The following is a 144,179-nucleotide window of genomic DNA, read 5'->3' on the forward strand; positions in this document are numbered from 1 at the left end:
TCCGTTAGGATAAAAACCCTTGGGGGTGAACTGGTTAATAGGAGTGCACCGATGGGAATCCTCCAGATTTCCCATTGGTCTGTTAATAGACCAATGGGGAGCCCTGGAGGGAAATTTAAAGATGCTTAGGCTCTAGCTATACTTAGTATAGCTAGAACTGCAACAGGGAATGGTGGTGTGCAGTGGTGCTCATCCAATATTCGGGTATCCGAACTACCCAGATAATCCAAACTTTTTCAGCTATCCGAACCCGGATTCGGATTCTGAATATCTGTTAAAATCCGAATAGCGCTATCCGAGTTAACTCGGATATCTATCTGAAATCTGGATATCCGTTTAGATACTAGTTCTGATATCCGAGCAGAAGGTTTTCTGGTCAGAATTCAGTTTGGAGGCATAGAGAGAGAGAGAGAGAGAGAGAGAGAGAGAGAGAGAGAGAGAGAGAAAGAGAGAGAGAAAGAGATAGAGAGAGGTTTCGGAAGCAATTTAAAGCCCACTTCCAGTTTTCTATCTGGATATCCGAATCTGATCGGATGTCCCAGATATTGGGTTCGGATATCTAATTCTACTCGGATACCAAAAAGTTCGGATTCGGATATCCGATTCAGATCCGGATATCGGGTATTCGGGTATCTGGATCCGAATTCAATTCGGATTTTGAAAAGGGGTATCCGAGTAGCTCTGGTGGTGTGTGGCGGCTGGTGCACAGAGATCACAGAGATCTTCATTCAAGGTGGGAAAGAGAGAACTTGCGCTCAAACAAATTAGCACTGGCCCTTTAACAATGCACTCGGTGCTGCTCTCGTGAACTGGATGGTGCCAGTGACTGTAAAACACAAGGGATGGGGAGACAGGAGAACGCTCCGTAGTGCATTAAATGGGGTATGCTAAATCAATAAAAACATGTAAATCATCACACTCACATTTAGTAATATAGTTCGCCTCTGCGCCTTGAACTCGTCCCGCGGGTCGCCTCGTACCATAGGTAGCCTGGCCAGGGCAAAATGGTATGGATGGAATGAGAGGAGCGTCCGTGTAGGGCAAGCGGCGCACAGACTCTGCCGTCTGACGTCACTACCGGTTTCGGCGTGACGCCGAAACCGGTAGTGACGTCAGACGGCAGAGTCTGTGCGCATACCCCATTTAATGCACTACGGAGCGCTCTCCTGTCTCCCCATCCCTTATCTTCATTCAAGGTAACTGAGGATATTGTAATGGGACATTTTTGAGGATATTTGCATGGAAACTTTTGTGTCACTTCCTGTTTTCCTGTGTATTCCTCTGTCTTTCTGTGCCCCTCTGTGCCTCCTCTTGTCCCCTTTTGCTTGCTCTGTGCCTTCTATTGCCCCCTGTGCCCTCCTGTTCTTCTGTTTCCCTCGTGGCACATTCTATCTTTTTGTGCCCCCTCTATGCCTTCTCCTGTCATCCTGTACCCCATATGTGCCATTTCCTGCCTTTCTGTGCCAGTCCTGTCTTCCTGAGTCTCTCCTGGCCTTCTATCTCCCCCTCTGTGCCACTTCCTGTCTTTCTGTGCCCTTTCTGTGCCAGTTCATGTCTTCCTGTATCTCCCTCTGCTTCCTTCTGTCTCTCTGTGCCTCCTCCTGTCCCCATTTGCTCTCTCTACACCTTCTCTTGCCCCCTGTGCCCTCCTCATGTCCTTGTATTCCCCCTCTGTTGCACCTTCTATCTTTTTGTGCCCCCTCTGTGCCTTCTTTTGTCACCCTGTACCCCCTCTAAGCAACTTCCTGTCTTTGTGTCTCCCCTCTGTGCCATTTCCTCTCTTGCTGTGTTCTCTGTGCCATTTCACCACAGCTTCGCTGGAGGCTTTGTAATAAACATTGTTTCAGTACTTGATTTACAGTAACTGCTAATGACTTGCTGAGGTAAGTTGGGTCCCTAAATGCACCTGGGCCCCATAGTAGCTGCTATGACTACTGATATACCACTAGGCACAACTATTCACAATCCTTTCTGTATCACCACTATATACATATATGACCCCAATGAGAAATGTACATTGCTTTCACCTAAATAGTAGACCTTTAAAAAAATCCTGATGAATCACCTATCCTCATATCTAAACAATATTAAGAGTTAAGTCAAAAGAGACTCATGGAGAACAGACGGTTATAGTAAACACATTGTGCTTTGCTAGATGAAAAAATGTATTTCAGGCAATGACACTAGTCCGTTTCGGGTTTATAACCCTTCATCAGGCCTTTACAAAGCATGAATATATCTCCACTGTAAAGACTACATATTATAGGAGAAAAAAGTGTATAGGGGCATCTGCTCCAACCATATATAATCCGGCACCTTACTGATGGCTGGCAAGTGTAGACCCAGCTGCAAAAAACAGTGTGCACACCCTGCAAATGGTGTTTCTAGCACATACAGGCGCTTTGCTATCAACCACTAAAGTTGACAGCGGACATTGACTTTAATGTAAAAAATGCGAACAAAATAAAAAAAAATTGTGTTAAATGCGAACGGCGAACAGCCCAAATTTGCCAGTAACTATCTGTCGGTGAACTGTTCGGGCCATACTACAGAGAGGTTTTCAGCAGCTTCTGCATGAAGCTCATTCAGGCAAGGGATTACCACCCTGTTCTGCAGCTTTCCGTCCAGAACCTTGACTCTGGATTTCCGCTAACGAGGTTAAAAAAGGGGAATTAACCCCCCAAAAATAGCGCCACCCTGGATTCAAGAATAATTAATACATTTTTTATCATATCTAAATTGCGTTCCATATGAATACTACACAATTAAAAACAACCTCAATCATTGATGGAAACATAAACCAGTAAATAGCAATATATCAATCAAAATGTATCAGTAGACCTGGTGTATCATTATACAGTATATATAACCTGCACACAGTCTAATTAGACTGTGTGTCAGTGTGTGAACCCGAGTTCAGACAGGTTCAAACAGCAGTATAGAAAAAAGTGCAAACCATGCAAATGTAAATTAATGTCTCTAAATGCAAAATACTGGTGTCAATCATACATAGAAAAACACATAGTGCAAAAGTAGCAAACTGCAATATTAAGTGCTATTGGAATAGTGCTATTGCTATAAATATGATGCTGGCAGGTAGCATAAATGTGCAATAAAAGTGTATATACTTCACCCAGGTATAAGATAGAGACCAGAAGCAGGAGGGAGTCAGCAATAAGCCAGGGTGGACGAGTAAACCCGCTTTGTCAAGACCGAGACCCTGAGTGGGGTTGTGCAACAAACTGACAGGACCAATGGCTTGTTTGTATCTCCTGTACCCCCTGTATTATGCATCCACCTTACATGGCACAAGGTTTATATTCTCAGGTTTGTTAATGTGTGTACGTGGGGGAAGGGGGGGGGGGAGACAAACACAGGACTTTTTGCCTAGGGTGTGTCGTATAAAATAAATGAACAATAAATCGGTTGTTTCAAGATAAAATTATAGCTTACTTTTATTGCTCAAGCAAGTGCACTTCAATGAAGTGATGTAAAATAAATGTCACCAGCATATGGTGTAAGTACTAAATTGCATCAGGTGACAGTGGGAATTTATATCTATGCAACAAAGCTTTAAACCAATCACACTTGTTGCTAAGCATATGGCTTCGAGTCAGCAATTTAAGCACATAGTCCACATAGCAAGTTCTGTCCTGGGTTATCAGAGGGTCTAGGCTGGTGGGTGAAGTCTTGAACCTCTGATGGTGATCATGTGCTTGTTGGCAGCGTGCAAAGCTGAGAGACCCTTTGGGCCCATTCACACTTAAAAGTAGTAAAACAGTAGTGCTTTGCGCTACCGTTTTGCGTGGGTGATTTTACCACGATTAGCATGGTAAAATCACTGTACACTCTTGTGATTCAGAGCAATTGCGTTTAGCACTTTTATATGCACTGTATCACAATCGCTAAAGAATCATGAGAAAATGTGGCAGGTAACACATTTTGAAAAAGCCGTTAATCGCGAAATGCAATGAGATCACTGCCATAGGTTTACATTACGCTAGTGCTTTTAAAAGGCGATTAACAGAAATCACCCTCTAATCACCTACGTTAGAGCGGGCTCTTTTTCTAGAAAACACCACACTTAGCAAAACTTTTCTAAACTATGCTGAAATAAGACATTACAAAGTGGAGATGGGCAACTCCAAATAGACGATATGGAAAATGTAGCTAATTTCTTTCACAAGTGACCAAAAAAAAGGCTAGAAACTGCCCTGCCAAAGCTTAACACGGTACAACATACACCAGAGCAGGGCCGGATTTACCATAAGGCACACTAGGCACGTGCCTACAGGCGCCTAATTGGTCAAAGGCGGCATTTCTTTGATGTCCCCTTTACATTTAAAATAGTGAATATGCAATAGCGGCCGCTCATGTACTTATTTACATGATAATACAGCGGGGCCGCATCTACAGTGAGGTGTGAGGGGCGGGCAGCGGGCGTGTAATAATGACAATAGTTCATTACGCCGCTCTCCCCGCCCACCGGCCGCCGTTTCCATGCCTTCACGCAGCGCTGCAAACAGCTGCATGCATAGGCGGCCGGGAGAGCTGGGAGTTTGAGAAACAACGTGGGCAGCCAAGGCGAGGCAGGCGGGCGGGCATAGCATCACTGGCAGCAAGTTGCACAGCGAAATTAGCCTGCACTGGTGCGCCCAGCCCCAGAGCCCTGAAGGAGGGGAAGAATCGGGAGAAGAGGAGATGGAGGACGAATCAAGCGGCAGAGCCGTACTAGAGCACCGCCTTCTCCATTCCTCCACGAAGCTGACTGTGACAGCTTAGCTGTGCATCCCACATGGACGGCTGTGGCGCGGAATTTGATCCTTCAGAGGAGTGAGGATCACTGCTTCACATCCTGAGCACAGGGAGCCCAAGAAGGAGGGGGAGAGCAGAAACCCGGGCGGGCACTTAGCTGTGCACAGTGAGCAGCCTGTCACACGCTGTGAACAGAAACTGAAGCCTGCCAGCCTGAAAGAGACATGGAGAGGATGCAGCATAGTCAGAAGCAGCAGTGTGCACACAGAGACAGCCAGACAGCTGCCAGTCCAGAGCAATGACAGTGAGGGAGGAGGTAATGTATCATGTATGGCCTCTTGTCGTTTGCCATTACTCTCTTTTTCTTTCTCTCTCTCTCTCTCTCTCTCTCTCTCTCTCTCTCTCTCTCTCTCTCTCTCTCACTAGTATACTCCAACACTCTGTCAATCTTGCTGCCTACCCTCTGTGTGTCCTCCACTGCCCACCATCTTTGTGCCCCTTACATTCCCACCCCATGTGCGTCCTCTGCATGCCCACCCCATGTGCGTCCTCTGCATGCCCACCCCATGTGCGTCCTCTGCATGCCCACCCCATGTGCGTCCTCTGCATGCCCACCCCATGTGCGTCCTCTCTGCATGCCCACCCCATGTGCGTCCTCTGCATGCCCACCCCATGTGCGTCCGCTGCATGCCCACCCCATGTGCGTCCTCTCTGCATGCCCACCCCATGTGCGTCCTCTGCATGCCCACCCCATGTGCGTCCTCTGCATGCCCACCCCATGTGCGTCCTCTCTGCATGCCCACCCCATGTGCGTCCTCTGCATGCCCACCCCATGTGCGTCCTCTCTGCATGCCCACCCCATGTGCGTCCTCTCTGCATGCCCACCCCATGTGCGTCCTCTGCATGCCCACCCCATGTGCGTCCTCTGCATGCCCACCCCATGTGCGTCCTCTCTGCATGCCCACCCCATGTGCGTCCTCTGCATGCCCACCCCATGTGCGTGCTCTCTGCATGCCCACCCCATGTGCGTCCTCTCTGCATGCCCACCCCATGTGCGTCCTCTCTGCATGCCCACCCCATGTGCGTCCTCTCTGCATGCCCACCCCATGTGCGTCCTCTGCATGCCCACCCCATGTGCGTCCTCTCTGCATGCCCACCCCATGTGCGTCCTCTCTGCATGCCCACCCCATGTGCGTCCTCTCTGCATGCCCACCCCATGTGCGTCCTCTCTGCATGCCCACCCCATGTGCGTCCTCTGCATGCCCACCCCATGTGCGTCCTCTCTGCATGCCCACCCCATGTGCGTCCTCTGCATGCCCACCCCATGTGCGTCCTCTGCATGCCCACCCCATGTGCGTTCCTCACATGCTCAACACGTGTCCACCCTCTGTGTGTCCTCTGCATGCCCACCCCATGTGCGTCCTGCACGTTCCCACACCTGAGTGTCCCTCAAGTGCCCATCCCCTCTGCTTCCCTGCATGCCATCCCCCCTCCGTGCCCACCTTTTGTATGTGTCACCCATGCCTGTGTGCCCACCATGTAGTTCCTACCATAGTTAGTCTACTGTCCTAGCTCATTTTTATTAAGAATTATATATGAAGCATTAAAATCTTCTACAGCACTTTACAGAATATGCAGGAACAGGGTGAACACCGCTCCACTCGCCCACTCCAACTGCAGTGTCCGGCCTGGTGAGCAAGACCAATTGTACAACACACAGGAGAAGGTCCGCACTCATCAGTTGAAGATAGCCTTTATTGAGGACATGTCAAGATACAAACTAAGCAGGCATCAAGTACTTTACAGAATACATGTTACTGACTGGCCTCAGAGACACTTACAGTCTAACCCTACCATAGTAGTCATAGAAGTCCTGCCATATAATTATGTATTAATATAGCACTGACATCTTCTGCAGCACTTTACAGAGTACATAGTCATGTCACTGAATGTCCGCATGGTAGCACACAGTGAAATCCCTACCATAGTCTAACATAGTCATAGTCTGATGTCCTACCATATTATAATATATGTATATATTACTGACACCTTCTGCAGCACTTTACAGAGTACATAGTTATGTCACTGACCATCCCCAGAGAAGTTCACACTATAATACCCACCATATTCATAATCTTATGTCCTACCATATTATTATTATTATGTATTTATATAGCACTGACATCCTCTGCAGCACTGTACAGAGTACATATTCATGTCACTAACTTTTCTTAGAGGAATTCACAATCTAATCCTACCATAGTCATGGTCTAATGTCCTACCATATTATTATTATGTATTTATATAGCACTGACATCTCCTGCAGCACATTACAGAGTACATAGTCATGTCACTGACTGTCCACAGAGGAGCTCACTATCTAATCCTACTATAGTCATGGTCTAATGTCCTACCATATTATTATTATGTATTTATATAGCACTGACATCTCCTGCAGCACATTACAGAGTACATAGTCATGTCACTGACAGTCCTCAGAGGAGCGCACACTCTAATCCTACCATGGTCATAGTGTAATGTCCTACTATATTATTATTATGTATTTATATAGCACCGACATCTTCTGCAGCACATTACAGAGTACATAGTCATGTCACTGACTGTCCACAGAGGAGCTCACTATCTAATCCTACTATAGTCATGGTCTAATGTCCTACCATATTATTATTACACATTTATATAGCACTGACATCTTCTGCAGCACTTTACAGAGTACAGAGTCATGTCACTGACTGTCCTCAGAGCTCAAAATCGAATCCTACTATAGTCCTAGTCTAATGTCCTACCATATTATTGTTGTTTATAGCATGAGCATTTTGTTTCATAAGAATTAGGTGGTGGTGGGGTTGTTGTACTGAGGGGCGGAGTTTAGGGCGCCAGAACTTCTGTGCCTATAGGCTCCTCAGCTGTAAATCCGGCCCTGCACCAGAGCCACCCCCCTAATAGTGTCCCAGTTAGCTGAGCATCCTCTGTCTACTCACCAGTGGGCTGTGAGCTGCCTGTCTGCTCTCCTGTCCTCTCCAGCTCTTTTCCTGCAGATAGAATGTAACTTGTATCCTGCTGGCACACCGTCACCTTCACACTGAGCACTCCTCTTATCTCAGACCTGCACAGCAATATACTGCTCAGAGATGTATAACCCTTGGGGCCACGCAGAGATCTGCACACACAGCCTGCTCTGTGATACACCAGAAGAGTCAGTGAGAGGGGCAGGAAGCTCACTACACATCAGCACTAGTGTGTGCAGCCCCTCTCTATTTCCTGTAGGAAGCTTACTACACAACAGCTCTAGTGTGCCCACCTCCTCCACCTCTGTGTAAATTTCCAGGTGTGTGAGCTCCAATCAATGGGTGTTACCAAAGGGTAGAGATACAAAGTCAACTTGAAGTGATAAAATCCACAGCTCGTGTGTGTAAAGCCTGGTACTCACCGCCCGACAGGTCCTGCGATGTCCCCTTGATGACGGTCATCAAGCAACGCTTCTTCCTGCTGGCGGGTATGCACAACGACACGCCACACTACACGTCCAGAGAGAACGAGACTTCAAGCAATCGCGGTACTTTGCTCGGGGGTCATCGGGGATCTTAGTGATATGATCTGCCGTGACAGTCGTTATTGCGGCATGATGCTAAGCCTGTGCCCAAGTCGACATCGCGGTAACGACCGCTCTGTGCTCGAAAAAATTATCAGTCATCAGGAAAATTGTCGGGAAAATTGCGACATGGGTATATTGCTTAAAGAGAAACCGTAACCAAGAATTGAACTTCATCCCAATCAGTAGCTGATACCCCCTTTCTCATGAGAAATCTATTCCTTTTCTCAAACGGATCATCTGGGGGCTCTGTATGGCTGATTTTGTGGTGTGATGTCAGCACCTCACAGCTCTGAGGTCCTGACATTACATTGTGGGAGCCTTGTTGCATTGTGGGAAATAACAGCTGTTTCCAACAGCCAAAAATGCAAGCAGCATCTCCTTCCAGTGACTTCACCGGCCAGCAGTAAAAATGTCACTATGTGATAAATGTCTGAATGTAAACCAGGGCGAGGAGAGATTTTTCTATGGGCAAACAATGACTAAATCATTTATACATAATTATTGTAAAAATTAAGCACTTTTTTATTACTTTTTTTTCACTGGAGTTCCTCTTTAAGGCCAGTCAGGGCCACAGAGCAGCCATGATGCTTAATAGCTGTGAAGTGAAACTTTTTTTTTTGCCTACCATGTCAGGTTTATTTAAGAGAACAATAAGCAATAGAGTAGGGGTCTCAAACTCAAATTACCTGGGGGCCACAGGAGGCAAAGTCAGGATGAGGCTGGGCCGCATAAGGGATTTCATAAAAAAAAGCCCTCAGATGTCATTATTAACAGTTTTAATTATTTCTTCTGAACATGAAGTGTCCTACCTTATAGTTCACTTCAGTGCTCCCATTACAAGTAATCCGCCGTGTCCCCGCCGCAAAACGAGGCCTGCAGAGCCCCCAAATCGCCCGGGGTGCAATTCGCCGGAATTTCCTGGAAGGGGCAGAGCTTTCAGCTTCAGCTCTGCCCCTCCTGACGTAAATTGCGGCAGATCACCACCTCTGCTCGCCCTTCTCACTCTTCCTTCACAGAGAGGGGCGGGGAGAGGCGGCGATCCGTGCGGCGATTGATGTCAGGAGGGGTGGAGCTACAGCTGGAAGCTCTGCCCCTCAGCGCAGTTGTGGATGTTTGCCCGGGGGATTTGGGGGCTCTGCAGCCCTTGTTTAGCGGCGGGGATACAGCGGATTACTTGGGAGCACTGAAGCGAACTATAAGGTAAAATAGTTCGCTTCCGTGTCTCTTTTGCCGGCGCGGGCCACAAAATATTGTATCGAGGGCCACAAATGACATGCGGGCCGCGAGTTTGAGACCCCTGCAATAGAGGGAAATACAATATTTTGACCATATGATGATATGTATACTATACATCACAAAGTGACACAGTACAGCATCTAACAGCGATGTCCCACGAGCACATGCCGCAGGTTGGGTGAGCATAATCTCATCCAAGGCACATGTAAATAACCATAAACCAGACATGTCAGGATGTAAAATGAAAACAATCAAATAAGTAACACTTGAACATTGGATACATACAACAGCTGCAACACCTTAACCCAACTAACATAAATCTGCTGAGAGTTGGGCAGTTAACCGCATAACAAATCATGCACCTTATTTAACAGAAACCCACTAAGGTCAACACCATAATATCTATGCAATTAGACATTGGTATGCATTGAACTTGTCCAATCTGCCCCAAATATTTGATATTGAGCATATGCTCTTCCATTTAGATATATGGCTTCATGGTAAAGTAAAATGTGTTTAACAGAACATATCCAGTCTATATGTGAATGGATCACTGACTGGATCCAATGCTTAGTCAGAAGTTTAGTTTCTACATTAAGGACTATGAGTAGAAATTGTTTCTTATATTTCCCGTTAATATGTCAGTAAAGTATATTCAATAAGCAGACCTTCGGGTCCTCGGCTACCAAACAACCCATGTGGTCAAATAGAAATTTTAGAATTTGGGTCCAGTATGTGTCAACTTGCAGGCAGGCCCACATTACATGAAAAAAGTACCTTGTGCAGTTTGGCATTTAGGACACTTGTACGATGATCTCACTCTGTATTTTGCTAAAAAACAGGTGTCAAATAAGCTCTATGAATTACATACATAGGGTCTGGAAAATTGGGAGACACCCTAACTACCTCAGATAATCAGGGATGCTCATCCAATATTTGGGTATCCGAACTACCCAGATAATCCAAACTTTTTCCACTATCCGAACTCGGATTCGGATTCTGGATATCTGTGTAAATCCGAATAGCACTATCCGAGTTAACTCGGATATCTACCTGAAATCCGGAATCCGGCCGGATACTGAGTTCGTATATCCGAATCCGGATAGTGTGGGGGAGAGAGAGAGAGAGAGAGAAAGAGAGAGAGATTTTGGAAGCAATTTAAAGGCCACTTCCGGTTTTCTATCAGGATATCCGAATCTGACCGGATACTGGGTTCGGATATCCGATTCTATTCGGGTACCAAAAAAATTGTATTCGGATATCCGATTCGGATCCGGATATCTGAGAATCCAGATCTGAATCAATTCCGATTTTAAAAAGGGGTATCCGAGCACCACTACAGATAATGCCTCTTCCCACTCCTCATCGTCAGTAGTACCTACATCTCTTTCCCATTGGTGTTTCTTAAAGAGAATCTGTATTGTTAAAATCGCACAAAAGTAAACATACCAGTGCGTTAGGGGACATCTCCTATTACCCTCTGTCACAATTTTGCCGCTCCCCGCCGCATTAAAAGTGGTTAAAAACAGTTTTAAAAAGTTTGTTTATAAACAAACAAAATGGCCACCAAAACAGGAAGTAGGTTGATGTACAGTATGTCCACACATAGAAAATACATCCATACACAAGCAGGCTGTATACACACTTCCTTTTGAATCTCAAGAGATCATTTGTGTGTTTCTTTCCCCCTGCATCTCTCATGCACTGAAGTTTCAGGCTGCTCTTTTCTTCCTGCAAACAGCTTTGCCCTTGTCTGAATTTCCTCAGTATGTGAAAGCCCAGCCAGCTCAGAGGACGATTTATCCAGCTTGTAAAAGATAAGAGAGCAGAGAGAAGCTGCACTAATCTAAATATCACACAGGCAGTGTGCAGAGAGGAGCCTGGAAGGGGGAGATTCATCACAGAACCACAACACTGAAGAACTTGGCAGCCTTCCAGACACAGGCCGACAAGTCTGACAGGGGAAAGATACATTGATTTATTACAGAGACTGTGATAGCAGAAAGTGTTGCAGTAAGCCAGAACACATTAGAATAGCTTTTGGAACTTGTAGGATGATAAAAAACAGGATGCAATTTTTGTTACGGAGTCTCTTTAAGGAATGTCCTGCACCCGGAAGCAACAATGTGGCATATAGGGCTGAGATCAGTTGCTTAGAAGTAGAACCTGTAAGACTGTTTAGTATATCTGAGTCTGACAAATCAGAGGTGATGGTTGGGAATTGTACATTTAGAGCATGCCTAAGTTGTACATATGCAAAATACATAGACTGCAAGAGATCGTACTCAGAGCAAATGTCTGAATTACACCATCCTCAATGAACTGATATAAAAATAAAGCACCTTTAGAGATCCACCGCGGGGCAGATTGGAGGTTGCACAGATGCAGCATACCAAGATTCTCTAGAGGGGAGTGTACTTAAGGGATAAATGTAGATATAGGTGCTTATGTGACACATCCCATACGTTAAGCCCCTGTCTAAGGGTAACTGTCTGGCAGGGAAGCAGGAGATTTGGGCGCATGAGACAAGTGGACAAAAAGGGTGCCCCATTCACTCCCATTATAAATATCGTTTAATGGGCGCCGAACAGGGAAAAAAAGGCGCCGGAGATTATTAAAGTTTTAACAAACGGCGCCCGGAGATTTTTAAGGATTTATAACTATGTTTGTGATGATTTAACTTTACAAAATGAGCCCGTGACGAATAACGTTTATAAAGATACTAAATCACTATTTCTAAAACATTTCTAAAACATTATTATCCACCCAAAAAAAATAATTACATTTTTTTATTTACATTTTTTATTTATTAATGTCTGTAAAACATTATTATCCATAGGGGGTCTTAGGTTTAGGCACCAACAGGGGGGTCTTAGGTTTAGGCACCAACTGGGGGGTCTTAGGTTTAGGCACCACCAGGGGGGTCTTAGGTTTAGGCACCAACAGGGGGGTCTTAGGTTTAGGCACCAACTGGGGGGTCTTAGGTTTAGGCACCAACTGGGGGGTCTTAGGTTTAGGCACCAACTGGGGGGTCTTAGGTTTAGGCACCAACTGGGGGGTCTTTGGTTTAGGCACCAACTGGGGGGTCTTAGGTTTAGGCACCAACAGGGGGGGTCTTAGGTTTAGGCACCAACAGGGGGGTCTTAGGTTTAGGCACCAACAGGGGGTCTAGGGGTTAGGGATAGGTACAGGGAGGGTTTTTAACAAACGTAAATATAAGTTTCAGTTTACAAATAGGGAAGATTAACGTTTTAAGAATTGCCGATCTCATACACATTATTTAGTGATTTATAAATTCTTAAAACACTATTTGTAAACGAAATTCTACACAATATTTCAATAAACGATAATACTGTTTATCGTTTACACCACGCGCCCTTTTTTCCCGACGCCCTTTTTTGATGTACGCGTCTGGCAGTGATGTAAAGTTTGGAGTGTACTTAGCACCTTTAAGAGTAATACTGAAGAAGTCTTGACATTTGTATCAAGGTTGGGATAGGAGAAAGTCTTGGAAACAGGTCTTACCACCTATAATATCAAGATAAAAGTGGGACAGTTGCACCTCCAAATAATAATAGTAACAATGGGGAACGGTAATACCCCCCATTACTTTGGGCTTTGCATCAACTGGAAGGGAAGTCATCACCTTTTGTTATTCCAGAGAAATTGGCCAAGAAGGGAGAGCAGTGCCCGTGTCCCCGCCTGATAGCACATATATACAGGAAGTGAGGCAGGGACACGGACACCGCTCTCCCGTGTCTTTAGTGTGCTGGTCTGAAGACTGAAGTACTGTCGCTGGCCGCCGTGGCGGACAGTGCAGCGGGGATCCGAACTCTGGCCAGAGGAGGTGAAGGACCAGGGGAAGGGGAAAGGGGGGGACAGGCTGTCTACCTCTACTGAGGGCATCTATGCCTGTCACTTATATTGGAAGCACCTATTCCTGGCTACCTATAATGGGGGCACCTATGCCTGGCTACCTATATTGGGGGCACCTGTGCCTGGCTACCTATATTGGTGGCACCTGTGCCTGGATACCTATGAGGACACCTATGCCTGGCTAGCTATACTGTGGGCACCTATGCCTTTCTAGCTATACTGGGGCACCTTTGCCTTGCTAAACTATACTGAGGGATCTATGGCTGGCTACCTATACTGAGGGCATCTATGCATGGATAACTATACTGCGGCAACTATGTCTGGCTACCTATACTGGGGGCACCTATGCCTGGCTAACCTATACTGGGGGCAACTATGCTTGGCTACCTATACTGGGGGCACCAATTCCTTACTACCTATACTGGGGGCACCGATTCCTTACTACCTATACTGGAGGCACCTATGCCTGACTACCTATACTGGGGGCACCTATGCTTGGCTACCTATACTGGGGACACCTATGCCTGGCTACCTATACCGAGGAACCTATGTCTGGCTAGCTATACTGGGGGCATCTATGCCTGGCTAGCTATACTGGGGATACTGGGGACACCTTTGCCTGGCTAGCTATACTGTAGGCACCTATGCCTGGCTACCTATAATAGGGGCATCTATACCTGACTAGCTATACTGGGGGCACCTATACCTGGCTAGCTATACTAGGGGCACCAATACTTGGCTACCTATACTGGGGGCACCTATACTTGGCTTCCTATACAGGGAGCACCCATACCTGGCTACCTACCTATACTAAGGTTTTTTTTTTCTTGCACAGTGGCTATATTGCGCATTGCAAATCGTCGGGTACTGTATGATCATTCCAAATCATGGAGGGGGGCAACCTCACAAATTTGCCTCATGCAGAAAAAAGTCTAGAACCGGCCCTTTTCCTACCCCACACTTAACCATCCCCGCAGCTGCAGCCCTCCCACATGCCTAATCTATTCCCTTCCTCTCCCACGCCTAAGCTTAACCATCCCTGTGGCCGCAACCCCAACACAGGGCCGTGCAGAGGATTCTCAAGGGGGGGGTGCTCAAATTTGAAAAAGGGACCCTAATCGATAAACCGTGCTAAATAAATTGTGTATGTAATACCCCTTCTCCAGAAAGCACTAGGCAGTCTTAACACCACCACCACCAAACACACACACACACACACACACACACACACACACACACACACACACACCTTTATAGAAGTATCAGGCAGACTTCGTGTCTTCTTCCAACCAACTTCTTTGGTGCCACCACCCTCAAATCAGCAGTCATAGGTGCGCACTATTAGAGTGGGCACAGTGGAGCCTGATGTAGGCATGGATTCACCTTTCATTATTGGGACCTCTGTCCCTCTAGATCAGCACCCAAGCTTCTTTTCAGGCAAAGAAGCAGTGGTTGCCAATATGCAGTGGTTGCTAAGCATTAGTAGATGCAAAACTGCAGTAAGTGCCAAGGTGCAGTGGGTGCACAGATGCAGTGGGTGGTAAGACGCAAAGGTCCAGTTTGTGCTAAGTTGCAGTGGGTGCCGATGTGCCAAAGTACAGTCCGTGTCAAGCTGCTGTGGGTACCAAGGTCCAGTTTGTATTGGGTCTTTATTTGCAGTGGGTGCTATGCTGTATTAGGTGCTGAAGTGGGTGCCATGTGAGTGCTAATTGGTACAGGGAGCCATGTGAGTATTGGACATGAGTGAGTAGGGAGTGCCATGTGTGGTCTGCATGTGTGCCATGGGAGAGTACTGAGTCTCATATGGGTTCAGACCAAGGGTGGGTACTGGTTGCTATTTGAGTGCTGGCCATGAATGGGTACTAGGTGCATATAATGGCTTTGGAACTTTGTGCTGTGTGAGTACTATGCCATGTGGGTGTTGATTATGGGGGTTATAGGGTGTCATGTGGGTCTTAGGTGCAAATACTGAGTGCCAAGTGGGTACTGGGAGCGAGTACATGGTAACATCTGGGTGATGGCTAGTGGGGTATTTGTTGTCATGTGAGTGCTAAAGGCAGATGCTGGGTGCCATGTGGGTTCTGGAGGCTGGCACAGGGTGTCATGTGCATTTTGGCTGTATGAATTGGTGTCAAGCATCATGTAGGTGTTGATTGCAGTTACTCAAGCCCTTGTGAGTTCTGGGTGCAAGTACTAGATGTCATATGTGAGTGTTTGGTGTTTGTGCTGGGCACCAAGTGGAGGCTTAGTGCAACTGGAACTACTGCAGATGAAACATGTGGGTGTTGGGTGCAGGTACATTGGTGCGAATACTTGGTGCATTGCCTGCACTAGGTGCTAGCTATGGGTGGGCATTGTGTGTCATGTGGATTCTGAGTGCAGGTACTTTGGGTGCTAGTACTGGTTTATGTGAGTTCAGATAATGTGCAAGTACTGTGTCAAGTGGGTGTGAGTACTGGGTGCCAGCTATAGGGTGAATGATGCAAGTACAAAGTGCCATATGGAGGTCGGATATAAGTATTGGGTGAAAGTTGCTTGGTGCAAGTACTGGGTGCTTGCTCTAGTGGGGGTTACTGGTTGAGTGTAATGTGGGTGCTGAATATTGGTGGGATTGTGGTGGGTGCAGGGAGTGGGAGGTCACTGTGTGTACTGCTATGAATGGCATAGTTGCTGCTAGGAGAGGTAGAGGTCAGTGTGGTTGCTGGGGGAGGTAGAGGTCAGTGTGGGTGCTGGTGGAAGGGTAGGTCACTGTGGGTTCTGTGGAAGGAAGAGGTCAGTATGAGTGCTGGAGGAAGGGGAGGTCACTGTGGGTGCTGGGAGAGGTCATTGTAGTTGTTGGAGGAGGGAGTAGTTGTGGATGCTGTGTGTTGGGAGAGATCAGTGTGGGCGCTGCTTTTGGGATGGGAGGTCCCTGTAAGTGCTGCAGGGGACAGGTGGGTAGCCTCTGGGGGAGGGAAAGATCACTGTGGGTGCTGGGGGAAGGATAGGTCAGTGTGGGTGCTGGGGTAGGCAGGATCACTGCTAGATTTGGGGAAGGAGAGGTGATTGTGGGTGGTAGGTGAAGGGAGAGGTCACTGTGGGAGGGAGAGGTCACTGTGGGTGCTGGTGGAGGGAGAGGTCACTGTGGGTGCTAGGTGGAGGGAGAGGTCACTGTGGGAGGGAGAAGTCACTGTGGGTGCTGGGGGAGGAAGAGGTCACTGTGGGTGCTGGGGGAGGGAGAGGTCACTGTGGGTGCTAGGTGGAGGGAGAGGTCACTGTGGGTGCTAGGTGGAGGGAGAGGTCACTGTGGGTGCTAGGTGGATGGAGAGGTCACTGTGGGTGCTGGGGAGGGAGAAGTCACTGTGGGTGCTAGGTGGATGGAGAGGTCCCTGTGGGTGAGGGAGAAGTCACTATGGGTGCTTGGGGAGGTAGAGGTCAGTATGGGTCCTAGGTGGAGGGTGAGGTCAGTATGCCACACTAGGATTCCTATCCAGGCCTCTTCACCTGAAAGTGCCACAGGCGGAGGCGGAGCTTCTCGCGGGTGGGCGGGGCTTACCGCGGCAGGGGGCGGGGCTTATTTTGCGCGACCAGAGGGGCCTTTTTTGCTGATTTTAAAAAGGGGGGTGCCTGGGCACCCAGAGCACCCCCCTCTGCACGTGCCTGCCCCAACATACCTTACCTTAACTCTTCCTACCCAACACTTAACTGTCCCCACTGCAGCTCCCCCCACCCCCCCCCCCCGACACCTAACCTTAAAGTGAACCTTAAGTCAAAAAAAAAAAAGACTTTTACTCACCTGGGGCTTCCCTCAGCCCTCTGCAGCTGTCCGGTGCCCTCGCAGCCACTCACTAATCCTCTGGTCCCCGCTGTCAGCTAATTTCGTTTTTGCCGTCAGGACTGCCTGTTCAGTAAGCCAGCACTAATTCAGTAGGAGACCTTTGGCAAGTCTCCCTTACACTGCTTCTGCCAATAGAGCGCGCCCTAGTGGCTGCTGCTCTGCTCTGGCGCTTTGAGTCCGCAAGGAGAAAAGCGCAATATAAATGTTAATTGTCTTGTCTTGTCTTGTCTTGACTGGCCCCGTGTAGCTTTTTCCGCATTCCCGACTGTAATTAGCGCTATTGCGGGCCGCAACGCGTACAAAGATACACGTTGCTGCATTACCTACGTGTAGATATGCGGCAACGGGAATGCGGAAAAAGCTACGCATGGCCAGTCCTGACGGCAAAAACGAAACGAAACAGCAGTGCCGGCGCTTTCCTCTCCTCCTTTCAATAAAAAAAGTCAAAAAGCATAAACTTTTGGCTGCCACCAGAGGGACTGAATGGATACAGGCCTTATGCTTGTCAGCCATCTTGTTCATAGCATCCATCTTGTTTCATATATCATTTAGCTTAAGCTACAGAGATATATTTCAGCTTCAAGCCTTTATGCAAGATAAGTTTTGTTATAGTAATTGTTTGCAGGTGGAGGGGAACATCTAGTCACTGGGTGCTGGCTGGGGTGAGTGGGTGCTGAATGGGATGGGTGGGAACATGAAATCACTAGGTGCTGGCTGGGGAAGGAGGGAACATGAAATTACATACACTACATATACAGTACATATACACACACAGTGTACATAGCACATATGTATGTGTGCTATGTACACACACAATGTACATAGCACACACACACACACACACACACACACACACACACACACACACACACACACACACACACACACACACACACACACACACACACACACACACACACACACACACACACACACACACACACACACACACACACACACACACACACACACACACACTACATACTATCTATACCAGGCCCGGATTTACATCATGGAAGCCTATAGGCACACATGTCCTGGCACCCTAGACTTCACCCTCCGTGAACCTACAAACCTCCGCTGAACTGCATCAAAAGTGTGCTAGTTGGCCCAGCTGTCACTTCTCCCCTACTTACCCTGCCTGCTGCCATAGGTAGCCACAGGTGCCCCTTAGTATTAGGAAGCCAGAAGTACCTTTAATATTACATAGCTAGTGGTGCCCCCAAGTATAAGGTAGCTTATACCATGGGAGTCACCAAGGCAGAGAGGGAAGGAGGTGTGAATGTAAGAGATCTCCATCACAGCGTTGCTGGTGGACCCCAGAATTGCTAGTTATGTCTCTGTAACTCTATAGGGTTCTACTCTACATATAACAATTCATATGGCATATAAAATGCCTGGCAAGGACATACGCAGTATGAGAGGTGTAAGCAGAGGAGCGGAACAGTTTGTTAAGAATTATGTGAGGCAGGGGTGTTGCTAGGATTCTAAAAGGCAAAAAATGAGTGTGGCCATGACATGGGTGGCAGAAAATGGGCGTGGCCATGACATGGGTGCCAGAACATAGGTGTGGCCATGATGTGGGCATAGCCAACTGTAATGTGATGAGGTAAACACTGGGTGCTGGTGTTTAAATGCTGGGTACTTGTGGGGTGGGTGTGAGAAGTAAACACTGGGTGCTGGTGGGGTGAGTAGGAGGGTTTAAATGCTGGTGGAGTGGGTGGGAGGGCTTAAATGCTGGGTGCTGGTAGGGTGGGTGGGAGGCTTAAATTCTGGGTGCTGGTGGAGTGGATGTGAGAAGTAAACACTGGGTGCTGGTGGGGTGGGTGGGAGGGGTAACTGGGTGCTGGTGGGGTGGGTGGAAGGGGTAAACACTGGGTGCTGGTGGGGTGGGTGGAAGGGTTAATGATGGGTGCTGGTAGGGTGGGTGGGAGAGTTAAAACACTGAGTGCTTGTGGAGTGGGTGGGAGGGTTAAAACCGGGGTGCTGGTGGGGTGGGTGGGAGGGTTAAACTCTCGGTGCTGGTGAAGTGGGTGGGAGGGTTAAACGCTGGGTGCTGCTGGGGTGGGGTGGGAGGGTTAAACACTGGATACTGGCTAAGGTGGGTGGATGGAGGGGAACATCTAGTCACTGGGTGCTGGCTGGGGTGAGTGGGTGCTGAATGGGATGGGTGGGAACATGAAATCACTAGGTGCTGGCTGGGGAAGGAGGGAACATGAAATTACATACACTACATATACAGTACATATACACACACAGTGTACATAGCACATATGTATGTGTGCTATGTACACACACAATGTACATAGCACACACACACACACACACACACACACACACACACACACACACACACACACACACACACACACACACACACACACACACACACACACACACACACACACACACACACACACACACACACACACACACACACACACACACACACACACACTACATACTATCTATACCAGGCCCGGATTTACATCATGGAAGCCTATAGGCACACATGTCCTGGCACCCTAGACTTCACCCTCCGTGAACCTACAAACCTCCGCTGAACTGCATCAAAAGTGTGCTAGTTGGCCCAGCTGTCACTTCTCCCCTACTTACCCTGCCTGCTGCCATAGGTAGCCACAGGTGCCCCTAAGTATTAGGAAGCCAGAAGTACCTTTAATATTACATAGCTAGTGGTGCCCCCAAGTATAAGGTAGCTAGAGGGGCGCTGGCTGGGTGAGTAACCTCTCATTTACACTATCAAGACTGCATAGGGAAGGAGGGAGGCACTCAGGTAGAGTGAGCCGCCTTTCTATCATCAGGCGCCTGTAGGCACGTGCCTACAGTGCCTTATGGTAAATTCTGATCTATACACCCCTGTACTCTACATAAACACATTATACAAACACACACACACACACACACACACACACACACACACACACACACACACACACACACACACACACACACACACTGTACATACTCACACAGCACACAAACATACTGTACATGCAATCTATACACACACACACACACTATACATACACACACTACAGGAGACACATATCTTGCACAGCCTGGAGCCCTGCATAGCATAGAAACTTATTTCCGGGGGAGGGGGTCTACCAGTGACACCTCCCCATCCACACTTCATCATTCCGCATGCGGAAATGCTTAAAACAGCTGACTTTACCGAACACTCGGCAAAGTCAGCATTCATAAAGGCTCTTTCCGCATGAAAAAATGACACTTCCGAGCAGAGTGATAAATCACCGCCTTGTGCGGTGATTATCGGAACAAATGTAGCAAAATGTTCATTCATAAAGATCACCGCAAGCGGTGTGAGGTCGGGAAGTACCGCTCCCTCTGATGTGGCAATACCAATGTAAGTGAATGGAGACACACAGACCTCCCAGGCAGCTGCAGCAGAGCGGAACACGGAGAAATGTATCAACTCGGCAGCTTCTGTGTCTCCGCAAGCCTACCGCCAGCCTACCGCCAGCCTAGTTCGGGGAATCTCCGCACTGCTACCACACATGGATACTTTTCTATGAATGCCCACCCAGAAGTCTAAAACACCGGCAGCGGTGTTTTCCCGCACTGATTCCCCTGATAGTGGTATAACCTACCCAGTCTCCGACCACTCCCCCAACCATTTCCACCCCTCTTCCTTTAACCCCTTCATACACCCTTGAATAAAACCACACGGACTACCCGGCTTGGATAAATTTTCGGCCAAAGCAGCCCATTTATTTTAACCAAACATATTTAAGAACAACATTTTCATCATACATAAATAACTCTTTATTCAAAACGCAACATTAACTCTGAGCACTGAGGTAAGGGGTCCGGAGGCGCCCTCTGATACTCGTACCCTTCCGAACCTGGCATGCAGCCTTGAACCGGCCCCCGCCGCGTTCTCCGGCTCGGGGACAGCTGCATGCCCACTTAAAGCGAACTTCCGCCGAATTGTCTCTCTTGCAGGATTGTCCCTTGACAAATCCTTACCTGATAAACTCAACCTCCGGAGCCCCTTCCCCTCCACCACGAACGGGCATGAAGCCTCATGCCCGAGAGGCCCCCATCCTCAGAGCTCGCTGGATCCCATCTTCTATCCCTAGGGCCCATAAATCCAACCCCACATCCGTAAGGTGAACCCCATCCCTTCTTAAGAAAAGATGGGTATCCTCCTCCAACTCCAAATGCCTAATGGCCAAGCCCCCATTTCTAATAAAAAATTTAGACACCTCCTTGTTCAGCTTCACTCTGGCCCTGTTGACCTTGCTGACCGATCTCGCCAACCTCCAAGACGATCTGGCCACTACGTCTGACCATATCACGATCGCGTCCGGGAAAAGCGTACGAATACGCAAAAAATCAAATTTGATGTCCTTTACCAACACCCTTGTGGACCTAGCAGCCAGGTCATTCCCCCCAACATGTAGTACCAAAATGTCCGGGGCCCTATCAAGTCTGCAACATCTGTGTAGCTCCGGCATTACCCTAGACCACACCATGCCTGGGAAACCGAGCCACCGAATACAAACCTGCTCCCTGGGGAAGCCAAGCTGCCGACCTTCTGGCCTCACCTCCGCCCGTTTTGCTCCCCAGCGGACATAGGAGTGTCCAAAAATCCAAACCAGGACCCGCGGACCTGCAATACAAACACAGGTCTCTAACAACAAATGTCCTCTTCTACTCCCACTACCTAACCCCCCCTATTTTTTTTTTTTATTATTGACACACCAAATGCGGCCTAACATACGACTTATAGCGAGAAGACTCCCATCGCCCTATTCTTTTAATGATATCTTCGCTAAGTCCCCACCTAGACGCTTCCGTGGCTGCACCTATCCTAAAAGAGTGGGATGCGAACTCGCGTGCCTGTAGCCCAAGCCCGGTTAAGCACTTTCTAAAAACGGCAATAAATTGGAACCTGGATAAGGGGGTACCATCTCCATGCACTAGGAATGAGGGAGCCGCCGAAGGCCTCATGGCCCCAAAAGCTTCCACTGCTCCGCAAGGACAAAGCGGGCCGTCCGTCCGAAATAAAGAGATGCACCTGCCCCTACCTGATTGATCTGTTTTTGAAAACCGAAGACGAATGACTACGGAGTCTCCCTGGACCTTGACGTCCTCCGCGAGGATGCCTCCCACCTTAACCTTACTGCTGCTCACTAATTCCCCTATCCTAAAAGCCCCAAAAAACGCCAAAATGAACCCTGTCCTAAACAAACTTACCTCAAATGCCGATGAACAAACCTCGTCCAGTCTGCGAACTAGTCTGCCTAACAGCTCAAAAGACACCGGCCGCCTTGAATCCCTGTGAGTCACCCCCACCCTGAAACCTTTTAATGCCTGCCTCACCCTAAAATCCTTTGTCGCATCCTGAAACCCCCTAATTTTAAACCAAAAAGCTAACGCTGACAATTTCTTAGACATCGCTGATGACGACACTCCTTCCGAAAAGCACTTTCCCACAAAGTATAATAGCAGACATTGCCTGTCCCCTTGCGATTGACAGCCGCCCACCTGTACCATCAAAGCATCCCACGTGTTCCATACCAACGTGTATGCTGCCCAAGACGATGCTGCCAAGGATTGCCTGATCAATCCAGATACTGCCCGAAAGGAATTCTCCACACCGCTTCGGGACACTCCTCCCCACTCTCGTCCGCCGATGGAGCCGCCGCCCGGAATCTGGCCCACTGGAATCGAGAGAGGGCATCAGCAATCACATTATCAATCCCTGGCAAATGCACCGCAGTAATCTGAGAATTCAAACGCAAGCAATCCAGTACTAACTGCCGCATCAAACAGATAACTGGCGGTGATGACGCCGAAAAATTATTTATAGCTGCCACCACACCCATGTTATCACAGTTAATTCGAATCGTCCTATCAGCCAGTCTCTGCCCCCACAAACGAAACGCCACTACGATCGGAAACAATTCCAACATAACCAAATTGGAGGTAAAACCTGCTTTCACCCAGGACAAGTCCCAGGCGGAGGCACACCAACTCCCTGCCAAAAAGGCTCCAAAACCGATTGCACCGGACGCATCCGTGAATAATTCAGCATCAACATTACTCACCATTTCCTGAATCCGTAAGGGTCTGTAATTAAATTCCTCCAGAAATCTAGCCCACACCCTTAAATCCCCCCGTAACTCTGCCGATAAACGAATCCGATGGTGAGGAGAGGACTTTCCTGCCGTTGCCATGGACAGCCGCCTGCAGAATACACGTCCCATGGGCATGATTCTGCAAGCAAAATTCAATTTCCCGAGTAACGACTGCAGATCACGCAACGTAATTTTTTTAGACTTTTCAGCCAGCTTCACTGCCGCCGTTAAATCTTCTACCTTGTCCGTCGGTAACCGACACTCCATGGCCAACGTGTCAATAGTGATGCCCAAGAATTTTATGGACGTCACCGGGCCCTCTGTCTTGTCTTCTGCCAGAGGCACCCCGAATAGGGCACACACATGTCTCATCGCGGCCAGCGCTGAAATGCACTCACCCGAATCTGACGCCCCCATAAACAAAAAATCATCCAAGTAATGGATAATTGATCGTACACCTGAAACCTCCCTCACCACCCATTCCAAAAAACAGCTGAACTTCTCAAAATATGAACAAGAAATGGCACACCCCATAGGAAGGCATTTGTCTACAAAATATTCACCCCCCCAGTGACAAGCAAGCAAACGGAAGCTATCCGGGTGCACCGGGAGCAACCGAAATGCAGCTTCAATGTCGGTCTTTGCCAACAAGGCCCCCGCACCTAACCGCTTGACCCACCGCAATGCCACATCAAAGGATGTGTATGCCACTGATGTTTCCTGATCCGCCAGGCCGTCGTTAACCGATAATCCTTTTGGAAAAGACAGATGATGAATGAGCCGAAAGGAACCCGGTTCCTTCTTCGGCACAACACCCAAGGGAGACACCACTAAATTGCGCAATGGTTGTTCTGTAAATGGGCCCGCAATACGGCCCGCTGCCAATTCCTTGTTCAACTTTTGAGACACTACCTCAGGAAATTCATAAGCTGATCTCAAGTTCCTCACTGGACCGTCCGCTGATAACGTACAACTACTGGGAATGACAAAACCGTCCCTAAACCCTGCATGCAAGAACTCCGCTGCCTCCCTCTGAGGATACCTACCGAGGAACTGCTCCATTTTTTCCACCCTCACCGGCGTCGTCCCTCTTGCTTGCAGGTTCAGCCGCCTTACCTCTGCGCTGTCTATAACATTTTGAGGCCGGATGTGAACCTCCGCAGGCTGAACACTCGTGTTTAAAACGACACGATTGCCCAAAACGACAAGATCCGTCGTTAAATTGCCAGCATACTCCTTTTCCCTTACCGGCCAGCTGTCCAGTGGGAGCTGGGCTGCTGGCCTGTCCCTGAAAGGGCGGTGCCGCCCGAGCAGGAATCATAAGGCGCATCCATAGCTCGATGTCCTTGTGATCCCAGCGTATGGCTGGACGGACCGCCTTACTCTGCCTAAACTGCTCGTCGTATCTGAGCCAAGCATTTCCGCCGTATGACCGATGAGCATCCCCTATCGCATCCATATACCTGAATAACGACGAACAGCAGTCCGGCTGACGCTCCCCAATCACACTCGCCAATATATTGAACGCCTGAAACCAGTTTTGGAACGTTCGCGGGATAAGCCGGTAGCGGCGTTCCTCCTCCCTCTTTTTTTCATCTGGTTTCCCCTTATCTAAATTAAACTTCTCCAATGGTAAAAGGGAAAAAATCTCAACATATTCCCCCCTCCATATACGCTCCCTCGTCTCCTGTTTCAGGTGGGCCCCCAAACGTCCCATAAAACAAACATACGTCTCACTATGAGCGGCGTCTGAGAGACGCACCAAATCCGCCTCCCTTCTCTCCGCCCCACCGCCCCCCGACTGATCACTCAGCCCTGGTGTGACCGATACCTCCCCACTTGCCGACCCGTTTGGCTCCGCCAACGGGGGGGGGGAACCTGGACTGCTTGTACCACCGGGGGAATCTGGGAAAGAGTTGTCAACTGCCCTGGGGCGGACCCCGCCCCCCCCGGATGAACCTGAGGAAGAGGCACTACCTGACCTGTGACAGACCCCACCCCCACCGGAGCAAACTGAGAAAGAGGCAATACCTGCCCTGGCGCGGACCCCGCCCCCACCGGAGCAACCTGGGGAAGAGATACTACCTGCCCTGGCGCGGACCACGCTCCCACCGGCCCTGACATACCTGACATGGCTCTTAAACCTGCCCACAACACCTCTAAAGCGGACGGTACCTGAGATGGCATACCTGTAACCACCCCCTGTCCCCCCGCACCCGCCCCAAACAGCAAATTGGTCAGTACATTGGCATCATTGGCCTCACCTGGCTGTGCCGGACGAACGCCCTGGTCAGCCGTCACTCCGGATCCCGAGCTGGCACCCGCTTCCTCTCCCGCCGATGAGTCCTCATCCGACAGTGGTGTGTTCTCTGGCGACCGTCTGTCGTCTTGCCCACCATGATCCTGGCGGCGCTGCACCACACTCCGAACACTCTTTTGGCTGGTCCCTCTGGATGACGCCTTGCCCTTGCTCTTCCCTCCTCCCTTTGCCGCCTTGGACGATCCCGGTCTCTGGGTTTGGGCCACCGCCGCTCCCTGGGAGGAAGCGGTGCCCGTCCCTGCGGTAGCCTCCTGTTGAGTCTGCCTGGCCTGCTGCGATGTGCGGGGCACAGGGGCCGCCTGCTGAACAGATCCTCCGGACGTCTGCGCAGGAGCCGATTGCCCCCTCTGCGCGCCACTAGACGAGCGTTTTCCGCCTCTCGGATTCCTCTCGGCCGCCCCCCTGCCGCTAGCATGCGTTCGCTTGGCAGGGGGCGCCGGAGGGTCCCCGTGGGGGCTCCCATTGCGGTGACTCCGTCTTGGCCCAGCGTCCGGGCTGAGCTGCTCCGGCGGCCTGGATTTTCGTTTGGCCTGCGCAGCCTCACCTTGGCTCCCCTCCGGCTGCGCAGACGTACTCGGGGCCATGGCTGCGAGCTGCGACTGGACCCATGCAGGCCCCCTGGCTGCCGCTTTGTCGCGGATCCGCGCCACAAGGCTTTCCACGTCTTCCATGCTGGGAGAAGGAGTGCGTGCAGCCAACTTTTCTTCTTCTCTCCGCGGAGTGCCTAAGCTCCGCCTACCCCCTACGCACTATCCTTGCTCCCAGCCCAGCCTCTTCCTGCTGCCCCCAGGGACACCACTCCTCCCTCACCACACTAAGGCACCGCCCCTACTCTACTCCTGGACGGCTACCCTATCATGCTGGGCCTTGCGTATTGCGCTCTGCTCCAGCTCCAGGCCCTTTCCTTTACCGACAGCTCCTTTATGAATGATAGCCTATGTCCTTGCTGGGCTCAGAGGGCTGATGTCACACATGACAGGTCACTTGACAGTGGCTAAGCAGGTGGAATGATGCTGCCCACTGTCTACAGAAAGCCACTGGTGCTGCCCGGGAGAGTCTGCCTGCTGGCTGTTGCAGGCTCTCTCCGGTCTCACCATGCATGCATTCATAGGTTTAGACAGAGAGAGCAATGTGGGGTGGATGTGAACTAGCGCAGTAGAGATGGGAAGTTCGGATCTTTTCAATGATCCGGATGATTCGAATCGGATCATTGAAAAGATCCGGATCTTTGATCCGCATCTCGGATCATTTTACAAGGGAAGCATTCGGGGGTGAAATGACTAGCAGGACAGGAGAAGGGGAGGGGGGTGTTCACACAGAGAAGGGGAGAAGATGGACAGAGGGCAGGGAGTGGACACAGAAGGGAGGAGGGAAGCAGAGAGCATAAATGTTTGTTTGCACACAATACCCACATGCTGCAATCATTTGCTTTACATATATTTCACCTACATGTTCATCTGTATACTTTGAATGGAAACGTTGCACAGTGAAAGAAAGCATTCCCCAAAGCATTCCCGGGAAGATAAGTGCAGCTGTTTAGAGCGAGTGCAGGAGGATCATATTGCCCTGCAATCACAGTGCCTGCAAAGTTACTGAGCTATGCTGAGCTGAGCCAAAAGTTTCCAATGTGTTCACTGTGCACAACTAGGAACAGACAGCCTATAATGAGCAGCACATTTCAGCCAGTATGTGTGCTCTACACATATCTGGCAGTGGCACCCATGTCCCCTCTACCTGTCCCTGCAAGGCTGGCTCCCCTGAGTCCCCTCCAACAGAGCGATCCATCTCTGCTCTGCTTCCAGGACCCCGCTGCCCGCTGAGAGAGGGGCGTGTTGCTCCTGGCCCCGCCCCTTTTGCGATCCGAATCACTCATTTTGATGATTTGGATGATTCGACTCACAAAATAGATTCGGATCAAAGATCCGAATCGTTTATGATCCGGACAACACTATAGCGCAGCAGGCGAGTGACTGAGCGGCTCTCAGGTGCAGTCAATCTTCCACCCAGCCGCAGCAACATCCGGATTTGTAAATCGCCCCACCAGAAAACATTTGGGGCACTGTACATGAGCTGACAATCCAGGGCACCATGGGTGGAGGTTCGGAGGAAGTGCCCCGAACCTCTTGCTCTAATGATGTGTTTGATGTGAGTGCAGTCTGAGGAGGATGAGTGTGTGTTTATGTGTGTGTGTGTGTGTGGGGGGGGGGGGGGGGGGGGTTAAGAAGTGTGTGTGTGTAGATGGGGGGTGTATGGATTGTTGCAGTCAGTGTTTCAGTGTGCTTCATTTATTTCAGGATCCCTAAGGGGGCAGTGGAGCAAGAGAAAGTACTGTATGTAGTGCTGGTGTGATAAGGCAGAAGATAAGTGCTCCAGAACGAAGATATTGGCAAGTGGCAGAGAAACATGTTTGATATAATGTTGCAGACATGGCACACCTCTGATTATGTCAACAGAAGGCCGGGGCATAGATGAGAGAAGTGTGGTAGATGAATAACATTGTGCCCCAGCAGCCCCACAATGGAGCAACAGAAATGCAAAACATTGAGCCTTAATTAATTCCTTTGTCTCCTCTTTCCCTATGTAATTTCACACCTTATCAATGAAATGCATTTTAATCCATCGGAAGGCAAGAAGATAATTTTGACAGTACTTTTTCACCTACTATTTGGTACTTTTTGTTTTAAACAGAAGATGAAAAATCATCTTCAGGAGAATACTTAGGAAAAACCTGGAATAAAATAAGGGCCATTGGCAGGGCCGGATTTCTACTTTTTACCGCCCAAGGCCCATTATCATCAACTCCCTCCCTCCCTACCCCCTTCCTTTTCCTTCTGCTTTGCACAACTTTCTACATTTGAGACAGGTCAAAGGGGAAAAAAACTCTCTGAGGGGAGTGAGGTGCACATTTCTCCCCCATCCCTAGGGCCCCCTCCAGTGTTGCCCTGTAGCTGCAGCTCTGATAAAACTTCATAGCACAGCAGAGCAGAAAACCTGTAGGGGAAAAAAAATCTGCCCCTAGGGGGTACTTACCTCAGGAGGGGGAAGCTAATGGATTCTAATGAGGCTTCCTCCTGTCATCCTTTGCTGTCCCGATTCAGTGCTGGCTCCCCCAGCAAAATGGGCACCATAATATTTACACTGCGAGCCTCACACAGGCACAGTATCAGCATCTTGCTCGGGCAAGAAATAGCTGACCCCAATCGGATCTGCTGTACTGCACAAGCGTCAGTTGCCTGAGCAGTAGAGCAGACCTGCTTGGGTTTGTCTTTTTTCGCCAGAGCAGCAATCAGCTACTGTACCTGCACGAGACTCACTGTTCAAGGTGTCCTAGTGGCGGAAGCCATAGTGTGCCTGCACAGGCTTTCCAGGGGGCCAGCGCTGGATCGGGAGTACTAAGGAGGATGAGGAAAGCCTCATTAGTATCCAGAGGCTTCCCCCCTCCCAAGGAAAGTATCCCCCAGGGGCACTTTTTTCACTACAGATACTCTTTAGATACTTGAGCAGTTGGTCAGGTTCACACCCCTCTCCTCTAGCAATTCATTGCAGTGGGATGCTATGCTGCAGCATACCTCTATATGGCACCTGACCTGTCACATGACATGGAAGAACACCTAAGAGCTGTACAGAAGTATGCAGCATAAGGCCCGGGCTCACATAGACACAAAAAAATGGACTGTTAGCGGACTGTGATGGATTGGATCCTAACGGATGGTAATGCATCCAATGTTAACGTATAGATCTGTTTCCATTGCTCTGTTAGAATGGATCCATTCCACCGATCGGACCCAGAACTTGGGTCTGTAACGATTTTTCTGCATCGATGGACACGTCACATTGACCGCACACTAATTGAACAGATAAAAAACTGATACCTTTGAAAAATGTATATCCATTTTAGACAGATTCGTTTTTACACAGATCAGTTTTTTATCTGCAGAGTGAACTGAGCCTTAAAGAGAACCTGAGGTGGGATTTAATGATGTTAGTGGGTCACAGAGGCTGGTTGTGCACACTATCACCAGCCTCTGTTGCCCTATGGTGTGCCCCCAGGACCCCCCTGCGCTCTGCTATGCCCAGCGCCGTGCTAGCGACACACAGCGTGTCGCCAGCAGGCTGTTTACATGTGACTGTCTGTCAGCGCCACTCCCCCGCCTCCTCCGCATCGGCGCTACCCGCCCGCGTCCCTTCCCTCACACTGATTGGAGGGAAGGGACGTGGGTGGGTAGCGCCGATACAGAGGAGGCGGGGGAGCGGCGCTGACAGACAGTCACATGTAAACAGCCTCGCTAGCACAGCGCTGTAGATAGCAGAGCGCAGGGGGGTCCTGGAGGCACACCATAGGGCAACAAAGGCTGGTGATAGTGTGCACAACCAGCCTCTGTGCCCCACTAACATCATTAAATCCCACCTCGGTTTCTCTTTAAAGTGCCTTGCTGCAATGAAGGACAGAGCATTTAGATATGCCGTTATTGCATTAGCTAGAATACAATGCTTCACTGTGCTACTCTGAATATAGGGAGAGAGTGTCAGTGGTGAAGGGTGTCACACACTGGTTTGTAGTTTGTGCAGCACTGTGTAGCAACTGCATTTGCACCAGGTGCATGTTATGTGAATGGCAGACATTTAACTTCTTAACAGTGACTGAGCAATGTGCTGCCCAGCCTGCCCTGCCAGCCTCCATCCAGCCCAGAAGAGGTTTAACATACTTTTTCTTTCATGGAGGTCTGCACCTCTGTCCTGGGATTACATTCGTCACTCCCAGTGGCATGGCAAAACCTCCCCACCAGTATTTCAAAGGAAAAAGTGCTGGGGAAGAGTAGACTTAAAGTGAACCTAAAGTCAAGAAGAAAAAATGAGTTTAACTCACCTGGGGCTTCCCTCAGCCCCCTGAAGCTGATCGGTGCCCACGCTGACTCCATCCGATGTCCCTGGACCGGCCGGCGGCGACTTCCGGTTTCGCCGTCACCGGCCGACAGGCTGGGAACGAGAGTGATTCTCCGCGTTCCCAGCCAGAATATCGCCCCCTATGCTGCTATTGCGGCATAGGGAGGCCGCAATAGCAGCATAGGGGGCGCTATTCTGGCTGGGAACGCAGAGAATCACTCTTGTTCCCAGCCTGTCGGCCGGTGACGGCGAAACCGGAAGTCGCCGCCGGCCGGTCCAGGGACATCGGATGGAGTCAGCGTGGGCACCGATCAGCTTCAGGGGGCTGAGGGAAGCCCCAGGTGAGTTAAACTCATTTTTTCTTCTTGACTTTAGGGTCACTTTAAGAGATATGCAGCAGATGTAACAGCGTGGAGAAGAATGAAAGGAGACACAGAACGGAGAGAAGCAGGGGCGTGCAGCTATAAGTTACAGCCATGTGCGGACTGAATCTAGCTTGACAGAGCAAGTGATACCAAAACTAAGTAGCTTCCTTTCTTGCATGATCTCCTGTATGTCTGCTAGTGTTGTCCGGATCATGAACGATTCGGATCTTTGATCCGAATCTATTTTGTGAGTCGAATCATCCGAATCATCAAAATGAGTGATTCGGATCGCAAAAGGGGCGGGGCCAAGAGCGACACGCCCCCTCTCAGTGGGCAGCGGGGTCCTGGAAGCAGAGCAGAGGGGAGGCAGCCTTGCAGGGAGACAGGTAGATGAGAGCAGGGGCGTAACTAGGCCCCACCGGGCCCCCCTGCAGAATTTCTGAGCGGGCCCCCCCCCCCTGGGGCCCGCTCGGGGCCGTTTTGTGGGGGTTGGAGGGGACGCAGCATGAGGGGAAAGCCATGCAGCAATTCGGCGGGGAGGGGGGAAGGTCCCCCCCCTCCCTCACCTCGGGGCTCTCCCCTCTGCGCTCCCCTCCGCCTTAAATCTAACTCCGGGCAGTGTCTGGGCAGCGGCGGGCAATCTTCGGGTGATCCGGATAGTAGTTATCTGGATGACACCCAGTACTGCTGTGCTGTGCGGGCTGGGCGGAGGATCAAGCTTACCCTTCTGACGTCTTCTCCGGCCGTCCCTCGGCGCCTCCCACGATGCGTTCCACTCGGCGCTCACGTGACTTCAAACACTTCCTCCTTCCGGGTTGAAGGAGGAAGTGTTTGAAGTGTTTGAAGTCACGTGAGCGCCGAGTGGAACGCATCGTGGGAGGCGCCGAGGGACGGCCGGAGAAGACGTCAGAAGGGTAAGCTTGATCCTCCGCCCAGCCCGCACAGCACAGCAGTACTGGGTGTCATCCGGATAACTACTATCCGGATCACCCGAAGATTGCCCGCCGCTGCCCAGAAACTGCCCGGACTTAGATTTAAGGCGGAGGGGAGCGCAGAGGGGAGAGCCCCGAGGTGAGGGAGGGGGGGGACCTTCCCCCCTCCCCGCCGAATTGCTGCATGGCTTTCCCCTCATGCTGCGTCCCCTCCAACCCCCACAAAACGGCCCCGAGCGGGCCCCAGGAGGGGGGCCGGGCCCCCCCGCGGGTGCAGGGGCTGCAGGCCCTATTGTTACGCCAGTGGATGAGAGAGAGGGGACATGGGTGCCACTGCCAGATATGTGTAGAGCACACATACTGGCTATAACGTGCTGCTCATTGCAGGCTGTCTGTTCCGTAGTTGTGCACAGTGAACACATTGGAAGCTTTTGGCTCAGCTCAGCACAGCTCAGTAACTTTGCAGACACTGTGATTGCAGGGCAATATGATCCTCCCAGACTCTGCTCTAAACAGCTGCACTTCACTTCTGGGAATGCTTTCTTTCACTGTGCGACGTTAGCATTCAAAGTACACAGATGAGCATATAGGTGAAATACATGTAAAGCATAAGATTGCAGCATGTGGGTATTGTGTGCAAACAAACATTTATGCTCTCTGCTCGTCCCTTCTCTGTCCATTCCCTGCCCTCTGTCCATCTTCTCCCCTTCTCTGTGTGTCCACCCCCCTCCCCTTCTCCTGTCCACAGGAGGGAAAGACCTGTCCTGCTATTCATTTCACCCCCGAATGTGCCGGTAGTAAAATGATCCGAGATTCGGATCAAAGATCCGGATCTTTTCAATGATCCGATTCGAATCATCCGGATCATTTAAAAGATCCGAACTTCCCATCTCTAATGTCTGCCCCTCCGAATTTCCAATAGGCAGGAGCAAGGAGGAGGTCGGGGAGACAAACGGTGTACTGCTGCCATTGGCCAGACCTGAAGGCTGACATTTTGGTAAAGCCTTCTCTACAGCTTCCATTGGCTGATGCTGAAAACGGGGGCGGAGGGACTACCACTGAATGACAGCGGGCAGGGCTGCTATGATGCTGCCACTGCTCCTGTCATGCTATCAAAGCTGCTCACCCTGTCCCTCTCTGTATCACCTGCTAGTGCTACACACACAGACATGATACTGTGTTCAGAGCGTTGTGCGGCTGCAGACAAGCAAGGTGACACTCATGAATCATTATGGGGAATGGCAAGGGCGGCCTTTGGGACACTGCTGCCTGTTTGTTTCCCGCCCCTTCCTTGGCTCCGCCCTAGTCCGGGGCCTATGGTGCCTGCCCACAAATCCGGCCCTGGCCATTGGGCTCAATCCAATTCACCTTTTCTTCTAGGAGATCATTTTTCATCTTCTGTTGACAATAACATTTCAGCACTCTGCAATTCAAAAAGTACCAAACAGTAGGTGAAAAAGTACTGTCAAAAGTAATCAGAGTATTTTTTTGCTTGCTGGTGACTTAAAAGGCATTTTTGTTGATAAGAAGTGAAAGTATCACCTAGGAGAAAACGTAAGAGGAAAAAGTGAATTGCATCGGGTCCATAGTCTGACAAGCAGGGCAAAAGCAGAATGACTCAATCAGAGTGTCATTGCCACCATATGTAATTGGCACAAGGCTTTAGGTTTGTCTTTGCGCACTACATGATGAGTATTGGTGACAGAGGTTGGAACAATAAATTGGCTCTTAATATGACTCAGAATGCCCAATAATGAATCCATACAGCGTATCTCACATATATTATTTAAATAGGTTAACCTTTTTTTGTTTTCCCCTTTTACCCCAGACATGATGCTAATCTCATTGTGGGCACATAGGATTTTCAGGGGAAACCAAACAAACACAATGTTCAGAAAAACGTACTATAATAATTCTAGAGTCAGGTCATCTAATAGTCAATTAAAATGAATACATAGCAAGGAAATTAACAGCGCTACTTAAAAACAGGCAAGTGCCTACCTGCAAAAGAGTGCAAGCCCCACTTGTGGGATATAATACACACCGAGCATACACATGACCTGTCTACCACTGGAGGAGGATGTTGGTTTCCTGTAACAGCTTGCATACCTATTAAGTACTCGTCCCTCCCACTGCGAAGAAGTCAATCCTCCATGGGAGGGGCCTAACACTAACTAAATCCTAACCTATGTATATGCATAGCCTGGGTGCGGCTAATCAAGTAAAATGGAAAATTGCGCAAAAGGTGGATCAGCGCAACACCAGGCCGCCTCTGAATGGCCTCCAATCAGAGATGCGCTGAGCCCCCCCCAGGAACTACAAACGCACCTTGAACCCAAACAGAAGATCTGCATATACACCAAAAGCATGGCTGTTAAGTGGGAGCAGCTGACCAAAAACGAATTAAATTAGTACATAGCAAGGAAATGAACAGCGCTACTTAAAAACAGACTAGTGCCTACCTGCAAAAGAGTGCAAGCCCCACTTGTGGGATATAATACACACCGAGCATACACATGACCTGTCTACCACTGGAGGATGTTGGTTTCCTGTAACAGCTTGCATGCAACCTATTAAGTACTCGTCCCTCCCACTGAAAAGAAGTCAATCCTCCATGGGAGGGGCCTAACACTAACTAAATCCTAACCTATGCAAGCTGTTACAGGAAACCAACATCCTCCAGTGGTAGACAGGTCATGTGTATGCTCGGTGTGTATTATATCCCACAAGTGGGGCTTGCACTCTTTTGCAGGTAGGCACTTGCCTGTTTTTTTTTTTTTTTTTTAATATTCTTTATTGAGTCAAAGAGAATAACATATAACATAAATTGTAAGAAATTACATAGCCAATGATATATTAACATCATATAACATCTAATATAAAACAATTAGTTTGTGGCTGAGGTAGCCTGTCCCATAGTGTATTGCGAGACTGTAACATCAGAATCATGGAGGTCATGTTAAGGGAGGCAAATGGTTAGGTATTATATCTTAAAACATTTAAGGATAGTCTGCATATATAAGTCCTCAGTATCTCCATGTCTTTTCAACTTCAGGATGGTAGGACAGAGAGGTTATTTTCTTTAACATTTTTTATTTATAGATTCGCTGAAACTAATCCCCACCTCTGTAACCCTCCCCCCTCCCCCCTCCCTTTCTAGGTTTCTCCGGACCCCCCCCCCCCCCTTCCTCAAGCCAAATCCAAATTGAAGGAAGATTCGTAAAAGCAGTGCATGCTAGCATCTTTGTTTATTGCCTAGGGCCTAATGGGTATTTAGATCAATAGGCGTAGAGCGTCTTTAGGAACTCCTCTGAGTATCTAAAATGATTCCAAAAGGACCAGGTCTTTTTATGTGGCTCTGTCTTGTCAATGGCCGTAGCAGTTAGATCCTCCATTAGTTCTGTGTGGTCTATTTCCTTAATTAATTCCTCTATGCTAGGTGGTGAAGTTTGCTTCCAGTGGCGAACCAGTAGGTGTTTCGCTGCATTTAGGATATGTCTGACTATTGAGCGTTTATAGCTCTTTATCCCCCAGTCGTTCAAGTGCAGGAGATAGAACTCTGGTATGCGTGGGATCGGTTTGTCTGTAACTGCTTTTAAGAGGCGTTCGGTAGTGTCCCAAAAATTGGATAGAGCTGGGCAGGACCACAAAATATGTAGGAGGGTTCCTATGTCAGACTGGCAGCGCCAGCACCGGTCTTCCCTTTCGGGGTAGATGGAGTGTAGTTTAGAGGGAGTGAAATACCATTGTGTAAGAATTTTATAATTCATCTCCTGCACTCTGACCGACCTAGAGGATTTGTGTGCGAAGGTGCATATTTGGGATTCCTGGTTTGGAGAGAACGACCTGCCCAGATCTAGCTCCCATTTGCGGAAGAATGTTAGTTGTGGGATTGCTAACGTAGAGAAGTTATTGTATAGGATAGAAATGGTTTTCTTGGTAGGACCCATAGCCATACAGAGATCCTCAAAGTGTGTGTTTTGTCTAAATTGAGAAGGGCTCAGGCCCAGATGTTGCATTAGGTATCTGTACTGGAAATATTCCCACCAATTTAAATTTGTACAATTCTGTTTCTCTCTTAGTGTCTGTAGGGTGACCCATTGGCCATTGGAACACATGTCTTTGAAACAGATATGTCTAGTTCTGAATGACATGTCCTGTACTTGGTTGTTATCTATATTTGGGTTATCCGAGATAGGTAGTAGAGGTGAGGGTACTGGGGAAAAATTCAAGATCTTATTTGCCACATTAAAGGTAGCAATCGTGGATTGGCATAAGGGTAGTAAACGCCAGTCAGCGGATGGTTTAGTAGAGATCCAAATCACCCTAGTAAGAGGTATTGGCGACAGGATAGTCTCTATGTCTACCCACTGTTTGGTCTCTCTATGTCTATGCCAATCCACCACTCTAGTGATGATGGCGGAGAAGTAGTACCTTTGTATGTTTGGTAGGGCCAGACCTCCTGTTTGTTTAGAACAGTACAGGACTTCCCTTTTAAGTCGGGGGGGGGGGGGGTTTGTGCTTCCAAACGTATTTGTTAAATATTGTCTGCATGTGTTGAAGGAAGGAGAGAGGTATCGAGATTGGTAGGGCTTGAAAAAGGTATAGGAGCCTGGGCATAACATTCATCTTAAGAACCGCTATTCTGCCAAACCATGACAGATGCGGGAGATCCCATCTTTTAAGGTCTTGGGTGAGTGTATGGGCCATTGTTGGGAAGTTATGAGTAAATGTGTCCTTGAGGGAGCTCGAGATATATGTACCTAAATATTTTATATGTTTAGCATTCCATTGAAATGGGAAGTTTTGCTTTAAATTTTCTATCGTTTCTGAGGAGAGACCTGCACTATATGCCTCACATTTGTCATAGTTAATCTTAAAGAAAGATAATCTACCAAATTGTTGGAATTCCGTAATTAAATTAGGTAATGCCATGTTAGGCCGTGTTAGAAAAAACATAAGGTCGTCGGCGTAGGCCGCAACCTTATGTTCTGTGTGTCCCACATGTAGCCCAGTAATATCAGTGTTACCTCTGACAGTACATAGGAAAGGCTCCAGGGCCAGAGCAAAGATTAGAGGTGACAAAGGACACCCCTGCCGAGTACCATTTGTGATGGTCAACGGATCTGATAGCACTCCATTGACTTTGATCCTTGCTGTCGGGGTGGTGTATAGAGCGCTAATAGAGGCAAACATTCTATCCCCCAGATTTATATGGCGCAGAACCGATTTTAACCAGCTCCAGCCCACCCGGTCGAAAGCCTTTTCGGCGTCTGTGGAGAGTAGCATACATGGTGTGTTACTAGACCGGGAGAGCTGAAGCAAGTCTAGGACCCTAATGGTGTTATCTCTTGCTTCCCTTTGTGGGATAAAGCCTACCTGGTCCCAGTGGACAAGATGTCCCATGTGTTCTGCTAATCTGTTGGCTAGGGCCTTGGCGTAGATTTTTAGGTCAATATTAAGGAGTGAGATTGGGCGATAGCTTCCGCAGACAGAGGGATCCTTTTGTGGTTTAACGATTACTGCTATATGGGATTCCAGTGATTGGGTGGGGAATTGGCCGTTTCCTCTCCCTCTGCTAGGGCATTAAATGCTTTACATAGGTATGGGGCTAATGTAGCTCTGAATTTTTTGTAGTACTCGGCAGGGAATCCATCCGGCCCCGGAGCCTTCCCATTTTTAAGGCCCATGATGATCTTTCGGATCTCAGTTTCAGTGAAGGGCTCTTCCATAGAGCTCTTCATCTCTTCTGTAAGTTTGGATATGTTTGCTTTATCTAGGTAATTTTGTATATCTTGGGGGTTTGGGGTTTTCATGTTCCCATTTTGGGAATGCAGTAGGTTATATAATTTGTGGTAAAATGTTTTGAAAGTGTTAGATATGGACTCACTTCTAATGTGTTTCTTCCCAGTTTGGTCTATGATTTGGGAGACATATGTTCTCTGCTGTTGTTGTTTAAGCGCACGTGCTAGAAGCTTCCCCGATTTGTTGCCTTGTAGGAAAAATGTGTGTTGACATCTACGTGCCGCTTGTTTGGCCTGGTCTTGTAGAATCTTGTTAAGTTTGTGTCTTGTGTCTGTAAGTTTTGAGAGGGTAGTGTCGTCGGGCCTATTTTTATGTAGTTGTTCTAAGTTGCGGATTTCCCCCAGTAGATCTTTAATCAGCCTCTCTCTCTCTCTTTTAAGGGTTGAGCCTTGACTGATAAGGAAGCCGCGCAATACACATTTGTGGGATTCCCATAATATGTTAGGTGATACATCTCCCGTGTTGTTTAGATGAAAGAATTCTTCATTTTTTCTAACAATCTTCTCCACAGAAGTCTGATCCTGTAACATTGAGGTATTTAGTCTCCACATAAAAGGGGAGCCTTTCTTATGTTTACAATTAATTGTCATGAGGACGGGGGCATGATCTGAGTATGATATGATACCCACCTCTGAGGTGATGTGTTCCGAGAGAAGGTTGTGAGACACTAATATATAGTCTATTCGAGAATAGACTCCATGGACTGCAGAATAAAATGTGTAGTCTCTGGAGGTTGGGTGAGTCACCCTCCATACATCTACTAGCTGTCTCTCATGTAGAGCTTTTTTAATCTTGTTTATTTTTGCATAAGCCAGGCTAGTCTTCCCGTGTGAGGTATCCACATTTGGGTTAAGAGCTACATTCATGTCTCCGCCCAAGATAACACTACCCTCTGCAAATGCGTCAAGCACATTTAGGAATTTTTGTACAAATTTCTCCTGATCAATATTTGGGGCATATAGAGAGCCTAAGGTGTACTTTTTGTCCCTTAGTAGGCACTTCACTAGAGTGAATCTGCCCAGTGGGTCATATTTTGTGTCTAACACGGTGAAAGGTAGAGTGTTACTAATGAGAATAGCAGTGCCCTTGGTTTTGGAATCCAGAGAATTGGAGTAAAAGGCAGTGGGAAAGTGTCTATCATGTAACTTAGGTGGAGTAGGTTCTTTAAAATGGGTCTCCTGTATGAAGGCTATTTGTGCTCTTTGAGCCCATAGGTCCCTCAACAGTATGCGTCTTTTTTCTGGTATGTTAAGGCCCTTAGCATTGATAGATATGACTTTTACGTGATCCATCGCATAGATTCAAGTATAAAGGTTCGGCTTGAGGAAGTGTCCGGAGAAAACCCAACAGTTGACAGCAGTATAAAAATCAAAAGTAAAGCAATCAAACATAGTTTCAGAAAAGTATAACTAGTGAACCTAAAGGGTAAATCCCTTGGTTCAAGGGTAAATCCCATATGAATGTTCTGATTTCTCAGAACTCTCCTATGAGGGAAAAGGGAAACCATTGTGTACCGCGGGATACCCGGTCCCCTCTCCACCCTAGCTCGATGAGGATGCCCCGATCAGGACGTCCTTATCCATGTTCTACCGTGCCCTTTCTCTCCGCCAAGAGGAGAGGACAGTACAATAGAGATCTACTAGGAATGTGGCCTGTCTTGTATAAAAATCAGGTTAATGCTCGCTCTGCCTAGTGGGCGTGTGATCTAAATCCTGAGGAAGGCTGTGTGTCTTTATTTATGGCTAGTAATTTGTCTGCCGTGTCATATGTGGTGACCTGGTTGGGACGGGATGGAATATAGGGGGGGGGGAGCATGAGGCAGGAGGGGACTCTGTTGTCCCTGGTTCCCAATAGTGAATATATAGGGGTATCCAGGCCAAAATGTTCTAATCCAAGGTAGCTCGTCTGTTTCCCCCATAGGGGGAGATCTAAAGCTAGTAGCCACCTAGTGGCCATAAGAGAGACCGTCGCGCCCCGGCCTCCAACCGCCCACATGAGGCTAACAAAAAAGGGAGCAATGTGAGATATAGCTAATAGTGAGCGTCAGAGGCCACAGCGCGCCGGCCCCAGCCATTAACATAATGTAAGTTAGGGATAGGTGAATAAGATAGGCAGCCCCTCGGATCACCACCCAAAATTTGGGGGGAGAGCCGATGCGCCGCGATCAATTTTCAATATAAAATCCCTGTGTGTTGGGCTAGCTTCACCGTATGTTCCTTCTGCGTTCTGGCCAGCAACCGACCTGAGTATTAGTAATTGTGCATAGTTTGTAATTGGTCACATGTGTCTAGAACAACAATGATATATGGAGCTCAGACAATTCACCCAACACCCCCCACACAGTAATATATCTAGTAAATAGGATCATGTAAAACATTTCCTGTAGGACACATCGAAGAGGGGCCCCCGTACTCCTCCAGGGGTTGTCAGGCATAGGCAATATAACAGCGCTATTCTCCGGCATGGCTGCGGTATAAGGGACCGTGTCTCTGGGCCGCTTTAACAGATACACATATGGTCGCCAAGTACGGCAGAGTTCAGCGGGTGGTATTTCAGGGAAAAGAATCCCCCCAAACGAAGACCCCCCCAAAGAAGGGGGCATTCTGCCTTAAACATTGTCTCCGTGCTGCACGCGACCAGGCTCTTTCCCACCGCACCTCCCCCCCCATCCAACATTGATATGCAGCGTGTTTTATGACAGGCATGAAGGATGCAGTCTTCCTCACGAAAGTAGGTAAAAAGGGGGGTACTCACAGGCAGAGCGAAGCTAATAAGTATGTCACATTACATATATAGTACTTATCTGTGGCGCGTATCACTCTGTGCCTCTCGGGTTAGCAAAGAGGGTCTTTGAGTTAGGTACGTCATTCTGGCTGCGGTTGGCGCTTGTTAGACCTCTGTTTGCGCTGACGTTGCGGGAGGCCTAGGGCGATCTGCTCCGGTTTCCACTCGGGTACAGCCACTGATGGTATGCCCAAGTCACGGAAGAAGTCCGGCAGATCCGCCGGTGTGCGGAGTGTGGATGACTTGTTATCTTTCCGGGCATGCAGCTGAAACGGGAATCCCCAGTTATATGATACTCCTTCATCTTGAAGAGCCTTTAACAGAGGCTGCAGGGCTCTGCGTTGGGCTAGGTCCTGAAATAATAAAATCTTCTGCCCTTCATATGTGATGGGGCCTGCGTGCCTCGCCGCCTGCATGATTGCATCCTTCGCTGTGTAGTTATGCAGGCGGCATATAACGTCCCTTGGTGGGTCCTCTGGGGCAGATTGTGGTTTTAATGCCCTGTGAGCTCTATCAAATTTTATGGCAGTATCGTCAGGTTGTTGCAGTAGGCCATTGAAGATGGATGTCAATGCTGGTACGAGTTGTTGTGTCGTGACGGATTCAGGAAGACCCCTGACTCGTATGTTGCACCGTCTGCTCCTGTTTTGCAGATCCTCAAGGCCAGTGCGAAGGACTGTATTATTTGCCTTCTGTAGCTCATTCTGCTCCACCAAGGACTTAATCTCGGCCTTCATTGTAGCGGATTCCGCCTCCAGTGCGGCAAGCCTGCTGCTATGCTCTTGTATGTCCTCCTGTATTCCCTGCAGCTCGGCTCTCGTGGCTGCTGTGATGCGGTTCCCCAGGTCTTCGAGGTCCGCTTTGGTGGGTAAGCTGTGGAGGAAATCTCTAATTTCGCTGAGGGATTTGGCGGTGGAGTCATCTGTTGTTTTCTGGGCCTTGCTTGCTGGAGGTGAGGCGTCGGCCATCTTAGCTGGGGTTTGGGTGGCTTCGTTCCGTTTGAGGAACTGAGTGACCGTAGATTGGCTGGAAGAACCTCGCTTCAGCGGTGTTTCTTTGGTAGTACCTTTCTTTGATTTGCCGGGCATAGTTTGGAGCCAGTTCGGGGCATCTGTTCGTGGTTAAGAGGCTAAATTGGTAGGGTGGTAGAAGGAGCTCGGGAAGTATGTGTCTTCACGCGGCCATCGCTAGCTCCGCCCCCCCCGCACTTGCCTGTTTTTAAGTAGCGCTGTTCATTTCCTTGCTATGTACTAATTTAATTCGTTTTTGGTCAGCTGCTCCCACTTAACAGCCATGCTTTTGGTGTATATGCAGAGCTTCTGTTTGGGTTCAAGGTGCGTTTGTAGTTCCTGGGGGGGCTCAGCGCATCTCTGATTGGAGGCCATTCGGAGGCGGCCTGGTGTTGCGCTGATCCACCTTTTGCGCAATTAAAATGAATGTTTATTAACAACTAAAAAAACAAATATACATACAGAAAAGACTGTTGCTTATACAGCCATCACAGTATACCTGATAACATACAGTTTTATCATTATTACATGTTGTTTACAATTTATTTCCTATAAAGGAAGTTCTTACATGGAATATTCTCCCAAGATGCAGCCCTCACCACACAACACAGGCAGGATCACATTAGGATGAATTATGGCCATATGTACTTTTAGTTGCAATAAATATATATTGGCCGAGATATTACTCGATTCTTGATGAATTTCGTGGTCGTAACCAATGGTATGTTCCACTTCTTCAGGAGTGACATTTATTTCTCGTCTGAAAAGGATACAGTTTTATTGTTGGCTGATATTACATATGCTGATTGACGGGTGTATATACATACAGTATCTTATTCCCATAAATAATATCAGCAGGGGCGTAGCATTAGGGGTTGCAGAGGTTGCGACCACATCGGGGCCCTCCCTCAACTACAGTATTAGCTCTCTATTGGTCCTGTGCTCATAATAATCACTTCTATAGATACTTTGAATAGTGGTAATCATAAACAAACTGTTCCCCATCCCCTACCTGCACCTCTGACACTGTTGTTGCCATTGGCAGGTTTTGGTGCACCGTATCCAATGTTATGTATAGAGTGCTTGGGGGGCCCCATTGTAAAACTTGCACCAGGCCCCACAGCTCCTTAGCTATGCCACTGAATATCAAGGTCATCATATCAGAGTAAAACAAGTGTTGCTTGTATATAAGTACTGAATCAGGGGAACCGGCTGGTCCTGCCTGAACACATGGCCTGGCAGACAGGGGTGCTCGGATACCCCTTTTCAAAATCCGAATTGATCCGGATCCGGATTCCCAGATATCCAGATTCGGATCGGATATCCGAGTTCAACATTTTCCAATCCGGATCCGGATTGGATATCCGACCGCAGTATCCGGTATCCGGGTGGATTCGGATATCTGGATCAAAAAAATGGAAGTGCCCTTTAAATTGCTTTAAAACGTTTTTTTAGGGTCAATGAGGCATGTAGCATCATTATTTTTGAAAGGGGAACACTAATTGATGATGTGGGGACTTAAACCCCCCCCCTTAAAAAAAATGGCTGTCGATTCGCATTGTCAATTGGCACTTAACTTGGCATTTGGCACTTTGCATTTGGCACTTGGCATTTGGCACTTGGCATTTGGCACTTTGCACTTGGCATTTGGCACTTTGCACTTGGCATTTGGCACTTTGCACTTGGCTTTGGCACTTTGCATTTGGCACTTTGCACTTGGCATTTGGCACTTTGCACTTGGCTTTGGCACTTTGCATTTTGCACTTGGCATTTGGCACTTTGCACAGTGCAAAGTGCCAAATGCAAGGTGCAAAGTTTGAAGTGCAAAGTGTGAAGTGCAAAGTGCAAGGTTCAAAGTGCAAAGTGTGAAGTGCAAAGTGTGAAGTGCAAAGTGCAAGGTGCAAAGTGCAAAGTGCAAGGTGCAAAGTGCAAGGTGCAAAGTGGGAAGTACAAAGTGCAAGGTGCAAAGTGCAAAGTGTGAAGTACCAAATGCAAAGTGCCAATTGCAAAGTGCCGAATGCACAGTGCCAAGTGCCACGTACCGAGTGACAGTCAGACAGTAGAGGAAAAGACAGTAGTGCACACTTATCGTCACACTGGCACTGCTCAGCAGCACAGCAGTTCTGCAGTAAGCTAACACAGTAGTACTACTACTACTCAGTCTCTAACAACCTACTAGCACTGACTTCAGTACTACAGTACTAACTACACAATAACATAGTAATCCTATTCCCTAACCCAGTGGTTCTCAACCTTTTCAGCACATGTACCCCTTTGTGGGTCATCCCTGAGCAAATGTACCCCCTACCGAATAAGGCTGTGCGCTAAGCGTGCCGCGGCGAAGAAGTGGGTGTGGCCATGACATAATGTGGGTGGAGCCAAATACTAGCGAAATACAGGTAGTCCCTGGTTAACAAATTAGATAGGCAGGGACTGTGTCCATACATAATTTAAAAAAAAAAGTGAATGCGAAATCTGTTGTTGCATATTGGTAGCAATGTTGGTTAAGTCTGGTATCAAAGGTGACAGCTGACAGTGTATATCTGGAGAGGCGTATATCTGCGCTGGGCAGGAGTGACAGTACGATTGCCTTGCACTAGTCACGCAGTATAACAGCACACACAATTGTAATGCGGCAATCTTTCACCATAAAATAATCAAAATGTGTGCAGCATTTCACCATTAAAGAATTGTAAAGCGGGCAGCATTTCACCAGAAAATAACTGTACAGTGGGCAGCAAGAAAATGATCATAATGTGGGCAGCATCTCAGCAGAAAATAATCATACAGTGGGCATCATTTCACCAGAAAATAAACGCAATGTGGCAGCTTTTCACCAGAAAATAAACGCAATGTAGCAGCTTTTCAACAGAAAATAAACACAATGTGGCAGCATTTAAGCACAAAATAAACGCAATGTGGCAGCATTTAAGCACAAAATAAACGCAATGTGACAGCATTTAAGCACAAAATAAACGCAATGTGGCAGCATTTAAGCACAAAATAAAAGCAATGTGGCAGCTTTTCACCAGAAAATAAACGCAGTGTGGCAGCTTTTCACCAGAAAATAAACGCAATGTGGCAGCATTTCACCAGAAAATAAATGCAATGTGGCAACTTTTCACCAGAAAATAAACACAATGTGGCAGCATTTCACCTGCAAAAAAAGAGTTTACTCACCTGGCAGAAGTCCCCTTATCCGGCCGGCCTCTGTTGTGCTGCTCCCCGGACGATCCTCCTGCAAATCTCCTACGCTGAATGGAATGGCAGGGCTACGGGAAGATGGTGCAATAAGCCCTGTACTGGAGACACAAATAGTCACCAATACAGGGCTTCGGACGCCATCTTCCCGTAGCCCTGCTCTGCCTGCCATAAGACTATGCAGGCTGGAGCGGGGCTGTGGGGAATTAACTGGCACGGCCAGTTCAACACCTGGGGGGGGGGGGTCCCACAATCGGGCAGCAGCAGAATTGTTTATAAGCCGTTACATCTACCCGCAGTGCACCTGTGAATGGAGCATAGCGTGCGCTGCGGGGAGATGTAACAGCTTATAAACAATTCTAAACTGTGCTGCAGTTTTTCTCCGCCATTTTGTCCGCAGCCCCTGGGGGACCCCCTGACAGGTACTGATGTACCCTCAGGGCTCCGCGGACCCCAGGTTGAGAACCACTGCCCTAACCTAACCTATACTGTAGCTAAGGCTAGCAGGCAGCAGCTGGCTTGATCTGTGCACACTACACACAGACACATAGCAGCTGCCTGCAGCACACACTCTGACTGTCAGACAATGACATCAATCAAGCTAATTAACGATTTAACAATAGTGTAGTGATAGTGAAGGGGTTAATCAGTGAACAGCTTATCACTGTGTGTGTACACAGCCCTTGGTAGGCCAGCAGCCAGCAATGGAGCACAGCACACACTCTGACTGTCAGACAATGACATCAATCAAGCTAATGAATGATTTAACAATAGTGTAGTGATAGTGAAGGAGTTAATCACTGAACAACTTTAGGTTATCACTGTGTACAGCATTAGCCCAGCCCAGCAGCACTGGAGCATGTCTCTCAGTGTGCATTCAGCAAGCCAGGAGGATATGTCTCATCATGGCAGCCCTCCTTATTATACAGGGGGGCTGGCCAGTGTTCCTTTCTGTGATTGGAAGCCAGGGTTTAGGCTGGGAGCCCTCTGATTGGTTCAATGAGGTCAGGTGGGGCTGGCCAGGGTTCCCCTCTGTGATTGGTTGCTGGAGCTTCTGCTGGGAGCCCTCTGATTGGCTCCCAGGACGTCCTGGACCTCAGACAATATTTCAATGGTCAGATATCCGCGGTATCCGCAGATATCCGCATAGCCCAGTCAATTATCCGCAGATAGCTATCCGGATTTGCCCAGGTATCCGGAATCCGGATAAGAGGTTGGATAGGGCTAAAAAGTTTGGATATCCGGGTTACCAGGATATCCGGAATCCAGATGAGCATCCCTGCTGGCAGAACCTCACAGAATGGAGATTTCAGCGTGCGTCTCCAATATGGCTCCTAATATGACAGACATCGGGCCTTATTCAATTTAAAGTTTTCTCCTAGGAGATTATTTTTCACCTTCAGTTTTAAATACCTTATCAGCACTCTGCAAAGGTGAAAATGCACTGGCAAGATTATTCTATGTATTTTCTTGCTTGCTGGTGGCTTATAAGGCAATTTATTGATAAGGCATGAAAATATCATATAGGAAAAAACGTATGCAATTCAGTTGTTCTCCTTAGTCTTCCCCAAGTTGACATTTTCACACCTTGTCATAAAATCCCTTTTAAGCCATCAGCAAGCAAGAAAATACTCAAAATAATTTTGATAATACTTTTTCTTTACTTCTTGGTACTTTTTAGATTGCAAATGCTGAAAGGTTATTTTTAAAAAAACAAAAGTTTGCTTTCTTAAAACAGAAAGAATTTGCAATAATTCAGGTTGGAGTGAGCTTGAGATGTCTCCCAGAGCATCACTGCTGAATATATGCAAATTAACCATTGTTGGCCTTAGAAGCTAAACACACCTCCAGAACCGCTGGAATGCAATGATGTGTCAACTTGTTAATTTGTACAGAGCCATAATAATCCAACATGCATACAGACTGTTTCAGATGGTTTGATCCTCATCAGTGCATAGCATGGATTAATTTGGCTCTATACTGTAGGGCTTGTAACACCAAGAGGTACAGACTAACCAGCAAGCTCATGGTGACCCAGAACTCATTGGAGTGTGTAAGGGACTACAATGGTCCTAAAAGCCCCCTTACTAAGATGTTAAGAAAAACAAAAGTTTGCTTTCTTAAAACAGAAAGAATTTGGGATAATTCAGGTTGGAGTGAGCTTGAGATGTCTCCATCTCAAGCTCACTCCATTGTCAGTTATACCCATTGTCAGTTGTTTGGCTCTCCTGGGTTTGGTTATGTATTTTCACTGGTTGGGTTGGGTTTCCAGGCATTGAGCGGGATGAATCTCCTTCCAAAGATGAGGCCCAAGTGGCCAACAGCCTAAGCATGGTCACCAGGTGTTAGCAGTGGGCATATATCATATTCAAAACCTTATGGATTCAGGACTAGCATATTAGACTCAGAATTTACCCAGAGGAAAAAGGCTTACTTCACCTGGACCACGTATTGTGCGCTAGACAATGGCCTCAACTCACTAAGATCATGCTGGAGATAATAAGGCAAGAGAAAACATACCACCACACATCGATCTTGCCTTATTAAGGTGTAGAGATAAGATAACTCTCTCACCATGAAAACTTATCTCTTCAGTCCTTAAGTTACCTCCTCTGTAGTTATTTTCACATGCAATTAATTAACAGCCTGTCTTTAACTTTAGAACTCTTGAATTATGAACAAGCATGCAGCAGATCAGGTGTTTCTGACATTAATGTCAGATGTGCAAAGACTAGCTGCATGCTTGTTTCTGGTGTTATTCAGATACTACTGCAGAGAAATAGACCAGCAGGGCTGCCAGGCAACTGGTATTGATTAAAAGGAAATAAATAGGGCAGCCTCCGTATATCTCTTACTTCAGTTCCCCTTTAACTTTAGAGATCTCACCTTAACTTAAAGACAAAAGAGTTAACTTTAGGTTTGCCTGAGGTAAAATGTTTCCTGAATATTGCATGCCTTATTGCCATGGTGATAACTCTAGAAACGTTATTAAAGACAGGAGATAAGCTTAGTGAATTGAGGCCAATGTCTCATCAATGGAATGAAGTGACTGCTTTTAGAACTAATGATGTGGAGGAGATCCTCAGTCGAATATAAATATACAGAGAGCAGAGAGTAATGGTTTATTATGAGACAGATCTCACCAAATACACTAAGAAACTAGAGCTCTAAATACCCCAGAGGAATCCCTTCCTCGTCATCATCTTCCACTGCAGGAGAGAAACAATGTTGAAAAGAAGCCAACTAATTTTTTTCTTTGAAGATCCCATGTCTAGGATAAAAGAACACCTTCACAGATTTAGAGGCACCTGGAGTAAGGATAATGTTCCAGTTGTCACTTGATGATGATGGCTACATGGTGGGGGAGAGTTAGGAGGAATTTTGAAATGTAATCAATGTTTATTTTAACTAGTTATCTCCCGAGGCAGTATATTTACACCCCGCAGGACTTCCTCAAAACTCTCAGGGGCGTAGATATAAATCTCTCACTGCGTCCACCCACCGCGCTCTCTTCGCGCCCGTTATTTCACTGATCAGTGAATGGGAACACAGACCCCATTTACCGATCAAAGTGCCCGTGATCACCGATCACCAGCATCAATGAGATGCCAGTGGACATTGAGAAAATTAAAGTGAAAACATACACGTCACACTTCCTGTATACATTCACAGTACACAGAAATAAAGGGGGGGGGGGGGGGGAGGGGCGGACATCTAATGGCCAAAGTAAAATGACACCTACATACACAATATTAAATAAAAATATTACATTGAAATACATAAAATCCCCACTTTTAACCTCTTACCTCCCCTTCCATAGTTACCAAAATATAACACTTGTATAAAAAAAAAAAAAAAAAAAAAGTAAAAAGTGACATTTAAATAAATACATAAATAGTTACTTTAGGGACTAAACGTTTTCAATATGTATGTCATGAGGGTATATTACTGTTATTTTTGCAACTAGGGCTTATAATAAGCGACGGACGCAAAACTGAAAAAAATACACCTTTATTACCAAATAAAATATTGTCACCATACATTGTACTAGGGACATATTTTAAGTGCTTATTCCCAGTAGCACATTTTATCCACAGTAGCACATTTTATTTTAAAACAGTAATGGCCAAAACTGAGAAATAATTAATTGTTTCCATTTTTTTCTTATAATGCCTGTTAAAATGCATTTATAATATAATTCTTAGCAAAATTTACGACCTAAAAAAAAGCCTAATTGGTGGTGAAGTTTAGATAATTTAGTTGTGATAAGTAGTGATAAAGTTATTGGTGAATGAATGGGAGGAGCGCTGAAATGTGAAAATTGCTCTTGTCCATAAGGGGAAAAAACTCTTTGTTGTGAACTAGTTAAAATTAACATTTCTAAACAACACATCAAATTTTATTTTTGGAACCCTTCCACACCCCCCTGTGATCAAAAGTCTGTGTCTATTTGGTGCATGTCTTCTGCTGATGGACCAGACCTGTGACAGATTTGAAAGACAGCTCACACTAGCAGAGCAACAATGCACCTCTCTGGTGTATTAACTTTTTAATCTTAAAATAAACACAACAATATCAGCTTACTCTTTTGAAGAGTGAAGTCTGGCATGCAGTGGGAAGAGACAGCCGGTGCAAGCACACAAGGTGAAGCCAATGAGAGCAATCCCAGAGGGGCGGTAGCTGATTGTGCAGCTCAAGGAACACTGTGCCCCAGTTTGTGACTCAGAGAGTCTTGAAGCACCACTGGCCATGGTGCTTGCACTGGCTGTTTATTCCGAATGTATGCCAGACTCCACTCTTCATAAGGGTAAACTGATGTGTTTGTTTTTAGATTAAAACGTTAATACACCAGAGAGGTGCATTGCTGTTCTTCTTGTCTGTTAGATTTGGGGTACCTGCCCATGCTATAGGCTACCAATAGAGCAGCGCTTGATCAGACTAGGGCTGTGTCAGCCCTTTTTGTTTTAGAGAGCCCACACTGTTAATAATTTTGAGTCTAGAGAGCTGTGTGTGTTTTCACATGATTTCCAAGGATTCCATGATTGCTGAAGCATTTTCCACACTCCTGACACTCATATGGTTTCTCTCCGGTGTGGCTCCGTTGATGTATGACCAGACTCTTCTTATCTCTAAAACATTTGCCACACTCCAGACAAGGGACAGGTCTCTCATCGCTGTGCGTCATCCTGTGCTTGATAAGCTCAGAGTTTATAGAGAATCTTTTCCCACATTCAGAGCAGGTAAAACGTTTGTCCCCAGTGTGGTTTTTCTGATGCAGGACCAGGCTGCTTCTATCTTTGTAGGCCTTCCCACATTCAGTGCACACAAAAGGTTTCTCACCAGTGTGGATCCTCTGATGAGACTCAAGTTCCTTGTTCCGCTTAAAGCCTTTCCCACACTTTGAGCACACAAAAGGCTTCTCTTCTGTGTGAATTATCTTGTGCTTTACCAGAGAGCCACTGTCAGCAAAAGATTTGTCACATATGGGACAATAGTATGGCTTTTCTCCTGTGTGGGTTCTCTGGTGAGTGACAAGATGTGCTTTCACTTTAAAACATTTCCCACACTCGGAACAAATAAAAGGTCTCTCTCCAGTGTGGCCTCTCATATGGTATGTGAGGTGAGATTTTAGAAAAAAGCATTTGCCACATTCAGAACATTTAAATGTCTTCTCTCCTCCGTGTAGTTTCAGTTTATGTGCCTCCATCTGCCCTTTCTGAGTAAAGCTCTTCCCACAATCTGAGCATGCAAATGGTTTTTCACCGGTGTGAGTTCTCAAGTGGGCAGTAAAGTGAGTTTTGTGTGTAAATACTTTGGGGCATTCAGAACACTCATACATTTTTTCAGGGGAGACAAGACTAGATCTGGGACTCTGTAAAGGACCCTCCCCTGTATGGGCTGATATCTGGACATTGTTTGTGGGCCTGGATATACTGGATGCTTGAGTTAATGTATGCACAGTAGAGAGGTGATGATCTAGAGCTCTTTTACCAGGAAACTGCTTTTCACACTCTGAGCAGGTAAACTGCTTGTCACCTGTGTGAATGAGCATATGTTTTGTCAATGTGTCTTTTGAAGCAAAATATTTCCCACATACTGCACATGGAAACGGTTTCTCTCCCGTGTGACTCCTCTCATGTATATGAAGTGTAGACTTGCAAATGAACTTTTTCCCACATTCTTTGCACTCAAACGGTTTCTCTCCTGTGTGACTTCTCTCATGTATAAGAAGATAAGACTTCTGGCTAAACTTTTTCCCACATTCCCGGCACTCAAACGGTTTCTCTCCTGTGTGACTTCTCTCATGTATAAGAAGATAAGACTTCTGGCTAAACTTTTTCCCACATTCACAGCACTCAAACGGTTTCTCTCCTGTGTGAATTCTCTCATGTCTAAGAAGATTAGACGTCTGGCTAAACTTTTTCCCACATTCACGGCACTTAAACGGCTTCTCTGCTGTATGACTTCTCTCATGTTTAAGAAGATCAGACTTCTGGGCAAACTTTCTCCCACATTCACTGCATTTAAATGGTTTCTCTACCATATGACAGCTTTCATGTTGAACAAGGTGAAATTTAAGGCGGAAACCTTCTCCACATTCAGAACACTTATAGTGTGTCTCTTTGCTATGGGTTGTCAGGTGGCTGGTGAGATGTGGCTTTGTAGAGAAACATTTCCCACACTCAGGGCACTCATGCAACTTCTCTCCAGTATGGACAAGGTGGTGGGATTGTAGTTGGGCTCTGGTGGGGAAGCTTTTAGTGCATTCAGAACATGAAAAGCGTTTGACTTCCATGTGAGAAAGTGTATGTTTACGGAGTATGTTATTTGCAGCATAACTTTTCCCACACTCAGTACACTGGAAAGGCCTTTCTCCTGTATGATACCTCTGTTGGGTTATAAGCGCTGATTTATGATGAAACCCTTTCCCACACTCATCACACTGAATTGCCTTCACCCCAGTGTGGATGTGCTGATGACTCTGAAGATGTTGTTTTTGAGTAAAGCGTTTCCCACACTCTGAACATGCATAAGGCCGCTCTCCTGTATGTAGCCTCTTGTGAATCGCTAGATAGGATTTATATATGAAGTGTTTCCCACACTCATCACAGGAGAACTCCGACTTTCCTTTGGATGTTGTCTTTTGCTCTTGCTCCTCTGTGTCAGAGTGGGAGTCCAGCTCATCATTAGAGGGGTTGTACTCTGACTCATTGCTGCTGTCACCCCATTCATCTGATGTCACTAATCTGTCATCTGTCACTTTCTGCTCTTCTGGTTCCTGGTCACCATGGATGGAATCTGGCAAGATGCCTGTTTTCTTGGAAGTTCTTTTGGAACGTGTAACAACGGCTGTAACAGAAAACAACAGTGATTTATCACTTACAACTCAACTCTCTCTAACATCTATTTTATTGTTGTTTGTGTGTTACTTTTATTGCGGTGTGTGCAGCCATTGGAATTTGTTTTTTAGAGTCTAGTCACCAAACCCAACTTTTGAAATGATTTGCTGCAGCAAAATAAAAATTTGGGAAACCAATATGAGGATTGTACAGTTGAAGCCAGCAGTGAATATGGCTTTTAAGAAAAGTATTATAATTTGCCCAAAGTAATACCACCGATCTCTTTTTGGGTTAGTAGTAATTACCAGTTTAGCTACTGTTTCCAAGATGGTTGAATGATAACAGCCTGACCTTGGAGGCAATCATTCACATCCTGATTGGAAATGAATAGGGTAGCGATTGATCCTCTACAGCATTACCCCCCTTTAGATTGTTAGCCTCTTTGGCAAGGTCTCCCTCCCCCCAAGAATGATTAAAAACAAAAGAGAGCGCGTTGAAATAGAGTAACCAATATGTGCACTGTCCTATCCAGGACAGGTCTAACCTGAATGCAATGTGTCCGTCAGTATTGCCCAGCTGAATCCAGCATGTGTCCCCTTTAAGGCAGCCAGGGATCAGGCTCTCCAGGTGGGGACAATGCGGTCTATGTGGCAAAGCCAACAATCATAGGTCTGTTGCAGAGCGATGAAGAGGCAGCAGACTTCTGGATGTTGGCTTTACCGCCTAGACTACATCGTCACCACCTGGAGAGCCTGGTCCCCGGCTGCCTTAAAGGGGACACGTACTGGATTCGGCTGGGCAATACTGACTGCCGCATTGCATTCGGGTGAGACCTGTCCTGGATAAGACAGTGCACATATCGTTTCCTCTATTTCAGAGCGCTCTCTGTTGTTTTTAATCCCATTTTAGTGGATCTAATAGAGCTGCCTACATTGGATTGCCTGATCACATCTTGGGATTCATCCCTATCCCATATCCCCCTAGTGTGTCCACCAATGTTACCCTTCCCATGGACTAACATGGACTTGAATTGCTGTAAAATCGCATGATCACGCGTCTTTACCCTGTAAGCGTGCATAACCTTGTGCTATGTTGTATAACCTTGCACTCGGTCTAACAGCCCTTGTTTACATTGTATGTATGCCTAATTATTGTCCAGTGCTGTGTAATATTTTGGCGCTGTATAAATACAATAAATAATAAGAATAAGTCTAGATTACATTTAAACATGCAGTGATTAGCTCATTGCTACCATTTTGATTGTTTTAAACACTTGCGTGCTATAGGCTTACACCCCCCTAGTGACCAGGCTATTTGTTACAATTCAGGCCACTGCAGCTTTACCTATGCGCTGCATGGCCATACAACTTAGCGCAGAAATGAATCCTCCCTTTTCTTGCCACCAACAAAGCTTTCTGTTGGTAGCATCTGATTGCTGCTGTGATGTTTTTCTTTCATTGATTTATGTTTTTTTTTTAATAAATCATTTTTAAAAAATATTTTTGTATTCCGAGATCAAATCAGCGTGATCCCTCTTGTAGGCATCAGCCTACGAGAGGGATCACTTTGTGTGCCTCCCCTGGCAGCTCAGTGACAGATCTGTCCCTCGTACAGCGTTGCAGTACATTGCAGCACTGTACAACTGATTGCAGGCTGCTGTTTCTTTTTTTTCAACCTGCCAGCCATAGCCGGCCTTTGACCTGAGCGACCGGAGCGGTCGCTTAGGGCGCCAGCTTCCAAGGGGGCGCCTATAGCTGGTTACCTATACTGAGGGCACCCACACCTGCTTTCCTATACTGGGGGCACCTATAGCTGGCTACCCTTACTGAGGGCACCAACACCTGGCTACCTATAATGGAGGCACCTACGCCTGGCTAGAGATGGCCGGAACCTCTGCAAACGTTCGCAAACCGCCATAGACTTCAATGGGGAGGCGAACTTGAAAAATTAGAAAAAATTATGCTGGCCAGAAAAGTGATGGAAAATATGTTTCAAAGCATCTAACACCTGGAGGGAGACATGGTTGACTGGGATAGACGTCAAAAGTCCCTTAAAAAAATGTATTTTCACACAAAGCAGTGTTTTAAGGGCAGAAATCACATTCAATGCTAAATTGCAGGCCTACACTACAGCATGTGTATACATCAATCAGGGAGTGTAATTCTCCCTCCTCCTCTGGAGGATCTTGTCTTCCAGGGATTTGTAGGATGTCAAAAGCACGCTCACATACATTGGCCAGGAATCAAACCCAGGTCAACTGCTTGGAGGGCAGTTATGCTCACCACTATACTACCAACAGTACAGGCTGAAGCCGGCCTAGCTGGCCTGGGAAGGATGAAAAGCTAGGTGGCCATGCAACCATTCCTGCTAACCTAAAGCTTACTTGTGTCTTACAACACATTGGCTTAAGACTTTACCAAATCCAATGCTCCAATATGGGGAAGCTTCTCTGTTTGCTGTGGTGTCACAGTTCACTCATCTCTTAAACTACAAGAAAGGCCCAGGAGTAGTCTTAGCTACCGTAATATCTATGTTATGGCAGGGCCATTATTACACTTTCTCTTACAAGGTTATGGAAACCGTTTTGCCCATGCGATAAAGCGAGGTGCAAAAATGAAATCATGCCTAGCAGAGACTGGTTTAGATCCATCAACCTTTGGGTTATGGGCCCAGCACACTTCCGCTGCGCCACTCTGCAGTCTGCTTACATTTGTATACAATCTTCAAGTTTAAGAAGGATACATTCATTGAAATAGTTACACTACAATCTACGTTACAGCAAGGCCCTAATGACACTTTCTCTTAAGGGGCTATGGCCACCTAGCTTTTCATCCTTCCCAGGGCAGTTAGGCTGGCTTCAGCCTGTAGTGTTGGTAGTATAGTGGTGAGCATAGCTGCCCTCCAAACAGTTGACCTGGGTTCGATTCCTGACCAATTTATGTGAGCGTGCTTTTGACATCCTACAAATCCCTGGAAGACAAGATCCTCCTCCTCCAGAGGAGGAGAAGGAAGAGAGGAGGGAGCAGTTGTGGGGTGCTATATAAGGAATAAAAATCAGCCAGGAGCAAGCTAACAAACCTACAAGAGCCTAACTAAGCTTTCCCTAGCAGAGTCTGTCAGCAGCTGTCTCTTCACTAATTACTGTAGGCAGATGAGTGAGTAAAATGGCCGGAGAACATTGCCTTTTATAAGGGGGGGTGGGGCTCCAGGAGTGAGTGTAGTCTGATTGGCGACAATGTGCCTGCTGACTGTGATGTAGAGGGTCAAAGTTGACCCTAATGGAGCATTATGGGGGCGAACCGAAAACTTTGCCTTCGCTGGCGAACGTGAACCACCCAAAGTTCGCCTGGAACCATTCGCGGGTGAACCGTTCGGGCCATCTCTACGCCTGGCTACCTATGGGGGGGATGGAGACCTTTAACTGACTTCTTATACTGGGGGCACCTATGCTTGGCAATCTAAAGTACAGACCAAAAGTTTGGACACACCTTCTCATTCAAAGAGTTTTCTTTATTTTCATGACTATGAACATTGTAGATTCACTCTGAAGGCATCCAAACTATGAATTAACACATGTGGAAGTATAGTACATAACCAACAAGTGTGAAACAACTGAAAATATGTCATATTCTAGGTTCTTCAAAGTAGCCACCTTTTGCTTTGATTACTGCTTTGCACACTCTTGGCATTCTCTTGATGAGCTTCAAGAGGTAGTCACCTAAAATGGTCTTCCAACAGTCTTCCCAGAGATGCTTAGCACTTGTTGGCCCTTTTGCCTTCACTCTGCAGTCCAGCTCACCCCAAACCATCTCGATTGGGTTAAGGTCTGGTGACTGTGGAGGCCAGGTCATCTGGTGTAGCACCCCATCACTCTCCCTCCTGGTCAAATAGCCCTTACACAGCCTGGAGGTGTGTTTGAGGTCACTGTCCTGTTGAAAAATAAATGATAGTCCAACTAAACGCAAACCGAATGGAATAGCATGCCGCTGCAAGATGCTGTGGTAGCCATGGTGGTTCAGTATGCCTTCAATTTTAAATAAATCCCCAAGTGTCACCAGCAAAGCACCCCCACACCATCACACCTCCTCTTCCATGCTTCACAGTGGGAACCAGGCATGTAGAGACCATCCGTTCACCTTTTCTGTGTCGCACAAAGACATGGTGGTTGGAACCAAAAATCTCAAGTTTGGACTCATCAGACCAAAGCACAGATTTCCACTGGTCTAATGTCCATTCCTTGTGTTCTTTAGCCCAAATAAGTCTTTTCTGCTTGTTGCCTGTCCTTAGCAGTGGTTTCCTAGCAGATATTCTACCATGAAGGCCTGATTCACACAGTCTCCTCTTAACAGTTGTTCTAGAGATGTGTCTGCTGCTAGAACTCTGTGTGGCATTGACCTGGTCTCTAATCAGAGCTGCTGTTAACCTGCGATTTCTGAGGCTGGTGACTCGGATGAACTTATCCTCCGCAGCAGAGGTGACTCTTGGTCTTCCTTTCCTGGGGCGTGTGGATCTAAGGATATGTGTTTTGTGCATTAAGCTTAGCTAGTGTTAAAGGGTTAAACACTTAGTATTACAGTTTAAGCAGCTGTACGATACCATAAAAGACAAAAGCCTGTCACTTAAAGTAGGGTCAGGGAACTGACTTGACATATGTTGCACAAAAGGAACACAAACTGGTGCAGATATTTTTACTCTCCTCAGGAAATGAGCATGTCTGGAAGATGAGGCCCACCATGTCTGTGAGATGAGGCCCCTCAGAGAAAAGGAAGTATTAGAAAAGCCTGGCTGTAGTAAAGACATATAAGGAGAAAGAACTGAACTCTGAACTCTCACTGGTCAGATGCCTACTTTCACTGATGACCCCACCTTTGACCTGACATCATCAGAAGACACCCAGAAAGACAAAGAGGACTATAAGGGAGGGTGGGCTGAGCGGGAACTTCACTTCTCCTTCTGGTAGAGCTGCGCTTAGCTCAGCCCCATGTAATCCAGAGAGAGAGAAGCCGCACGTGTGTAATAAACAACGCTTTGTCTCTGAAACAAATTCTGTTTCCTCCGGTGCTTCTAAGTAGATAAGGTTGCTTTTTTACTTCAACATCTTTGGTCCTTCTAACCGGAAGCACTGGATCGTAGACAAACTGGACCTCTGGTTGAGTGCCGCTGGACGTCTAATCACAGCTGACGTCCACCCAAAGTCCTCCGGGGCCCACGAGGTAACCTGTCAACAGAGGCCACTCGACACAGTCTCCATCGTCCTCGACAGCTGCTTCCAAAGAACCACAGACGGAGGAGACAGTTCAGAGACATCGCGTACCCCTGAGGGTCCCGGGTCCATTGATTCTAACTACAGAAACGTAAGTGTTACTTCCTTTTTCCTATTCACAAGGAGTAGATGTGAATGTTTGAGTCGGAGGTGACAGAAAAATCCTTAAGGTAGTCCAGAGAGAAAGGGACTGATAGTTGTTGTTGTCACAGCTCATTTGTAATTCTCAAACCCAGGCATGGGACAAGGAAGTAACAAACCCCGTCCTCTAGAGGCCACAGATGACGAGGTCATCATGCACAGAAGGGATCCTTCTTACACAAAGAAGTGTGGCCTCTGGCGGGCGCGGTTTCAATTCCCGGGTCACTTACACCCCAAGCAATGCCGGGCCCTCATAAAACGTATTAAGGATGAAGCTAAAGGTGATGTGAGGTTAGAATGAAGGTTTGGTCTGCAGCAAGCAGAAATATGGAAGGATGAGGCAGATAAGAAAAAGAAAGATGTTTGTTCATTTTACTTTGGGAAAAAGACTAACGATGTTGAAAGTGACTATGTGACTGCACACACACGACAAAATGACCCAGAGAGTAGTAGGGGGGAAGAGGTGGAGGACGAGGTAGTCGATAGGTGTGACCGGTCTCCTTCCCCCGTTAGCAGGACACCCCAACTCAGAGCAAGCTCGGTGCCTGCACATAGATCTGTGTCCACCCCCACTAACAGGATGACAAGCAAAAAGACTACATTTAAACCTGAACCAAAACAGACAGAGAAGACAAGGGGCAGACCAAGGAAGGTAGAAACTGCCATAAAGGAGGAGGAGGCGGAGGCTCACCTACAGGAGGATTATGCCCATCCTCCTCCGCCCCTCTATGTTAATGTATATCCACCCTTGCCAAAAGAGGAAGTACCTACAGCACCTTCCCCATCACCTCACCCTATGGTGCAGTCTATGCCCATGATAGAACTCCCAAATGGCGCAGGGAGCATACAGGAGGTCTACAGACCTTGGACTGAGGATGATATGATTAGTGCTCTCAAAGGTATTCCTGCCCCAAAGGAAGATATAGCAGACTGTATAAAAGGGCTAAGGGGCTTGAGAGCTAGCTTTAAATTAACAGCATTAGAATGCGACCGAGTCCTCAGGCGAATGAATGGTACTTCCTGGAGTGAGGTAGATGAGAAATGGAAAATGTATCACCCTGCAGAAGGGACAAATCCACCTAAGCTTTTTGACTGGGGCAGTGAAGATCTGAAAGGAGCATTTGAAGCGGTACTAGACCGCATGGAAACATATTACAAAGTAACCCCAGACTACAGTAAGCTTTCATCCATAACCCAAAAACCAACTGAAACTGTAGATGACTTAGTAGCAAGGGTAATGGATGCTTTTGACAAATACAGTGGCCTTACAAGGCCTGCAAACAGGGCTGATAACAGTCCATGGGAACAGCAACTTAAAGCCCAAATAGACAGGTCCTTGCGAGAGGACTTGCAGTGGTTTATCCACAAGCATTTAGTGACCTGGCGTACGTGCAGGTTACAAGACTTTCTGGAATATGCTAGGCATGCAGAAAGAACTGAGAGAGACAAAAGGAGGAAGCAAAAGAAAGTTACCACAGCTGCCACATATGCTTTAGACTATGACAGCAGCAGTGACAAGGACAGCAGTGACTGTGTATATGTAAATGACACTGTGCCTCGCCCTAGGCGAAGGATTAAAGATTATGAGGGGAAGCGTGAAAGAGGAGAATGTTTTTCTTGTGGTGAGAAAGGTCACTTTGCTCGAAATTGCCCAAAGAGGGAGAGAAGAAGTAGACCCACCGCATGACTAGATGGTATAGACAGCAGTGACAGTGAGACTAACATTCAGCACCAGAGGACGTGTATAAACATTGATTACGCAGACACCCACAAACCCGAAATAACCCTGCTAGTGGGAGGGAATAAGATCAGATTTCTGGTGGATACTGGTGCATGTCGCTCTGTCTTAAGGTGGCCATACATGGTACAATTTTTCAATTAGATAATTTAGTTCGATTATTCAGTTAGATCGAATATAAAGATTTTTCCAGCATGTCCGATCATTTTTCCCGAAAAAACGGGATAATCGTTCGAATTTCTTGATCGAAAAAAAAAATATTTTCAACTTTTATTCAATTCGATCATTTAGATCGAATAAACGGGAAAATCGAACGTTTTTATTGTACCGTGTATGGCCACCATTAGGAGCTTCAACTCACATTCGCTGGGAAAAGGAAGCAGGCACTGTTCTGACTCGCAATGCAGGAGGAGGAGTGGAATGCGAGTCCACCACTAAGCCCATAGAGGTCAGAGACCCCTTGTCAAGCATAACAGTGTCTTGCAGTTTTGTGATTTCCCGCAAATGTCCTATAAATCTGTGTGGGAGAGATTTGATAGGTGACTTGCAGCTGGCAATTAAACCTGGCAGAGACTCGCTACAGATTAAAAGGCTTAAGCAGCCATTCCCCTCCCCGCAGTCGGGTGAGCACGAGAAAAGCATGGGCTTCCACTGGTATGGGATCATCCTGGGCAATGAAGTACTCGACTGGATGACAAGGGACGCAGGTTCCCCCAGTAATGAACAAGACATGATAGAAGTACCTCATGTTACCACTCATGTCATACTTGATGGTAGTCGTGACACAGACTATGAAGCAAGCTTCCCACTGGGCATGACAGTAAAAATAGCTGTTGATGGCCCTTGGGAAGACAATAATGGGAACACACTGTATAAGGTCACAATTCCAGGCTGGGCTCACAGGCCAACTAAAGGCATATTGCAGGACACCCTGTACACAATTCCTGATTCAGCACCTCACATCTCCCTGTACAAGCCAAAGTGGGGAAAGTGGGAGGTGGGGGGAAAGCTCCTGAAGAGATGGAAACAGGGGAGAACAACAGGGAACCATTATGAGAGGTTCTCAGAGTGTGTGGGTATCTTCACACACCTTACCAGTTTGCCTACCAAGGCCAACTGCAGGATGAAGTTAGAATGACATATACTGTCCAGTATTCCATAGAAGTTGTGGGCAATGTCTAAAACTGATGTCGGTCTGATCAAAAATTCTGAGCAAATCGTTGTTGTACCCAAGGGCCCCTACAGGCCATATAAACCACAGTACCCTTTAAAGCCAGAAGCAATGGCAGGTATCCGTCCCATAATACAGGGCCTACTTGACAAAGGCGTGTTAATCCCATGTGACTCCTCCCCCTGTAACATGCCCCTTTTCCCTGTACTCAAACCTTTAACACAAGAATACAGATTAGTACACGACCTACAAGCGGTTAACGCCGCTGTAATACCAAGAGCACCTGTGGTACATGACCCTAATACCATACTCAATGGTATTACACCTACCTGCAAGACTTTTAGTGTCGTGGATCTCTCAAATGCGTTCTATTCAATCGAGGTCCATCCAGACAGCAGATTCTGGTTCGCCTTCACATTCCAGGGTAAAAGGTACACGTACACCCGGATGCCCCAAGGGTACTGTGAAAGCCCAGCAATCTACTCACAGGAAATTACTCGCTCTTTAGAGCCCTTCCCTGTGCCAGAGGACTGCAAACTCCTCATTTATGTAGATGATCTTTTGGTAGGGGCCTTTACTGCTCAGAAATGTGAAAAGGTGACCATACAGTTGCTCTGCTTCCTGGCAGAGCAGGGTCACAAGGCCTCAAAGGCCAAACTGCAGTTCTGTCTGCCTTAAGTCAAATACCTAGGCCAACTGATCTCAGCAGCTGGCAGAACCTTAGAGCAGACCAGAGTTCAGGCCATACAGACCATGACTAGGCCAAAAACAAAGAAAGAGATGATGTCATTTCTTGGAAACCTGAACTATTGCAGGGCTAGGATAATACACTGTTCAGCCCTAGTGAAACCACTTTACAATGCCATACATCAACATCCCATGGCACTCAATGACACAATTGCATGGACTGATGAACTTGATGAGCAGTTCAAACGTTGTCAGCAAACACTTAAGGATCCCCTTGTACTCGCCTTTCCTGACTATACTAAGGCATTTCATTTGTATGTTGATTGCAGAGACAAATGCATGACAGCTGTAATGACACAAAGGTGGGGAGACAAAATGAGACCTTTGGGCTTTTACTCACGCCCACTTGATGCTGTAGCCTGTGCTTTACCATCCTGTGTTCAGGCTGTCATTGCTGCAGCTATGGCTGTTGAGATTACTGCCTCTCTTGTGCTTTACCATCCCTTAGAAGTGCTTGTTCCACATGCTGTTCATGCCCTCTTGTTGCAGGATAAAATGACACTACTTACTCCTGCACGCCATCTCTACTGTGCTGCCACCCTGCTGGGCCAGCCTCACCTAAAGGTGCAGCGCTGTACAACTCTGAACCCGGCCACACTTTTTCCCACATCAGATAACTCGACTGATAGTGAGGACCACCATGACTGTTTGCAAGGCTCTCGCAGAGAGTTTCTGCCCAGACCAGACCTTCAGTCTGAGCCCTTGACAGAGGGTGCACTAGTCTTTGTGGACGGCTCAGCCTCCAAAGATCTAGTAGGCACTAATAGAGTGGGCTATGCAGTAGTGACTCTGGATGAAGTAAGAGAGTCTGGTAAACTGCCCATTAGTTATTCAGCCCAAGCTGCTGAGCTTCATGCTCTTACTCGTGCCTGCACGCTGTACAAGGATCAAGCTGTCACTATCTATACGGACAGCCAGTATGCTTTCTCTACAGTGCATACTTTTGCTGCACAGTGGCGTAACAGAGGCATGATCACCGTGGCAGGTAAACCTGTCCGCCATAAGTCCCTGTTGGAACAGTTCCTACAGAGTGTCCAGCTGCCAAAGAAACTTGCTATAGTCAAGTGCGCAGCTCACACAAATGATGACACCCCCGTCACCAGAGGCAACAACTTTGCTGATTCTAAAGCTAAGAAAGCAGCTGTGAGCAAGGACACCCCAACACTAGCTACCCCACAGTCCTCACTTACCTCCATTTCTATTGACATATTAAAAGAATTCCAGCAAAGTGTCCCAAAGGCAAAACTAACTTCCTGGCTCAAAGTTTCTGCCACTCTCAATGCACAAGGTCTATATGCTGTAAACAACAAGGTCTGTCTCCCCAGGCTCTTATTCAGATTGCTTGCCTTAATGACACATGGTGTCACCCATGTGTCAACAGGAGGGATGATAGCTACTGCTACCACCCATTTCCACTGCCCTGGCATCAGCACATTTTTTCAAAAATTTGTGTCACAATGCACTATCTGTGCACAGCATAATCCAGCAAAGGGGCTAAAACCACCCACAGGCACTACACCTACACCAGCCTACCCATTCCACACAGTAGCGCTGGACTACATTGAATTGAACCCCTCGGAAGGGAAGAAATATGCCCTGGTAATACTGGACATATACTCAGGGTGGGTAGAGGTTTTCCCCACAGCAAAAGCAGATGCACTCACAGTAGCAAAAGCACTAACTAGAGAAATCATACCCAGATGGGGGATACCAGAAAAAATGATCAGTGACAATGGTAGTCATTTTGTGAATGAGATCATCAAACAGCTGACAAGCACACTGCACATTGATGTAAAGAACCATTGTGCCTACCACCCCCAATCAGCTGGGGCTGTGGAAAGAGCTAATGGCACAATTAAAAATAAGCTTAGTAAAGCAATGACAGAAACAGGAAAAAGCTGGATGTGGTGCCTACCATTGGTGTTGTTAAGTATGAGAATTACCCCAAAGAAGGGCAAATTGTCACCCTATGAAATTCTGTTTGGCAGGGTATACAGGATACCGACATTTGACGCAGTCCAAGGCTCCCCAGAGGAGTAGGAGCTCGCAGATTACTTAAGACACACCTGCAGACAGAGAGCACGATCACCAGGGAACCCCCCAGAGGGACCAGCTGTAAGTGAGAATTTACTTGTAAACCCGGGAGAGTGGGTATGGGTCAGAATCATTAAAAGAAAACATTGGAATACCCCCAGGTGGGAGGGACCTTACCAGGTTTTGATTGCTACCCCCACAGCAGTCAGAGTGGCGGAAAGGAACTCTTGGGTTCACCTGACACACTGTAAAAGGGTACCTGTTCCAGAGAAAGGGACAGAATAGGTAGCATCCTGCGAGGGGAGGTGGTGGCTCCTGGGGCTCTGGAGTGACAGGAACATTTGCTTGAGCTCCAGTCAAGATCACAGTCACAGCGGGTGGAGGGAACGTTAGAGATCTTCCTCCATTCATAGCGGGTACAAGCCCTGAGCAGGATGACTGAGGAGGTAGAACAGGGAGAGATGGTGCCCCCTACAGAGACTCTAGAGTTCAACCCAGGTGCAGACCAATCAGCCACTAGAATCCTCACTCCCCAACCAGCCACTAGAATCGTCACTCCTCAAAGATTGGGACTCATGGACGTAGGATTCCATAGAACCCCAGAAGGGAAAGCGTTTATAGTTGTCTCAGCCATGTCAGTAATTATGATATATGGAATTTGGGGATGGGCACTACATGAACGTAAACAGCCATTCACCGAGATAGTTCATTCATCCATGTCAGACAGGACCAATTGGCAGCAACCACATTTCAGGCAAAAGCGCAGCTTAGTTGTTGCTACAAACACTAAGAGAGACCAGGGGCAAGTGGATATTACAAAGGAAGGCACCCAGCCGGTGTTCTGGTATAATTCCTCAAGCATCCATGTAGCAACATACACCTTTGACTATTGCAATATAGTGTCCTGCCCACCAGTCCCCTGGCAATGCACCATGTACACTCGTGGACATATTTATGTGTGTGTGACATATGACTACTGGGGATCAGAGTGTGGGAATTGGGGAGCAGTAGCCTGGAACACTGGAGATGACTGGGGTTACAAACCAGACACAGCAATGACTCGAAAGAACAAAAATGGTAAATCTCTCCGCAACAGAATGACCCTGATAAAGGCAGGGACCTGTACTAACTACTATGGGCAAACAGGAAGCATCATGCACTTAACCTTAAATATAGAAAACCCAAGCCCTGGGGATGCAGGAACGTATGTCATGGGGCTCCATATGTCAGGAGCCTCAGCAGGACGCAAGGGCAAGTTCCAGCTGAAAGACATGTACCAAAATAAGAATTACCAGGCAAGCAAACCAACCCAGAACCCCATAGCTCCAAAAACAGACTCCTTTTCCCTTTCTAGAATGATAGCAACAGCAGACCCAACGTATGAGGATGTCTTAGCCACAGAAAGGGGGTACTCAGACACTAACATGTGGTTGGAGTGGATGAAATATACAGCTAATCAACACAACATGTCTGACTGTTATGTGTGCGGGGGTGCCAGACCTCACCTGGGAACTGTCCCCCTCCATCTCCCACATGAGGGAGAGGAATGTTTTTTAAGCCTGTATACTAACTCAAGTACAAATGACCCGGCTTGTGAGCATTGGAAGGCAAAATACCCTATCCTATCCGCTTCCAATAACAAGCTGACTTCCCCTGTCAGTGTCTACAAAGGCAATTACACCTGCTATAATTCAGGTGATGAGAAGGGAGTTGATGTAGGAACCTTCCCACCTGGCTACTGTGGCACTTTTAGCACTATAAACGGTACTGAGCTACAGAACCAAACCCAAGCCATAGGGGATATTTATTGGTTGTGTGGGGACCTAAACCTGAGACCAAAATTACCCAGCAGATGGATGGGGCAATGTGCCACTCGCTAAAGTCCTAATGCCTCTGCATATCTTTAAGGAAGGTGATGCAGCAGAGGAAGTGCACAACATGGGTAGAGTCAAAAGAGAACTTAAAGGCAGCCTGGACCCCCATGTATACCGTGACGCTATAGGCGTGCTGAGAGGAGTACCTGATGAATTTAAAGCCAGAGATCAGGTCGCTGCTGGGTTTGAATCACTGATCCCTATGATCACAATTAACAAAAATGTTGATCGGATTAACTACATCTACTATAACCAACAGAGGTTTGTTAATTATACCAAAGACGCCATCCAAGGTTTAGCAAATGAACTGGGTCCTAACTCCCGAATGACCTTCCAAAACAGAATGACCTTAGACATGATGCTGGCCGAGAAGGGAGGGGTGTGCAAATTCATGGGCTTTGGGGATACCTGCTGCACCTATATACCCAATAACACAGGCCCAAATGGGAAGGTCACCATTGCTCTGCAGAAGTTAGAAGACCTGTCAATAGAGTTAAAACAGAATTCAGGGATTAATAACCCAATCTCTGACTGGTTCCAAAGAATGTTCGGATCATGGGCCTCCCTTTTTCAGAACTTTGGTGTCACACTACTTGCTATACTCTTTATATTTTGTTTGCTAGCGTGCTGTGTGTTACCCCTAGCAAAGAAATACTTGATGAGTTTCATTGAGACAAAAACTAAGATCACAATGTATAATGGTACAGAACTGTTACATGACGATGCTGCAATACCAGTCAAAGACTTTTCCAGCATTTGATGTTTTCACAGTGAGCTATCGAAGTTAAGAATTGTAATGTTAGTTTTGCAGTAAGCTGCTTTAAAAGTAATAACAGGAGGGAAATGTGGATCTAAGGATATGTGTTTTGTGCATTAAGCTTAGCTAGTGTTAAAGGGTTAAAAACTTAGTATTACTGTTTAAGCAGCTGTACGATACCATAAAAGGCAAAAGCCTGTCACTTAAAGTAGGGTCAGGGAACTGACTTGACATATGTTGCACAAAAGGAACACAAACTGGTGCAGATATTTTTACTCTCCTCAGGAAATGAGCATGTCTGGAAGATGAGGCCCACCATGTCTGTGAGATGAGGCCCCTCAGAGAAAGAGGAAGTATTAGAAAAGCCTGGCTGCAGTAAAGACATATAAGGAGAAAGAATTGAACTCTGAACTCTCACTGGTCAGATGCCTACTTTCACTGATGACCCCGCCTTTGACCTGACATCATCAGAAGACACCCAGAAATCAAAGAGGACTATAAGGGAGGGTGGGCTGAGCGGGAACTTCACTTCTCCTTCTGGTAGAGCTGCGCTTAGCTCAGCCCCATGTAATCCAGAGAGAGAGAAGCCGCACGGGTGTAATAAACAACGCTTTGTCTCTGAAACAAATTCTGTTTCCTCCGGTGCTTCTAAGTAGATAAGGTTGCTTTTTTACTTCAACAGGCGCTCCGCATGTGAGCCAGTTTCTTTGTAGCGTTTAATGGTTTTTGAGACTGCACGTGGGGACACTTTCAAAGTTTTACCAATTTTTCAGACTGACTGACTTTCATTAAAGACTTAAAGTAATGATGGCCCCTCGTTTTTCTTTACTTAGCTGCATTTTCTTGCCATAATACAAATTCTAACAGTCTATTCAGTCGGACTATCAGCTGTGTATCCACCTGACTTCTCCACAACGCAACTGATGGTCCCAACCCCATTTATAAGGCAAGAATTCGCACCTATTAAACCTGACAGGGCACACCTGTGAAGTGAAAACCATTTCAGGTGACAACCTCTTGAAGCTCATGAGAATGCCAAGAGTGTGCAAATCAGTAATCAAAGCAAAAGGTGGCTACTTTGAAGAACCTAGAATATGACATTTTTTCAGTTGTCTCACACTTTTTGGTTATGTACTGTACTTCCACATGTGTTAATTCATAGTTTGGATGCTTTCAGTGTGAATCTACAATGCTCATAGTCATGAAAATAAAGAAAACTCTTTGAATGAGAAGGTGTGTCCAAACTTTTGGTCTGTACTGTATATTGAGGGCATCTACACATGAGATCCTATATGGGGGGTACCTATACCTGGCTACCTACCTATACTGTCTGAGGGCATTTTTTTGGGGGGGACGCACTGTGGCTATAACACGTGGTGCAAATTGTCAGTGCTGTGCTATCATTATAAATGGGGGGTGGCGGCTAACTGTCCCACTGATTGTTTTTATTAATATTTCTAAAAGATTCTAGCCTTCATTTTTAAGTATATTCAGGATAATGCACTCTTTCCATCCATTCATGGTTATTAATAGTATTTTTTCTATTATTGATATGTGACGTGTCGCGGAGATCTGAGCATTTGGCGTGATGTGTCATGACATCAAAAAGGTTGGGAACCACTGTCCTAAGAGATATCTCAGGAGAAAAGGTGAATTGCATATGGGCCTGTGCGTGCATGTGTGTGCGCACATATGGGAAGAGGATGAAGTGGGGGGGGGGGGAACAAAAATTAGGTTTCGCTCAGGGCACTGTGAAACCTAAGGCCGGCCCTGCTGCCAGCCGCGATTTAGGATAGCAGGTTGCTCCATGACTAAGGTGGAGAATCATCGCTAATCTCCGCCCACCGCTCTTGACGCCTTTCTGTATTAGGGGGTCCTGGGGCTGCCATCTTACCGATGCCTATTGGCGTCAGGTGGTCGGGAAGGGGTTAATTTTCTTCCTAATTTTGTGCCTTTGACTGTGAGTATGGTAATATGTGTTTGTAATATGTCACTATCCTACTAAGTGTTGATAATTTTGCATCATTGTACCATCTGTGAAGATGGCTACATTACTCTTTTTTTAATTTCACCATTAATAATTGAAATTGAAAAGGATTGGATCTTGTACAGACCCTTGCAGGACACCATTGTTAATGGCTAGTACACACTAGGAATGCAAATCACGAATTGCAATTTTGTGTTGAGATGTTGCTGCGATTTGCACTGTGACTCCCATTCAATAGAATGAGAATCATATCACAATTGCCCCCAAAGTGATTTACGTTTTATGCATATAGCAAACGCTGCAGTGAGAATGATCCCATAGGGATACATTAGCAATCGCTGGCAATCAGCAAAGTGCTGAAAAGCACCCAAGTGTGAACCAGCCCTGACAGTTTCCCATTTTGAGCATGATTTCTTCACCTCCACTCTTTGCCTTCTGTCCCTTACCCAGTTATCTATCCCTGTACACACATTTTCTCCTTGTCCCTGTATCTTCAGCTTTTTCACCAGGCTAATTGTGTTATAATCATTTTATGACAATAAGTAAGTGTTTTAAGAAAATATATGTTAACACTTCATTTTTGCAGATGATCAGCATGCTACATTTTGCAGTTAAGCTGCACCCACGGACATCCTGTGCAAGACAAACCGCAAAAGTACGTTGTTCCCTTTTTAGTGTAAAAATAAATTGTAATGTGCAGGTGGCTTCCTGTCTCTGACGTAATAAAAGACTTAGCCCGTAACCTGTCATTTTTGTACTACAGGAGGTTTTCGCAGTGCTTTCAAATATAGGCTGCACCCGAACTGACAAGCTGCATAGATGTGCAGAGCCCAAACACGGGCAAATGGCAAAACTTGCATTCAAAACAGATGCAGCAAAGGAGGACGTTGGCTTTAAGGACAGCCTGTGCACAGATTGTTCAATACAACACTCTTCCACGACAATGACATGCGCTCTCAGAAGAGACCTAACCAGTAAACTGACAATTAAACATACTTAAAACCTGGTGAAAGGAAACCAACAGAGGCATGGCGCGCCCCACAGGGACTTATACACACCTTGAATACAAATCAGATGCAAACTATGTACTAATCCCTAATATAAATAAATTACATATGAGTACAACAGGAGATATTGGCAGCACTTTCAAATCTAGGCACCCGAATTGACCAGCTACATAGATGTGAAGAGCCCAAACACGGGCAAATTACACAACTTGCATTCAAAACAGATGCAGCAAAGGAGGACGTTGGCTTCAAGGACAGCCTGTGCACAGATTGTTCAATACTAGACGCATCCAAGACATTGGCTTCCATTTGCTTGTAGCCCTACTCTAAATAAATGGAGCAGAGGGTGAGGCGGATCTGAAAAGCAGGGTAAGAGACATAGCAGGGGGACGTGGCAAGCGGCGACACATACTCAGTGCTGCTGCAACACATAAATGTGTCAAGGTACATCGGTTGGGAATCCCTGCAATAAATGGTATCATCCTGTGAAGCATAACACCATACTCCGCAACCATCCCGATTTCGTCGGGATGGTCCCGGTTTGGGAGGCTTGATCCCCCCTCCCGCGATAGCCTGCCTAAATCCCGGCTGCAAAGTCAGGATGGAGAGCGGCAGAGAGAGACACAGAGCGTCACCGCGGGACTTGCTTCCTATACAGAGCAATTACGTCACTTACAAAGCCCCGCGGTGACTGCTCTAATCTGCAGACATTCTCCTCACCTCGCTGCCTCTGCTTTGTAAACTTCTAACATTTGCAGCTAGTTCGCTACTGTCCTCTGCCTGACACACCATCAACAGCTGTGCCCTCTGACCTTCCCTCCCCCTCCTCATATTCGCTCTCTGCACAATCACCGGAGGAGGGGAGGGACACTGGCTGCAGGCACCCTGCTATGAGGTAAGGCATGGGGAGACGCTGGGCACACAGACAGGCTCAGCACTCGCAGCAGTTTTATCCATCCATAGCTCCCAACTGTCCCTCTGTCAATATAAATATATATATTTCTATACTAAAAATGTGTTTGATTGACTCTAAAACTTTATTCTCATCCTTTAAATTGATATATTACTAATTGTAAAAATGTAAAATGTAATTGTACTAATTGTAAAATGTTACTATGAAGGAAAATGACCCAGGGCCAGTGTGGTTTGAATTAAAAAACAACATATTTTTCTTATGAAATCTTTATGGTATGCGTGACTAGGGGTGTGATCAGGGGTGTGGCAGGGGCATGGCTTAAGTGTCCCTTTTTCTCATCTCAAAATGTTGGGAGGTATGATAACACAGTACAACACACACCAGTGCCATCCCCCCTAATAGTGCCCCAGTTAGCTGAGCAGCCTCTGTCTACTCACCAGTGGGCTGTGAGCTGCCTGTCTGCTCTCCTGGCCTCTCCAGCTCTTTTCCTGCAGATAGAATGTAAGTTGTATCTGCTCCATCCTGCTGGCACACCATCACCATCACTCTGCGCACTCCTCTCATCTCAGACCTGCACAGCAATATACTGCTCAGAGATGTATAACCTGTGGGGCCAGGCAGAGATCTGCACACACAGCCTGCTCTGTGATACACCAGAAGAGCCAGTGAGAGGGGCAGGAAGCTCACTACACAGTGGAACTAGTATGCCCAGCCCCCCTAAATCCTGTAGGAAGCTCACTACACAGCAGCACTAATGTGCCCAGCCCCCTCCACCTCTGTGTAGATAACCAGAAACACAGCCTGCCTGAAATTATAAAATACACATCCTGAGTGAGGCTTAAAGCAAAACTGAAGAGAAAATAGCCTTATTAGATAACTTTTTATATTTCTTAGAGTATTCTTAAATAGAACTTTTCTGCATACCTGTGGCCAGCAATGATACTGTAGTAGGCTGAAGCCTCGCGATAGCCTTCTCTGCACCTCCTACACCCTGGCCCCCTCCTTTCCTCCACTGCAACCCACTAAACCAGTGATCTGCAAACTTGGCTCTCCAGCTGTTAAGGAACTACAAGTCCCACAATGCATTTGCCATTATGAATCATGACTGTGGCTGTCAGACTCCTGCAATGCATTGTGGGACTTGTTGTTCCTTAAAGAGACTCCGTAACAAAAATTGCATCCTGTTTTTTATCATCCTACAACTTCCAAAAGCTATTCTAATGTGTTCTGGCTTACTGCAGCACGTTCTACTATCACCATCTCTGTAATAAATCAACTTATCTCTCTCTTGTCAGACTTGTCAGACTTGTCAGCCTGTGTCTGGAAGGCTGCCAAGTTCTTCAGTGTTGTGGTTCTGTGATGCATCTCCCCCCTCCTGGCCCCTCTATGCACACTGCCTGTGTGTTATTTAGATTAGTACAGCTTCTCTCTGCTCTATTATCTTTTACAAGCTGGATAAATCCTCCTCTGAGCTGGCTGGGCTTTCACATACTGAGGAATTACATACAGGCACAGCTGTCTGCACTCTGCAGGAAGAAACAGCCTGACATTTCAGTGGAAGATAGCTGCAGGGGGAAAGAAACACACAAATGATCTCTTGAGATTAAAAAGGAAGGCTGTATACAGCTTGCTTGTGTATGAATGTATTTTCTATGTGTGGACATACTGTACATCAACCTACTTCCTGTTTTGGTGGCAATTTTGTTTGTTTATAAACAAACTTTTTAAAACTGTTTTTAACCACTTTTAATGCGGCGAGGAGCGGCGAAATTGTGACAGAGGGTAATAGTAGATGTCCCCTAACACACTGGTATGTTTACTTTTGTGCGATTTTAACAATACAGATTCTCTTTAACAGCTGGAGAGCCAAGTTTGCAGATCACTGCACTAAACCATATTTGACTCCTCTCTGTATAGCCTGCAGCTGTGCAAGAACATGGCTTTTTCCTCTGTGTATGAGCAGCTACATGCTACTGCACAGGTGCAAACCCTACAAGTGTAACCCCTCTGTAATGCTTGAACTGTAAAGAAGTCTTCTGGACACCAATCTAGATTTTGTAAGAATATTTGTATTGAATTATAAAGAATAAAAGTTCAGTGACAAAGCACATTAATAAACTTCCCTTTTCAGCAAAGATAAATAACACCTTACTGAGCACTTTTCCACACTACTCAGTCTCAATCCATGCTTTAGTTCAACTAAGTGCTCTATTTCTGCATGCATCGTAAGAATTAAGCAGATATATTCATTTTTATTCACTCTAACTCAGAAGACATCTTCCTTGCTCAATGCTTCCAGGAACAAAGGCTCTATTTTCCTGTTGGCCTATCAAGAATTGTAATCCACAAGGAAATATAGCAAACCACTTATCCTGTGTAAGCAAGAAAAAGACACCGAGAGCCCAATATGGTGTAGTATGCTCAGGACAATAGTGGATAATGTAATGTGAGAAGGTTATACTCACAAACAAGGGTTACCGCTGAGGCAACCACTGTGAATGCAGGTGAGGAGATTAGACCTGTCCTCACTCAGGGTTAAGAAGTCGCTCTCTGTAGATAGAAGAAAGGTAGGGGTGGGTCCCCCTTCCACCAAGGGTGGACACTGTAATGACTTTGATGAACAGAGGCACCAGCAGAATAAAAACAACAATTAAAAGTTTTAAAATATGCTGGGGAGGCAGTGGTGGACTTACCTCCGAAAGCAGACTAGACTACTTGTCTGACATAAATAAACACTTTATTAGTACCCCAATAGATGCAACGCGTTTCGCAGGACCAAGCCCGCTTCATCAGGCAATAAAACAGGGGACAAAACAGTAGCTCTCAGGTAGCACATATAGCGCCTCACAGAGATTTAGTGGCAGAACAAAAGGCCTCTTTGAGGATCTGAAAGGCCTGGGACGCCTCCACAGACCAATTAGAAGGATCGGCTCCTTTTTTGGTCATGTTGGTTAGAGGAGCAATGATGGTGGAAAAGTTGCGGATAAATTTGCGATAATAATTTGCGAAACCTATAAACCTCTGCAAAGGTTTCAGACCGAGAGGTTGAGGCCATTTCAACACTGCATCAACCTTTTTCTTGTCCATAGACAAACCTGAATCTGAGATAATATACCCCAGAAAAGGAATTTCCCTGACCTCGAAAACACACTTCTCAATCTTAGCATAAAGTGCGTTTTCTCTTAATTTCCGTAACACAAATTTAACATGTTGCTGATGTGTGTCAATGTTCTTGGAAAAAATAAGAATATTGTCTAAATAAACGATAACAAATTTGCCTAGTACATCCCTAAAAATCTCATTCACGAAGTCCTGAAACACAGCAGGAGCATTGCATAACCCAAAGGGCATCACCAGGTACTCATAGTGACCATCTTGTGTGTTGAAAGCGGTCTTCCATTCATCCCCCTGTCTGATCCTGATTAGGTTATAAGCCCCTCTGAGGTCTAATTTGGAGAATATCTGTGCCCCAGTGACTTGTGAGAACAAATCCTCGATAAGCGGTAAAGGATATTTGTTCTTTACAGTGATGTTATTCAGACCTCTATAATCAATGCATGGTCTAAGACCACCATCCTTCTTCTGAACGAAGAAAAACACTGCTCCAACCGGAGAACTAGAAGGGCGGATGAAACCCTTTTCTAAGTTTTCTTTGATGTACTCCTTCATAGCTTTTTCTCAGGACCAAACAGGGGGTAGATATGACCTCTAGGAGGCATAGTACCTGGTCTTAAATCAATGGGGCAATCAAAAGGGCTATGTGGCGTCAATTTATCCGCTGATTGTGGCGAGAACACATCACAAAACTGGGCATACTGTTTAGGAACCCCCTCTATAGACAAACTCAAAGAATGTACAGGCAATTTTTTCAAACAGTTTTTAAGACAAAATGGAGACCAGGATGTGAGTTGTCCTGTACTCCAGTCAAACTGAGACAAATGTTTTTGTAACCAGGGAAGACCCAGAACAAAGGAACATGACGCCATTTTCAAAACATAAAATTGCATCTCCTCCACATGAAACAAGCCAATCTGACAGGTGAGAGAGGCTGTCTGCGAAATGGGTTGATGATCCTGTACAGGAGAGTCATCAATACCAGTTACGTTTTTTCGTCATGGGTATCAAAGGAATTCCCCATTCCTCCACTAAACTGGAATCAATAAAATTTCCTGCTGCTCTTGAATCAATGAAGGCTTGAGAAGATACCTCACAATCCTTAAAATCAACCTTAATTGGTAGCAGCATTTTATCAAAGGTCTGGGGTGATTGAAGATCGCCTAGGGGTACACCTCTGACAGAACCTAGCTGCATGGGTTCATCAGAGGGTGTTTACAAAATAAGGTATGCACACCTTGTTAAAATAGCACTAAAGATATAAAGCAAAGGGTGCTGAGTCAGTAAACAGGCCTGCAATAGGCCATACACTAGCACAATATATACAAAAATGACTCGCACACCAGCACAGGAATCTATGAAAAGATAATTTATAAGAAGTATAACAGCCCATACAAAAAATGGTAAAAAATACACAGTGTTCACATAATCTGAATACACCACAGTAAGTGAAATTAGCAGCAAATACATACAGGGGATATCAGCTGTAGATACAGGCAATCATATAAGTTAACAGCAAGGAGATACACAGAAGAGTGGCCAATGCAGTCAATCATAGTGATACCCCCATAATGTCAGATATATACCCTGACAGCGCGCTGTTTCGGAAATCCTCCTTCGTCAGAGAGTATATACGACCTTCCGGCTGCTGTATGAACCCACCACTAGTGAAGCCTTAAATACCTTAATCCTAATACGCCTCCCGCTCTGGACATCCGAGCCGGCCCAATTGGCGCATATGAGACTACGCGGCAACCGCCGCGAGTCCCCATGCGTCACTTCCGGTAATCCGCATCTCCGCTTCCTGTGCGGCCAGCCACCCGGAGACAGACTAGCCATCCCCAGTATGGCCGCCGCACATGCGCGAGCGGAGCTGCAGTGCCGGGATAACCTCTAAACTAAACCAAGTACAGATAAAAGCCACAATAATCAGCATATTGCATAAAGTAAGTCCAGATGGCGGGGGCTTCAACATATATTCAAAGAAAGATGTCCAGAGTGCAGGAGCGGCAGAATCGCATATATAGGCATGATCTAAAAGAGAATAAAAAACATCTATTAATGTCAAAACCGGAAGTCAGTCAAAAGTCTTAAAGGGAAAGGTCAATCAAAATGTAGTTACATCTGGGGAAGTCAAAAAGCATGCTAATGTCATCAACCCAAAGAATGACCCAACGGCCCCCAAAGTCAACTCCCCTCATCGCAAAAATGGTGATAGATCCACCTCCTCATTCATCCCATTAGGTATCTTGCTATCCAATCTATAAATCCAGTACAGTTCTCGCTGTAACAGCTTTTGCTCCAAATCCCCTCCCCTATACGACGGGGCCACCTCCTCTATCACCCTGAACCTCAATTGAGTTACGTTGTGGCCCGCCTCCCAAAAGTGGCGTGCAACAGGCGAATCCATCTCGCCGCAGCGGATGTTGCTGCGGTGCTCACTTATCCTGGTCCTAATCTCCCTAGTGGTCTGCCCGACATATAGTCGGCCACATGGGCACAGCAGGCAATACACCACAAATTTTGAAGAGCAGTTAGCAAACCCTTTAAGCACAATACGCTCCCCTGTGCGTGGATGGGGAAAAGAGGGGCCCCTTTGCACATAGCTACATTGTGCGCAATGTCCGCATGAGAACATACCCTTAGGTTTTGGTAAGCCGCCAAGCCAGTTATCTCGACTTGATGTTGGTATGTTGGTGCTCCTGGCATGGACTAAAGAGTCCCTCAGATTCCTGGAGCGTCGGTAAGCGCATATAGGCTGATCATGGAATGTCTCAGCTAACGCCGGATCACTGCTCAATACATGCCAATGCTTTCTAACTATTTGTTGAGCCTGCAATGAAAAAGGTGAATACGTTAGGACCATAGGAATACGCTTTGATTTTACTTTGGGTTTATTTTTTAAAAGGGAGGTGCGATCCTGCCTAGTAGCTCTCTCCAAAGCCTGATTCAACACATCCAGGCTGTACCCCCTCTGTCTGAAGTTGTCCAGCATCACCCCTGCCTCCCTAAAGAAGGCCTCATCTGTGGAGGAAATTCTACGGAGTCTCAAAAATTGGCTATAGGGCAGTCCCTTCTTGAGCCTCTGTGGGTGGTAGCTTTTCGCCAACAAGTAAGTGTTTTTATCAGTCGGCTTCCTGTATGGGGCTGTATGCAATGTGTTACCCTCAACAGAGACCAGAACGTCCAGGAAGTGGACCTCTGATGGACTATAGTCCAAACTAAATGTGATCGTGGAAAATGAACGATCCAAGTCCTGTTTGAAACTAAGGAGTGATTCCTCAGTACCTGTCCATATCAGGAAGACATCATCAATGTACCTCAGCCAGCACAAGGCATGGCTGAGGTACAGTGGGTGTGTATATACAAACTGAGCCTCAAAAGCCTCCATAAAGAGGTTTGCATAACTGGGGGCTACATTGCTCCCCATAGCTGTACCCTGTTGCTGTTGGTAAAAGCTATCCTCAAATCGGAAGTAGTTCTTGGTGAGAACAAGTTGTAACAGTTGCAGGAGAAAGTCCGTCAGGGCAGGATCCATATCCATCCTGGATAAGTTATTACTGATCACCGAAATGCCCTCAGAATGAGGAATAGAGGTGTAAAGACTGGTGACGTCCATCGTGCAGAGGAGAATCGGAAGGTGAAAGGACCCAAAGCCAGAGAGCTTAGCCAGAAAATCAGTTGTGTCTAACAAAAAAGACCGCATGCAAGAGACCCTAGGACGGAGAACCTGATCAAGCAAGACAGCCAGTGGTTGAAAGACAGAGTTGGTACCCGCCACAATAGGTCTACCTGGGGGATGAACAAGAGATTTGTGAATTTTAGGAAGAACATAAAAGAGAGGAGTGAGAGGAAATGGGGAATAAAGAAAGTCATGCAATTGTTTAGAGATAATTCCAACCTCTAGTGCCCTTGCAATCAGACCATCAATCTCCAATTTAATCGAGGTAGTCGGATCTCCTGAAAGTTTCAAGTAAACACTCGTATCATTCAGCTGTCGTAGGACCTCATACCTGTAATCAGAGCTATTCATGACCACCGTGGCCCCGCCTTTGTCGGCAGGCTTAATCACCAACCCTGGGTTAGCACATAAGGAATTGAGAGCCTGAAGCTCTTGTATGGGTAAATTGCCATGGGTTGGACGATCCGGCCCACCGACACCATCAAGGTCACGCTGGACCATGTGGATAAAAGTTTCTACTGTATGAGAAGTTGTGGGCGGAAGCCACTTACTCTTAGCTTTGCACATCGTGAGGTCTATTTCTGGTGGAAATAACTGGGCTCCTGCGGAGGATCTGCTGGACGTGGCTTTATTCGTAAAAAAGGCTTTGATTCTTAGAGTCCTAAAGAAATTGAAAAGGTCACAATCAAGTTCCAAACGAGACCCTGAGTGTGTTGGGACAAAACCTAGGCCCCGCCCCAATACCTTGGTCTCAAGATCTGTGAGTGTGTGGTCCGATAGATTGACCACTAACTCCTCTGCTGCGCCTGACTCCTGGTCACCCTGGAGTCTATTATGCCGCCTCCTGCCCCGCCTCGTCCTTTTCCTCTTCCTCCTCGGCCCCTCGATTGGGGTCCTAAAAAATGGTCGTGTGAGCCTGAGGTCCCCTCACCTGAACTACTGTCAGAGGGATGGTTGGAGCCTTGATATGGTAGTCGTGGGCGGCGTAATGGTCGCCTATCTGCTCTCCAACTATATACCCGGTCCTCCTGATAATCAAGAGTATCCCTCCTGAACTTGTCGAGTTTTTTAGTCAGGATTTCTTGTTTATATCCCTCAATTGCTGAGTCTTGGACTTCAATATAAATAGTAAAGTCGTCTTTGGACAGAACTGTCCCAAGTTTGATCTTAAGACTAGATGCAAGGGATTCTAGTCGTGTAATCTCACTCTGGATACCCTGAACAGTGAGTGTGATTAGATCTAAACTACATTTGTTAAGGATCTTAAACCATTTATCACAGAAATCTTTACTGTTCCTACAGAAAGTGGGCCGTATATTCAATCTTAGCCCCCTCGGTATTCTTTTAGCTCTTAAATACTCCACCAAGGTATCTGAGTGTAATTTATAGTCGATGACTCTCTTCTCCAGGTCCTCAAACTGTCTCTTTAAGTAAGGAATGTCAGTTGAAATATTGCTGTGGGTGTTTGCAAATTGGTCGACCACCCGGTCAATCTCGGTCTGGGTGTATGCTAAAGTGTCAGCAGATCGGTTTGACAAACCACTTAAGTCAGCAAATGACATGCTGCGGGCTGTGCAGAATGATAGGGTGCAAAAAAACCTGAAACAGACCAAAATCAGATATTTACAAAATAAGGTATGCACACCTTGTTAAAATAGCACTAAAGATATAAAGCAAAGGGTGCTGAGTCAGTAAACAGGCCTGCAATAGGCCATACACTAGCACAATATATACAAAAATGACTCGCACACCAGCACAGGAATCTATGAAAAGATAATTTATAAGAAGTATAACAGCCCATACAAAAAATGGTAAAAAATACACAGTGTTCACATAATCTGAATACACCACAGTAAGTAATCATTCTGCACAGCCCGCAGCATGTCATTTGCTGAGGAGGAAGAGGAAAAGGACGAGGCGGGGCAGGAGGCGGCATAATAGACTCCAGGGTGACCAGGAGTCAGGCGCAGCAGAGGAGTTAGTGGTCAATCTATCGGACCACACACTCACAGATCTTGAGACCAAGGTATTGGGGCGGGGCCTAGGTTTTGTCCCAACACACTCAGGGTCTCGTTTGGAACTTGATTGTGACCTTTTCAATTTCTTTAGGACTCTAAGAATCAAAGCCTTTTTTACGAATAAAGCCACGTCCAGCAGATCCTCCGCAGGAGCCCAGTTATTTCCACCAGAAATAGACCTCACGATGTGCAAAGCTAAGAGTAAGTGGCTTCCGCCCACAACTTCTCATACAGTAGAAACTTTTATCCACATGGTCCAGCGTGACCTTGATGGTGTCGGTGGGCCGGATCGTCCAACCCATGGCAATTTACCCATACAAGAGCTTCAGGCTCTCAATTCCTTATGTGCTAACCCAGGGTTGGTGATTAAGCCTGCCGACAAAGGCGGGGCCACGGTGGTCATGAATAGCTCTGATTACAGGTATGAGGTCCTACGACAGCTGAATGATACGAGTGTTTACTTGAAACTTTCAGGAGATCCGACTACCTCGATTAAATTGGAGATTGATGGTCTGATTGCAAGGGCACTAGAGGTTGGAATTATCTCTAAACAATTGCATGACTTTCTTTATTCCCCATTTCCTCTCACTCCTCTCTTTTATGTTCTTCCTAAAATTCACAAATCTCTTGTTCATCCCCCAGGTAGACCTATTGTGGCGGGTACCAACTCTGTCTTTCAACCACTGGCTGTCTTGCTTGATCAGGTTCTCCGTCCTAGGGTCTCTTGCATGCGGTCTTTTTTGTTAGACACAACTGATTTTCTGGCTAAGCTCTCTGGCTTTGGGTCCTTTCACCTTCCGATTCTCCTCTGCACGATGGACGTCACCAGTCTTTACACCTCTATTCCTCATTCTGAGGGCATTTCGGTGATCAGTAATAACTTATCCAGGATGGATATGGATCCTGCCCTGACGGACTTTCTCCTGCAACTGTTACAACTTGTTCTCACCAAGAACTACTTCCGATTTGAGGATAGCTTTTACCAACAGCAACAGGGTACAGCTATGGGGAGCAATGTAGCCCCCAGTTATGCAAACCTCTTTATGGAGGCTTTTGAGGCTCAGTTTGTATATACACACCCACTGTACCTCAGCCATGCCTTGTGCTGGCTGAGGTACATTGATGATGTCTTCCTGATATGGACAGGTACTGAGGAATCACTCCTTAGTTTCAAACAGGACTTGGATCGTTCATTTTCCACGATCACATTTAGTTTGGACTATAGTCCATCAGAGGTCCACTTCCTGGACGTTCTGGTCTCTGTTGAGGGTAACACATTGCATACAGCCCCATACAGGAAGCCGACTGATAAAAACACTTACTTGTTGGCGAAAAGCTACCACCCACAGAGGCTCAAGAAGGGACTGCCCTATAGCCAATTTTTGAGACTCCGTAGAATTTCCTCCACAGATGAGGCCTTCTTTAGGGAGGCAGGGGTGATGCTGGACAACTTCAGACAGAGGGGGTACAGCCTGGATGTGTTGAATCAGGCTTTGGAGAGAGCTACTAGGCAGGATCGCACCTCCCTTTTAAAAAATAAACCCAAAGTAAAATCAAAGCGTATTCCTATGGTCCTAACGTATTCACCTTTTTCATTGCAGGCTCAACAAATAGTTAGAAAGCATTGGCACGTATTGAGCAGTGATCCGGCGTTAGCTGAGACATTCCATGATCAGCCTATATGCGCTTACCGACGCTCCAGGAATCTGAGGGACTCTTTAGTCCATGCCAGGAGCACCAACATACCAACATCAAGTCGAGATAACTGGCTTGGCGGCTTACCAAAACCTAAGGGTATGTTCTCATGCGGACATTGCGCACAATGTAGCTATGTGCAAAGGGGCCCCTCTTTTCCCCATCCACGCACAGGGGAGCGTATTGTGCTTAAAGGGTTTGCTAACTGCTCTTCAAAATTTGTGGTGTATTGCCTGCTGTGCCCATGTGGCCGACTATATGTCGGGCAGACCACTAGGGAGATTAGGACCAGGATAAGTGAGCACCGCAGCAACATCCGCTGCGGCGAGATGGATTCGCCTGTTGCACGCCACTTTTGGGAGGCGGGCCACAACGTAACTCAATTGAGGTTCAGGGTGATAGAGGAGGTGGCCCCGTCGTATAGGGGAGGGGATTTGGAGCAAAAGCTGTTACAGCGAGAACTGTACTGGATTTATAGATTGGATAGCAAGATACCTAATGGGATGAATGAGGAGGTGGATCTATCACCATTTTTGCGATGAGGGGAGTTGACTTTGGGGGCCGTTGGGTCATTCTTTGGGTTGATGACATTAGCATGCTTTTTGACTTCCCCAGATGTAACTACATTTTGATTGACCTTTCCCTTTAAGACTTTTGACTGACTTCCGGTTTTGACATTAATAGATGTTTTTTATTCTCTTTTAGATCATGCCTATATATGCGATTCTGCCGCTCCTGCACTCTGGACATCTTTCTTTGAATATATGTTGAAGCCCCCGCCATCTGGACTTACTTTATGCAATATGCTGATTATTGTGGCTTTTATCTGTACTTGGTTTAGTTTAGAGGTTATCCCGGCACTGCAGCTCCGCTCGCGCATGTGCGGCGGCCATACTGGGGATGGCTAGTCTGTCTCCGGGTGGCTGGCCGCACAGGAAGCGGAGATGCGGATTACCGGAAGTGACGCATGGGGACTCACGGCGGTTGCCGCGTAGTCTCATATGCGCCAATTGGGCCGGCTCGGATGTCCAGAGCGGGAGGCGTATTAGGATTAAGGTATTTAAGGCTTCACTAGTGGTGGGTTCATACAGCAGCCGGAGGTCGTATATACTCTCTGACGAAGGAGGATTTCCGAAACAGCGCGCTGTCAGGGTATATATCTGACATTATGGGGGTATCACTATGATTGACTGCATTGGGCCACTCTTCTGTGTATCTCCTTGCTGTTAACTTATATGATTGCCTGTATCTACAGCTGATATCCCCTGTATGTATTTGCTGCTAATTTCACTTACTGTGGTGTATTCAGATTATGTGAACACTGTGTATTTTTTACCATTTTTTGTATGGGCTGTTATACTTCTTATAAATTATCTTTTCATAGATTCCTGTGCTGGTGTGCGAGTCATTTTTGTATATATTGTTTCATCAGAGGGTGTAACAGGACAGGAAGTTTGCATGGAGGATCATAAAAATGACCGAGACCGGGTCTGGTGATGATAATGGATTCTGCGGTCAATTTTAATAGCCTAGGAAATTACTTCCTCCAGAGTGCAAGGTTCAGGGTGACCAATCAGGACTTCAGACATTTTTATCAGACAACCCCAATAGAAATTGATCCATGAGGGCAAAATTTTCCCACCTAGAGGCACTAGCCCACTTACGAAATTCCACAGCATAATCCTCCGCAGAACTATGTCCCTGACGTATAGCAGTGGCAGCTGTATCTGGATCGTCATAAGTAGAATCAGAATCAGAATCATTTATTTCGTCAAGCATGACAGAGTCATGCCCGGAATTGTTTTTGGCACAATACATATAGCTCAGGAAGAAAACGTAGATAGAGACATTTATGGATAGCAGCAAACAGCAGAGGCATCAGTCCACAATACATTTTATTGCATCATGCATACATCACAGTCCCCAAAATGACATTTAGATGTCCAACAGATAGTCATGTAGGCTTGTTGGCTCAGTTGCCTGATCAGCCATGGCACAGCCCACCCCGTGGCTCTTTGGGGTGTGCATTGATGGGAGTATGTGGAGGGAATTTAGGAGGCTGACCGCTGAGGGGAAGAAGGAGTTTCTGTGTCTCGTGGTCTTAGTTGAGATGGCCTGTAGCCTCCGGCCCAATGGCAGCAGGTTGAAGTAGTGATGGCCTGGGTGTAAGGGATCATTGGCAATCCTCAGTGCCCTGGATTTCAGTCTTTTGTTGTGTAATAGGGCAAGAGAGGGGAGGGGGCCCCCAATGATCCTCTCCGCTGACCTGATGACCCTCTGTAGTTTGTCCTTGTCACTGGCGGTGCTACCAGCATACAAGACCAAGATGGAAGAGCAGAGGATCAATTCAATGGTGGCAGAGTAAAAGCTGGTTAGAATTTCTTGAGTCATGCCAAACTTCCTCAGCTGGCGAAGGAAGAAAAGTCTCTGCTGGGCTTTCCATTGGATGGCAGTAATGTTGGGCTTCCAGCTGAGATCGCTGGAGATGGTAGTGCCCAGAAGCCAGATGCAGGGCACTATTACTACCTCAGTGCCGTCAATATAAATCGGAGGTGGGGTGGGAGCAGACTTCCTGTAGTCGATGATTAGCTTGACAGTTTTTGCCGTGTTAAGCACCAGCCTGTTCTCCTTGCTCCAGTTGCAAATTCTCTCCACCTGCTGACAGTACTCCTGGACATTATCCTTGGTGACAAGGCCCACAATGGTGGTGTCGTCGGCGAACTTGATGACCTTGACAGAATCTGCCTCAGATCTGCATTTATTTGTGTAGAGGGAGAACAGCAGCGGGGACAGGACGCAGCCTTGAGGAGCACCAGTGTTCGTGGTCGCTGCTTGAGAGTGGATATCACCCAGTCTGACAACTTGGGACCTGTTGGTGAGAAAGTCCATGATCCAAAGTTGTAGGACTGGGTGGACCCCAAGTGCAGCTAGGTCCCCCTGAAGAATGCGTTGGCAGATGGTATTAAAGGCCGAGCTGAAGTCCAGGAGTAGAATTCTGGCATACGTGTCTGACCTGTCAAGGTGGTCATTAATGAGCTCCAGGCAGATATTGATTGCATCATCGGTGGACCTGTTTGCCCTGTAGGCAAACTGGTAGGGATCTAGAAGGGGCGAAGTGGTGAGCTTAAAGGGAACCAGAGATGAACGATTCACACAAAATAAACATATCAGTTGATAGCTTGTAAAGAATAAATGCTCTACCTGATAATTTCGCCACTCTGGTGTGCCTTTTTGAGTGTTTTTTTATCCATTATTGCTCCAGGAAATATCCAATATGGCCGCCGGCTCATACCTGTTCTGCTTCCGGGTTATGAGGTGTTCTGGATGTGCTGTCTATCCTCTATGAGACTATAGACAAGCAGGGATGCAGCAGGCTTTCATCTGTCTGCTTTCAACTTTATTATTCTGGTATGCTGTGTAGGAAGTGTCTCTCATAGAAATGAAACTGCACACAGTAGATGACAGGCTGCACACTGCACACAGATACACTTGTGTGTGTCAGCTTCTTTCTCGGCAGCAGCAGCCCCTCCTATATCAACAGCTCTGAGTATGAAATTTGAACCAGGAGGGGGCAGGGTTGGGCTTGAAAAGACTCCACAGAAGAGTGACTCAGCTATAATGATTCCAGGTCAAACCTCGACTGAATAGTCAGTGGATTCTTATCACAGTTGATAACAGATAGATTAGACTGAGAAGAATAAAACTAAAAGCAGGGTAGGTGTTTACTGTCATGTTCCCACTGATAAATGTAATAAAATACATGAGGGTGCTTTGTCTCTGGTTCTCTTTAAGGTAGGCTAGGACCACACGCTCCAGGGTCTTCATGATGACGGACGTCAGGGCCACGGGCCTAAAGTTGTTTCGGTCAGAGACTCCTTGCTTCTTAGGGACAGGAATAATGGTAGACCTCTTGAAGCATGCAGGGACTCTGCCTTCCTTCAGTGATTTGGTGAAGATAGCGGAGAGGATGGGGGCAAGTTGCCGACAGCAGGTTTTCAGGCAGGCTGGAGATACTCCGTCAGGGCCAGAGGCTTTCCTGGCATTTAGTGTTGATAGGAGGTGCAGAACTTCAGCCTCGCCCACCACCAAAGGAGAGGGTGGGCTCGGGATGTTGCTTACAGGGCATGAGGGTGGGATGGCCGGTCCCGGGTTCCCCTCTGGTACCTCCTGGTTCTCGAACCTACAGTAGAATCTACTATCTAAGTTCTTCTGCTAGTTTTTGGCTAGGTGTTGCATGTTGGGGTTGGGGCTTGTAGTTAGTGGCGGCCTTCAGCCCCTTCCATACAGCACGTGAGTCATTTGAGCACAGGTTCTGTTTTATTCTCTCAGCGTACTCCTTTTTGGCAACCCTCAGCTCCCGATTAAGGTTGTTTCTTGCCTTTCTGTAGTCCTCCTGGTTGCCAGACCTGTGTGCAGCTTCCTTGCACCTCCTCAGCTGTCGTAGCTTGTTGGTGAACCACGGCTTGTTGTTTGGGTACACCTTGAGGGATTTTGTTGGTACACAAGAGTCCTCGCAGAAACTGATGTATGAGGCAACGTTATCTGCCCATTCATCCAGGTTTGGCGCTTCCAGAGACTTCCAGTTGGTGCACTCAAAACAGGCTTGAAGTTTCATCTTGGCCTCGTCTGACCATACCTTAATAGACTTAACGATCTGTTTGGCTGATTCTAGGCGCCTCCTATAGGTGGGGATGAGATGGATAAGACAGTGATCAGAGGAGCCAAGAGCTGCCCATGAAACCGCCTTGTATGCATCCTTCAGTGCCATGTAGCAGTGGTCGAGGGTGTTCTGGCCCCTGGTGGGGCAGGCTACATGCTGGTGATAGCGTGGCATCTCCTGGCGAAGGTTGGCCTTGTTGAAGTCGCCTGCGACGATGAACAGTGAATCAAGGAGGGATGTCTCCCACTGCGAGATGGTCTCGCTTAGGACCAGTAAGGCAGATTTGACATCAGCATCAGGAGGGATGTACACTCCAGCTAGGACATAAGAGGAAAACTCCCGTGGTGAGTATGGCGGCCTGTAGTTAATTAGTAGTAGTTCCAGGTCCGGGGAGCACTTCATATCGAGTATCGACGAGGTGGGACACCATGAGGAGCTGATGTATAAGCAGATGCCACCCCTCTTTTTTTCCCGGAGAGGACAGGGTCCCGACCTGCTTGGAAGAGGCTGAAGCCCGGGAGAAGGAGGGCATTCTCAGGGATGTCCTCATGTAGACATGTTTCTGTGAAGCAGAGGGCCGGAGTGTTACTGTCGAGGACTCTCCTGTCGCAGAGGAGTCGCAGTTCGTCCATTTTGTTAGGGAGGGATTGGACATTTGCCAGGAGGACTGAGGGGATGGCTGAACGTAGGCCCTTCTTCCCTAGCCTCACGCGGGCTCCTGCGCGGCTTCCTCTCCGTCGCTGACCTGCACGGAGTCTCAGGGCTGGATCCAGGACTTGTATGTGGTTCCAGGGCCGCCTTCAGAAGTTTTTGGGCCCCGTACTGGACAAACAAACTGGGCCCCCCCCCCCACCCCATGCCAAAAACAATCTGCAGAAAAAAAACTCTTTGAAGACCTGGATACACAATGTGTCTGAGAGAGCAGAGTAACTGCCCAGTGTAATGTTTGCAATTGATTTGGGGGCTCATGGTGTTGAATCTGGGGGGGGGGGGGGGGGGGGGTTGTATCTGTGTTCAGCTCATTTGAGCACAGGTTCTGTTTTATTCTCTCAGCGTACTCCTTTTTGGCAACCCTCAGCTCCCGATTAAGGTTGTTTCTTGCCTTTCTGTAGTCCTCCTGGTTGCCAGACCTGTGTGCAGCTTCCTTGCACCTCCTCAGCTGTCGTAGCTTGTTGGTGAACCACGGCTTGTTGTTTGGGTACACCTTGAGGGATTTTGTTGGTACACAAGAGTCCTCGCAGAAACTGATGTATGAGGCAACGTTATCTGCCCATTCATCCAGGTTTGGCGCTTCCAGAGACTTCCAGTTGGTGCACTCAAAACAGGCTTGAAGTTTCATCTTGGCCTCGTCTGACCACACCTTAATAGACTTAACGATCTGTTTGGCTGATTCTAGGCGCCTCCTATAGGTCGGGATGAGATGGATAAGACAGTGATCAGAGGAGCCAAGAGCTGCCCATGAAACCGCCTTGTATGCATCCTTCAGTGCCATGTAGCAGTGGTCGAGGGTGTTCTGGCCCCTGGTGGGGCAGGCTACATGCTGGTGATAGCGTGGCATCTCCTGGCGAAGGTTGGCCTTGTTGAAGTCGCCTGCGACGATGAACAGTGAATCAAGGAGGGATGTCTCCCACTGCGAGATGGTCTCGCTTAGGACCAGTAAGGCAGATTTGACATCGGCATCAGGAGGGATGTACACTCCAGCTAGGACATAAGAGGAAAACTCCCGTGGTGAGTATGGCGGCCTGTAAATTAGTAGTAGTTCCAGGTCCGGGGAGCACTTCCTATCGAGTATCGACGAGGTGGGACACCATGAGGAGCTGATGTATAAGCAGATGCCACCCCTCTTTTTTTCCCGGAGAGGAGAGGGTCCCGATCTGCTTGGAAGAGGCTGAAGCCCGGGAGAAGGAGGGCATTCTCAGGGATGTCCTCATGTAGACATGTTTCTGTGAAGCAGAGGGCTTCTGTGAAGCAGAGGGTGTTACTGTCGAGGACTCTCCTGTCGCAGAGGAGTCGCAGTTCGTCCATTTTGTTAGGGAGGGATTGGACATTTTCCAGGAGGACTGAGGGGTAGAGGTGTACCGAACGTTCGCGGCGAACGGTTCCAGGCGAACATTGGGGGTTCGCGTTCGCCTGCGCCAGGCGAACGTTTCCGGAAGTTCGATTCGCCCCATAATGCACTATGAGGGTCAACTTTGACCCTCTGCATCACAGTCAGCAGGCACATTGTAGCCATTCAGGCTACAGTAAGCCCTGGAGCCCCACCCCCCCTTATATAAGGCAGCCTCCGGCGGCCATTACAGTCACTCGTGTGCCTGCTAGAGAGAGGAAAGGGACAGCTGCTGCAGACTTTTTCTCCTAGGGACAGATTAGTTAGGTTCTAGGCTGCTTTGCTTGTTCCTGACTGATTAATATTGCTTTTAAAGCACCCAGCAACAGCTCTTTTCAGAGCTCAACCTGTACATTTTCTTTTTCCTGTGTGTCAAACTGACACTTTTGTTGCATGCACAGCCTTGCTAATTGATAGTGTGTGTGCCACTGCCAGCAGCCCAGCACATTCAGTGACTGACTGCCTGTGTGTGTGACAGGGAGCTGCACATTGTACTACCCAGTACTGCATATACCCCAGTACCTGTTGTGTTTACTTAACCCACCTCATCACTGCATATACCTAGCGTTGTGTTGAGTGAACCCAGCTCACTGCATCTAAGTCTAACTACCTGTTGTGTTGAGTGAGAACCCACCTCACTGCATCTTAAGTACCTTTACTGTATACTGTTCAGTGAACCCAGCTCACTGCATCTAACAACCCAGTACCTGTTGTGTTTACTTAACCCACATCATCACTGCATATACCTAGCGTTGTGTTGAGTGAACCCAGCTCACTGCATCTAACTACCTGTTGTGTTGAGTGTGAACCCACCTGGCCACCTCACTGCATCTAACTACCGGTTGTGTTGAGTGAGAACCCACCTCACTGCATCTTAAGTACCTTTACTGTTCAGTGAACCCAGCTCACTGCATCTAACTACCTGTTGTGTTGAGTGTGAACCCACCTGGCCACCTCACTGCATCTAACTACCTGTTGTGTTGAGTGAGAACCCACCTCACTGCATCTTAAGTACCTTCACTGTTGAGTGAACCCAGCTCACTGCATCTAACTACCTGTTGTGTTGAGTGTGAACCCACCTGGCCACCTCACTGCATTAACTACCTGTTGTGTTGAGTGAGAACCCACCTCACTGCATCTTAAGTACCTTTACTGTTGAGTGAACCCAGCTCACTGCATCTAACTACCTGTTGTGTTGAGTGTGAACCCACCTGGCCACCTCACTGCATCTAACTACCTGTTGTGTTGAGTGAGAACCCACCTCACTGCATCTTAAGTACCTTTACTGTTCAGTGAACCCAGCTCACTGCATCTAACTACCTGTTGTGTTGAGTGTGAACCCACCTGGCCACCTCACTGCATCTAACTACCTGTTGTGTTGAGTGAGAACCCACCTCACTGCATCTTAAGTACCTTTACTGTTCAGTGAACCCAGCTCACTACATCTAACTACCCAGTACCTGTTGTGTTTACTTAACCCACCTCATCATTGCATATACCTAGCCTTGTGTTGAGTGAACCCAGCTCACTGCATCTAACTACCTGTTGTGTTGAGTGTGAACCCACCTGGCCACCTCACTGCATCTAACTACCTGTTGTGTTGAGTGAGAACCCACCTCACTGCATCTTAAGTACCTTTACTGTTCAGTGAACCCAGCTCACTGCATCTAACTACCTGTTGTGTTGAGTGTGAACCCACCTGGCCACCTCACTGCATCTAACTACCTGTTGTGTTCAGTGAGAACCCACCTCACTGCATCTTAAGTACCTTTACTGTTGAGTGAACCCAGCTCACTGCATCTAACTACCTGTTGTGTTGAGTGTGAACCCACCTGGCCACCTCACAGCATCTAACTACCTGTTGTGTTGAGTGAGAACCCACCTCACTGCATCTTAAGTACCTTTACTGTTCAGTGAACCCAGCTCACTGCATCTAACTACCCAGTACCTGTTGTGTTTACTTAACCCACCTCATCACTGCATATACCTAGCCTTGTGTTGAGTGAACCCAGCTCACTGCATCTAACTACCTGTTGTGTTGAGTGTGAACCCACCTGGCCACCTCACTGCATCTAACTACCTGTTGTGTTGAGTGAGAACCCACCTCACTGCATATAGCTAGCATACCCCCGAGATGGACAAAATGGACAAACCAGGTAGAGGAAGAGGTAGAGGCAGACCCAGAGGAAGGCCACCAGGCACCGGCAGGTCTGTGGCTGTGCGAGGTGGTGTTGCTGTGATTTCATGCGGACCTGCCCCAAAATACAGTGCTCAGAAGAAGGCACGTGCCATCACTTCCCAAAATCGTGAGGAGGTGATTGAGTATTTAACACAGAACACCTCATCTCCCGCGGCCACCAGCGCTACAACAAGCACCACATCCGCTGCATTTGACACTTCGCAGGAGTTATTTGGTGGTGGTGGTGAAATCACTGATTCCCAGCCACTACTGCAACAACAACAAGAAGGCGCAGGTACACCACCTCATACGTCTGAGTTAGGTGGCGATAGTATGGACGTAACGTGTGTGGATGTGGATGATGGTGGACCACCTGAAGTTGGTGCACTTGAGGAGGTGTCTGAGGAAAGCGCAGCTGGCCAGGAGGATTATGATGACGATTATACGGATACCACATATGTTCCCGGTAGAGGAGATGACCAGGGGGACAGTTCAGAGGAGGAGTCAGAGAGGAGTAGGAGGAGACGACTCCATGATAGAAGCAGAGGGAGCTCGTCCTCAGAAACAGCTGGGGGCAGTGTCCGGCGCCATGTATCGCCAGCTATGGCCAGGGAGCACACATGCCCTTCAACGTCAGCTGCTGATGCCACCGTAGCGCCATCACCCCAGGGGGGCTCAGCGGTTTGGAAATTTTTTCACGTGTGTGTCTCAGATCGGAGCAAAGCCATCTGTTGTCTCTGCCAGCAAAAATTGAGCCGTGGAAAGGCCAACTCTCACGTAGGGACAAGTGCCTTACGAAGGCACCTGGAGAGAAGGCACAAACAGCTATGGCAAGAACACCTGAGTAAAAGCAGCACTCCTCAAAAGACAAGCCAAACTCCTTCTCCTCTTCCTCCTTCAGGTGCATCGTCTTCATCCACTTTCTCCCTTGCACCTTCACAGCCACCCTCCTCCACACCGCCTCTTCCCTTGAGCGGTTCCTTCTCCTCTGCCCACAGCAGTACCCAGCTGTCCGTGAAGGAAGTATTTGAGCGGAAGAAGCAAATGTCTGCCAGTCACCCTCTTGCCCGGCGTCTGACAGCTGGCGTGGCGGAACTATTAGCTCGCCAGCTATTACCATACAAGCTGGTGGAGTCGGAGGCTTTCCGTAAGTTTGTGGCCATTGGTACACCGCAGTGGAAGATACCAGGCCGCAATTATTTTTCTCAAAAGGCCATACCCAAACTGTACCGTGCAGTTGAGAGGCAAGTGGTGTCATCTCTGGCACACAGCGTTGGGTCAAGGGTCCACCTGACCACGGATGCCTGGTCTGCCAAGCACGGGCAGGGCCACTACATTACATACACAGCCCATTGGGTCAACCTGGTGACCGATGGCAGCAAGCAGGGAGTACGTGGCTGCGCAGAGGACCGACTTGTCACACCTCCACGGCTTGCAGGCAGGCCTCCAGCCACCTCCTCTCCACCTGCTATCACCGCTTCGCTGTCGTCATCCTCCTCCTCCTCCTCCTTGGCTGGTGCCGCCATCTCCTCCCCAGCTACACAGCCCCAGCACCCCAGGGCCTATGCTGCATGCCAGGTGCGACGGTGTCATGCAGTGTTAGACATGTCTTGCCTGAAAGCGGAGAGTCACACTGGAGCAGCTCTCCTGGCTGCTCTTAACAAACAGGTGGAGCAATGGCTGACCCCGCACAAGCTTGAGATCGGCAACGTGGTGTGTGACAACGGCAGCAATCTCATTGCTGCATTGAATTTGGGAAAGCTGACACACATACCCTGCATGGCACATGTGCTTAATCTGGTCGTGCAAAGATTTGTGTCCAAGTACCCAGGCTTAGAGGACGTCCTGAAGCAGGCCAGGAAGTTGTGTGGGCATTTCAGGCGCTCTTACAAGGCCATGGCACGCTTTGCAGAGATTCAGCGTAGAAACAACTTGCCGGTGAGACGCCTGATTTGCGATAGCCCGACTCGCTGGAATTCCACCTTGCTGATGTTCTCTCGCCTGCTAGACCAGGAGAAAGCCGTCACCCAGTACCTGTATCATTACAGTACAAGGACACAATCTGGGAGGATGGGGATGTTGTGGCCCAACAACTGGACACTGATGCAAAATGCATGCAGGGTCATGGAGCCCTTTGAGGAGGTGACCAAACTGGTGAGTCGCGATGAGGGCACCATCAGCGACTTGATCCCCTACGCCTACTTCCTGGAGCGTGCCGTGCGTAGAGTGGTGGATACAGCTGTGGAGGAGCGTGAACAAGAAGAGTTAGGGCAGCAGGATTCATTGGAGCCATTTACACACGAACCCGATGTTTCCACAACACCGGCGGCAGCACAGAGGGGGGAGGAGGAGGAAGAAGAGGAGTCGTGTGGGGAAGGAGAGGAGTCAGACTCTGATGATGGTGATGATGAGGAAGGTGTTTCTGTGGAGGAGGAAGAGGCGGCGGAAGGAGAACAACCGCAGCAGCCATCACAGGGGGCTTCTGCTGCTCCACGTTCCCGTGGTATTGTTCGTGGCTGGGGGGAGGAAGAGGAGTTGCGTCCCGTCACTGAGGAAGAGCAAGAGGAGATGGAGAGTACCTCTGCATCCAGCTTTGTGCAGATGTCCTCTTTCATGTTGTCCAGCCTGTTGAGGGACCCCCGTATAAAAAAACTCAAGACGAATGACCTGTACTGGGTGGCCACACTACTAGACCCTCGGTACAGGCACAAAGTGGCGGACCTCTTACCAACTCAACAAAAGGCGGAAAGGATGCAGCACTTGCAGAACAAGCTGTCGATGATGCTTTACAATGCGTTTAAGGGTGATGTGGCTGCAAAACGCAATCAAGGTACCACTGGCAGTAACCCTCCTCCTCCCAAGTCCACGCAGGCAAGAACAGGACACTCCAGCGATCTCAGGGTGATGTCGGACATGCGGACGTTCTTTAGTCCAACTCCTCGCCATAGTCCTTCCGGATCCACCCTCCATCAACGCCTGGACCGCCAGGTAGCCGACTACCTGGCCTTGAGTGTGGATGTAGACTCTGCGAAAAGCGACGATGAACCCTTGGACTACTGGTTGCGCAGGCTTGAACTGTGGCCAGAGCTGTCCCAATTTGCCATACAACTTCTCTCTTGCCCTGCCGCAAGCGTCCTGTCAGAAAGGACCTTCAGTGCAGCTGGAGGCATAGTTACTGAGAAGAGAAGTCGCCTAAGTCACGACAGTGTTCAGTACCTGACCTTTATCAAAATGAATGAGGAATGGATCACGGAGGGCTACTGCACGACCGAAGACTAAGTCAGTCCACTCCCCACACACAGCATCTCTGCCAGCAGGCCGCTTGACTGCCTTCTCCGCCACTACCAACAGGGTCCAGGACTCTAGGAGGATTCCTGAATTTTTAAGGCCGCTGCTAGCAGCGGCCGCTACACTAATTTTTCTGGTGCGTGTACATGTGCCCATCCCCCTTCGTGATCATTACCTTGCCGCGGTGAAGGGGCTTGCGCATCACAATGAAGCAATGACCGCCGGCTATTTGAGTGTCTCGGGTGGGGGTGGCACACAAAAGATATTAAGGTCGTTGCTTCATTGTGGTCAGACCAAATTTGATCAGCTGGAAAGTCACTGTTCTGTCATTCAGCTACATCAGCCGGGCAAGCATATGGGCTGAAAAGCCACCATCACCTGCACTCTCGTCACGGTGCGCACCAGTCCAGCACGGCCGTCACTACACAAACGGCTGTTTGCAGTCACTGCATACCTTTCACTGCATCTGTGACTGCACATTATACCTGGCAGTCAGTGCATAACTTGCACTTGAATGGATACACTTTTAAACAATTTAAAAATACAACCATCTAAACTTTCAAACAATTTAAAAATACAACCATCTAAACTTTCAAACAATTTAAAAATACAACCATCTAAACTTTCAAACAATTTAAAAATACAACCATCTATCATTTTCAAAAAATTTAAAAAAAGGGCAAAAAAACTTGCCCTCCGTAAAACATTCTTGGCAAATGCTTTCGACTTGGTTTGTCTTCCGCTGGCTCAAGGGTCCATCTGACCACAGATGCCTGGTCGGCAAAGCACGGTCAGGGCAGCTACAGCATGGGTCTCAGCAGGCTCCCACTTCGGGCCGGAATCCAACCTTCATTCCCCGCGGTGACAATGGCAGACTTGCCCTCCATAATGGATTCCCGTTAAAGGATTTAAAGTTAATTCATTTCAATTAGGGCCGCAAAAGGTCCTCCTGAGTCCTGTATTGTTATTTTTGGTCACTACCTCGGGGCGGGCGTGCATGCCTGCCTGCCTCCCTCCTTGCCTGGATGTGTGGTGGTAGACGTTGATCAGGCTCCAACTCCGGAACGCAATACAAGAGGGAGCTCGTCCTCAGAAACAGCTGGGGGCAGTGTCCGGCGCCATGTATCGCCAGCTGTGGCCAGGGAGCACACATGCCTTTCAACGTCAGCTGCTGATGCCACCGTAGCGCCATCACCCCAGGGGGGCTCAGCGGTTTGGAAATGTTTTCACGTGTGTTTCTCAGATCGGAGCAAAGCCATCTGTTGTCTCTGCCAGCAAAAATTGAGCCGTGGAAAGGCCAACTGTCACGTAGGGACAAGTGCTTTACGAAGGCACCTGGAGAGAAGGCACAAACAGCTATGGCAAGAACACCTGAGGAAAAGCAGCACCCCTCAAAAGACAAGCCGCGGAGAACAACCGTGGCAGCCGTCACAGGGGGCTTCTGCTGCTCCACGTTCCCATGGTATTGTTCGTGGCTGGGGGGAGGAAGAATGGATACACTTTTAAACAATTTAAAAATACAACCATCTAAACTTTCAAACAATTTAAAAATACAACCATCTAAACTTTCAAACAATTTAAAAATACAACCATCTAAACTTTCAAACAATTTAAAAATACAACCATCTATCATTTTCAAAAAATTTAAAAAAAGGGCAAAAAAACTTGCCCTCCGTAAAACATTCTTGGCAAATGCTTTCGACTTGGTTTGTCTTCCGCTGGCTCAAGGGTCCATCTGACCACAGATACCTGGTCTGCAAAGCACGGTCAGGGCAGCTACAGCATGGGTCTCAGCAGGCTCCCACTTCGGGCCGGAATCCAACCTTCATTCCCCGCGGTGACAATGGCAGACTTGCCCTCCATAACGGATTCCCGTTAAAGGATTTAAAGTTAATTCATTTCAAATACACAGCAGGGCCTCGAAAGTCCGCCTCCTGTATTGTTATTTTTGGTCACTACCTCGGGGCGGGCGTGCATGCCTGCCTGCTGCCCTCCTTGGATGTGTAGCGGTAGCCGTTTCTCAGGCTCCACACCGGATTCCATCCCTCATTCCCCGGCCATTACCCGGGGTCACAAATGACAGACTTGCCCGCCTCCATATGATTCTCGTGAAAGGAATGTGGTGTCATCTTTGCCCGCCATAACTGGTACTCGTTAAAGGATTTAAAGTACATTCATTTCAAATACACAGCAGGGCCTCGAAAGTCCTCCTCCTGTATTGTTATTTTTGGTCACTACCTCGGGGCGGGCGGGCGTGCATGCCTGCCCGCTGCCCTCCTTGGATGTGTAGTGGTAGCCGTTGCTCAGGCTACACACCGGATTCAAACCTCTCATTCCCCGGCCATTACCCGGGGTCACAATGGCAGACTTGCCCGCCTCCACAGGATTCTCATTGTAGCGGTACTGAACAAGTACACAGCAAGTAGAAAATGTAAATTAAAAACAAAACATAAGCTTTTTAACAATGCCATGGAAAGTTGAGAAGGAAGTCACACATTACCTGACATCACTGAGTGAGGAAGAGCAATCACGCCATGTTGCGCAGTAGTCCAGCATGGCCGTCACTACACAAACAGCTGTTTGCGGTGCGTTACACAGTGAGTTTGGTGTGTCAGTGTGAAGCAGTACTCTAATTACACTCCCTGATTGATGTATACACATGCAAGATGTTTGAAAGCACGTTAGGCCTGCAATTTAGCATTCAATGTGATTTCTGCCCTTAAAACGCTGCTTTGCGTCACATCCAGATTTTTCCCCAGGACTTTTGGCATGTATCCCACTCTGCCATGCCCCCCTCCAGGGGTTAGACCCCTTGAAACATCTTTTCCATCACTTTTGTGGCCAGCATAATTTTTTCTATTTTTCAAAGTTCGCCTCCCCATTAAAGTCTATTGCGGTTCGCGAACTTTTCCGCGAACCGAACCTTCTGCGGAAAATCGGAGGTTCGCGACATCTCTACTGAGGGGATGGCTGAACGTAGGCCCTTCTTCCCTAGCCTCACGCGGGCTCCTGCGTGGCTTCCTCTCCGTCGCTGACCTGCACGGAGTCTCAGGGCTGGATCCAGGACTTGTATGTGGTTCCAGGGCCGCCTTCAGAAATTTTTGGGCCCCATACTGGACAAACAAACTGCCCCCCCCCCCATGCCAAAAACAATCTGCAGAAAAAAAACTCTTTGAAGACCTGGATACACAATGTGTCTGAGAGAGCAGAGTAACTGCCCAGTGTAATGTTTGCAATTGATTTGGGGGCTCATGGTGTAGAATCTGGGGGGGGGGGGGGGTTGTATCTGTGTGCTCTATGACCAGCAATGACCACGGTGCCTTTCCAAACCTTTCAGAGCACCAAAATATATATAGTATATCTTGGGCTATTTTTAGTACTGTTTCTTTAAAACAGAACTGATGCAAACCTGATACATAACCTGATACTTTTTTGACCGCAAACGGAACTGATCCTGAAGGGACCCGGACCTCCCGGATCCGTGTCCAACTGACAGTTTTGGCTGCAAACGCAAGTGTGAACCGGGCCTTATGCTGGATGTGGACTGCATCCTCTGTTCCCCTACCCACGGCTCCATTCAGCTACAGTTTGGACAGAAGTAGGCCCTGACCCAAGGAAGAAGTCTTTGCCCTGCATGCACAGTTCAGTTCTCATGTACTGCTGGCAGCTGCTATGAGTGCAGCACACCGCTCAACAAGCCACTGGGAGCGCAGACACATCATTCTGAATAAATTGCTCATATGCTTTATGCAAACGGCCTGAACTGCGCATGCGGGCAGACTTTTACTAGTTCAAACACCCCGACCCCCTAGTCTGGACCAAGTTGTAGCTGAACGGATTTGTGAGGGGCAGAGAATGGAGGACACAGTCTGTGTCCATAGATTGCATTTTGGACAAATAGTATGGATACTGCTTCATTAGAATTACCCAGGATTTCATTAAACTGCTTTTTTTTTTTTTTTTTTTTTTTAACTTTAGACTTCCTTTTAACTTACCTGGGGCTTCTTGCAGCCCCCTGCAGTCACCCTGTACCCGCACTGTCCTTTCGGGGCGACCCCCATCAAAGCTTCCAGCCACGCACCTCATCGCATCCCCATACACTGCAGCATTCTGTGCATGTGCAGTATGGGAAAATCGTTTTTGCTCATGTAGAATGTTCCTGTGATGACCAGCCAGCTTTGAGGGGGTTACCACTGCTGACTGGAGGGCGTGCACAGGATGACCTAAGGGGCTGCAAGAAGCCCCAGATAAATTAAACTGCATTTTTTTACTTTAATAACCTTTGAAAGGATATTAGAGCCAATAGGAATTGGAAAAACAGGGGGAGCAGGCATGTATTGTTCTCATGTCTGTTCTATTCCAGCCCCTTCCTTTGTGTTACCTAATTGCCCCGTTGAACCCCCTTCCAGGTAGGCAAGTTGCACATGTGCGTGTCACAGGTACGTTGTGTATTGCTACTGGCCGTGGTTGCGCGATATAGGACTTGCGCAGCCGGGCCAGTGCCTGTGCACTACTTCAACTTACTCACTGACCCAGTTGCACAGAAGAGGCTGCAGGGGGGAATTTAGGTGACAAAGGAGGGAGACGTTTATGGCTCTGGTATCTTTTAAAGTGTACCTGAGATGGTACACTGGGCCTCATTTATACTGACCTGGGGATTCCTCCAGCTCCATGAGGAATGTGGCCTCCCTTACCATCCGAAAAGTGGGAAGGAGTGAGGAGCACGCAGTGGCGAAGACTGGGGGAGGGGGGCTGCGGCGCGCGCAGCGCGCTGCGCCGAAAAAATGGGCGTGGTCATGACATTGTATGGGCGGAGCTAACGTAATGATGTAACAGCGAGGCATAAGAAAGCAGTGTTTACGCCATGATGTGGACAAACGAGACTTTGTATCATGGGTGTGCAGAAACTGTGTGATGCTAATAGTATACCGTAACCACAAAGCAGCAAACATAGCCATCTATGACCATTAAATAATAAATGCAGTAACAGTTACCCCGGACACCAGAAAATAAACGCAATAGGCAACATGTCAGTATAAAATAAATGCAATGCGGGCAAACATGTCAGTACAAAATAAACGCAATGCGGGCAAACATTTCACCAGAAAATAAACACAATGCAGGCAAACATTTCACCAGAAAATAAACGCAATGCGGGCAAACATGTCAGTACAAAATAAACGCAATGCGGGCAACATGTTAGTACTCAATAAACGCAATGCGGGCAAACATGTCAGTACAAAATAAACGCAATGCGGGCAACATGTCAGTACAAAATAAACGCACTGCGGGCAAACATTTCACCAGAAAAGAAACGCACTGCGGGCAAACATTTCACCAGAAAAGAAACGCACTGCGGCCAAACATTTCACCAGAAAAGAAACGCACTGCGGGCAAACATTTCACCAGAAAAGAAACGCACTGCGGCCAAACATTTCACCAGAAAAGAAACGCAATGCGGGCAAACATTTCGCCAGAAAAGAAACGCAATGCGGGCAAACATTTCGCCAGAAAAGAAACGCAATGCGGGCAAACATTTCGCCAGAAAAGAAACGCACTGCGGGCAAACATTTCACCAGAAAAGAAACGCACTGCGGCCAAACATTTCACCAGAAAAGAAACGCAATGCGGCAAACATTTCGCCAGAAAAGAAACGCACTGCGGGCAAACATTTCGCCAGAAAAGAAACGCACTGCAGGCAAACATTTCACCAGAAAAGAAACAATGCGGGCAAACAATAACATTTCACTAGAAAAGAAACAATGCGGGCAAACATTTCACCAGAAAAGAAACAATGCGGGCAAACATTTCACCTGGAAAAGAAACAATGCGGGCAAACATTTCACCAGAAAAGAAACAATGCGGGCAAACATTTCACCTGGAAAAGAAACAATGCGGGCAAACATTTCACCTGGAAAAGAAACAATGCGGGCAAACATTTCACCTGGAAAAGAAACAATGCGGGCAAACATTTCACCTGGAAAAGAAACAATGCGGGCAAACATTTCACCTGGAAAAGAAACAATGCGGGCAAACATTTCACCAGAAAAGAAACAATGCGGGCAAACATTTCACCTGGAAAAGAAAGCATTTACTCACCTGGCAGAAGTGTCCGGCCTCTGGCGCGCTGCTCCGTCCCGGGACCGTCTTGTTCCTCCTGCTCTGGTCTCCCGCGCTGACAGGGCTACGGCAAGATGGCGCCCGAAGCCCTGTACTAGTGACACAAATAGGTCTCCAGTACAGGGCTCCGGCAGCCATCTTGCCATAGCCCTGCTCGCCTGCTGGTGTCGGAAACAGACACCGGAAGAGGAGGCTGGAGCGGGGCTGCGGGCAATGAACTGGCACGGCGTCTATAGACGCCGCTGCCAGTTCATTGAGGAGAGAGTGGCCAGAGTCCCGAGGCCGGGACGTCCCGCTGCTGAAAGCGGGACGTTTCCCGGGACCTCATTAAGCCTGGGACAGCGGACCCCGAATCCGGGACTTGTCCCGGTCAATCCGGGACGTCTGGTCACTCTATCTTCACCCCCTTTGTTCTGACGCTTTGACTTCTGGTAATCCGTTCAGTCGCCGCACCAGTTGTAGGCTTCTGCGCATGCTTGTGGTACTACTGCACTTCTTTGGGAGCGCAACAAGGGGTGCACGCGCGGTTGACTCATGTATGTGCAGAGGAGTGCGGCTGGACGGATTACTGGGATGCATAGTGCAAGAAGGACAAGGAGTGAGGCCACAGTGCTCATGGGGATGGAGGAAGATCCAGGTAACTATAACTAAACATAATCGAAGATTCACCTTCAAAAAAAATCCCACCCACCCATCAATACATACTTTTTCAAGAGCCTGGCTGTGCAGTGCTCTGTGCTGTCTGGGTCCTGCTGTCTGTGTCACAGTCCCACATGCTTCTCCTGGCTGTTAGCTGATCTCTCTCCATTTCTCCACCTCCCATCAGCCCCTGCGCAGTATGAGGAAGTGAGGAGGAGACATGGGGGGTGGAGCTGAGCTGGACAGCAAGGAAATCGAAACTAAAATCCACCACCAGCTCAGGGAGGCGGGACAAAGAGGAGAGAGTCTGGAGAGAGCAGTGTGATGAGACCAGCCACACAGTCACAGCATCCTGCCCCCTCCCTCCCCCCCAGCAAACAGCGTGAGTAGGCAGAGATTAAAAGCAATGCAGCAGCAGCAGGGATGGATGAGGGAAACGTGCAGTACATTACTGCAGCAGCTGGGGCCCAGTTTGTGTGATTCTGTGTCCACAGGGCCCTAGATTTTACAAGGCCCCTCCCTGCTCTCATGTCAATCATGTGCTGTAGGCGGCCCTGTGTGGTTCCAGACCAGGTTGGTCAGGGACCTGGCTTCAGGAGGTCGGAGGCCACGTGGTTCCCACTCTAGGAGCTGTTCCCTTGTATAGATGGTGCACACGGCAGGGAGCGGCACGGGCAGGCCCTGGCTGCGGGCGCGAGGGGTGGTGGGATGCCAGGGGGGGTGGAGGAGCATGGCATTCTGGTGCTTCCAGCTTATTCCTCCGAGAGAGTGCAACTCCAGTGGACAGCCCGGTCAGCAGTTTAGTAGTGTTCGTGTAGACCCGAGAGTTCAGCGTACTTTCGGGTGGGCAGAAATGTCGACATACAGTAGGGCACAGCCAGTACAGCAAGCAGGTTATTAAAGGAGTTCAGCACAGCCAATTACAGCAGGGGGCAGGAGTGCATGCAGTGTGCTGCCAGTTAGTTGCAGCACACAGAGTTTAGCAGGCAAAATTTAGCATGGCACCAGCATGGATCGAGCAGCAGGCTAGGCCCAGGGAATGGCAGGAGTGGAGGGCAAGGAAGCAGGATCACTGAGGGTTAGCAAACAGCAGACAAGCAAAGTAGAAGGTGAGGTCTTACCCCTGGTTAGTGGTTGTGGCACCCTGTGAGCCGATGAGAGCAGGGGCAGAGGAATGATGGGAGGATTGATGGCGGCTGCTATGTTAGTCTGGTGCTTCTGGACCTGCTGCAGCTGCAGTATCCAGGCTCCGATGGGGCTCCAGGCTCTGGTGTTTAGGCAGGCTTGCAGGGGAGGCAGCCCTAGCAGTCGGTCACAGTGTGTGGGCACCTCTCCGTTGCTTCAGGCCACGTGGGGGGGGGGGCAAGCTGGCCAGCACAGTCTTATGGGGTGGCTCACAGTGAGAGGTGGATGGATGCCCTCTGTGGTTGCGTTGGCTGGTTTCCGCGGCGGAGACCCGATGTGGCAGCGGGGATGACATGTGAGAGTGCTGCCAGTCCCTGGTGGAGCTGACCCTCGCGGTGGTGAGAGATCGGCAGGCGGCTTTAGCGCATGCAGTGTTCTGGGAGCAGGAGGCTGGAGGCTCCGGGAGGATGGGGAGTTCCACAGTGTCTGTCGGAGCCAGGTTTTGGAGCAATCCAGGTGTGTGGACTCCGTGTTGACGGTCTTTCCACGTGGTGGCCTGGCGGCGGGCAGCGGAATCCGGAAAGCTGTGTGGGCTCCTCTGTGAGCTAGAGGTATGTGCCTGTACCGTACCGTGTGCATCACAGGCACTGAAGACCTGTGGTGCACTGTGAGGCAATATATAGCAAAAAATGTCCAAACAGACAAAAATAGTGAAAAAAAGCAAAAGAAAAAAAAGGAAAAGAGAGGAGCTATGTGCTGTGGCAGCAGGCCCAGTGCCATCTTGTGTGAGCCATGGCCTCAAAGAAATTATTGACAGAATTCAAAGCCTCATTATCAGGCGGTAAATTGTAGGCCCAAGTTTGGGAATCACCCTGCAAGAGTATTTTAACTAGAGATGTAGCAAACGGTTCGCCGGCGAACGGTTCCAGGCGAACTTTGGGGGTTCGCGTTCTCCTGCACCAGGCGAACTTTTGCGGAAGTTCGATTCGCCCCATAGACTTTAATGGCCGCCGACTTTAACGGTTAGTAGCAAAGTCCCCTTACATAGTAGAAACACCAAAATTGTTGGGAATGTTAAGTGGAATAGTGGGAACAAGAGGAACATTTTTTTTTCAAAAAGACCTTATACTTTTTGAGAAAATCAATTTTAAAGTTTCAAAGTAAAATGAGCCGATTCATAAAAAAAAGAACCGATTCATTAAAAAGAACCGGATGATTCAAGAACTGTTAGTATAGCAGAGAATGCGTCCTGAGCAGGACGTGAAGCTGCCGGCTCGCTGCTGTCTCTCCCCACCTGCCTGCACCTGTCACCCTCACCTAGCCTGGCAACCAGCGCACCCATGGGTGCCAGGCTAGGTGAGAGTGACAGGTGAGGAGGTGGGGAGAGACAGCAGGAGCCGGCAGCTATGCGTCCAAAAGGAGGCATTCTCTGCTATGTGGGAGGCGTCGGAGATCTTCAATCAACTTAATTGAAGATCGCAACATAAGAGGATACAGTTCGTTGGATCGTTTACCGTGGATATTGGCGTGGGAAAACTTTTTTTAAAGGTACAGGTAAGTATTTATGGTTAATTTAGAATAATAAAATACTTTTCTCGTGGTTGTGTTTTTATTTCATTTAACCCTTTGTGGAAATGGGTAAAGGGTACTTTGTACCCCTATACTCATTTCTCCTGGGAGGGGGGTGGGCATCTGGGGTCCCCTTCTTAAAGGAGACTCCCAGATGCCACCATGACCCCCCCCCCAGGGAGTCATCGCCCCCACCTCCTCCTGGGGCACCGGAGGTGGGGAAGAGCCCCTTGTCCATGGATTGGACAAGGGCTCCGGGGGGGGGGGGAGGGGAAGTCTTGGCTGCCCCCCCCCCCCCGGAGCCCCCCATACCATGGACCTTGCGGGCTGGTATAGCTCAGGGTGCGAAGCCCCAGTCGGCCGGGGTTCCGCATTCTGGCTATCCCAGCCTGCATGGGGGACAAGAAATTACAGAGGCTCGGGAGGGGGGACCCCACATCATTTTTTTTTCATTTATTTCTCACACTCAGCACATAATAATAATAAAAAAATATATATTTTTTTTTATTATTATATATATGGAGTGGCTGAATAGAGTACTGGTTAAGGGCTCTGCCTTTGACATGGGAGACCAGGGTTCGAATCATGGCTAGGGCCAGTACCTATTCAGTAAGGAGTTCAAGGCAAGACTCCCTAACACTGCAGGGTGGCCTCCTGAGCACGTCCCAGTGGCTGCAGCTCTTGAGCGCTTTGAGTCCAACAGGAGAAAAGCGCTATATAAATGTTCGGATTATTATTATATATATATATATATATATATATATATATATATATATACATATATATATATATATTTTTTTTTTTTTTTTAAAGGACTTACGAGGCCACAAGTATGAAAAAAGTTAAATACCATTTCATAATCCAGATCCATGGAGGACGCCATCTGCGCCCCCGTTCATTCCGCCATGGCACCCGCAGTAATACCGGCCCTGGTCGGGTCCCGACCCTCCAAACGGGTCGGGTTCTCATTCCCCCCTCAATATGGCCGCCATAGATTGCTGCGGCTGCGCAGTCCGCAAAGATGCGATTAGCTCTAGGTCCTCCTCCCGATGCGTCCGATGTATGCATGCATATTGATGACGCGGCAGAAGGAGGCCCTAGAGCTGCGCAGGTGCAATCGTGTCTGTGCGGACTGCGCAGCCGCGGCAATCTGTGGCGGCCATATTGAGTGGGGAATGAGAACCCGACCTGTTCGGAGGGGTCGGGAGTCGGGACCCGACCGGGGCCGGTATTACTGCGGGAGCCATGGGGGAATGAACAGGAGGGCGCGGATGGCATCCTCCATGGATCTGGATTATGAAAAGGTATTAAACTTTTTTCACATTTGTGGCCTCGGAAGTCCTTTAAATATTGTTTCCTGCTATCTTTTTAACATATCCTGCAAATTTGGTGTTGCTAGGATGTAAGGGGCCTTTGCTATTAACTGCTAGTCGGCGGGTGATGATAACCAACCAGAATTATAGGGGTGCAAAAGTGCTGAATTCTGCCATAGGCTTCCATTAGGCTCCCTATTTCACTTTCAAAAATCTCAAATCTTTTCAAAGGGCAATTGCTCAGCAGTGGCAAATTTTCTAGCATTGTAGGAACTGTTAGGGGGATCATAACTGGTGAGTTTCGGGCCCCTAGGCCGAAGAGGTCATAGCCTAGGGTCACAAAAACCTGTTTATTTGGGCAATTTCAATGGTAGTGATGCTGACGTACATAAATCGCAGCCATGGCCGTTAGCAACGTCTGAATTTCACGAAATGTCTCATGCAGGTAGAAGACATATTGTTAGACTTGGATTCCAAAGATGGGGTCCCTACATCTCTGCAAACCAGAGTTACAGGGGTGCAAAATTAGTAAAATCCCCCATAGGCTTTCATTGGCTCCCTATGTCACTTTCCAAAATCTCACACCTTTTCAAAGGGCAATTGCTCAGCAGTGGCAAATTTTCTAGCATTGTAGAAACTGTTAGGGGGATCATAACTGGTGAGTTTCGGGCCCCTAGGCCGAAGAGGTCATAGTCTAGGGTCACAAAAACCTGTTTATTTGGGCAATTTCAATGGTGGCGAGTCTGACGTACATAAATCGCAGCCATGGCCGTTAGCAATGTCTGAATTTCACGAAATGTCTCATGCAGGTAGAAGACATATTGTTAGACTTGGATTCCAAAGGTGGGGTCCCTACATCTCTGCAAACCAGAGTTACAGGGGTGCAAAATTAGTAAAATCCCCCATAGGCTTTCATTGGCTCCCTATGTCACTTTCCAAAATCTCACACCTTTTCAAAGGGCAATTGCTCAGCAGTGGCAAATTTTCTAGCATTGTATGAACTGTTAGGGGGATCATAACTGGTGAGTTTCGGGCCCCTAGGCCGAAGAGGTCATAGCCTAGGGTCACAAAAACCTGTTTATTTGGGCAATTTCAATGGTAGTGATGCTGACGTACATAAATCGCAGCCATGGCCGTTAGCAACGTCTGAATTTCACGAAATGTCTCATGCAGGTAGAAGACATATTGTTAGACTTGGATTCCAAAGATGGGGTCCCTACATCTCTGCAAACCAGAGTTACAGGGGTGCAAAATTAGTAAAATCCCCCATAGGCTTTCATTGGCTCCCTATTTCACTTTCCAAAATCTCACACCTTTGAGAAGGGCAATTGCTCAGCAGTGGCAAATTTTCTAGCATTGTAGGAACTGTTAGGGGGATCATAACTGGTGAGTTTCGGGCCCCTAGGCCGAAAAGGTCATAGCCTAGGGTCACAAAAACCTGTTTATTTGGGCAATTTCAATGGTATTGATGCTGACGTACATAAATCGCAGCCATGGCCGTTAGCAACGTCTGAATTTCACGAAATGTCTCATGCAGGTAGAAGACATATTGTTAGACTTGGATTCCAAAGATGGGGTCCCTACATCTCTGCAAACCAGAGTTACAGGGCTCCAAAATTGGTAAAATCCCCCATAGGCTTTCATTGGGCCTCCTATTTACGGTTCCAAAATCTCACACCATTTTAAAGGGCAATGGCTCAGCAGTGGCAAAACTCACCAGTCATGATCCCCCTAAGAGTCCCTACCATGCTAGAAAATTTGGTACTGCTGAGCCATTGCCCTTTGAAAAGATGTGATATTTTGGAAAGTGAAATAGGGAGCCAATGAAAGCCTATGGGGGATTTTACTACTTTTGCACCCCTGTAACTCTGGTTTGCAGAGATGTATAGAACCCATCTTTGGAGCCCAAGTCTAACAATATGTCTTCTACCTGCATGAGACATTTCGTGAAATTCAGACGTTGCTAACGGCCATGGCTGCGATTTATGTACGTCAGCATCACTACCATTGAAATTGCCCAAATACACAGGTTTTTGTGACCCTAGGCTATGACCTCTTCGGCCTAGGGGCCCGAAACTCACCAATTATGATCCCCCTAACAGTTCATACAATGCTAGAAAATTTGCCACTGCTGAGCAATTGCCCTTTGAAAAGGTGTGAGATTTTGGAAAGTGAAATAGGGAGCCAATGAAAGCTTATGGGGGATTTTACTACTTTTGCACCCCTGTAACTCTGGTTTGCAGAGATGTAGGGACCCCATCTTTGGAATCCAAGTCTAACAATATGTCTTCTACCTGCATGAGACATTTCTTGAAATTCAGACGTTGCTAACGGCCATGGCTGCGATTTATGTACGTCAGCATCACTACCATTGAAATTGCCCAAATAAACAGGTTTTTGTGACCCTAGGCTATGACCTCTTAGGCCTAGGGGCCCGAAACTCACCAGTCATGTTCCCCCTAAGGGTCCCTACAATGCTAGAAAATTTGCCACTGCTGAGCAATTGCCCTTTGAAAAGATGTGAGATTTTGGAAAGTGAAATAGGGAGCCAATGAAAGCCTATGGGGGCTTTTACCAATTTTGGACCCCTGTAACTCTGGTTTGCAGAGATGTATGGAACCCATCTTTGGAGTCCAAGTCTAACAATATGTCTTCTACCTGCATGAGACATTTCGTGAGATTCAGACGTTGCTAACGGCCATGGCTGCGATTTATGTACGTCAGACTCGCCACCATTGAAATTGCCCAAATAAACAGGTTTTTGTGACCCTAGGCTATGACCTCTTCGGCCTAGGGGCCCGAAACTCACCAGTTATGATCCCCCTAACAGTTCCTACAATGCTAGAAAATTTGCCACTGCTGAGCAATTGCCCTTTGAAAAGATGTGAGATTTTGGAAAGTGAAATAGGGAGCCTAATGGAAGCCTTAGCAGAATTCAGCACTTTTGCACCCCTATAATTCTGGTTGGTTATCATCACCCGCCGACTTTAGCAGTTAATAGCAAAGGCCCCTTACATCCTAGCAACACCAAATTTGCAGGATATGTTAAAAAGATAGCAGGAAACAATATTTAACAGACTTCCGAGGCCACAAATGTGAAAAAAGTTTAATACCTTTTCATAATCCAGATCCATGGAGGACGCCATCCGCGCCCTCCCGTTCATTCCCCCATGGCTCCCGCAGTAATACCAGCCCCGGTCGGGTCCCAACTCCCGACCCCTCCGAACAGGTCGGGTTCTCATTCCCTCCTCAATATGGCCGCCACAAATTGCCGCGGCTGCGCAGTTCACACAGACGCGATTGCACCTGCGCAGCTCTAGGGCCTCCTCCTGCCGCGTCATCAATATGCGTGCATACATCGGACGCATCGGAAGGAGGACCTAGAGCTGTGCAGCCGCAATTGCATCTATGCGGACTACGCAGCAGCGGCAATCTGTGGCGGCCATATTGAGGGGGGAATGAGAACCCGACCCGTTTGGAGGGGTCGGGACCCGACCGGGGCCGGTATTACTGCGGGTGCCATGGCGGAATGAACGGGGGGCGCAGATGGCGTCCTCCATGGATCTGGATTATGAAATGGTATTTAACTTTTTTCATACTTGTGGCCTCGTAAGTCCTTTAAAAAAAAAAAAAAAATATATATATATATATATATATATATATATATGTATATATATATATATATATATATATATATATTTTTTTTTTTTTTTTTTTTTAATTTTATTATTTTTATGTGCTGAGTGTGGGAAATCTGAAAAAAAAAATGACGTGGGGTCCCCCCTCCCGAGCCTCTGTAACCCCTTGTCCCCCATGCAGGCTGGGATAGCCAGAATGCAGAGCCCCGGCCGACTGGGGCTTCGCACCCTGAGCTATAGAAGCCCGCATGGTCCATGGCATGGGGGGCTCCGTGGGGGGTGGGGGGGGCGGCCAAGCCTTCCCCCCCCCCCCCCCCCGGAGCCCTTGTCCAATCCATAGACAAGGGGCTCTTCCCCACCTCCGGTGCCCCAGGAGGAGGTGGGGGCGATGACTCCCTGGGGGGGGGGTTCATGGTGGCATCTGGGAGTCCCCTTTAAGAAGGGGACCCCAGATGCCCACCCCCTCCCAAGAGAAATGAGTATAGGTACAAAGTACCCCTTACCCGTTTCCACAAAGGGTTAAATGAAATAAAAACACAACCACGAAAAAAGTCCTTTAATTTTCTTAATTAACCAGAAATACTTACCAGTACCTTTACAAACATTTTCCCACGCCAATATCCACGGTAATTGATCCAACGAACTGTATCCTCTTATGTTGCGGTCTTCTATTAAGTTGATTGAAGATCTCCGAAGCCCCCCATCCACATAGCAGAGAATGCGTCCTTTCGGATGCACAGCTGCTAGCTCCCGCTGTCTCTCCCCACCTGCCTGCCTGCACCTGTCAACCCCCACCTAGGCTGGCACTCAGTGCACCCATGGGTGCGCTGGGTGCCAGCCTAGGTGGGGGTTGACAGGTGCAGGCAGGTGGGGAGAGACAGCAGCGGGAGCCAGCAGCTTCACGTCCTTCCAAGGACGCATTCTCTGCTATACTAACGGCTCATGAATGAGCCGGATCTTTTTAATGAATCGGTTCTTTTTTTATGAATCGACTCTTTTTTTTTTAATTTAAAATCGATTTTCTCAAAAACTATAAGGTCTTTTTGAAAAAAAATTTTTCCTCTTGTTCCCACTGTTCTTCTTAACATTCCCAGTAATTTTGGTGTTGCTAGCTTTTAAAGGGGCTATGCAATTAACCATTAAAGTCGGCGGGGGTATATTTTCCCACGGTCAGAAGGAGAATTTACATTGAAACTTTAAAATTGATTTTCTCAAAAACTATAAGGTCTTTTTGAAAAAAATTTTTTCCTCTTATTCCCACTGTTCTTCCTAACATTTTCTGCAAGTTTGGGGTTTCTAGCTTTTAAAGCGGCTTTGCTATTAACTGCTAAAGTCGGCGGGCGCTTAATTTTCCCACGGTCAGAAGGAGTTACTTTCAAATTGATTTTCTCAAAAACTATAAGGTATTTTTGAATTTTTTTCCCCCCTCTTGTAGTCACTGAAAGATCTCAGGTGTTAGACACCTTGAAACATCTTTTCCATCACTTTTCTGGCCAGCATAAATGTTTCTATTTTTCAAAGTTCGCCTCCCCATTTGAGGGAACCGAACCTCCCGTGAAGGTTCGCGAACGGGGTTCGCGAACCGAAAATCGGAGGTTTGCGACATCTCTAACTTTAACCAGGGTGACCCCCTGATGCTCATTGCCGGAGGAAATAGGTCTTACTTCAAAGTAGGATAGACAACAACTCCTGAAGTTGCGGAAATCGCTTCTATGTCTCTCCGGCAATGGCATTTTAGGCTCAGATACTGGGTGAGTCGGTGGAGCAGTTTGAACGTGCTGCTGCGGCTGCAGTCTGCGAACAGCCTGGGACAAACTGTCCAACTGTTGCTGTTGGTTGGTAACGGTACTGCTAAGGTTACCAGCCCCCAGCGCGTGAGCTTGCACTTGTTTGCAGGGCTCTTCCATATTGATATTGGTCTGCTCTAATGTAACGATCGGCTAGTGTGTGTGGGCACTAGCAGACAGACAATAAATAGACTTTCCCTGATAGGGTAAAGTCTTAAATACAGTGACAGTAGAAGGCAGTACAAACAGATATATAGAATGGTCAGGCAAATCGAGTCGGCAACAGATCAGATTGGTCAGGTATAAAATCGGCAGGCAATAACAGTAGTGAGTAATCTGGCCGAGGTCGGCAACTGGTCAGATAGGCAGAGGTACAGAATCGGCAGACTAAATCTAAGTGAGGAAACAGGCAGAGGTCGGCAACAGATCAGATTGGCAAGGTACAAAATTGGCAGGCAGAGAGTAGTCAAAAAAACAGGCAGAAGTCAATACACAGGTAATACAATATATAATAGCTGAGCTAGTATGGAATCCCCGGGGTCCTGCCGGTTCAAGCCACACACGGAATTGACTAAGGTCTGAAGCCTTCACTGCAAAGTGTTAGCTAGAACAGACAGTGAGCAAGTGTCAGAACAGAGCTTAACCACCCTGGCGTTCTGATTAAATCGCCAGGGTGGCTGCGGGAGGGTTTTTTTTAAATAAAAAAAAAACTATTTCATGCAGCCAACTGAAAGTTGGCTGCATGAAAGCCCACTAGAGGGCGCTCCGGAGGCGATCTTCCGATCGCCTCCGGCGCCCAGAATAAACAAGGAAGGCCGCAATGAGCGGCCTTCCTTGTTTTGCTTATATCGTCGCCATAGCGACGAGCGGAGTGACGTCATCGACGTCAGCCGACGTCGTGACGTCAGCCGCCTCCGATCCAGCCCTTAGCGCTGGCCGGAACTTTTTGTTCCGGCTACGCTGGGCTCAGGCGGCTGGGGGGACCCTCTTTCGCCGCTGCTCGCGGCGAATCGCCGCAGAGCGGCGGCGATCAGGCAGCACACGCGGCTGGCAAAGTGCCGGCTGCGTGTGCTGCTTTTTATTTCATTAAAATCGGCCCAGCAGGGCCTGTGTGGCAGCCGCTGGCGGTGTTGGACGAGCTGAGCTCGTCCAGACCGCTCAGCTGGTTAAATAGCCCGGGTAAGCAGGAGAACTCACCCCCAGCCGCTTGGCCAATCAGGAACCGGAGGTGGAGTCCTGCGTGTCAGCTGACAGCTGATCAGCTGAAATGCTTCCTTAGCGCATAAGAGGAGCGACGTTGCCAGCGCATGTGTCTGCCCTCATTTACCGTCTGAGTATCATGTGGCCGGAACCCTGCAGGAACGATGCTGACACCATCCCTGCCACTGCGGGCAGCCGCACCGGAAGTCCCAGATGCGCTGCCAGTGGTGGCAGCCTTAACTGAGTTGGTAAGCACAGGATTTCTGTCAGAACATCACTTCTACAGGTAAGTATACTTTTCTTTTTATGAACAAATGACTGCAGGAAGGTTCTCATGACTTGTACTCCTGAGGCCTCTTGGCTGCAGTTTGATTCACTTCACAAATAGGAAGTCTTTGGGATTCTTTTACACAGCTTATAATCTCCAGAGAATCCCTGAATGCTTGGCTTTTGCTAGGATCAGTTCATACATTACTACTTAGATAGATCAATTAGCCTTCTTTACATTCATTTTTCCACAATGTAGCTTCTGTCACAAGTTTATCTTTTCCTCTCTTGCATGCTCTCTCTTTATAGATTCTGTCTCACGGTATACAGGAAATCATCTCTCCAGCTTGACTATCTTCTCTCTTTTCTTCCTGCTTTCTACTCTGAATACTTCTTAATCAGCTGATTACTCTTCCTGCCTCTCTCTCTCTCTGCACAGTCTTCAGGTTCACTGTACCTCTCAGTTGCTCTCTTAATCACTGCAGCCAGCTTGCCACATCATCTTAGCAGCGCCATGTCCTTTCACAGATCAGTTTCTTCACAGCCAGCCAAAAAAACGGAAAATTGAATACTTACCTGCCGGTAATTTTCCTTTCCAGATGTGTCCATGGCAGCACAGTAGGGGTTAGCCCCGCCTCCTTAACCCCATTAGGACCTTAACTATAAATCACTCCCTACTACTCCACCCCCTAGTCTTTTAACTCGGCATTACCGAATCTAGGGTGGGAGCGCTGTGCTGCCATGGACACATCTGGAAAGGAAAATTACCGACAGGTAAGTATTCAATTTTCCGTTTTCCATATGTGTCAATGGCAGCACAGTAGGGAGTTAACTAGCAAATAATACAAAGGGAGGGATGAGGTGTAATGCTGACAAATGTATTCATACTCTCTCAACATGAACATTCAAAACTTTTTGACCAAACTGTCTGGTTGAATTCACTGCAGTGTCAACTTTATAATGTTTCATAAAAGTATTGACAGACGACCAACTGGCCGCCTGGCATACTTTTTCTGCCGATACTTTGTTGAATACAGCCCATGATGCCGCCACACCCCTTGTTGAGTGTGCCGAAATCTGCTGCGGGGGAGTCATTTTATTGGATTTGTAGGCTTTTTGGATTACTGTGACGATCCAGTTGGCTATTGTCCTTGAGGAGGCCGGCTGTCCTCTTCTGTAGCCCGTTGGAACAATAAACAGCCTCTCTGTTTGTCTTATTTCTTTTGTTTTTATTAAATAGTTGTTTAGGACATCTCCTACATCTAGGGGATGGGGAGTAAGATCCTGCTCTCCGATAAGAGTTGGTAATGTCCATTCTGGATTGAAGTGAAAAAGTGAGGAGACTTTGGGAACAAAGTGTTGTATTGGTCTCAACACTATTCTATCTGGAAAAAATGTTAAGAACGGCTCTTGGCATCCCAGTGCTTGTATTTCTGACACTCTTCTTGCGGATGACATTGCCACTAAGAAAACCGCTTTGTGTGTCAAGTCTACTAACGGACAGTCTTTAGATGGTGCATACGGTGAAGTTGATAGGTTGTTCAGTACTAACGGTAAATCCCATTTGGGAAAAAGTGTTTTGCGCGGTGGTCTTTCTTTCATTACTCCTTTTATGAATTGTATTACTACTGGATTTAGCGCCCATCTTTTGTCCGTCAGTGCCGATATTGCTGATACTTGACACTTTAAGGAATGGTAGCCTAAGCCCTTATCCATTCCAGTTTGCAAAAATTGTAAGAGTTGAGTAATCTCCGGGTCCAGTGGATTGAAGTTGTATTGTTTTGCGAAATCAATAAATTTCGTCCAAACTTTTTGGTACTGGCTGTTCGTGGACGGTTTCCTAGCTTTTAGCATTGTATTTATAACTTCACATGAAAACCCTAATAGCTCCAGCTTCCGCCTTTCAATTTCCAGGCCGCTAGTTTTAGGCTGGACGGGTTCGGGTGACAAATCGGGCCTTGCGTCAGTAGGTCCGGAATTGGAGGAAGTAGTAACGGTTGACGAAGCTTCATTTGCCATAGCAACGGAAACCATGGTCTCCTTGGCCAATATGAGATTATGGCTATTAGAGTAACTTTTTCTTTGGTTAGCCTCATTAATAGTTTGTGAATCAGTGGAGTAGGTGGGTATGCATATGCCAGATCGAAATTCCATTCCGCCAGTAAGGCATCAGTTGACAGGGCTTTCGGCGTGTACTTCCTTGAGATAAAGTTCTTGCACTGAGTATTGTTTGGCGTTGCCATCAAATCCAACTGAGGGTGTCCCAATTGTTTGCATATGTGTTGAAATATTTCCTTGTTCAGACACCACTCGTTGTTGTTGATGTCGTGTCTGCTGAGAAAGTCCGCTTTCAGATTCTCTGGGCCTGGGACACACACTGCTGTGAGCGTGTTGAAAGTCTGTTCTGCTAATTGGAAGATCGGTGTCACCTCCTGAAGTAGTGTAGTTGATCTCGTTCCCCCCTGTCGCCTTATGTAAGACACTGCTGTGCAATTGTCCATGCGTAAGACTACATTTTTGTTTTTTAACTGCTGTTTGAATCTGTTCAATGCCATTTTCGCTGCCCTGATCTCTATTATATTTGAGGATGTGTGTTTCTGTTGTACGGACCATCTGTCCTGAATGGATTGGGAGTTCATCACCGCACCCCATCCTCTCTGACTGGCATCTGTGGTAATAGTGGTCTGCGACAGGATTTGTATAGGCATAGGATTGTTGAGATTTTCCCTCTTCGTCCACCAGAAGACACTGTTCCTCATAGCTGGGGTAATAAGTATTTGCTGGTCTAAACACTTGCTTTTCCACTGATTTAGAAAGCCCTTCTGCCAATGTCGACAGTGCCACTGTGCCCACTTGACCATTGGGATGGTTGAGGTCAATGTTCCCAGAAAACTGAGGCATTGTCTTGCTGTTAAAGATGTTGCACATATCATGTTTCTTGACAGATTCTGTATCTTGATTTGCTTGTCCATTGGGAGACCTATCTGGTTGCGATCCGTGTGGAATTCTGCCCCTAGAAATAGGAAATGTTTGGATGGTGTTAATTGACTTTTGGGGATGTTCACTTTCCATCCAAAGTTCTGTAGTTCTTCCAAGAGTATTTGTTTGTGTGCTAGAATGCACTCGTTTTCCTGATGTAACAGCAAAAGATCGTCCAAGTAATGGTACAACCTGAGTCCTTTCAGCCTTAGACGTTCTATTAGTGCTACCAACACTTTTGTGAAGGTGCGCGGTGCCGTACAGATTCTGAAGGGTAATGACCGGAACTGAAAGTGTCTTTTCCCTACCACAAACCGTAGATACTTCCTGAACTTTATATGTATTAGAATATGCAGGTAGGCATCCTGAAGGTCTATTTATATTGCTTGGTCCTGTATCATAATTACTTGAGTGATCGTCTGCAATGTCTCCATTTTGAACCGCTTCAGGTCTATGTATGTGTTTAGGATTCTGAGATCCATCACTGGCCGTAAATCTTCTGTTTTTTTCGTGACAAAAAATAGTGGGGAGTAAACCCCGCGTTCTCTCTCTCCCTCCGGTACTATCTCGATAGCCTTTTTGTCTAACAGTTCTTGTATGTACTCCATTAGAACCTGTTGTTTCTGATGAGTTTTCGGTATGTTTGTGACTTTGAAAATATCTGGTGGAATTTTTAGAAACTTCCATCGATGACCTTTTGATATGGTTTGTGTTACCCAGTGATCGTTGATCTCTTCCGTCCAGACTTTGCTGAAGGACTGTAGTCTTCCTCCCACTGGTTGTGTCTGGACAGAGTAACCATCAAAAACTCTTCTGGGTTTTAGTAGGTTGTTGGGTTTTCCTTTGTTTGTTCAAACTCTACAGTGTTGATTGAGAGCTTTGCCATGTTCTTCTGTATTCCCGGCCGGGCCTATAGGCAGCTCCTCTGTAGCGACTCTGCTGAAAAGAGCTTCTCTGGAAAAAGTTCAGTTTTTTATTCTTGCGGTCTTGCGGTATCATGCCAGACCTTCCTCCTGTTACCCTGCGGATTGCTGTGTCCATTTCTTCTCCAAATAGAGTTTTGCCGTCGTACGGTATTTGACACCACTGTTGTTTAGAAGAGGGATCCGCTGACCAGTTTTTTAACCATAGGGCCTGCTTGGTAACTACCGAGTGGAGCATTGACCTGGCTGAGCATCTTATTATGTCTACGGAAGCTTCGCCAACAAAGTCTGCTGATAGCTTTAAGTCATCTAGCGCAGCAATTATTACATCTTTATCTGTGTTGGCCTTGACTGCTTCTTCTATATTAAATATCCATGACTTCATTGCCTCTGAAACTGAAGTGAGGGCGATGGCCGGTCTACATGCTGCTCCGGACAAAAGATAACCTTTCTTTAACTCGGCGTCCATCTTCTTTTCCAGGGGATCTTTAAATCCCACAGAATCTTCCTTTGGTAATGTTACATGTTTTGCCAAACCTATAACAGAGGCGTCTACCTTTGGTAACTCATCAAGTGAAGTTAACCTGCCCTCCTCCATCGGGTATAGTTTATGGAATTTATTTGACACCGATACTTTCTTATCTACTTTTTTCCATTCTTCCGGAAACAAGTCCGCTATAGCTTTGATCAAGGGAAAAGGTTTTGTAGATTTTTTTAAGTGAGCAAAGTATTGTCTTTGACTAGGCCCCGGTTCCTCCTGCGTCTGTTCTTCCTGCCATTCCAATGCTTCTCTTATTGAAGTTATGAAAGGCTGGACCAGATTAAAATTGAAACCGACATCCTGCATTTCAGGTTCTGTATCAGATGTTTGTGAAGCGCCTGGGCTTTCTGTATTCTGTGGTGTTTCTGACGTAGGCAGATTAGCAATATATTCATTCATGCTCTCCTGTACCGCCTCTTTGATCATCTTTGAAATATCCTTAGATTGCTCCGTTTGTCTTGGCATCTCCATAAAGCAATCTTTGCAAACTAATTTTCCTGGGCAACTTCCTTGCCACATGCCCAGCATTTTTTATCTGCTATGTGTGGTTGTTGTGATTGCTGCCTTTTAGGCGACCTGCTGTATTCACGTCTTCTAGATCTAGATCTAGATCTAGACCTGGAACGTTCTCTTGGGCGTGAGCCATATCTAGGGGGTGAATATCTTCTATAAGAATAGTAGTATTCCCCTCTTCCCGGTCTTTCACTAGATCCTCTTGACCATCCTGTTTCCTGTTCCTGTGATCTGAAAGACAGATGTCAGTCAGATTAGCTCTTTTCTTGTAACAAATAGGCTTACCTGACTTATATATACTATCTATATACTCCTACCTAACAACCTGGATTTGATCCTCTACAGGAATATGGTCATTGCCCAGCGTCGTTTGATTAGTATACTCCAAGTCTATAATGAAAATATGCCGCATCGAGATTTAAGCTTAAGAACATATATATATATATATCAGAGCAAGAAAATAAAAAGAAATATCATTCTTACTATCCTCCATCACGAAATCCGCATGTGTGGCGTTTCCGTGCGTCTGCTCAGCGTCTGCTCCGCGTGACAGCCCTGTATGTCTGGGCTTGTCTATGTATTTGTACCTTCCGTGTTTGCCCGCTCTGCTTCCTGTAGAGGGCCACGCCTCCATCCAATAGGAGGCGACCGGAAGTCGCATGCCATTGGCCGGCGCGCGCTCGTAGTTGGAACGCATTCCGGAGCGCACGCCGACCCGACCAGACGTCAGACCGGAAACTCCTTTCTGCAAACCCGGAAGTTGGTACAGGGTATAGTAATCTTAGGCCTACCTGACGCTGTCTTCAGCGGCGTTTAGCCACACAGGGCATCCTGGCCATGAGCCCGCAGGTAAGGGCATATCTATGAGCATTGCTCAAACGAAGGCCATATATTTTCCTGTGACCAGCAGGCTGCCAATCTTTACATTTAGATCGGATTGGCCTTCATACAGGAGAGCATGAACCTGTATGGAAAGGTGTGTAGGCAGGAGTATAGTGAGCATTATACCTCGATCCCAAGGTAAGGTAATGGCGAGGACAAAAAAAGACTAGGGGGTGGAGTAGTAGGGAGTGATTTATAGTTAAGGTCCTAATGGGGTTAAGGAGGCGGGGCTAAACCCTACTGTGCTGCCATTGACACATATGGAAAACAAAAAAACTGTGACACCACAGCTCCAAGCAGCTCAGACCGGTTTTCTCAACTGCCACTCTGTACAGAGCATGCTCAGAAAAACAAACAGTTGAGTCAGATGCAGGCTCTCTGTGTCCACCCCCTGGAGGCGGGTACTCTTCCACTCTCAGCTCTGGTTCCGCCTCTTCTGCAGCTGGTGGCCATTTTTGATGCTGGCTTACCGAAATTCTGCAGCCCTGTGATTCAGTAATCTGTGCTAGCAGCATCTGACAGGCTGCAGCTGCTGGCCAGGCACAAAAAGGCTCTTCGCTTTCTTCTAAACGTCTGGCAGGGCTACACTTCCCAGGGGCTAATGGACTATTTAGCAGCCCCATAGGAGCTAATGCAAAATATCAGCTAGGGGGCGCCAATTAATGTTTTCAATAAATATCATTTTTAAATTAGTTTTAAGAATTATGAAATTATAAATAATTGTTTTGAACTTTATCTTAGAAATGCATTGCTTTTTGTATTAACGTTATTTACAGGGTTAGTTATCAGGAAGGGGGTTTTAGGGTTAGGCGTCAGGAAGGGGGGTTTTAGGATTAAGGACTAGAGATGTGGCGAACGGTTCCCAAACCGTTCGCCGGCGAACATCTCTGAATACATGGGGCCTTTACTACTTCCGGGTCGCTCTGACCCGGAGTAGTACGCCTGCGCTGCCCGGCGAGGCGCGTCCTAGATCGCGCTCCTGTTGCCGGGCACTTTCTGCGCATGTGCGTGACGTCATGAACGATGTCACGCTCATGCGCAGAGAGTGCCCGGCAACAGGAGCGCGATCTAGGACGCGCTTCGCCGGGCAGCGCAGGCGTACTACTCCGGGTCAGAGCGACCCGGAAGTAGTAAAAGCCCCAGAGATGTTCGCCGAGCGAACAGTTCGCAACATCTCTATTAAGGACCACCACTCTGGTCACCACCAAGGGGTTCTTAGGTTGAGGCACCACCAGGGGGGGTTTTAGGATTAGAGAAAGTGCTGTACCCACATGACCTTCCATGCATAAAGGAAGTGCCACACTAATCTGCTTCTTATAATACGGGTTTTAGGATTAGGCCCCACCAGGGAGGTTTTAGGGTTAGGCACCACCGAAGGGGTCTTAGGGTTAGGCACCACCAGGGGGTCTTAGGGTTAGGCACCACCAGGGGGTCTTAGGGTTAGGCACCACCAGGTGGGTCTTAGGATTAGGCCCCACCAGGGAGGTCTTAGGGTTAGGCACCACCGGGGGCAGGGGTCTTAGGATTAGGCACCACCAGGGGGGTCTAGGGGTTAGGTACCACCAGGGGGTTTTAGGGTTAGGCACCACAGGGGGTCTTAGGGTTAGGCACCACCAGGGGATCTTATGGTTAGGCACCACCTGGAGGGTCTTAGGGTTAGGCACCACCAGGGAGGTCTTAGGGTTAGGCACCACTGGGGGGGCTTAGGGTTAGAAACCACCAGGGGGTCTTAGGGTTAGGCACCACCGGGGGTCTTAGGGTTAGTCACCACCAGGTAGGTCTTAGGGTTAGGCATCACCAGGGGAGGTCTTAGGGTTAGGCACCACCAAAGGGCAGGGGTCTTAGGATTAGGCACCACCGCGGGGGGGATCTTAGGGTTAGATACCACCGAAGGGTTTTAGGGTTAGGCACCACCAGGGGGTCTTATGGTTAGGCACCACCTGGAGGGTCTTAGGGTTAGGCACCACCAGGGAGGTCTTAGGGTTAGACACCACTGGGGGGGCTTAGGGTTAGAAACCACCAGGGGGTCTTAGGGTTAGGCACCACCAGGGAGGTCTTAGGGTTAGGCACCACCAGGGGGGGTCTTAGGGTTAGGCACCACCAGGGGGGTCCTAAAGTTAGGCACCACTTGGGGGTCTTGGGGTTAGGCACCACTGGGGGGTCTTAGGGTTCGGAATCACCAGGAGGTCTTAGGGTTAGGCACCACCGGGGGGGTTTAGGGTTAAGCAGGCACCACCAGGGGGAGTCTTAGGATTAGGCCCCACCAGGGAGGTCTTAGGGTTAGGCACCACCAGGGAGGTCTTAGGGTTAGGCACTAGTGTTGGGCGAACACCTGGATGTTCGGGTTCGGGCCGAACAGGCCGAACATGGGCCAGATGTTCGGCATGTTCGGCCAAAACCCCGAACTCAATGGAAGTCAATGGGGACCCGAACATGCCGCAATACGGCCCCCCTATGGGGTCGCAGGCATAAGGGGGGAGCATGCCCCGATCGCGGGGGAGGGTCGGAAATTCCCCCCACCCCCTCCGCTAGCGCTCCCCCCTCTGCCCGCTTCCCCATAACAAAAGTTTGTTGAAAGTTAATACTAGTACCGGTGGCTGGCTGCTGGCAGTGGAGTGAGTGAGGAGGAGGAGTCCGCCTAGGAGAGTGACGCGTTGAGGCCGGGCAGCGGGCGGTTCAGCGGTAGTACCCTTGTGGTACTTCCGCCCTTTCTCTGACCTCACGTCCTCTACGTGATGACGCATACGAGGGTACGCGTCACGCGTACCCTCATATGCGTCATCACGTAGAGGACGTGAGGTCAGAGAAAGGGCGGAAGTACCACAAGGGTACTACCGCTGAACCGCCCGCTGCCCAGCCTCAACGCGTCACTCTCCTAGGCGGACTCCTCCTCCTCACTCACTCCACTGCCAGGCCAGCAGCCAGCCACCGGTACTAGTATCAACTTTCAACAAACTTTTGTTATGGGGAAGCGGGCAGAGGGGGGAGCACTAGTGGAGGGGGTGGAGGGAATTTCCGACCCCCCCCCCCCCGCGATCGGGGCATGCTCCCCCCTTATGCCTGCGACCCCATAGGGGGGCCGTATTGTGGCATGTTCGGGCGAACAGGGCCCTGTTCGGCCGAACAGGGGCCCTGTTCGGCCCTGTTCGGCGGGCATTGAATAGTTCAGGCGAACCCGAACTAAAAAGGCCGAACACCATCAGGTGTTCGGCCGAACTCGAACATCACCCGAACAGGGTGATGTTCTGCAGAACCCGAACAGTGGCGAACACTGTTCGCCCAACACTATTAGGTAGGGATGGGACGAATCCATAATTTTTTCGAATCCGAATCCGAATCTGAAAAGGTTCTCGAATATCTCGAACCTTTCGAATCCCGAATCTAACGAATCCTGCACATAAGAATTGTGCGATCCGTGGTATAGTTGCCCCTAGTATAAATAGCCAGGCATAGGTGCCCCCAGTACAGGTAGCCAGGCATAGGTGCCCCCAGTACAGGTAGCCAGGCATAGGTGCCCCCAGTACAGGTAGCCAGGCATAGGTGCCCCCAGTACAGGTAGCCAGGCATAGGTGCCCCTAGTACAGGTAGCCAGGCATAGGTGCCCCCAGTACAGGTAGCCAGGCAAAGGTGCCCCCAGTACAGGTAGCCAGGCAAAGGTGCCCCCAGTACAGGTAGCCAGGCATAGGTGCCCCCAGTACAGGTAGCCAGGCATAGGTGCCCCCAGTACAGGTAGCCAGGCATAGGTGCCCCCAGTACAGGTAGCCAGGCATAGGAGCCCCCAGTACAGGTAGCCAGGCATAGGTGCCCCCAGTACAGGTAGCCAGGCATAGGTCCCCCCCAGTATAGGTAGCCAGGCATAGGTGCCCCTAGTATAGGTAGCCAGGCATAGTTGCCCTCAGTATAGATAGCCAGGCATAGGTGCCGCCAGTATAGGTAGCTTATGGTTCAGGTGCCCACAGTTTAGCTAGCGTAGCCAGGCATAGGTAGTCAGGTACAGTACATTGTGCCCCTCAAAGACAAACAGAATGCGAGTATAGTACTTTTCTTACTGTAGCAAGATGTCTGTGGTGGTCTCTGTCTTTGGCGGCAGCTTGTGTGAGGCTCAGGCGGCAGCTTGTGTGAGGCTCAGGCAACAGCGAGTATCTGGCTTGTGTGGGGCTTGGACTGCAGGCATTCATAAAGGGAGAAGGGTAGGAAAGGCTCATATGAGTTCAACCAAACCTTTTCTCAAAGAACAAGCACATGATAATCAAAATGACAGTATAGGTAGCTTCTGGTAAAGGTGCCCCCAGTGTAGATAGCCAGGCATAGGTCCCCCCAGTATAGGTAGCCAGGCATAGGTCCCCCCCAGTGTAGGTAGCCAGGCATAGGTCCCCCCCAGTGTAGGTAGCCAGGCATAGGTCCCCCCCAGTGTAGGTAGCCAGGCATAGATCCCCCCAGTATAGGTAGCCAGGCATAGGTCCCCCCCAGTGTAGGTAGCCAGGCATAGGTCCCCCCCCCCAGTGTAGGTAGCCAGGCATAGGTCCCCCCCAGTATAGGTAGCCAGGCATAGGTCCCCCCCAGTGTAGGTAGCCAGGCATAGCCCCCCCCCCCAGTGTAGGGAGCCAGGCATAGGTCCCCCCAGTATAGGTAGCCAGGCATAGGTCCCCCCCAGTATAGGTAGCCAGGCATAGGTCCCCCAGTATAGGTAGCCAGGCATAGGTCCCCCCAGTGTAGGTAGCCAGGCATAGGTCCCCCCAGTATAGGTAGCCAGGCATAGGTCCCCCCCAGTGTAGGTAGCCAGGCATAGGTCCCCCCCAGTGTAGGTAGCCAGGCATAGGTCCCCCCCAGTGTAGGTAGCCAGGCATAGGTCCCCCCCGTGTAGGTAGCCAGGCATAGGTCCCCCCAGTATAGGTAGCCAGGCATAGGTCCCCCCCAGTGTAGGTAGCCAGACATAGGTCCCCCCCAGTGTAGGTAGCCAGGCATAGGTCCCCCCCAGTGTAGGTAGCCAGGCATAGGTCCCCCCCGTGTAGGTAGCCAGGCATAGGTCCCCCCCAGTGTAGGTAGCCAGGCATAGGTCCCCCCCAGTGTAGGTAGCCAGGCATAGGTCCCCCCAGTGTAGGTAGCCAGGCATAGGCCCCCCCCCAGTGTAGGTAGCCAGGCATAGGTCCCCCCCAGTGTAGGTAGCCAGGCATAGGTCCCCCCCAGTGTAGGTAGCCAGGCATAGGTCCCCCCAGTGTAGGTAGCCAGGCATAGGTCCCCCCCAGTGTAGGTAGCCAGGCATAGGTCCCCCCCAGTGTAGGTAGCCAGGCATAGGTCCCCCCCAGTGTAGGTAGCCAGGCATAGGTCCCCCCAGTGTAGGTAGCCAGGCATAGGTCCCCCCCCAGTGTAGGTAGCCAGGCATAGGTCCCCCCCAGTGTAGGTAGCCAGGCATAGGTCCCCCCCAGTGTAGGTAGCCAGGCATAGGTCCCCCCCAGTGTAGGTAGCCAGGCATAGGTCCCCCCCCAGTGTAGGTAGCCAGGCATAGGACCCCCCCACCACAAAATACAAGTAGGCCGCCCGACCTCATGTAGGCCCGCACCCGCCCCCGCCCGACCCCCACCCCCCTCATCCATCCAGCCAGGCAGGCAGGCAAGCAAGCAAGGTAGGGCAACCCCCCCACATACTGTACCTGACCTGTCGCTTCTTCTTCTCCGTCCGTCCACGCCTTCAGCTCTTGCGACGTCCGCGCCGGGTCTTCTCCGCGAGAGCGACGTCTTCAAGGGGCAGCGTCAACGTCATCACGTGGCGAGGGGGAGCGACACGCGGATGGAACGCGAACGCGAGGTCGGAGGTGGTCGCGATGACGTCACAAGCGACGCGTAATGCGACGAAATGATGCGGCGGGTTGCGCGGATTCGTCGGATTCGAATGCGCGCAAATGGCATGGGGATTCGAATCCACGAATCTCGAATCTTTGTTAAGATTCGATGGATTCGTGGATTCGACGGATTCGAAGTCCCATCCCTACTATTAGGCACCACCGGAGGAGTCTTAGGGTTAGGCACCACCAGGGGGGGTCATAGGTTTAGGAACCACCAGGGATCTCTTAAGGTTAGGCAGTCTTAGGGTTAGGCACCACTGGGGGGTCTTAGGGTTAGGAATCACCAGAAGGTCTTAGGGTTAGGCACCACCGGGGGGTCTTAGGATTAGGCCCCACCAAGGAGGTCTTAGGGTTAGGCACCACAGGGGGGTCTTAGGGTTATGCACCACCGGAGGGGGGTCTTAGGGTTAGGCACCACCAGGGAGGTCTTAGGGTTAGGCACCACCGGAGGAAGTCTTAGGGTTAGGAACCACCAGGGGGTCTTAGGGTTAGGCACCACCGGGGGGTTTTAGGGTTAAGCACCACTAGGGATGTCTTAGGGTTAGGCACCACCGGGGTGTCTTACGGTTAGGCACCACAAGGGGGGTCTTACTGTTAGGCACCACCAGGGGGGTCTTGGGGTTAGGCATCAATAGAGGGAGGGTTCTGTGTGAGAGTAGGGTGAGGTGTAGTTGTGTAACCCCCCCCCCCCCCCCAAAAAGAAAGTTACAGATTACTTAAGCATTACTATGTGTGTGGCGCCTTTAAGACTAAGGCCCCGTTTACACTTAATCAGTTGCTCTCAGTTAGTGTTGGGCGAACATCTAGATGTTCGGGTTCGGGCCGAACAGGCCGAACATGGCCGCGATGTTCGGGTGTTCGACCCGAACTCCGAACATAATGGAAGTCAATGGGGACCCGAACTTTTGTGGTTTGTAAAGCCTCCTTGCATGCTACATACCCCAAATTTACAGGGTATGTGCACCTTGGGAGTGGGTACAAGAGGAAAAAAAAATTAGCAAAAAGAGCTTATAGTTTTTGAGAAAATCGATTTTAAAGTTTCAAAGGGAAAACTGTCTTTTAAATGCGGGAAATGTCTGTTTTCTTTGCACAGGTAACATGTTTTTTGTCGGCATGCAGTCATAAATGTAATACATATAAGAGGTTCCAGGAAAAGGGACCGGTAACGCTAACCCAGCAGCAGCACACGTGATGGAACAGGAGGAGGGTGGCGCAGGAGGAGAAGAAGGCCACGCTTTGTGAGACACAACAACCCCGGCCTTGCATGAGGGCAAGAAGCGTGCGGATAGCAGGCTTTGTACCGCCATGCAGTCATAAATGTAATAAAGATAAGTGGTTCAATAAACAGGGACCACGCGGCAACGCTAACCCAGCAGCAGCAGACGTGATGGAACAGGAGCAGGCGCAGGAGGAGAAGGCCACGCTTTGTGAGACACAACAACCCAGGCCTTGCATGAGGGCAAGAAGCGTGCGGATAGCATGCTTTGTACCGCCATGCAGTCATAAATGTAATAAAGATAAGTGGTTCAATAAACAGGGACCACGCGGCAACGCTAACCCAGCAGCAGCAGACGTGATGGAACAGGAGCAGGCGCAGGAGGAGAAGGCCACGCTTTGTGAGACACAACAACCCAGGCCTTGCATGAGGGCAAGAAGCGTGCGGATAGCATGCTTTGTACCGCCATGCAGTCATAAATGTAATAAAGATAAGTGGTTCAATAAACAGGGACCACGCGGCAACGCTAACCCAGCAGCAGCAGACGTGATGGAACAGGAGGAGGCGCAGGAGGAGAAGGCCACGCTTTGTGAGACACAACAACCCAGGCCTTGCATGAGGGCAAGAAGCGTGCGGATAGCATGCTTTGTACCGCCATGCAGTCATAAATGTAATAAAGATAAGTGGTTCAATAAACAGGGACCACGCGGCAACGCTAACCCAGCAGCAGCAGACGTGATGGAACAGGAGCAGGCGCAGGAGGAGAAGGCCACGCTTTGTGAGACACAACAACCCAGGCCTTGCATGTGGACAAAAAGCGTGCGGATATAGCAGCAATGCTTTTTGCCGCCATGCAGTCATAAATGTAATACAGATGAGAGGTTCAATAAACAGGGCCCGGAAACGCAACACCATCCCAGATGTTCATTGGTCATGTTACTTGGTTGGGGTCCTGGAGTGTTGCGTAGTCATTTCCAATCCAGGATTGATTCATTTTAATTTGAGTCAGACGGTCTGCATTTTCTGTAGAGAGGCGGATACGCCGATCTGTGACGATGCCTCCGGCAGCACTGAAACAGCGTTCCGACATAACGCTGGCTGCCGGGCAAGCCAGCACCTCTATTGCGTACATTGCCAGTTCGTGCCAGGTGTCTAGCTTCGATACCCAATAGTTGAAGGGTGCAGATGGATGGTTCGACACAGCTACGCCATCTGACATGTAGTCCTTGACCATCTTCTCCAGGCGATCGGTGTTGGAGGTGGATCTGCACGCTTGCTGTTCAGTGGGCTGCGGCTGCATGGGTGTCAGAAAATTTTCCCACTCCAAGGACACTGCCGATATCATTCCCTTTTGGGTACTAGCTGCGGCTTGCGTTGTTTGCTGCCCTCCTGGTCGTCCTGGGTTTGCGGAAGTCAGTCTGTCTGCGTACAACTGGCTAGAGGAGGGGGAGGATGTCAATCTCCTCTCTAAAGTCTCCACAAGGGCCTGCTGGTATTCTTCCATTTTGACCTGTCTGACTCTTTCTTCAAGCAGTTTTGGAACATTGTGTTTGTACCGTGGATCCAGAAGGGTATAAACCCAGTAATTGGTGTTGTCCAGAATGCGCACAATGCGTGGGTCACGTTCAATGCAGTCTAGCATGAATTGAGCCATGTGTGCCAGAGTCCTACCAGAATCCTCATCATCCTCTTGTGAGCGTTGTGATAGTTGTTGTGATGCATCATAGTCGTCACCTTCCTCCTGGTCTGCTTCTGCTGACCATTCGCGTTGAATTGTGGAAGTCCAACGTGCACCGCTCTGGCCCTCGTCAGTGGTGGCATGAAATTCCTGCTCCAACTCCAGCTGTTCCTCCTCCTCTTCTTCGTCATAGCTGCTGGGGCCAGCGTTCCCTGAGGCGGATGGCCTGATGTTGGTACCATCACGCTGATCGTTTTCTCCTTCAGATTCCCCCAGTTGCATCATGACAGCTGTTTCCTTGATTTTTAACATCGACCTCTTCAGTAAACACAGCAGTGGTATGGTAATGCTGACTGAAGAGTTGTCACTGCTCACAAGCAACGTGGATTGCTCAAAATTTTGGAGGACTTGGCAGAGGTCCAACATGTTGGCCCAATCGGATCCACAGAAGCTTGGCAGCTGGCCGGATGCGCCTCGGTACTGCGCCGTCATGTACTGGACCACTGCACTCTTCTGCTCGCAAAAGCGGGCTAGCATGTGCAGCGTAGAATTCCAGCGCGTAGGGACATCACACAGCAAGCGATGGTGGGGGAGATTGAAGCGCTCCTGCATCTTGGCGAGTGCCCCCGAAGCAGTACTGGAATTTCTACAATGTTTGGACACTCGACGCACCTTCAACAGCAGATCGGGCACGCCTGGGTATGTCCTCAGGAACCGCTGAACTACTAGGTTCATCACGTGCGCCAGGCAAGGGATGTGTGTCAGCTTAGCCAACCTTAAAGCGCGAATGAGATTACTCCCATTATCACACACAACCATGCCCGGTTTCAGGTCCAGCGGTGCCAGCCACAAATCCGTCTGTTCCTTTATTCCCCTCCAAATTTCCTCCCCTGTGTGCTGCTTATCCCCAAGGCAGATTAGCTTCAGCAACGCTTGCTGACGCATGCCAACAGCTGTGCTGCACTGCTTCCACGATCCTACTGCTGCTGGGTTAGCGTTTCCGGATGAGGTACAGCTTTGAGATGCGTTGGAGGAGAAGGAGTCAGAGAGGTAGGTGCTGCTGTTATCCAGTGGGAGGGACGGCGGTGCAGCTGTTTGTGGCGTGGGCAACACCCGTGCCGTAGCAGGTGAGGAATCGCTGCCAGGCTCCACAAGGTTCACCCAGTGCGCGGTAAGGGAGATGTATCGACCCTGGCCGAACGCACTCGTCCAGGTGTCAGTGGTGAGGTGAACCTTGCAGGCAACGGCATTCTTCAAGCTTCGGGTTATTTTGCTGACCACGTGCTCATGCAACTCAGGCACTGCAGAGCGCGCAAAGTGGTAGCGGCTGGGAACCACGTAACGTGGGATGGCCACTGACATCATGCCCTTGAAGCTGTTTGTCTCCACCAATCGATATGGCAGCATTTCGCAGGCCAGAAGCTTGGCTATGCTGGCTGTTACTGCCACGGCCCGGGGGTCATTTGCTGGCAATTTCCTCTTGCGCTCAAACATCTCCGACACAGACAACTGAACCGTAGCGCTGCACACGGAAGGGCTGTTGGTTGTTGTGTTTGATGAACACTGGGAGACCTCAAGAGCACTACTCCGGAAAGTGACAGTGTCAGCGTCGTCTGATGTTTGTGAATGTTGTGAACCACGCAATGGCTGGGCTACTGCTGCTGCTGAGGCGGGTCTGGTGGTGAGTCTGGTGAACCCAAGGGAGGCAGTGTTGTTTCTGGTACCCTGTCCTGACGCGTTTGCCCAAAGAGTGGGATGTTTGGATAGCATGTGACGGCTCATGCTGGTGGTGGAGAGGTTGTTAATATTTTTCCCCCTGCTCAGGCGGGTCTTGCACACCTTGCAAATCGCCATGGTAACATCCTCAGTGCAGTCTTCAAAGAAAGCCCAGACTTTGGAGCACCTGCCTCCTTGCTGGCGATTTCTGTTTGCTCCTCTTTTGCCTCTCACTTGAACTTCCACGCTTGTGGTGCCTGAAATTGCGCGCCGCCTACCTTGTGGCACAAGGCGAACTCGTGCAGCAGTGTGTTCTTCAACAGACTCATCTGTGCTGCTGCTACGACGGCGATGTTCTCGTTCACAAACAAAATCTGGGTCTCTGTCCACATTGTCCATACCCTCCTCTTCCATCTCCTCAAACTCGTCATATGTCATTGTGGGCCACCGCCGTGGAGTAGAGCTCCCCACAACAACCTCTGCGCAGCACACTCCAACGTCGTCTTCCAGATCTTGTCGGCCGACCTCCTGCAATTGCAACCCCTCCTGCCCAAATTGCTCTGGGATTTGGGTTTCCGAGTCCTCTTCGGACTCGCCTTGTATTTCAGTGCGCGGTGCATTTCCCACAGTTAACGGTTGTGAATCCAGGCACAACATTTCTGGCTGTTCCTCCATTGACCTTTGAAAGGTGGAAGTTTGTTGGGCTGGGAATAGCTCCTGCGAATACCCCATTGTGTCCTGAGGTAATTCATCGGACTGGTTATCTGGCAGTTGTGTGCGTGGTGTCGCTGCCGGTTGTGTCAGCTTTGTGCCCACTGGCTCCTTGTAACTGGCTGAGGACTCGGACCTCGTGCGTGATGTGCTGGTGCTGCTTAACCCACTGCTGGACGCTTGAGAGGTCATCCAAGTAATTATCTGGTCCTGTTCTTTTGGATTTGTGAGGGTTGTTGTCCTGGACAACATGGGCGGTATTGAGTGGGTTTTCTTGGGTGCTCCCCTGTGGCCTGTACGTGAACCGTCAGGGGAAACACCTCTTCCCTTGCCCCTCCCTCTTTCACCGGATTTCTTCCTCATTTCACTTATCCTTACAGTACACGCTGACTGGCAGCAGTACAGTGGCAGTACAGAAATGCTATACAGTACCACTATTCCCAGCAGCGACACAGAGCACAATGCTATACAGTGACGGGTGAGCGGTGTACCACTATTCCCAGCAGCGACACAGAGCACAATGCTATACAGTGACGGGTGAGCGGTGTACCACTATTCCCAGCAGCGACACAGAGCACAATGCTATACAGTGGCGAACGAGCGGTGTACCACTATTCCCAGCAGACACAGAACAGTACACAGAATGCTATATAGTGTGGCTGAACGAGCGGTGTACCACTATTCCCAGCAGACACAGAACAGTACACAGAATGCTATATAGTGTGGCTGAACGAGCGGTGTACTACTGTTCCCAGCAGACACAGAACAGTACACAGAATGCTATATAGTGTGGCTGAACGAGCGGTGTACTACTGTTCCCAGCAGACACAGAACAGTACACAGAATGCTATATAGTGTGGCTGAACGAGCGGTGTACTACTGTTCCCAGCAGACACAGAACAGTACACAGAATGCTATATAGTGTGGCTGAACGAGCGGTGTACCACTGTTCCCAGCAGACACAGAACAGTACACAGAATGCTATATAGTGTGGCTGAACGAGCGGTGTACCACTGTTCCCAGCAGACACAGAACAGTACACAGAATGCTATATAGTGTGGCTGAACGAGCGGTGTACCACTATTCCCAGCAGACACAGAACAGTACACAGAATGCTATATAGTGTGGCTGAACGAGCGGTGTACTACTGTTCCCAGCAGACACAGAACAGTACACAGAATGCTATATAGTGTGGCTGAACGAGCGGTGTACTACTGTTCCCAGCAGACACAGAACAGTACACAGAATGCTATATAGTGTGGCTGAACGAGCGGTGTACCACTATTCCCAGCAGACACAGAACAGTACACAGAATGCTATATAGTGTGGCTGAACGAGCGGTGTACTACTGTTCCCAGCAGACACAGAACAGTACACAGAATGCTATATAGTGTGGCTGAACGAGCGGTGTACTACTGTTCCCAGCAGACACAGAACAGTACACAGAATGCTATATAGTGTGGCTGAACGAGCGGTGTACTACTGTTCCCAGCAGACACAGAACAGTACACAGAATGCTATATAGTGTGGCTGAACGAGCGGTGTACTACTGTTCCCAGCAGACACAGAACAGTACACAGAATGCTATATAGTGTGGCTGAACGAGCGGTGTACCACTATTCCCAGCAGACACAGAACAGTACACAGAATGCTATATAGTGTGGCTGAACGAGCGGTGTACTACTGTTCCCAGCAGACACAGAACAGTACACAGAATGCTATATAGTGTGGCTGAACGAGCGGTGTACTACTGTTCCCAGCAGACACAGAACAGTACACAGAATGCTATATAGTGTGGCTGAACGAGCGGTGTACTACTGTTCCCAGCAGACACAGAACAGTACACAGAATGCTATATAGTGTGGCTGAACGAGCGGTGTACCACTGTTCCCAGCAGACACAGAACAGTACACAGAATGCTATATAGTGTGGCTGAACGAGCGGTGTACCACTGTTCCCAGCAGACACAGAACAGTACACAGAATGCTATATAGTGTGGCTGAACGAGCGGTGTACTACTGTTCCCAGCAGTGACACACAATGACTGGGGGGGACCCTGGCTAGCGTGGCTGGAGCGCGAACTACCCTGCCTGCCTACCCAAAGCTAAACCCACAGACAAATGGCGGAGATATGACGTGGTTCGGGTATTTATTTACCCGAACCACGTGACAGTTCGGCCAATCAGAGCGCGTTCGGGTCCGAACCACGTGACCCGTTCGGCCAATCACAGCGCTAGCCGAACGTTCGGGGAACGTTCGGCCATGCGCTCTTAGTTCGGCCATATGGCCGAACGGTTTGGCCGAGCACCGTCAGGTGTTCGGCCGAACTCGAACATCACCCGAACAGGGTGATGTTCTGCAGAACCCGAACAGTGGCGAACACTGTTCGCCCAACACTACTCTCAGTTATAAATGAAAAGACAAATTTTCAAAGTAATACCCATGTTTTCCTATGGCACCTTTCACACTTACCGCGTTTTAACTGAAATCTTTTTCTCAATGCACTGCTATGGAGAAGAAGAAAAAAACGCGTACTAACTGATTAAGTGTAGACGGGGCCTAAGTATCATGTTGCTTGAACCAAAACGGCACATGAGAAGAGAAAGTAAGCATTAGAAAGATCGCATAACCAGTTGCTAGGCGACCACAGTATGCAAAGTAGGGGAATTAGCTGGGACTTTCCAGAGCCCCGCATGGCCTGTCAAAGAGACATAGTGCAGGCGCTGGGGGCAGGGTCTAGAAGGGTGCGCTTATGCACAGAGGGGAACACAGCTGAGAAGATGATCCCAGCCAAGAGCGGAGGGGGTTGTGGAAGATCGGGAAAGCCTCCGGAGAATCCTGGGGCTTCTCTCAACTGTGGTAAGCAATGATTCTTTTTCTGACTACAAGTTTTAGTACTTCTGATGAGTTTTCAGAAGAGCTGCTGCTGCTGCTGTCTAATTGCCCTGGCTGCACAGATAGGTTTATTAGCCCTTGCAGATAAAAGAAAAGTGAATAAAGGCAGGTTATAAATAGGATTGGCTCTACAGTAGAGATGTCGCGAACCTCCGATTTTTGGTTCGCGAACCGGGTTCGCGAACTTCCGCGGAAGGTTCGGTTCGCGGAAAAGTTCGCGAACCGCAATAGACTTCAATGGGGAGGCGAACTTTGAAAAATAGAAAAAATTATGCTGGCCACAAAAGTGATGGAAAAGATGTTTCAAGGAGTCTAACACCTGGACGGGGGCATGGCGGAGTGGGATACATGCCAAAAGTCCCGGGGAAAAATCTGGATGTGACGCAAAGCAGCGTTTTAAGGGCAGAAATCACATTGAATGCTAAATTGCAGGCCTAACGTGCTTTCAAACATCTTGCATGTGTATACATCAATCAGGGAGTGTAATTAGAGTACTGCTTCACACTGACACACCAAACTCACTGTGTAACACACCGCAAACAGCTGTTTGTGTAGTGACGGCCATGCTGGACTACTGCGCAACATGGCGAGATTGCGCTTCCTCACTCAGTGATGTCAGGTAATGTGTGACTTCCTTCTCAACTTTCCATGGCATTGTTAAAAAGCTTACGTTTTGTTTTTAAATTACATTTTCTACTTGCTGTGTACTTGTTCAGTACCGAGAATCCTGTGGAGGCGGGCAAGTCTGCCATTGTGACCCCGGCTAATGGCCGGGGTATGAGGGGTTTGAATCCGGTGTGGAGCTTGAGCAACGGCTACCACTACACATCCAAGGAGGGCAGCGGGCAGGCATGCACGCCCGCCCGCCCCGAGGTAGTGACCAAAAATAACAATACAGGAGGAGGACTTTCGAGGCCCTGCTGTGTATTTGAAATGAATGTACTTTAAATCCTTTAACGAGAACCAGTTATGGCGGGCAAAGATGACACCACATTCCTTTCACGAGAATCATATGGAGGTGGGCAAGTCTGCCATTTGTGACCCCGGTTAATGGCCGGGGAATGAGGGATGGAATCCGGTGTGGAGCCTGAGAAACGGCTACCACTACACATCCAAGGAGGGCAGCAGGCAGGCATGCACGCCCGCCTCGAGCGAGGTAGTGACCAAAAATAACAATACAGGACTCAGGAGGACCTTTTGCGGCCCTAATTGAAATGAATTAACTTTAAATCCTTTAACGGGAATCCGTTATGGAGGGCAAGTCAGCCATTGTCACCGCGGGGAATAAAGGTTGGATTCCGGCCCGAAGTGGGAGCCTGCTGAGACCCATGCTGTAGCTGCCCTGACCGTGCTTTGCAGACCAGGCATCTGTGGTCAGATGGACCCTTAAGCCAGCGGAAGACAAACCAAGTCGAAAGCATTTGCCAAGAATGTTTTACGGAGGGCAAGTTTTTTTGCCCTTTTTTTTTACATTTTTTGAAAATGATAGATGGTTGTATTTTTAAATTGTTTGAAAGTTTACATGGTTGTATTTTTAAATTGTTTGAAAGTTTAGATAATTGTATTTTTAAATTGTTTAAAAGTGTATCCATTCTTCCTCCCCCCAGCCACGAACAATACCATGGGAACGTGGAGCAGCACAAGCCCCCTGTGACGGCTGCCGCGGTTGTTCTCCGCAGCTTGTCTTTTGAGGGGTGCTGCTTTTCCTCAGGTGTTCTTGCCAATCATAGCTGTTTGTGCCTTCTCTCCAGGTGCCTTCGTAAAGCAATTGTCCCTACGTGACAGTTGGCCTTTCCACGGCTCAATTTTTGCTGGCAGAGACAACAGATGGCTTTGCTCCGATCTGAGACACACACGTTAAAAAATTTCCAAACCGCTGAGCCCCCCTGGGCTGATGGCGCTACGGTGGCATCAGCAGCTGAGGTTGAAGGGCATGTTGGCTGTCTGGCCATAGCGGGCGATACATGGCGCCGGACACTGCCCCCAGCTGTTTCTGAGGACGAGCTCCCTCTTGTATTGCGTTCCGGAGTTGGAGCCTGATCAACGTCTACCACCACACATCCAGGCAAGGAGGGAGGCAGGCATGCACGCCCGCCCCGAGGTAGTGACCAAAAATAACAATACAGGACTCAGGAGGACCTTTTTGCGGCCCTAATTGAAATGAATTAACTTTAAATCCTTTAACGGGAATCCGTTATGGAGGGCAAGTCTGCCATTGTCGCCGCAGGGTATGAAGGTTGGATTCCGGCCCGAAGTGGGAGCCTGCTGAGACCCATGCTGTAGCTGCCCTGACCGTGCTTTGCAGACCAGGCATCTGTGGTCAGATGGACCCTTGAGCCAGCGGAAGACAAACCAAGTCGAAAGCATTTGCCAAGAATGTTTTACGGAGGGCAAGTTTTTTTGCCCTTTTTTTTACATTTTTTGAAAATGATAGATGGTTGTATTTTTAAATTGTTTGAAAGTTTACATGGTTGTATTTTTAAATTGTTTAAAAGTGTATCCATTCAAGTGCAAGTTATGCAGGTATAATGTGCAGTCACAGATGCAGTGAAAGGTATGCAGTGACTGCAAACAGCCGTTTGTGTAGTGACGTGCTGGACTGGTGCGCACCGTGACGAGAGTGCAGGTGATGGTGGCTTTTCAGCCCATATGCTCGCCCGGCTGATGTAGCTGAATGACAGAACAGTGACTGTCCAGCTGATCAAATTTGGTCTGACCACAATGAAGCAACGACCTTATTATCTTTTGTGTGCCACCCCCACCCGAGACACTCAAATAGCCGGCGGTCATTGCTTCATTGTGATGCGCAAGCCCCTTCACCGCGGCAAGGTAATGATCACGAAGGGGGATGGGCACATGTACACGCACCAGAAAAATTAGTGTAGCAGCCGCTGCTAGCAGCGGCCTTAAAAATTCAGGAATCCGCCTAGAGTCCTGGACCCTGTTGGTAGTGGCGGAGAAGGCAGTCAAGCGGCCTGCAGGCAGAGATGCTGTGTGTGGGGACTGACTTAGTCTTCGGTCGTGCAGTAGCCCTCCGTGATCCATTCCTCATTCATTTTGATAAAGGTCAGGTACTGAACACTGTCGTGACTTAGGCGACTTCTCTTCTCAGTAACTATGCCTCCAGCTGCACTGAAGGTCCTTTCTGACAGGACGCTTGCGGCAGGGCAAGAGAGAAGTTGTATGGCAAATTGGGACAGCTCTGGCCACAGGTCAAGCCTGCGCAACCAGTAGTCCAAGGGTTCATCGTCGCTTTTCGCAGAGTCTACATCCACACTCAAGGCCAGGTAGTCGGCTACCTGCCGGTCCAGGCGTTGGTGGAGGGTGGATCCGGAAGGACTATGGCGAGGAGTTGGACTAAAGAACGTCCGCATGTCCGACATCACCCTGAGATCGCTGGAGCGTCCTGTCCTTGCCTGCGTGGACTTGGGAGGAGGAGGGTTACTGCCAGTGGTACCTTGATTGTGTTGTGCAGCCACATCACCCTTAAATGCATTGTGAAGCATCATCGACAGCTTGTTCTGCAAGTGCTGCATCCTTTCCGCCTTTTGTTGAGTTGGTAAGAGGTCCACCACTTTGTGCCTGTACCGAGGGTCTAGTAGCGTGGCCACCCAGTACAGGTCATTCGTCTTGAGTTTTTTTATACGGGGGTCCCTCAACAGGCTGGACAACATGAAAGAGGACATTTGCACAAAGCTGGATGCAGACGTACTCTCCATCTCCTCTTGCTCTTCCTCAGTGACGGGACGCAACTCCTCTTCCTCCCCCCAGCCACGAACAATAGCACGGGAACGTGGAGCAGCAGAAGCCCCCTGTGATGGCTGCCGCGGTTGTTCTCCTTCCGCCGCCTCTTCCTCCTCCACAGAAACACCTTCCTCATCATCACCATCATCAGAGTCTGACTCCTCTCCTTCCCCACACGACTCCTCTTCTTCCTCCTCCTCCCCCCTCTGTGCTGCCGCCGGTGTTGTGGAAACATCGGGTTCGTGTGTAAATGGCTCCCACGACTCCTGCTGCCCTAACTCTTCTTGTTCACGCTCCTCCACAGCTGTATCCACCACTCTACGCACGGCACGCTCCAGGAAGTAGGCGTAGGGGATCAAGTCGCTGATGGTGCCCTCATCGCGACTCACCAGTTTGGTCACCTCCTCAAAGGGCTCCATGACCCTGCATGCATTTCGCATCAGTGTCCAGTTGTTGGGCCACAACATCCCCATCCTCCCAGATTGTGTCCTTGTACTGTAATGATACAGGTACTGGGTGACGGCTTTCTCCTGGTCTAGCAGGCGAGAGAACATCAGCAGGGTGGAATTCCAGCGAGTCGGGCTATCGCAAATCAGGCGTCTCACCGGCAAGTTGTTTCTACGCTGAATCTCCGCAAAGCGTGCCATGGCCTTGTAAGAGCGCCTGAAATGCTAACACAACTTCCTGGCCTGCTTCAGGACATCCTCTAAGCCTGGGTACTTGGACACAAATCTTTGCACGACCAGATTAAGCACATGTGCCATGCAGGGTATGTGTGTCAGCTTTCCCAAATTCAACGCAGCAATGAGATTGCTGCCGTTGTCACACACCACGTTGCCGATCTCAAGCTTGTGCGGGGTCAGCCATTGCTCCACCTGTTTGTTAAGAGCAGCCAGGAGAGCTGCTCCAGTGTGACTCTCCGCTTTCAGGCAAGACATGTCTAACACTGCATGACACCGTCGCACCTGGCATGCAGCATAGGCCCTGAGGTGCTGGGGCTGTGTAGCTGGAGAGGAGATGGCGGCACCAGCCAAGGAGGAGGAGGAGGAGGATGATGACAGCGAAGCGGTGAGAGCAAATGGAGAGGAGGTGGCTGGAGGCCTGCCTGCAAGCCGTGGAGGTGTGACAAGTCGGTCCTCTGCGCAGCCACGTACTCCCTGCTTGCTGCCATCGGTCACCAGGTTGACCCAATGGGCTGTGTATGTAATGTAGTGGCCCTGCCCGTGCTTGGCAGACCAGGCATCCGTGGTCAGGTGGACCCTTGACCCAACGCTGTGTGCCAGAGATGACACCACTTGCCTCTCAACTGCACGGTAGAGTTTGGGTATGGCCTTTTGTGAAAAATAATTGCGGCCTGGTATCTTCCACTGCGGTGTACCAATGGCCACAAACTTACGGAAAGCCTCCGACTCCACCAGCTTGTATGGTAATAGCTGGCGAGCTAATAGTTCCACCACGCCTGCTGTCAGACGCCGGGCAAGAGGGTGACTGGCAGACATTTGCTTCTTCCGCTCAAATACTTCCTTCACAGACAGCTGGGTACTGCTGTGGGCAGAGGAGAAGGAACCGCTCAAGGGAAGAGGCGGTGTGGAGGAGGGTGGCTGTGAAGGTGCAAGGGAGAAAGTGGATGAAGACGATGCACCTGAAGGAGGAAGAGGAGAAGGAGGGTGGCTTGTCTTTTGAGGGGTGCTGCTTTTCCTCAGGTGTTCTTGCCATAGCTGTTTGTGCCTTATCTCCAGGTGCCTTCGTAAGGCACTTGTCCCTACGTGAGAGTTGGCCTTTCCACGGCTCAATTTTTGCTGGCAGAGACAACAGATGGCTTTGCTCCGATCTGAGACACACACGTGAAAAAATTTCCAAACCGCTGAACCCCCCTGGGGTGATGGCGCTAGGGTGGCATCAGCAGCTGACGTTGAAGGGCATGTGTGCTGGCTGGCCATAGCTGGTGATACATGGCGCCGGACACTGCCCCCAGCTGTTTCTGAGGACGAGCTCCCTCTGCTTCTATCATGGAGTCGTCTCCTCCTACTCCTCTCTGACTCCTCCTCTGAACTGTCCACCTGGTCATCTCCTCTACCGGGAACATATGTGGTATCCGTATAATCGTCATCATAATCCTCCTGGCCAGCTGCACTTTCCTCAGACACCTCCTCAAGTGCACCAACTTCAGGTGGTCCACCATCATCCCCATCCACACACGTTACGTCCATACTATCGCCACCTAACTCAGACGTATGAGGTGGTGTACCTGCGCCTTCTTGTTGTTGTTGCAGTAGTGGCTGGGAATAAGTGATTTCACCACCACCACCAAATAACTCCTGTGAAGTGTCAAATGCAGCGGATGTGGTGCTTGTTGTAGCGCTGGTGGCTGCGGGAGATGAGGTGTTCTGTGTTAAATACTCAATCACCTCCTCACGATTTTGGGAAGTGATGGCACGTGCCTTCTTCTGAGCACTGTATTTTGGGGCAGGTCCGCACGAAATCACAGCAACACCACCTCGCACAGCCACAGACCTGCCGGTGCCTGGTGGCCTTCCTCTGGGTCTGCCTCTACCTCTTCCTCTACCTGGTTTGTCCATTTTGTCCATCTCGGGGGTATGCTAGCTATATGCAGTGAGGTGGGTTCTCACTCAACACAACAGGTAGTTAGATGCAGCGAGGTGGCCAGGTGGGTTCTCACTCAACACAACAGGTAGTTAGATGCAGTGAGCTGGGTTCACTCAACACAACGCTAGGTATATGCAGTGATGAGGTGGGTTAAGTAAACACAACAGGTACTGGGTAGTTAGATGCAGTGAGCTGGGTTCACTCAACAGTAAAGGTACTTAAGATGCAGTGTGAGGTGGGTTCTCACTCAACACAACAGGTAGTTAGATGCAGCGAGGTGGCCAGGTGGGTTCACACTCAACACAACAGGTAGTTAGATGCAGTGAGCTGGGTTCACTCAACACAACGCTAGGTATATGCAGTGATGAGGTGGGTTAAGTAAACACAACAGGTACTGGGTAGTTCGATGCAGTGAGCTGGGTTCACTCAACAGTAAAGGTACTTAAGATGCAGTGTGAGGTGGGTTCTCACTCAACACAACAGGTAGTTAGATGCAGCGAGGTGGCCAGGTGGGTTCACACTCAACACAACAGGTAGTTAGATGCAGTGAGCTGGGTTCACTCAACACAACGCTAGGTATATGCAGTGATGAGGTGGGTTAAGTAAACACAACAGGTACTGGGTAGTTAGATGCAGTGAGCTGGGTTCACTCAACAGTAAAGGTACTTAAGATGCAGTGAGGTGGGTTCTCACTCAACACAACAGGTAGTTAGATGCAGCGAGGTGGCCAGGTGGGTTCTCACTCAACACAACAGGTAGTTAGATGCAGTGAGCTGGGTTCACTCAACACAACGCTAGGTATATGCAGTGATGAGGTGGGTTAAGTAAACACAACAGGTACTGGGTAGTTAGATGCAGTGAGCTGGGTTCACTCAACAGTAAAGGTACTTAAGATGCAGTGTGAGGTGGGTTCTCACTCAACACAACAGGTAGTTAGATGCAGCGAGGTGGCCAGGTGGGTTCACACTCAACACAACAGGTAGTTAGATGCAGTGAGCTGGGTTCACTCAACACAACGCTAGGTATATGCAGTGATGAGGTGGGTTAAGTAAACACAACAGGTACTGGGTAGTTAGATGCAGTGAGCTGGGTTCACTCAACAGTAAAGGTACTTAAGATGCAGTGTGAGGTGGGTTCTCACTCAACACAACAGGTAGTTAGATGCAGCGAGGTGGCCAGGTGGGTTCACACTCAACACAACAGGTAGTTAGATGCAGTGAACTGGGTTCACTCAACACAACGCTAGGTATATGCAGTGATGAGGTGGGTTAAGTAAACACAACAGGTACTGGGTAGTTAGATGCAGTGAGCTGGGTTCTCTCAACAGTAAAGGTACTTAAGATGCAGTGTGAGGTGGGTTCTCACTCAACACAACAGGTAGTTAGATGCAGCGAGGTGGCCAGGTGGGTTCACACTCAACACAACAGGTAGTTAGATGCAGTGAGCTGGGTTCACTCAACACAACGCTAGGTATATGCAGTGATGAGGTGGGTTAAGTAAACACAACAGGTACTGGGTAGTTAGATGCAGTGAGCTGGGTTCACTCAACAGTAAAGGTACTTAAGATGCAGTGTGAGGTGGGTTCTCACTCAACACAACAGGTAGTTAGATGCAGCGTGGTGGCCAGGTGGGTTCACACTCAACACAACAGGTAGTTAGATGCAGTGAGCTGGGTTCACTCAACACAACGTTAGGTATATGCAGTGATGAGGTGGGTTAAGTAAACACAACAGGTACTGGGTAGTTAGATGCAGTGAGCTGGGTTCACTCAACAGTAAAGGTACTTAAGATGCAGTGTGAGGTGGGTTCTCACTCAACACAACAGGTAGTTAGATGCAGCGAGGTGGCCAGGTGGGTTCACACTCAACACAACAGGTAGTTGGATGCAGTGAGCTGGGTTCACTCAACACAACGCTAGGTATATGCAGTGATGAGGTGGGTTAAGTAAACACAACAGGTACTGGGTAGTTAGATGCAGTGAGCTGGGTTCACTCAACAGTAAAGGTACTTAAGATGCAGTGTGAGGTGGGTTCTCACTCAACACAACAGGTAGTTAGATGCAGCGAGGTGGCCAGGTGGGTTCACACTCAACACAACAGGTAGTTAGATGCAGTGAGCTGGGTTCACTCAACACAACGCTAGGTATATGCAGTGATGAGGTGGGTTAAGTAAACACAACAGGTACTGGGTAGTTAGATGCAGTGAGCTGGGTTCACTCAACAGTAAAGGTACTTAAGATGCAGTGTGAGGTGGGTTCTCACTCAACACAACAGGTAGTTAGATGCAGCGAGGTGGCCAGGTGGGTTCACACTCAACACAACAGGTAGTTAGATGCAGTGAACTGGGTTCACTCAACACAACGCTAGGTATATGCAGTGATGAGGTGGGTTAAGTAAACACAACAGGTACTGGGTAGTTAGATGCAGTGAGCTGGGTTCACTCAACAGTAAAGGTACTTAAGATGCAGTGTGAGGTGGGTTCTCACTCAACACAACAGGTAGTTAGATGCAGCGAGGTGGCCAGGTGGGTTCACACTCAACACAACAGGTAGTTAGATGCAGTGAGCTGGGTTCACTCAACACAACGCTAGGTATATGCAGTGATGAGGTGGGTTAAGTAAACACAACAGGTACTGGGTAGTTAGATGCAGTGAGCTGGGTTCACTCAACAGTAAAGGTACTTAAGATGCAGTGTGAGGTGGGTTCTCACTCAACACAACAGGTAGTTAGATGCAGCGAGGTGGCCAGGTGGGTTCACACTCAACACAACAGGTAGTTAGATGCAGTGAGCTGGGTTCACTCAACACAACGCTAGGTATATGCAGTGATGAGGTGGGTTAAGTAAACACAACAGGTACTGGGTAGTTAGATGCAGTGAGCTGGGTTCACTCAACACAAAGCTAGGTATATGCAGTGATGAGGTGGGTTAAGTAAACACAACAGGTACTGGGGTATATGCAGTACTGGGTAGTACAATGTGCAGCTCCCTGTCTCACACACAGGTAGTCACTGAATGTGCTGGGCTGCTGGCAGTGGCACACACACTATCAATTAGCAAGGCTGTGCATGCAACAAAAGTGTCAGTTTGACACACAGAAAAAAAATAAAAATGTACAGGTTGAGCTCTGAAAAGAGCTGTTGCTGGGTGCTTTAAAAGCAATAATAATCAGTCAGGAGCAAGCAAAGCAGCCTAGAACCTAACTACTCTGTCCCTAGGAGAAAAAGTCTGCAGCAGCTGTCCCTTTCCTCTCACTAGCAGGCACACGAGTGAGTGTAATGGCCGCCGGAGGCTGCCTTATATAAGGGGGGGTGGGGCTCCAGGGCTTAGTGTAGCCTGAATGGCTACAATGTGCCTGCTGACTGTGATGCAGAGGGTCAAAGTTGACCCTCATAGTGCATTATAGGGCGAATCGAACTTCCGCAAAAGTTCGCCTGGTGCAGGCGAACGCGAACCCCCGAAGTTCGCCTGGAACCGTTCGCCGGCGAACCGTTCGCTACACCTCTACTCTACAGGTGAAATTTTCATATCGTGCAAAAGTTCATTTAGTTCAGTAATTCAACTTCAAGCCGCATCTACACGAGTAGATGCGGCGGCGATCCGGCGGCTCGATTAGCCGCCGGATCGCCTCTTCCGCGTCCCCGCACGTATCCGTCGCGTCCCCGCTCGCCGCGCGTGCGCCGGATTCGATACCCGCTCGACGCCGCGCCGCTTATCTTCCGCTCGATTCCCTGCCATTGTCCCCTCGCGGGGAGCGAGCAGGGAATCGGCGGTAGGGAGATCCGTCCTGTCGGATCTTTTCAATCGAGTTGCATCAGCGGCTCGATTGATAAGGAACATCGCGGCCGCATCTACGCGTGTAGATGCGGCTTAAAAGGTTAAACTAATCTTTGAAATAGACTCATTGGGCTTGACTCACAAAAGCGTGATAACACAGTTAGGCGTGATAACACAGTTAAAAGCTTTGCACGTGCAAACGTGCATCCAAGCCATTGTGCTTAATTCACAAAAGCGTGATAACACAGTTATCACGCCTAAAAGCTTTGCACGTGCAAACGTGCGTGCAAGCCATAGTGCGCACGTGTTGCGCGTGCATAGTTTAGCACTCGCGTGTTAACTTTTATCGCGCATTCGGCGTTGCGCTTCACGCATTAAAAGTACACTTAGTTTGCACGTGAAAACTACGGTGCTTCGCATGTTAACCTATTACAGTGTAAGCTTAGCACGCAATGTAATGTGCGTAAAACTTTGCACACACAAAGTAATGACTTAGTGCGAAAAATCACCTTTGCTTGCGAAGTCATTACTTTGCGCGCGCAAAGCTTTGCACGAAAGATATCACATGCAAACCAGCTTAGCACGGGCATGCTAAGCTTTTGCACGCTTTAGTGAATCGAGCCCCTTACATGCAAAGTGATATATTTCAAGCCTTTACTTGTTATGATTTTGAAAATTATGGCTTCCAGCCAGGGATGAGCTCCGGATTAATTCCGAATGGGTTTCATTTGGAATTCATCCAGGTTCTTAGTGTACCTGAGCGGGCAGGTGAGAGGGGGTTAACTTACCCAGCAGATGTCTTCTTTAATGTGTCCCACGCTGCATTCCAATTCGTGGTCACATGACTACCATGGCTTCCTCCTTCAACCCGGAAGGAGGAAGCAGTGGTAGTCACGTAACCACGAATTGGAACACAGCGTGGGACGCACTGTGTGGGATACATTAAAGGACAACTATAGTGAGAGTTATATGGAGGCTGCCATATGTATTTCCTTTTAAGCAGTAATGGTTGCGCGGCAGCCCTGATTTTATGCAGTACCAGTTGCCTGGCAACCCTTCTTATCTATTTGCATGCAGCTAATCTTGCCAGATCTGACAATATGTCAGAAACACCTGATCTGCTGCATGCTTGTTCAGGGGCTATTGGTAAAAGTATTAGAGGCAGAGGATCAGCAGGACAGCCAGGCATAGATTCACAATGGTACATGCTAGGCTGGCATCAGCATGTAGTGTTGGTGGTATAGCGGTAGGGATAGCTGCCTTCCAAGCAGTTGACCTGGGTTTGATTCCTGGCCAATGTATGTGAGCTGGCTTTTGACATCCTGCAAATCCCTAAGCAAGCTAATTTTTCTCTTGGGTATAGATTCACAATGGTACATGCAAGGCTGGCTTCAACATGTAGTGTTGGTGGTATAGCGGTAAGGATAGCTGCCATCCAAGCAGTTGACCTTGGTTCAATTCCTGGCCAATGTACGGGAGCTGGCTTTTGACATCCTGCAAATCCCTAAGCAAAGACCGGGGGAATAGCCACTAGGTCCTATGGGCTACCATTTAGCATAAACAAGGTTTCATTTGCAATTAATTTAATTTTTCCGCCGGAATACGGAATTCCGCGGAAATGTCATAGCGACGGAATTTAGCGCTGGCAGAATCCGCGAATTCCGGCGGAACAGAATTAGCTCTTTACGATCATCGCTAATGACAAGGACTGTTTTTTAAACAGTTAACCACCTTAGCGGTATGGACGAGCTCAGCTCGTCCATTACCGCCAGAGGGTGCCGCTCAGGCCCTGCTGGGCCGATTTTGATCAAATAAAAAGCAGCACACGCAGCCAGCACTTTGCCAGCCGCGTGTGCTGCCTGATCGCCGCCGCTCTGCGGCGATCCACCGCGTGCAGCGGCGAAAGAAGGTCCCCCCAGCCGCCCGAGCCCTGCACAGCCGGAACAAATAGTTCCGGCCAGCGCTAAGGGCTGGACCGGAGGCGGCTGACGTCAGGACGTCGGCTGACGTCCATGACGTCACTCCGCTCGTCGCCATGGCGACGAGTAAAGCCAAACAAGGAAGGCTGCTCATTGCAGCCTTCCTTGTTAATTCTGATCGCCGGAGGCGATCGGAATTATGCTCCAGGAGCGCCCTCTAGTGGGCTTTCATGCAGCCAACTTTCAGTCGGCTGCATGAAATAGTTTTTTTTTAATTTAAAAAAAACCCTCCCGCAGCCGCCCTGGCGATCTTAATAGAATGCCAGGGAGGTTAAAGGCCGTTGAAAGTAGCAGTTGGTAATATAATTGCTAATGAGGGATTGACAATCAGCTCTTTTTATAGCATTATGCAAAAATGTTAACACTCAGGGATTGTCCAGAATACTTGGACTCATGGATTAGACAAGGGCTCTGGGGGGAGAGGGGAGACTTGGCCACCTCTCTCCTCCAGAGCCTCCATGCGGGCTGGTATATCTAAGTATATATATTTCAGCCCTGCGTAATGTGTTGGCATTTTATAAAGACAATAAGTAAATAAATCTCAGCGTGCAAAGCCCCATGCATCCGGAGCTCCGCATTCTGGCTATCGCAACCTGTATTGGGACAAGGGGTTAAAGAGGCTCAGAAGGGGGGACCCCATGTCATTGTTTTTTTTTTTTTCCCACACTCTGAACAAAAAAAAATTGTCCAAAAAAAAAAAAAAACGTTGTCAGGGATTCTTATACAGCTATATTGTGGCTGTATAGCGGTCCCTGGCCAAAGGTTGGGTGTATAACCAAGTTGCAAACCAACACCAAGAGTCCAAGCAAGAGTTCAAGGCCGGTTAGCACAACATGGTAAACCACTGGCAATAAAGGGTTTTTAACCATTTCCGCCGCCCGTGAAGCTCACATCCGGGCGGCAGCTCTGCTGCGCTCCCGCGCTTCGGCGCGCTCCTGTGCGCGATCGCGGGCGCACCCCCGTGTCCCCGTGGTGTCCCCCGGTAACCCTGGGATCAGTGAACGGGAACATGGTTCCCGATCACTGATCCCTGTCCCCCGCAGAAAAACCGAAGCGCTCACACATGAGGCTTTAGTTCTTTCCGCATCCCCCTTGTACTTCCGCTTAGCGAGAAGTACAAGGAGGGAAAACAAAAATGAAGGTGGCCATCTTGTGGCCAAATAGTAAAACTACATCTACACCTTTTTTACATTACAATTTACACATTTAACTACATTAAAAATTACCTGTTTATGTCCCACACCATAATATTACCCAAATACATTTTTTAATGGGAAAAAAAAATACAATTGAAAAAAAAAAAAAAAGACATAAATAGTTACCTAAGGTTCTGAACTTTCTAAATATGCATTTGAAGGGGGTATACTACAAACATTTTTTAAATTATAAGTTTGTAAATAGTAATGGACGCAAAATGGAAACAATGCACCTTTATTTCCCAAAAAAATATTGGGGCCATACATTGTGATAGGGACAAAATTTAAATGGTATAATAACCAATACATACGGGCAAATAAAATACATAGGTTTTAATTATGGTAGCGTGGATTATTTTAAAGCTATATTGGCCAAAAACTGAGAAATAATTAATTTTTTCCATTTTTTTCTTATTAATCCTGTTAAAATGCATTTATAAATAAATAATTCTTAGCAAAATGTACCACCCAAAGAAAGCCTAATTAGTGGCGGAAAAAAACAAGATATAGATCAATAAATTGTGATATGTGAGGTGAAAATTGCTCTGATGCATAAGGTGAAAAATCCATGCGGGCTGAAATGGTTAAGCAAGTGGTGCCCCGCTGTATTCCTTTCCTGTTCCATGCTGCGACCTTGGACTCTTGCTGATGCATCAGTAAGGTGGCTTTCTGATCCAGATGTGTAAGCCACGCTGCACTGCAATTACCGGCCATGTGTAGACGGGCCAAAGTGTGTTTGCAGAATGCTGGTAGGTGGGATTCACTCCATTGGCTTACTCAGTTTATGGGTCTGGTAAAACTAGCAAACATCCACTACGGAATCGGTTGAAGAGTGGTGAGAGCCTGTCTGGGCATCCGTACAATCAAGTGCATACAGT

General features: G+C 48.3%; 1 protein-coding gene across 3 annotated transcripts; it reads right to left on the bottom strand.

The window, feature by feature from the left end:
* Positions 1-48,724: 48,724 nt before the first annotated feature.
* LOC137534527 (zinc finger protein 585A-like) lies at positions 48,725-99,370 on the bottom strand. Of its 3 annotated transcripts, none has more exons than XM_068256065.1 (2): positions 70,142-70,356; positions 48,725-52,079 (listed from the first exon to the last, which is right to left on the bottom strand). In XM_068256065.1, the coding sequence occupies exons 1-2, from the start codon at positions 70,266-70,268 to the stop codon at positions 49,726-49,728; spliced, it is 2,481 nt and encodes an 826-aa protein (XP_068112166.1). In that variant the 5' UTR covers positions 70,269-70,356; the 3' UTR covers positions 48,725-49,725. The 3 variants fall into 3 exon arrangements, 1 of the variants encoding a protein (XP_068112166.1); XR_011024365.1 differs by lacking the exon at positions 70,142-70,356 and adding an exon at positions 99,273-99,370 and having other exon boundaries at positions 51,994-52,079; XR_011024366.1 differs by lacking the exon at positions 70,142-70,356 and adding an exon at positions 69,509-69,579 and having other exon boundaries at positions 52,010-52,079.
* Positions 99,371-144,179: the final 44,809 nt, after the last annotated feature.

Source organism: Hyperolius riggenbachi, chromosome 10 (genome assembly GCF_040937935.1).
Source record: "Hyperolius riggenbachi isolate aHypRig1 chromosome 10, aHypRig1.pri, whole genome shotgun sequence".
Taxonomy (NCBI): Eukaryota; Metazoa; Chordata; class Amphibia; order Anura; family Hyperoliidae; genus Hyperolius; species Hyperolius riggenbachi.

Coding starts and splice junctions, on each gene's coding strand:
- LOC137534527 (XM_068256065.1), bottom strand. CDS start 70,268: ATGAGAGGAGTGCGCAGAGTGATGGTGATGGTGTGCCAGCAGGATGGA. Junction 52,080..70,141: donor AGGCAGCTCACAGCCCACTG/GTGAGTAGACAG, acceptor TTTCTGTTACAG/CCGTTGTTACACGTTCCAAA.